At 35.9% G+C, this 144179-nt stretch overlaps 4 protein-coding genes and 1 long non-coding RNA gene across 5 annotated transcripts; 4 read left to right on the top strand and 1 right to left on the bottom strand.

Moving 5' to 3' along the window:
* Positions 1-23778: 23778 nt before the first annotated feature.
* LOC139976034 (uncharacterized) lies at positions 23779-29254 on the top strand. Its single transcript, XR_011795981.1, has 4 exons — positions 23779-24010; positions 25488-25586; positions 28212-28292; positions 28455-29254. It is a non-coding gene; the product is annotated as an uncharacterized lncRNA (long non-coding RNA).
* An 8386-nt stretch (positions 29255-37640) lies between these two features.
* Positions 37641-56623, top strand: LOC139976001 (uncharacterized). Its single transcript, XM_071984360.1, has 33 exons — positions 37641-37737; positions 37907-37987; positions 39350-39469; positions 39720-39884; positions 40214-40363; positions 40579-40695; positions 40946-41110; positions 41439-41588; positions 41889-42005; positions 42255-42419; positions 42749-42898; positions 43114-43230; positions 43481-43645; positions 43974-44123; positions 44424-44540; positions 44790-44954; positions 45284-45433; positions 45733-45849; positions 46099-46263; positions 46529-46645; positions 46895-47059; positions 47388-47537; positions 47840-47956; positions 48207-48371; positions 48637-48753; positions 49004-49168; positions 49497-49646; positions 49949-50065; positions 50316-50480; positions 50802-50876; positions 51786-52070; positions 52885-53018; positions 53574-56623. The coding sequence occupies exons 4-33, from the start codon at positions 39821-39823 to the stop codon at positions 53631-53633; spliced, it is 4206 nt and encodes a 1401-aa protein (XP_071840461.1). The 5' UTR covers positions 37641-37737; positions 37907-37987; positions 39350-39469; positions 39720-39820; the 3' UTR covers positions 53634-56623.
* A 4770-nt stretch (positions 56624-61393) lies between these two features.
* LOC139976008 (uncharacterized) lies at positions 61394-74671 on the top strand. The gene is made up of 3 exons (XM_071984387.1): positions 61394-61821; positions 62718-62919; positions 65636-74671. Exons 2-3 carry the CDS (start codon positions 62757-62759, stop codon positions 65914-65916), a joined length of 444 nt encoding a protein of 147 aa, XP_071840488.1. The 5' UTR covers positions 61394-61821; positions 62718-62756; the 3' UTR covers positions 65917-74671.
* Positions 74506-118515, bottom strand: LOC139976002 (dihydropyrimidine dehydrogenase [NADP(+)]-like). The gene is made up of 16 exons (XM_071984373.1): positions 118210-118515; positions 115386-115496; positions 113947-114117; positions 102809-102970; positions 101666-101944; positions 99371-99566; positions 92740-92909; positions 91305-91515; positions 89769-89953; positions 89192-89407; positions 88435-88668; positions 87418-87622; positions 86150-86412; positions 84639-84818; positions 83460-83606; positions 74506-81323 (listed from the first exon to the last, which is right to left on the bottom strand). Exons 1-16 carry the CDS (start codon positions 118240-118242, stop codon positions 81018-81020), a joined length of 3069 nt encoding a protein of 1022 aa, XP_071840474.1. The 5' UTR covers positions 118243-118515; the 3' UTR covers positions 74506-81017.
* Positions 118516-125741: 7226 nt separating this feature from the next.
* Positions 125742-143926, top strand: LOC139976210 (thioredoxin-like). The gene is made up of 5 exons (XM_071984737.1): positions 125742-126426; positions 129570-129674; positions 130529-130594; positions 138713-138778; positions 140268-143926. Exons 1-5 carry the CDS (start codon positions 126400-126402, stop codon positions 140346-140348), a joined length of 345 nt encoding a protein of 114 aa, XP_071840838.1. The 5' UTR covers positions 125742-126399; the 3' UTR covers positions 140349-143926.
* Positions 143927-144179: the final 253 nt, after the last annotated feature.

Raw genomic sequence — 144179 nt, 5'->3', positions numbered from 1 at the left:
AAAGTTCTGAAGTATCCGAATAAGAAATTGTCATGGACCATAAGATTTGAGAGGATTTTACATATGATAAATTCATATTTTTGTTTAAACCAACAGAAAGGACCACCACTTCTCCTTTATCCAGCTCTGCTGCAACTACATTGTTTGACAGTTCTTCACAATCCCAGACAACATCAGGTATTTAAGTATTTTCTCTAGAACAATATTTTCCAATGTCCACTTAAAGTCATTTGTGGATTGTTTTTATTGAGAAAGTTCTAAAGTATACGAATAGAACATTTAATGAGCTATAAGATTTTAGAGGATTTTACATATGATAATTTTTTTAAACCAACAGAAAGGGCCACCACTTCTCCTTTACCTAGCTCTGCTGCAACTACATTGTTTGAGAGTTCTTCACCATACCAGACAACAACAGGTATTTAAGTATTTTCTCTTGAAAAATAAATATCCACTTATTTAGTAGGTTCTGAAGTATCCGAATTAGAAATTGTAATTGACCATAGGATTTTGGAAGATGTTACATGATAAATTCATATTTTTTTTAAACCAACAGAAAGGACCACCACTTCTCCTTTATCCAGCTCTGCTGTAACTACATTGTTTGACAGTTCTTCACAATCCCAGAAAACAACAGGTATTTAGTATTTTCTATATAACATAGTTTTTCAATGTCCACTTAAAGTCATTTGTGGATTGTTTTTATTTAGGAAGTTCTGAAGTACCCGAATTAGACATTTTAATGGACCATAAAAATTTATAGGATGTTTTATGATAAATCGTATTTTTTTAAACAAACAAAAAGAACCACCATTTCCCCTTTACCTACCTCTGCTGCCACTACATTGTTTGACAGTTCTTCACAATCCCTGACAACAAAAGGTATTAAATTATTTTCTCTAGAAAAATAAATATCCACTTATTTAGAAAGTTCTGAAGTATCCAAATAAGAAATGGTAATGGACCATAAGAATTTAGAAGATGTAACATGATAAATTCAAATTTTGTTTAAAACAACAGAAGGGACCACCACTACTCCTTTACCTAGCTCTGCTGCAACTACAGTGTTTGACAGTTCTTCACAATCCCAGAAAACAACAGATATATAGTATTTTCTCAAAAAAAATCCAATGTCCACTAAAAGACATTTGTGGATTGCTTTTATTTAGTAAGTTCTGAAGTATCCGAATGAGAAATTTTAATGGACCATAAGAATTTAGAAGATGTAACATGATAAATTCATATTTTTGGTTTAAACCAACAGAACGGACCACCAATACTCCCTTACCTAGCTCTGCGGCAACTACAGTGTTTGACAGTTCTTCACAATCCCAGAAAACAACAGGTATATAGTACATTCTCGAGAAAAAAAAATCCATATGTCCACTAAAAGACATTTGTGGATTGTTTTTATTTAGTAGGTTCTGAAGTATCCGAATCAGAAATTTTAATGGACCATAAGGTTTTAGAGGATTTTACATGATAAATTCATATTTTTCTTTAAACCAACAGAAAGGGTCACCACTTCTCCTTTACCTAGCTCTGCTGCAACTACATTGTTTGACAGTTCTTCACAATCCCAGAAAACAACAGGTATTTAGTATTTTCTATATAACATAGTTTTTCAATGTCCACTTAAAGTCATTTGTGGATTGTTTTTATTTAGGAAGTTCTGAAGTACCCGAATTAGACATTTTAATGGACCATAAAAATTTATAGGATGTTTTATGATAAATCGTATTTTTTTAAACCAACAGAAAGAACCACCATTTCCCCTTTACCTACCTCTGCTGCCACTACATTGTTTGACAGTTCTTCACAATCCCTGACAACAAAAGGTATTAAATTATTTTCTCTAGAAAAATAAATATCCACTTATTTAGAAAGTTCTGAAGTATCCAAATAAGAAATGGTAATGGACCATAAGAATTTAGAAGATGTAACATGATAAATTCAAATTTTGTTTAAAACAACAGAAGGGACCACCACTACTCCTTTACCTAGCTCTGCTGCAACTACAGTGTTTGACAGTTCTTCACAATCCCAGAAAACAACAGATATATAGTATTTTCTCAAAAAAATCCAATGTCCACTAAAAGACATTTGTGGATTGCTTTTATTTAGTAAGTTCTGAAGTATCCGAATAAGAAATTTTAATGGACCATAAGAATTTAGAAGATGTAACATGATAAATTCATATTTTTGGTTTAAACCAACAGAACGGACCACCAATACTCCCTTACCTAGCTCTGCGGCAACTACAGTGTTTGACAGTTCTTCACAATCCCAGAAAACAACAGGTATATAGTACATTCTCGAGAAAAAAAATCCATATGTCCACTAAAAGACATTTGTGGATTGTTTTTATTTAGTAGGTTCTGAAGTATCCGAATCAGAAATTTTAATGGACCATAAGATTTTAGAGGATTTTACATGATAAATTCATATTTTTCTTTAAACCAACAGAAAGGGCCACCACTTCTCCTTTACCTAGCTCTGCTGCAACTACATTGTTTGACAGTTCTTCACAATCCCAGAAAACAACAGGTATTTAGTATTTTCTATATAACATAGTTTTTCAATGTCCACTTAAAGTCATTTGTGGATTGTTTTTATTTAGGAAGTTCTGAAGTACCCGAATTAGACATTTTAATGGACCATAAAAATTTATAGGATGTTTTATGATAAATCGTATTTTTTTTAAACTAACAGAAAGAACCACCATTTCCCCTTTACCTACCTCTGCTGCCACTACATTGTTTGACAGTTCTTCACAATCCCTGACAACAAAAGGTATTAAATTATTTTCTCTAGAAAAATAAATATCCACTTATTTAGAAAGTTCTGAAGTATCCAAATAAGAAATGGTAATGGACCATAAGAATTTAGAAGATGTAACATGATAAATTCAAATTTTGTTTAAAACAACAGAAGGGACCACCACTACTCCTTTACCTAGCTCTGCTGCAACTACAGTGTTTGACAGTTCTTCACAATCCCAGAAAACAACAGATATATAGTATTTTCTCAAAAAAAATCCAATGTCCACTAAAAGACATTTGTGGATTGCTTTTATTTAGTAAGTTCTGAAGTATCCGAATAAGAAATTTTAATGGACCATAAGAATTTAGAAGATGTAACATGATAAATTCATATTTTTGGTTTAAACCAACAGAACGGACCACCAATACTCCCTTACCTAGCTCTGCGGCAACTACAGTGTTTGACAGTTCTTCACAATCCCAGAAAACAACAGGTATATAGTACATTCTCGAGAAAAAAAAATCCATATGTCCACTAAAAGACATTTGTGGATTGTTTTTATTTAGTAGGTTCTGAAGTATCCGAATCAGAAATTTTAATGGACCATAAGATTTTAGAGGATTTTACATGATAAATTCATATTTTTCTTTAAACCAACAGAAAGGGCCACCACTTCTCCTTTACCTAGCTCTGCTGCAACTACATTGTTTGACAGTTCTTCACAATCCCAGAAAACAACAGGTATTTAGTATTTTCTATATAACATAGTTTTTCAATGTCCACTTAAAGTCATTTGTGGATTGTTTTTATTTAGGAAGTTCTGAAGTACCCGAATTAGACATTTTAATGGATCATAAAAATTTATAGGATGTTTTATGATAAATCGTATTTTTTTAAACCAACAGAAAGAACCACCATTTCCCCTTTACCTACCTCTGCTGCCACTACATTGTTTGACAGTTCTTCACAATCCCTGACAACAAAAGGTATTAAATTATTTTCTCTAGAAAAATAAATATCCACTTATTTAGAAAGTTCTGAAGTATCCAAATAAGAAATGGTAATGGACCATAAGAATTTAGAAGATGTAACATGATGAATTCAAATTTTGTTTAAAACAACAGAAAGGACCACCACTACTCCCTTACCTAGCTCTGCTGCAACTACAGTGTTTGACAGTTCTTCACAATCCCAGAAAACAAAAGATATATAGTATTTTCTCAAAAAAAATCCAATGTCCACTAAAAGACATTTGTGGATTGCTTTTATTTAGTAAGTTCTGAAGTATCCGAATAAGAAATTTTAATGGACCATAAGAATTTAGAAGATGTAACATGATAAATTCAAAATTTGTTTAAAACAACAGAAAGGACCACCACTACTCCTTTACCTAGCTCTGCGGCAACTACAGTGTTTGACAGTTCTTTACAATCCCAGAAAACAACAGGTATTTAGTATTTTCTCTATAAAATAGTTTTTCAATGTCCACTCAAAGTCATGTGTGTATTGTTTACATTTAGAAAGTTCTGAAGTAACCGAAATAAAACATTTAATGAGCTATAAGATATTAGAGGATTTTAAATATGATAAATTAATATTTATTTTAAAACCAACAGAAAGGGCCACCACTTCTCCTTTATCCAGCTCTGCTGTAACTACATTGTTTGACAGTTCTTCAAAATCCCAGACAACATCAGGTATTTAAGTATTTTCTCTAGAACTATATTTTCCAATGTCCACTTAAAGTCATTTGTGGATTGTTTTTATTTAGAAAGTTCTAAAGTATACGAAATAGAACATTTAATGAGCTATACGATTTTAGAGGATTTTACATATGATAATTTTGTTTTAAACCAACAGAAAGAGCCACCACTTCTCCTTTACCTAGCTCTGCTGCAACTACATTGTTTGAGAGTTCTTCACAATCCCAGAAAACAACAGGTATTTAGTATTTTCTCTATAAAATAGTTTTTCAATGTCCACTCAAAGTCATGTGTTTATTGTTTACATTTAGAAAGTTCTGAAGTAACCGAAATAGAACATTTAATGAGCTATAAGATATTAGAGGATTTTACATATGATAAATTAATATTTATTTTAAAACCAACAGATAGGGCCACCACTTCACCTTTATCTAGCTCTGCTGCAACTACATTGTTTGACAGTTCTTCACCATACCAGACAACAACAGGTATTTAAGTATTTTCTCTTGAAAAATAAATATCCACTTATTTAGAAAGTTCTGAAGTATCCGAATTAGAAATTGTAATTGACCATAAGATTTTGGAAGATGTTACATGATAAATTCATATTTTTTTTAAACCAACAGAAAGGACCACCACTTCTCTTTTATCCAGCTCTGCTGCAACTACATTGTTTGACAGTTCTTCAAAATCCCAGACAACAACAGGTATTTAAGTATTTTCTCTAGAACAATATATTTCCAATGTCCACTTAAAGTCATGTGTGGATTGTTTTTATTTAGAAAGTCCTGAAGAATCCAAAATAGAACATTCAATGAGCTATAAGATTTTAGAGGATTTTACATATGATAATTTTGTTTTAAACCAACAGAAAGGGCCACCACTTCTCCTTTACCTAGCTCTGCTGCAACTACATTGTTTGAGAGTTCTTCACAATCCCAGAAAACAACAGGTATTTAGTATTTTCTCTATAAAATAGTTTTTCAATGTCCACTCAAAGTCATGTGTGTATTGTTTACATTTAGAAAGTTCTGAAGTAACCGAAATAGAACATTTAATGAGCTATAAGATATTAGAGGATTTTACATATGATAAATTAATATTTATTTTAAAACCAACAGAAAGGGCCACCACTTCTCCTTAATCCAGCTCTGCTGTAACTACATTGTTTGACAGTTCTTCAAAATCCCAGACAACATCAGGTATTTAAGTATTTTCTCTAGAACTATATTTTCCAATGTCCACTTAAAGTCATTTGTGGATTGTTTTTATTTAGAAAGTTCTAAAGTATACGAAATAGAACATTTAATGAGCTATACGATTTTAGAGGATTTTACATATGATAATTTTGTTTTAAACCAACAGAAAGAGCCACCACTTCTCCTTTACCTAGCTCTGCTGCAACTACATTGTTTGAGAGTTCTTCACCATACCAGAAAAGAACAGGTATTTAGTATTTTCTCTATAAAATAGTTTTTCAATGTCCACTCAAAGTCATGTGTGTATTGTTTACATTTAGAAAGTTCTGAAGTAACCGAAATAGAACATTTAATGAGCTATAAGATATTAGAGGATTTTACATATGATAAATTAATATTTATTTTAAAACCAACAGATAGGGCCACCACTTCACATTTATCTAGCTCTGCTGCAACTACATTGTTTGACAGTTCTTCACCATACCAGACAACAACAGGTATTTAAGTATTTTCTCTTGAAAAATAAATATCCACTTATTTAGAAAGCTCTGAAGTATCCGAATTAGAAATTGTATTGACCATAGGATTTTGGAAGATGTTACATGATAAATTCATATTTTTTTAAAACAACAGAAAGGACCACAACTACTCCTTTACCTAGCTCTGCGGCAACTACAGTGTTTGACAGTTCTTTACAATCCCAGAAAACAACAGGTATTTAGTATTTTCTCTATAAAATAGTTTTTCAATGTCCACTCAAAGTCATGTGTGTATTGTTTACATTTAGAAAGTTCTGAAGTAACCGAAATAGAACATTTAATGAGCTATAAGATATTAGAGGATTTTAAATATGATAAATTAATATTTATTTTAAAACCAACAGAAAGGGCCACCACTTCTCCTTTATCCAGCTCTGCTGTAACTACATTGTTTGACAGTTCTTCAAAATCCCAGACAACATCAGGTATTTAAGTATTTTCTCTAGAACTATATTTTCCAATGTCCACTTAAAGTCATTTGTGGATTGTTTTTATTTAGAAAGTTCTAAAGTATACGAAATAGAACATTTAATGAGCTATACGATTTTAGAGGATTTTACATATGATAATTTTGTTTTAAACCAACAGAAAGGGCCACCACTTCTCCTTTACCTAGCTCTGCTGCAACTACATTGTTTGAGAGTTCTTCACAATCCCAGAAAAGAACAGGTATTTAGTATTTTCTCTATAAAATAGTTTTTCAATGTCCACTCAAAGTCATGTGTTTATTGTTTACATTTAGAAAGTTCTGAAGTAACCGAAATAGAACATTTAATGAGCTATAAGATATTAGAGGATTTTACATATGATAAATTAATATTTATTTTAAAACCAACAGATAGGGCCACCACTTCACCTTTATCTAGCTCTGCTGCAACTACATTGTTTGACAGTTCTTCACCATACCAGACAACAACAGGTATTTAAGTATTTTCTCTTGAAAAATAAATATCCACTTATTTAGAAAGTTCTGAAGTATCCGAATTAGAAATTGTAATTGACCATAAGATTTTGGAAGATGTTACATGATAAATTCATATTTTTTTTAAACCAACAGAAAGGACCACCACTTCTCTTTTATCCAGCTCTGCTGCAACTACATTGTTTGACAGTTCTTCAAAATCCCAGACAACAACAGGTATTTAAGTATTTTCTCTAGAACAATATATTTCCAATGTCCACTTAAAGTCATGTGTGGATTGTTTTTATTTAGAAAGTCCTGAAGAATCCAAAATAGAACATTCAATGAGCTATAAGATTTTAGAGGATTTTACATATGATAATTTTGTTTTAAACCAACAGAAAGGGCCACCACTTCTCCTTTACCTAGCTCTGCTGCAACTACATTGTTTGAGAGTTCTTCACAATCCCAGAAAACAACAGGTATTTAGTATTTTCTCTATAAAATAGTTTTTCAATGTCCACTCAAAGTCATGTGTGTATTGTTTACATTTAGAAAGTTCTGAAGTAACCGAAATAGAACATTTAATGAGCTATAAGATATTAGAGGATTTTACATATGATAAATTAATATTTATTTTAAAACCAACAGATAGGGCCACCACTTCACCTTTATCTAGCTCTGCTGCAACTACATTGTTTGACAGTTCTTCACCATACCAGACAACAACAGGTATTTAAGTATTTTCTCTTGAAAAATAAATATCCACTTATTTAGAAAGCTCTGAAGTATCCGAATTAGAAATTGTATTGACCATAGGATTTTGGAAGATGTTACATGATAAATTCATATTTTTTTAAAACAACAGAATGGACCACCACTACTCCTTTACCTAGCTCTGCGGCAACTACAGTGTTTGACAGTTCTTTACAATCCCAGACAACAACAGGTATTTAGTATTTTCTCTATAAAATAGTTTTTCAATGTCCACTCAAAGTCATGTGTGTATTGTTTACATTTAGAAAGTTCTGAAGTAACCGAAATAGAACATTTAATGAGCTATAAGATATTAGAGGATTTTAAATATGATAAATTAATATTTATTTTAAAACCAACAGAAAGGGCCACCACTTCTCCTTTATCCAGCTCTGCTGTAACTACATTGTTTGACAGTTCTTCAAAATCCCAGACAACAACAGGTATTTAAGTATTTTCTCTTGAAAAATAAATATCCACTTATTTAGAAAGCTCTGAAGTATCCGAATTAGAAATTGTATTGACCATAGGATTTTGGAAGATGTTACATGATAAATTCATATTTTTTTAAACCAACAGAAAGGACCACCACTTCTCCTTTATCTAGCTCTGCTGCAACTACATTGTTTGACAGTTCTTCAAAATCCCAGACAACATCAGGTATTTAAGTATTTTCTCTAGAACAATATATTTCCAATGTCCACTTAAAGTCATTTGTGGATTGTTTTTATTTAGAAAGTTCTAAAGTATACGAAATAGAACATTTAATGAGCTATAAGATTTTAGAGGATTTTACATATGATAATTTTGTTTTAAACCAACAGAAAGGGCCACCACTTCTCCTTTACCTAGCTCTGCTGCAACTACATTGTTTGAGAGTTCTTCACAATCCCAGAAAACAACAGGTATTTAGTATTTTCTCTATAAAATAGTTTTTCAATGTCCACTCAAAGTCATGTGTTTATTGTTTACATTAAGAAAGTTCTGAAGTAACCGAAATAGAACATTTAATGAGCTATAAGATATTAGAGGATTTTACATATGATAAATTAATATTTATTTTAAAACCAACAGATAGGGCCACCACTTCACCTTTATCTAGCTCTGCTGCAACTACATTGTTTGACAGTTCTTCACCATACCAGACAACAACAGGTATTTAAGTATTTTCTCTTGAAAAATAAATATCCACTTATTTAGAAAGTTCTGAAGTATCCGAATTAGAAATTGTAATTGACCATAAGATTTTGGAAGATGTTACATGATAAATTCATATTTTTTTTAAACCAACAGAAAGGACCACCACTTCTCTTTTATCCAGCTCTGCTGCAACTACATTGTTTGACAGTTCTTCAAAATCCCAGACAACAACAGGTATTTAAGTATTTTCTCTAGAACAATATATTTCCAATGTCCACTTAAAGTCATGTGTGGATTGTTTTTATTTAGAAAGTCCTGAAGAATCCAAAATAGAACATTCAATGAGCTATAAGATTTTAGAGGATTTTACATATGATAATTTTGTTTTAAACCAACAGAAAGGGCCACCACTTCTCCTTTACCTAGCTCTGCTGCAACTACATTGTTCGAGAGTTCTTCACAATCCCAGAAAAGAACAGGTATTTAGTATTTTCTCTATAAAATAGTTTTTCAATGTCCACTCAAAGTCATGTGTGTATTGTTAACATTTAGAAAGTTCTGAAGTAACCGAAATAGAACATTTAATGAGCTATAAGATATTAGAGGATTTTACATATGATAAATTAATATTTATTTTAAAACCAACAGATAGGGCCACCACTTCACCTTTATCTAGCTCTGCTGCAACTACATTGTTTGACAGTTCTTCACCATACCAGACAACAACAGGTATTTAAGTATTTTCTCTTGAAAAATAAATATCCACTTATTTAGAAAGTTCTGAAGTATCCGAATTAGAAATTGTAATTGACCATAAGATTTTGGAAGATGTTACATGATAAATTCATATTTTTTTTAAACCAACAGAAAGGACCACCACTTCTCTTTTATCCAGCTCTGCTGCAACTACATTGTTTGACAGTTCTTCAAAATCCCAGACAACAACAGGTATTTAAGTATTTTCTCTAGAACAATATATTTCCAATGTCCACTTAAAGTCATGTGTGGATTGTTTTTATTTAGAAAGTCCTGAAGAATCCAAAATAGAACATTCAATGAGCTATAAGATTTTAGAGGATTTTACATATGATAATTTTGTTTTAAACCAACAGAAAGGGCCACCACTTCTCCTTTACCTAGCTCTGCTGCAACTACATTGTTTGAGAGTTCTTCACAATCCCAGAAAAGAACAGGTATTTAGTATTTTCTCTATAAAATAGTTTTTCAATGTCCACTCAAAGTCATGTGTGTATTGTTTACATTTAGAAAGTTCTGAAGTAACCGAAATAGAACATTTAATGAGCTATAAGATATTAGAGGATTTTACATATGATAAATTAATATTTATTTTAAAACCAACAGATAGGGCCACCACTTCACCTTTATCTAGCTCTGCTGCAACTACATTGTTTGACAGTTCTTCACCATACCAGACAACAACAGGTATTTAAGTATTTTCTCTTGAAAAATAAATATCCACTTATTTAGAAAGCTCTGAAGTATCCGAATTAGAAATTGTATTGACCATAGGATTTTGGAAGATGTTACATGATAAATTCATATTTTTTTAAACCAACAGAAAGGACCACCACTTCTCCTTTATCTAGCTCTGCTGCAACTACATTGTTTGACAGTTCTTCAAAATCCCAGACAACATCAGGTATTTAAGTATTTTCTCTAGAACAATGTTTTCCAATGTCCACTTAAAGTCATTTGTGGATTGTTTTTATTTAGAAAGTTCTAAAGTATACGAAATAGAACATTTAATGAGCTATAAGATTTTAGAGGATTTTACATATGATAATTTTGTTTTAAACCAACAGAAAGGGCCACCACTTCTCCTTTACCTAGCTCTGCTGCAACTACATTGTTTGAGAGTTCTTCACAATCCCAGAAAACAACAGGTATTTAGTATTTTCTCTAAAACAATAACTTTCCAATTTCCACTTAAAGTCATTTGTGAATTGTCTTGATTTAGAAAGTTCTGAAGTATCCGAATTAGAAATTTTAATGAGCTATAAGATTTTAGAGGATTTTACATATGATAAATTCATATTTTTTTCAACCAACAGAAAGGACCACCCATTCTCCGTTATCTAGAGCTGCTGCAACTACATTGTTTGACAGTTCTTCACAATCCCAGTCAACGCCAGGTATGCGATTATGTTCAAACACAGAAACGTTTCGGAATTATTGATCCTAGTCTGCACGGGTATTCCGTTAACACATGTACAATGTGTCACACGTAAGAATTGCGAGCATTGGCATTCGTATCTGATAATAATTAAAGGCCCTGAAAGTAAGGTCGTTGGATACGATATCTTTGTTCTAATAATTCGTTATTTGTGACACTTGAAATGATTGTAATATATCTCATTACTTAAACGTCTATGCTAAAATGTTCTCAAATATCCAAATAAGAATCTTCAATTATTTGCGAATACAAACTATGATTCAAGAAAGCTGTTTAATAAATAAACCGAAATATTGAGGTATTAACTCTCTTTACACAGCAGTATTGCAACAACATTGTTTGGTAATCCTTCACAATTCCAACTCTACCACAGATAATCTCAAACAGAGAAATAATGTGACTGCGTGTACTATGTCCATAAAGCAGGCATTGCGTATGTTTGCATTAATTTCATATCCGATATAATTAATGAAATGCATTTTTTAATAACCCATCATCGTGACAAGAATGATCGTTCTGAAACGTACCTATAATACTGTATTACCGACTAGCATAAATATCATTTATTTAAAATACTTACTTTTGCGTTTTCCACCTTCTGAAGTCATTAATGTTTGAATTTTACTTTTCAGTGCTAGTTGTATTATTCACATGATATAGTTATTCCACCAACGCCTTTGCAGCATTGCATTAAATCAAATAACTATGTTGCTATCACAAAACGTCAGTGTCCATTAACTTAAAGGCATTGAAGACTCGCCCCAAACCGCGTGCCGTGCTCTAAAAAAGTTAACTTTCCGTTGCTTGCAAGTGAAGTTTTCTCCTTGTCGCTAAAAAATGCAGACAGTAATGAAACGTGATACCTTGTTATCTTTTATCTAGACCTGAGATTTCCATCGCTGCTATGTACAGTGTGCTGTGGGTATTGACGGTAGCTGTATGTATTGACTACTAGTGTCTAATTACCGACGGAAGCAAGCTGTGTGTGTATTTTCTGGGATCGATGGTTGTGTCTAACACTTCTGCTACACTTCATTCGAAACTAAGTCAGATTACCGGCATGAGACTTTTCTTTGTGCGCGAGTCTTCACACCCTTTAAACAATTCATATCAATTTTACGTGAACCATTTGTTTTCAAGTTCCTCAACCTACTTCATGAATATTTTTAGAAACCATAGTTTAACCGATTTTTCTTCTAAATTCATATTAATCCATAACCTCGTATCATATCAATTACCAGTTCATGCAAATAGCCAAACGTTCTATATCCATTTAAAATATCGAGCACAACGAACTTAACATGTCGTCATTGTTTATATTTGTATTTGCAGAAACTCTAACCTGTTTCGCTTGTAGTGGTAGAGATTGTGAAACTGGACGGATTGGAACAGAGACTTGTAGTAACGGAGATATTTGCAGTTATGTCAACATTCAAATATTCATTGAAGGTACATTTTTTTGTAATATGTTCATTGTATTCATTACATTCTCCTTGCCGTTTGAAACCCAATGTAGAAATGAATTATCCACATTTTAACATATCCAATATAAACGGTAAAGGTTGTGGTTGCTTTTGATTATCTTTCACATCTTTTTGTCTTATGTATCCGTACTGAAACGAGCAGAACATGTAATGATGTCACTTTTCTATTTGCCTTTTACCTTCCTTTATATTAACGTTTTCTTAATTTGGCAGTAGGTAACCCCGTATTCCTTTTGGAAAGAGGTTGCAAAAGTGCTAATCAATTTAATGCAGACCCATGTGTTACGTCAGCTGACTATGTGGGTCTTGATTTTATGCTTACTACGACCGGTGAAGCATGTTTTTGTGATTACAGCTTTTGCAACAACCCGCTAGAAGGTAAGAGTATTGCGTAACTACACTCATCCCGAGCTTAGGCAGTTGAATTTCCACCTATAGAATCTTTCTGTTATGAGCTTTTACTTACATTATCTGATATTATTATAGAGAAAACGAAGGGTTTTATTTAATGTTAAATTTCCTCAATTTTCATGTCCTCCGTTTTCTATTGAACTTGTTTTCTAAATTATTGGCACGGGCTACCTATCTTTGCATAAAACGTCTAAATTGAATATAATGATATTTTACAGCTGTGAATAAGCTTAACATTAATCCATGCGGATAGGAATTCGATTAGTCATCCGCAACCTTCTTCTCTTATTCCATCAGAAACTACTATTATAACTGATTCATCACCAAACCTGCCTTCTACGAGTTCCAAACCAGCAGTTGTCTCTACAACAACTATGAACTCGTTACAAACAACCACATTTACTGATTCTAAAATCACCCTCCCATCTACGAGCTTCGAGGCACCAGGTATTCCTACCACGAATCTTTGCTTTTCAGCAACTACCAACATAACTGCTTCTTAATAAATTTCTGATGAAAGCGTTCAGCAATTAGTGATTTTTTTTCACCGTAATTATGTCATTCTCTGAATTATAGGCCATTTGTTACCTCGAATGAGACACTTTAGAAATGTATGTTATAGGATTATGTAACAACGTATTTTATCAAATGCCAGTTCAAGCAAATAGCTAAACGTTCTGTATCCATTTAAAATATCGAGCACAACGAACTTAACATGTCGTCATTGTTTATATTTGTATTTGCAGAAACTCTAACCTGTTTCGCTTGTAGTGGTAGAGATTGTGAAACTGGACGGATTGGAACAGAGACTTGTAGTAACGGAGATATTTGCAGTTATGTCAACATTCAAATATTCATTGAAGGTACATTTTTGTGTAATATGTTTATTGTATTCCTTACATTCTCCTTGCCGTTTGAAACCCAATGTAGACATGAACTATCTACAATTAAACATATCCATTATAAACGGTAAAGGTTATGGTTGCTTTTGATTATCTTTCACATCTTTTTGTCTTATGTATCCGTACTGAAACGAGCAGAACATGTAATGATGTCACTTTACTATTTGCCTTTTACCTTCCTTTATATTAACGTTTTCTTATTTGGCAGTAGGTAACCCCGTATTCCTTTTGGAAAGAGGTTGCAAAAGTGCTGATCAATTAAATGCAGACCCATGTGTAACGTCAGCTGACTATGTGGGTCTTGATTTTATGCTTACTACGACCGGTAAAGCATGTTTTTGTGATTACAGCTTTTGCAACAACCCGCTAGAAGGTAAGAGTATTGCGTAACTACACTCGTCCCAGGCTTAGGCAGTTGAATTTCCACCTATAGAATCTTTCTTTTATGAGCTTTCACTTACATAACCTGATATTAGCATAGAAGTTAACAAGTGTCTTTTAATGTAATCTATCCCCAATTTTCATGTCTTTAGTTTCTATTTAACTTCTTCTAAATTATTCACACGTGCTACCTATATTTCTCATTAAGAGTCTTAATTGAAGATAATAACATTGCACAGCTGTGAATGAGCGAATCATTAATCTATGCGAAAAAGAATTCGATCAGTCAACCGCATCCTGTTACTCTTATTCCACCAGAAACGACCATCATCACTGATTCATCACCAAACCTCCCTGTAACAGCCCAAAGAAGTACCTCTACCCAAACGAATGGCAAGACTATATTTCTTATCATTTCTTTGTCAGCTTCAATAATATATCATGTTATTGCTTGAAGTTTCACTTCCGCTCACAGTTGAAGTATAAATTATAGTTCTTTGCGATTTAAAGTTTGGAAGTATGAACAGAAACAAGCTTAAAATTGTCTCGTATATATATACTACTTTTAGTATATCGCCAGCACCTGCAAGGAAGTATTTCCCATCCTTTGATGGTTTTCCTTGTATTAAACGTGCTTGAGTAACGAAACGTGCAGAATAGTAATGATAATTATTACTCAATAACAAGGTCTCGTTGTGAAGAAATACACTTGGGTTTGCTAGACAATGTTGTTAACGGTGTCGCCTTAATTTGAGATTTATATAACAGTAGTTAGATATGGGTAAATTATCGCACAAGCACAAAACAATGACATCATTTAACAAATCCGTTATGTAATTATTCGAAACATAAACCCTTGTGATTTTAAGAATTCTATCTGGTGGATAGGAACACAGACAACAAACTTCGAATATTTGCTTTCACAAGCAATTACGTTTCGAAAGAATGCAATGACTGAAACAGTTTCTTTCTTTCATTTTTGTTGGTGTTTTGTGTTTTTGTTGTTGTCAACTTTAGATTTGCTGGTTAAACGATATACTGTATCATGAAAAAAGTGCGCGCGACAAGGTTGTAATAAAATCTGATATAATTAACAATGATTTGTTGAAACAATCCAGGAGTAATTCATAAATATAGTTTGATAAAATGTAATGCCGTTTTCAGAAATCTACATCTGACTCCATCGGCCCTCAATGTGGGCTATGATCATGTTACAGTGTTGAATGAGGGATGTCTCACTGGTGCCATCATGGCTACTCCCTGGTTGTATACTGCTATATCTTTATTAATTTGTTCAATTTTCAGTAACTACAATCTTGGTTTTCCAGTCTTCATCTTTCCCTGAAAATTTCACCCTCTCCTGGTATGTGGATGACAGAAATCCGATAGAGGGGTTATTTGTGCAGGTTCAATACCACGGAATGGATGATTGGTTTGATATATCACCAAAGCTCGAACCAAGCACAAGAAAGTTTTCTCTTTCCGCATTCGAGGTCATTAATGTGACAGCTGTGCGGGTTATTGCAATCGACAGAAGTGGCAACGAAATAGCTGAGAGTGTTCCTCACCCAATCAGACATTTGGAGTCAGGTAAGATATAGGGCGTATCTCTTGGAAGTTGAAGATGTCGAAGAGCGCCACGATGAGAAGCCCTTTACAAGCCATCTGATTTTAATGTTTCTCGTTCAGGGAATGCTGTTCGGTTTAACAAGCATTTTCGTACTGCTGCTAATTTCTTGTAAATACTTACATATTTGTAATACACACTTTCGAGACTGTAACTTTATTTTCAATTTATTTAATGATGCATTTCAAATTTGGATAAACAAGACGTTCATAGCGAGCCACGTTTAGGTGAATACTTAGCCACATATCGATGCCCCAATGACCTGAAACTCTCCATTCCCACCAACGACTATGACAAGTAGAAGCTCTCATTAGGTTAAAGTTACCTCTCAATTGATAGCTGCCACTTATTCGTCAAGTTACGACTATGCAATATTGGCAGCAACGGGAACCGAAGCCTCGATACTCACTAGAAGGAACCTGCTGCCATGCCCATTCTAAGCCCACAGTCGTGTAAATTGCCTACCCTCCACATCTTTCTGCAGATTTAGACCCTTTCGTGCATTTCGATATTCAAGACACAAATGAAGGTTAATTCTGTTTGATAAACATATCGAAAACCAACGTCCGTCTGTTGCCTTTCTTGTTGTAGACGCACTATGGATCACGCATCACCCCCATTCAGATTTATTTAAACTTTTGCCCACCTACTGCTTTAAAGGTGATTAGCAGATCATTGTCTTGTTATGTCATATTCAAGTTTGATAGTGAATGTTAACGTGGTTACTTTCATGCATTATAAATTCAACTTTCAGTGGTATCATCCATATATTTTTTATCTCAGGTACACGACAGAATTCTCAAGCAGGCGGTGGTTCCGTCATATTCTTCGTAATTGTCATCATCGCCACAATAGCCCTCAGTTTGGTCCTTATAATAATTGCTGTTAAACAACACAAAAACAAGAAGTTACGCCTGGTAAGATCATAGTGTATAACATTAGTAAAGGAACAGTGATGTGCAAAAAAGGGGTGGGCAGGGGTATGCGCGCCCCTCTTCCTCTACATCGTCAATTGGACAAAAGATTCAGTCGCGAAAACACTTTTATATTTCTTAACATTCAAATTATTAGCACAACCTTACTTTGAGACCTAAGATAGACCTAATTTATAGTCTAAATATATGTGGAAAACTCATTATTTGACGTCTAAACTTTAACATGTATCCTAAGGGGTGGTGGGGGGGGGTGCTCTCCAAGACTCTATGATACTCGAGAGAATTCAAATCGCATCTGCCTACAGCCCGTCCATAAAGGTTCTTGCATGTTTTAATCGTCGCCAAGTGTTATAACTTTCAATACGCACTACGGATTTGCTGTATCACTTAACTGGATATTTTGAATTAACAACATGATGCTGCCAGTAATGACTTTTTAGTACCTCATACCTGCTAACATATCTTGGAAAATTCAATAAAACTATTGGATAATACACAACAAGTAATCAAAAACGTTACTAGCCGACAAGAAAATACCCGCTTCTTTTGCCTGTTTGGCACAAATAAAACGACAATATATATATATATATATATATATATATTTTTTCATATATATATATATATTTTTTCATATATATATATATATATATATATATATATATATATATATATATATATATATATATATATATATATATATATATATATATATATATATATATATATATATATATATATATATATATATATATATATATAGAACGGACACTGTTTCGCATTGATTGAAACAATTTCAAATCGCTTTGTGATATATTTAACCTTGAAAATAATAAGCTACATGCAATTTTTGTTTATGTTATTTTTAAAAATGACCTGTCAAATAAACTCGATTTATATAAGGAAATGATGACGTATTTGTGCAGTACTTATCCCTGATGGATATCACTACACGCAAGGTAAAATTATTCAAAGATACTAGACTGAAAGGGAAGTCAGATATGTGAGGATTAAAATGGCCCATGCGTAGATAACTCGTGTTCCGTTCAGTTATTGCCGACTGCGGGGTTCTACGTACCTCCTTGCAAGTTCTTTGGAGCATTTGTATAAAATGTTGGTTTCGTGTACAAAGCAGAACATTCCTGAACGTGGCCATTATCAATCATTATCGAAAATTTCTTTCAAATTAAGTCTGAAAAGCAGCAATGTTTGTAGTTATAACATATTCTGACACCTCAGAATGCTCAGCTTTTCGGCGTCTGACATGGTAAGAGTCATAAGTGGTATTACGTGGGACGGGCAAGAAGGCACTTGCCCGCCCCCTCCTAATTTTATCCTAGACCTTTCACCTTGAGGTTTCAATACACAGCTAGTACTGGGAAATAACCTAATTAATATCACAAAAAATGCCCTTTCTTATTAATGGATTTTCTGATACATATTTCTAGAGTAGCTTTCACAACAAGAGGTTGGGACCAGGAATGGTCAAAAGTAAGGAGTAACTTACAAGTCTTGGTTACACCAAAAACAGAACAATAAATGTGTCTATGAAGAAACTAAATTTGAATTTCTCCTTTCCTTCTAGGAAACTGTGCATAGTGACATTGAGACTAACGGGAAACCAGAACCTTAGCTTCTTGGTGTAAAGTAATGATGTGGAGAATGCAGCGATGACGGCATAATGAAAATAGAGGACGCCGATACGAAGACGTATTAGTCAACTTAATTTAACATTGATAGCCCTTAGAAATGAACTTTTAATATATTATTACTATTTAAGGGTTTATTAAAATAATACATACTTTTATATAATACATTTTTTTAAGTATATGAAAGACTTTGTATATTCCAAGTTTAGCGTTTAATGTAATGATGTTCACCACATGTTACGAGCAGCTGAATGGTTTAGCCAATTGCATCCCTCAGAGTGAGGGCCTTACATTTTCTGTATTAATATCAGACAGCTTGGTTAAGGTACGACAAAGTTACAACCTAACGTAAAATGCAGCTTTGATTATTGATTATCTCCCAATCAGCTTGTTACAAGTAACTTTTAATTGAAAGTGATATAGTCTTAGCTTTTATATGTAATCATGCTATGGTATTGCATGCGATGAAGATGTTTCAACTATATTAGTTGGTTTACGTCTACAACCGCGATAAAATGGTCGTACATTAGATCATGGACCGGGTCTTTAGGTTGATTGGTGGAAGGGTGCTAATTATAAAATTTGTGTAAAGTGAATATAAGCATGGCTTGGAGTCCAATGTTTTGCGGTTCGTAATTATTGTTGTAATAAAGTTATGGTTTACGATATTTTATGACATTGGCATTTTCTATTCAATGTCTTTGTCTTCCCCGATCTTCCCTTTCAACATTTGTAATCCTCTATGCTATAAAGACCTACCTATTCAATTTAAAAGGATTATTATGTCTACTTTTGATATTACATAATTGTCCTTATTACAGATATCTCAATTTCACACGGCATTCTTTTCTCGATGTGATCTTGAGTTATAGATTAAAATACATTTTAAGTTCTTATTAAACTATCTAATATCTAATATATATATATATATATATATATATATATATATATATATATATATATATATATATATATATATATATATATATATATATATATATATATATATATATACATACATATATATACATATACATATATATATATATATATTTATATATATATATATATATATATGTGTGTGTATATATATATATATATATATATATATATATATATATATATATATATATATATATTGCATGGAAGAAAAACCTGTCCCTGACCTCATTCAAAACCTCCCATCCCTACCCTCATCCAACACCTAAAAACGTTGGTATTATTATCGGTATCTTCAAACAATTTGATTGCATTTATTAAATTTTAAAGTCAAAATAAAACAAAATTGTTAGCAAACTGCTTATCCATTAAAGAGCCTGTGTAAGAGAATGTGTAAAAGTAAGTTGGCCTGACGTTCCGATCCTAGCAGGATCTTCATCATAGGCTGACTGACAAGTAACAGTAAAAGAAGAGACAAATACATGCACAGAATACAGACAGGTTAATGAGCAGGGTGAACACAAAAGAGATAGATGTAAGAGGATTAGTAGACAAGGGATGGAGAGAATAAAGAAACCAACAAGGGGAAGAGGAGCGGTAAGAGATAAATTGTAGAGGGACAAAGAGAGGGTTATGGGAAGAGGGTAGGGAATAAACCAGAGAAGGACAAAGACAGAAAGGTGTGGAGAAAACTGGTGGAAGAGAGCTACGAGAAGAGGGGTGACAGGAGGGGACAATGGGGAGGGCGGTATAGAGGGGAGGGGGGGGGGAAGCCGAATAGAGGTTAGTCATGTCCTTCCTGAATGTTAAGTCCATGAGGTTGAATGGTGCGAAGGCGTTGCATCCACAGTCTCGCTCTGCTGATTCGTGCTAGGTCAGGACGGCTAACTCAGGATTCAATCCCATGTCCCATGGACATGTCATTAATGTTATGGATGGAAGGTTAAAGTGTTCTCCAACCGGGGTCTTATTCTTCATGGTGTTGATTGTGGATTTGTGAGCATAGAACCGCTTCTCGAAGGTGGGTTTGGTTTTACCAACATACTGGATGCCGCAAACTCTACAAGAGATCAGATAGATGACATTAGAGGTTGTGCAACTGACGTGACCCTTGTATCTCAAAGTACGATCACATTTGAAAGTACCATGCTGAATGGGTGTAGGGTTAGAAGTTAGAGGTGCAACAGCAGCATGCACAAGAAAGTCTCAGTACTTGTTTGTCAAATTTAAACTATGACCTTTCCAGCTTACTGCACTAAAAGCTCAGTGAAAATGACACAGTTCTATGCAATTTTCATATCTATATTCATTATTTTTATTGAGTTATCTGTCGTTTAAAAATATTGGCTGAATAAAATTCGTCAGATCTTTCAACGAGTCCATAGATTCTACAAACTTCAATCAAAATTTGCAAGCCCCGCCAGACAGATTGTGCGCCAATTGTTTTCCGAAATTCATCAGCAAACAGGTATCAAGACTGAAATATTTTGTAATTTGATATGAAACCTGCACCCCAGCATCCCCAGAAGCTTCTCATAGAGAGGATCTTCCAGTACCGGAGGACCTCCACATGCAATAACAATATATCAGTTTAACTTCTAACAGTACTTTGATTTTATGAAGTATTATTATTACTATGGCGCTTGTCAGAAAATGCTGCCCCTGTCATGGAGGAATCACCCATATTGTTGAGGAGAAAACATCAATAGTTATATCATATAGTGCTTATGGCCTTTTAATTTAGAGGCTCCCTCTTGCAAACCCATAAATTACATTCCTCAACAAAATGATTGGACAAATAGGCATTAGCTAGCAAACCGACAAATAGACAACCCTTGTCCCCCCCCCCCCTGCCTGCCGTCCATTAAATGTTGTACTGCAACATTGATATGGGGAGCAAGGTATGTCCCGTGTACTTTAACGTGTTTTGTAGGCTTTGGCCTTAGCTGTAGCTGCAAAAACAAAACAAAAACACATACAGACAATTTGAACACAAAATGATTGCTGTGGAATTCACAAACCTTACCTTCACCTTCTCGTCTTTAGTGGACCCCTTCCCCCAGTGCAAAAGAGCAGTGCCTTGTGAGTTGAGACAAACTCCACCAAAGTCAGTGTTTCGTCCTCTGAGAAATCAGGGCACCGTTTTCGCTTTTCCTGAAGAGGGATATTGGTTTGTCAAAATTAGGGCAACAAGATACAATGAGTGCTCTTCTGATTTGACCACTAACTGTAACACTGACATACGACATCTTAATCCTAGTACTAGCACAGTGAGTAACGGTGTAATGTCAGTATGATTGTAAATGTCAGGTTGGGTCTATGTAACTAGGTTAGGCCTAACATCTCATAGGACTGGCGTTCAACAACCTTCACCGTACTACATCATTACTATCAATACGCTAGGCATATGATAACATTCATGGCTGCCAAAGGAAAGTAGGTCTAGGCTACTAGGCCTACATCGCAGACGCAGTATTCCCCCGGCGCTGACGCCATAGCCTACCTAGGCGTAGGTCACTTGGTCTAAAGACTAGTTTTTGGCTTTGTAAAGTAGTATATTAAATTAATTTTGACATATATCTTTACATCGCAGCAACTTCCAATAGATTCACTTGTCAAGTTCCCATTAATCTAAAAAGGTGTACAACATCAAATAATTCTAGTAAATCGACCTACTGTAACATACTCCTTCTTTTCTGTCCGTCTTTTCCATTGGACATGTTTAAGGAAACAAATTAAATGCATGTGTAGTAACAAAAAAAAGGCTCATACCAAATATCCCATTCATTTCAAAATTATCCATAGAGCGCATTGCATTCTTTCAAGTCGTACATTGGCAGTTGTACCATGTTTTAAGAAATATCATTTAATGGAGGATTAATTGGAAGTAAATCCCCTCATCATGCAGTCTTAGTTAGCTAAGATTCAAAAATTCACAACAAAGGAACGGCTGACAAGATCGAGTAGGCCTACAATTGTTCTTTCCATTTACAAGCTACAGTGTAATGAAAACCCACGTCTCCTTCAGCTTCATCGTCTCTATCGGACTCAGATTCATCTGTTTCTGGCTCAAACTTGAAAGGGCTGAATAACTTTGACATGGAGAACTCGTGTTCATTGATGTCTTTTCTGTCACTTCTGCTTCAGAGCTCTCTGCTTCAACTTTGAGCGGGTATAGGGGACAGATATGATTTTCTTAACAGTTGGCAAGAGATCGATGGTTAAACTACACTGCGCAGAAGTGACAACTTCCATGTACTTATGCGCTGAAACATTGCAAGTCATCAAAAATGAATACGACATGAGCCCGCAATGAGGAGTGGAAATGACATTATATTCTTTCAAGTTTCAACTTGATTGATGTTAACAATCTTCAAGGCAATCTTCAAGGTTTGTATAGGATTGTTATCGGTGGTCTAGCGATGTGTACTTGTTGTGTTTGCGTGTCACCAGTACTTTAATAGTCAATAGCTTATTAATCTATCTCGGCCGTCGGCCCCACCAACAGCAGTAATAAAGCGGCCAGTTCAAAAAAGTTCTTCAAATGGCCCATGCAATGTTGAAGGCCTATTTAAATCATCAGATATGGGCCCTATAATCGGAAGTCGGGGCAATAAAACCAATTTGTAGTAAATACCTCCGAGCAAGAAATGTCATTATGCGTTACTCAAACTGGTTACATAGAAAAGTCACCCTAAATCGTAAAAGCTAATAATTTTATGAAAAGATTCATTTAGTTCACTTATTCGCTGCATATTTCTCTTGAGTTCTACGTATTCTACGTTAACGACGAAATCTTTACAAATAGTGATTCTTGCACAATTATTTCCGGGATTCCCCCTCAAATTTTTACAAACAATACTTAAGTTACGTGAGTCCAAACAAACAACAACCATTATATACGTAGGAACCCTGTGTGGGTACAGTAGATAGGGTAATATAGTATACACTCACTGTATGTTTTTAATTTTCTATACTTATTGTTATTGTATACAAATTTTCAGTATGGGTAAAAAAGTAACAGTACAGTTTTTAAAGTTCTGCCTCGATAACACACCAAAATAAGGAATTCAAACGTAACTTTGTTTTTAACATAGAAAGCCCGACAGTGCCATACACCTATATACATATACATATATATATATATATATATATATATATATATGTATTGTCGTAACCATGCATATAATTTTGTTCAGTAAACCATGAAGATCTTTTATTTTGTCAAATGAAGGTCAAAATTGGATAGTACTATGGATAGTATTGATAGTTATAATGAAAACTCCGATGTATGCGAAGGTTGTCTGTTGTAAATGCCATAACATGTTTACACCATTATAACGACCTAAAAGCAGGTTCACATCCACAAGGATTCAATAGTCTTCTCTCTTAAACTCAGTAAGTTCGATTCAGAAGAATGAAATTGCGGAAAGCTTGTTACCTCCCGTTCTTATGTCTTCTTCTTTACCAATGTGTATCCGGCCAAGTAGGTAAGTATACTATTTTGAGAGTTTTGTTGTGGCAATGGCGGAGTATACTACAGTCTCTTTTAGCTCGATCACAGCCTGTTGTAATACGTCGTGAATCATGTCATTTACACATTTCAGTTGTTACATTGACATATAGATTCAGATATTTCAGCCGATTCACACATAGATTACAGTAACTACTGTATATCTTAAAGTATTGTACCACAGTAAATACTGGATCGTGCTGACAAATCTGATAAATCGGTAGCATGTGCTATTAGGTTTACAGTAAGAACTGAGGATATGTGTCATCCCAATAAATCCCAACAACTGGATTTGTTGGAATTACACATATCCTCAGTTCTTAATGTAATCCTAATAGCACATGCTATCGATTTATAGCACGATCCATTTCTTACTGCGGTACAAAACTTTAAGAGTAACAGTAGTTATTGTGTTCTTTGTGTGTATCGGGTGGATGTTTTCAATTATAGTAACGTGAGGAGGCCCTGGGTAGATATGGAGAGGTCAACCTATAGATGGGAAAAAAACACAAATATCGTCAATTCGGTTATAGCTAGAGACCACTGCGAATATCAAAGTACGCCAAAGCTGTTGCCAAAGCGGATGATATATCAAAGTAGTAAGATCTGTTATGGGAACAAAATGTGTGCCATAGTGCTATCAATAGGCAAAACCAGCGGCGGGGCGTCCATACAGTCAGGGGGCGGATGCCCCCCTGACGGACTCAAATGGACTGCTGGCGCCCTTTTCAGCTTTTTACCACTTTTTACTTATTCTCGATTATTGACTTTTTTATTGCGCTCTCATCTACCTATTGACATTTGTCACATTTTGTTGGCGATGACACCTATTCATTCTTCGTTCATCTGCAAATTAGCAAGGCCCCGGAAAGGGTCATTTCCGTCGATCTAGGGAGTATCTTTACTCCAAATTTTTTTGTACGCTCCGCGCCAACCTGTGTTGGCGCTCCGCTTAGATAGTGTCGAAAGCGCCCCTACAGACCATTCTCGCCCCTGACCAATACCCCTAGCTCCGCCACTGGGCAAAACCATTAACGTATTACCATTTGTCTATAGTTATATTTTACTAGTGAAATTAAACATTAAACAACTTTGTATCTTAAGACATGAACAGGTCGTGTTATCTAGAAATGTCTGGAAATGTACTGTCGCTGAAGACTTTTAGGGTTTCGTTATTCCATAATTTGGACTGTGACAAACTAGAGAGTCAACTTTGAACATGCATGACTTCAGGGCTACAGGGAAAGTTCCAAGAGGCCCTAAAAGACTTAACTTTAAAAGGAGCTGAAACTAGTATAGAAATATCGTGTGGTGTGACTCCATCTTCATCGGACACTGGAACCATCACGAGACTACTTTTGGTATAAATGAAAGACAGTGTAATTGCCCATAAGACAATATTTAGGTTACTGTGCTAAACGGTTAACTCTCTATTCTTTGTTCTTTTCATGCAGATTTTTGTGGAGTTGTTACCTTTTGCCGAAATGGAGGGACATGTGTGAACAACCCGCTGCATTGCATCTGTCCTGAGGGCTTCACAGGAAGACAATGTAGTGTGTATAGTTACTATAATGTCAGCATAATCGTGTAGTATATAATCGTGTAGTATATCGCCCTTAAGTAGGATTAAGTGAGAATCTCAACTAAAAAACACTTTAGAGCAGTACTGCTTAATATATAGTTTGTTCTTTTAACATTGTATTAAATCAATGATCCTTAAAATGGAAACTTTGCAGATATAGTGTGATTGGGAAGGTTGAAGAATCCCAAAATTGGTCATAGAGGCGTGTCTAGAGTGATATGTCTAGAGTGATATTACTTCTCTCTACTTGTTGCATACTGCAGGCTATGTAAGAAGGGTTAAAGAAATAATTAGTAGCATGTGAGTATCATAACATGCCGATAACAAATTGCAATGAACTACCACTTAATGAAGGATGATGCAAAATTCATATTCATAATTTAATAATAATAATAATAATAATAACATCAATAATAATAGTAATAATATTAGTTATAATAATGTAAGTTATAATAATATTAGTTTTAATAATAAAAATAATAATAAAAATAATAATAATAATATTAGTTTTAATAATAATAATATTAGTTTTAATAATAATAATAATGATAATAATGATAATAATGATAATAATAATAATAATAATAATAATAATAATAATAATAATAATAATAATAATAATAATAATAATAATAATAATAATAATAATAATAATAATAATAATAATAATAATAATAATAATAATAATAATAATAATAATAATAATAATGATAATGATAATGATAATAATAATAATAATAATAATAATAAATAATAATAATCCGAATTATAAATTTAATGTACAATATTACCTTATTATATGAAAACATTAACTTATGTGTGTCTAATCGGACACTGTGATGTGTGTGAACAGACATGTTATATGGAGATTTGTAAATTGATATAAAGTCACACTATGAAAAGGCTATGTTCAACGCACGTACCTTACATAACGTGTACACCATTGTCAGATCATGTTAGAGTTCTAAAATACTTCTATACGCTTGAATTGCCACTGCTACAATATTTTCCATGAGAACATTTAGAAACTCAAACCGCAAGGAAAATACAAATCATCGGTAGAACGTTGAGTTCATGGCCCTTGTGTGGTTTTCAGAAGCGTACAACACAGATACAACATCAAGATAAGCAATATGTGTAGTATTCCCTGACTTCTTTGACAACACATCTTTCTCCTTCGTAAGATCAGATTCAGAAATAAAAGCCTAAATGTGTCAGCAAAGAAGCCAGTGTAGACCCCACAAAATTGAAAGAAACTGTTCACTGCCTAGAATATAAATACAAAACGTCTTAATAACTGGTGCCATCATATTCTTGGCTCGGGACCAACCAAATCTATCGGTATCATTCGAGGTGCAAATATCCCTTTATCAACGATTTTTGCATTTTTACATTGTTGCAATCCTTCACACAGCGCTTCTAAAGCATCTAATCAAGGTAAGTGTTATAATAATAATAGGAAAATTTAAACGTTTCGTATCGGTAGAAAATATCCTTCGTAAGATGATAAGTTGTCACTGTCGAAGACCATTAAAGAATGGTTGACAATGACGTTTTTTGACATGTTGTGGGTTTAGTCAGTCATTACTGACTTTGGTCCAGCCGCTACTATTGGGCAAATCAAAGGTATAATAGGAATACAAGACTTCTTAATCACTGGTGCATTCATATAGTCTTAGCTCGGGACCAAGCAATTCTATCGGTATCGTTCGAGGTACAGATATCCCTTTATAAACGATTTGTGCATTGTTTCATTGTTTAAATCCTTATACAGCGATCTAAAGCATCTGGTCAAGGTAAGTGCTGGAAAATTTCCTGGACGCAATTGTCAAAGACTTATTAATTCACGCTGTGTGTTATTACCACTTGATAGCAATAAGCGTTCATTTGCCACAAATATATAAACTAATATTTTCAGGTCTTATTGCAAGATTTTTTTTCAATTCGCTGCATGTCTGACATTTTGCCAAACCAGCATCTATGTTGTGATATTCATGTTGGGCAGGCAATGAAATGCGTACATTTTAGTAGTTCAGGCAACGTGGACTTCAAAACATATCATACAGTTTTCATGTGTAATTGGCTGAAAACAATCTAACGAAACTAGAGAGGCTGCTATGCTGTCAGGAAACAGAATGAATTCTCAATGGATACAGTTGATAGTAATTATATTTACATACTGTGCACACTTCACCTAATCTGGTGAGGTTGAAGGAGATAACATATATACAGCGATGTGCTTACGCTGGACGGCGGTGGGGGATGTGCAGGGGGAGTATTTAAGTATTTTCTCTAGAAAAACAAATATCCACTTATTTAGAAAGTTCTGAAGTATCCGAATTAGAAAATTTAATGGACTACAAGATTTTAGAGTATGTTACATGATAAATTCATATTTTTTTCCTTTAACCAACAGCACAGACCATCACTTCTCTTTTACCTAGAAATTGTTTTTTTTTTTCAATGTCCACTTAAAGACATTTGTGGATTGTTTTTATTGAGAAAGTTCTGAAGTATCCGAGTTAAACAATACCATGGATTATAAGATTTTAGAGGATGTTACATGATAAATTCATATTTTTCTTTAAACCAACAGAAAGGACCACCACTTCTCCTTTACCTAGCTCTGCTGCAACTACATTGTTTGACAGTTCTTCACAATCCCAGAAAACAACAGGTATATAGTATTTTCTCTAAAAAAAATCCAATGTCCACGTAAAAATATTTGTGGATCGTTGTTATATAGAAAGTTCTGAAATATCCGAATAAGAAATTTTAATGGACCATAAGAATTTAGAGGATGTTACATGATAAATTCATATTTTGTTTAAACCAACAGAAAGGACCACAACTTTTCATTTATCTAGCTCTGCTGCAACTACAGTGTTTGACAGTTCTTCACAATCCCAGACAACAACAGGTATTAAAGTATTTTCTCCATAAAATATTTTTTCAATGTCCACTTAAAGTCATTTGTGGATTGTTTACATTTAGAAAGTTCTGAAGTATCCGAAAAAGAACATTCAATGAGCTATAAGATTTAAGAGGATTTAACATATGATAATTTTTTTTTTAAACCAACAGAAAGGGCCACCACTTCTCCTTTACCTAGCTCTGCTGCAACTACATTGTTTGACAGTTCTTCACAATCCCAGAAAACAACAGGTATTTAGTATTTTCTATATAAAATAGTTTTTCAATGTCCACTCAAAGTCATTTGTGGATTGCTTTTATTTAGGAAGTTCTGAAGTATCCGAATTAGACATTTTAATGGACCATAAAAATTTAGAGGATGTTTTATGATAAAATCGTATTTTTTTTAAACCAACAGAAAGAACCACCATTTCCCATTTACCTACCTCTGCTGCCACTACATTGTTTGACAGTTCTTCACAATCCCTGACAACAAAAGGTATTTAGTATTTTCTCTATAAAATAGTTTTTCAATGTCCACTCAAAGTCATGTGTGTATTGTTTACATTTAGAAAGTTCTGAAGTAACCGAATAGAACATTTAATCAGCTATAAGATATTAGAGGATTTTACATATGATAAATTAATATTTATTTTGAAACCAACAGAAAGGGCCACCACTTCACCTTTATCTAGCTCTGCTGCAACTACATTGCTTGACAGTTCTTCACCATACCAGACAACAACAGGTATTTAAGTATTTTCTCTAGAAAAATAAATATCCACTTATTTAGAAAGTTCTGAAGTATCCGAATTAGAAATTGTAATTGACCATAAGATTTTGGAAGATGTTACATGATAAATTCATATTTTTTTAAAACCAACAGAAAGGACCACCACTTCTCCTTTATCTAGCTCTGCTGCAACTACATTGTTTGACAGTTCTTCACCATACCAGACAACAACAGGTATTTAGTATTTTCTCTATAAAATAGTTTTTCAATGTCCACTCAAAGTCATGTGTGTATTGTTTACATTTAGAAAGTTCTGAAGTAACCGAAATAGAACATTTAATGAGCTATAAGATTTTAGAGGATTTTACATATGATAAATTAATATTTATTTTAAAACCAACAGAAAGGGCCACCACTTCACCTTTATCTAGCTCTGCTGCAACTACATTGTTTGACAGTTCTTCACCATACCAGACAACAACAGGTATTTAAGTATTTTCTCTAGAACAATATATTTCCAATGTCCACTTAAAGTCATGTGTGGATTATTTACATTTAGAAAGTTCTGAAGAATCCGAAATAGAACATTCAATGAGCTATAAGATTTTAGAGGATTTTACATATGATAATTTTTTTTTTAAACCAACAGAAAGGGCCACCACTTCTCCTTTACCTAGCTCTGCTGCAACTACATTGTTTGACAGTTCTTCACAATCCCAGAAAACAACAGGTATTTAGTATTTTCTCTATTAAATAGTTTTTCAATGTCCACTCAAAGTCATGTGTGTATTGTTTACATTTAGAAAGTTCTGAAGTATCCGAAATAGAACATTTAAAGAGCTATAAGATATTAGAGGATTTTACATATTTTTGTTTAAACCAACAGAAAGGACCACCACTGCTCCTTTATCTAGCTCTGCTGCAACTACAGTGTTTGACAGTTCTTCACAATCCCACACAACAACAGGTATTTAAGTATTTTCTCTATAAAATAGTTTTTCAATGTCCACTCAAAGTCATGTGTGTATTGTTTACATTTAGAAAGTTCTGAAGTAACCGAAATAAAACATTTAATCGGCTATAAGATATTAGAGGATTTTGCATATGATAAATTAATATTTATTTTAAAACCAACAGAAAGGGCCACCACTTCACCTTTATCTAGCTCTGCTGCAACTACATTGTTTGACAGTTCTTCACCATACCAGACAACAACAGGTATTTAAGTATTTTCTCTAGAAAAATAAATATCCACTTATTTAGAAAGTTCTGAAGTATCCGAATTAGAAATTGTAATTGACCATAAGATTTTGGAAGATGTTACATGATAAATTCATATTTTTTTTAAACCAACAGAAAGGACCACCACTTCTCTTTTATCTAGCTCTGCTGCAACTACATTGTTTGACAGTTCTTCAAAATCCCAGACAACAACAGGTATTTAAGTATTTTCTCTAGAACAATATATTTCCAATGTCCACTTAAAGTCATGTGTGGATTGTTTTTATTTAGAAAGTTCTGAAGAATCCAAAATAGAACATTCAATGAGCTATAAGATTTTAGAGGATTTTACATATGATAAATTAATATTTATTTTAAAACCAACAGAAAGGGCCACCACTTCTCCTTTACCTAGCTCTGCTGCAACTACATTGCTTGACAGTTCTTCACCATACCAGACAACAACAGGTATTTAAGTATTTTCTCTAGAAAAATAAATATCCACTTATTTAGAAAGTTCTGAAGTATCCGAATTAGAAATTGTAATTGACCATAAGATTTTGGAAGATGTTACATGATAAATTAATATTTTTTTAAAACCAACAGAAAGGACCACCACTTCTCCTTTATCTAGCTCTGCTGCAACTACATTGTTTGACAGTTCTTCACCATACCAGACAACAACAGGTATTTAGTATTTTCTCTATAAAATAGTTTTTCAATGTCCACTCAAAGTCATGTGTGTATTGTTTACATTTAGAAAGTTCTGAAGTAACCGAAATAGAACATTTAATGAGCTATAAGATTTTAGAGGATTTTACATATGATAAATTAATATTTATTTTAAAACCAACAGAAAGGGCCACCACTTCACCTTTATCTAGCTCTGCTGCAACTACAGTGTTTGACAGTTCTTCACCATACCAGACAACAACAGGTATCTCAGTATTTTCTCTAGAACAATATTTTATCAATGTCCACTTAAAGTCATTTGTGGATTGTTTACATTTAGAAAGTTCTGAAGTATCCGAAATAGAACATTTAAAGAGCTATAAGATATTAGAGGATTTTACATATTTTTGTTTAAACCAACAGAAAGGACCACCACTGCTCCTTTATCTAGCTCTGCTGCAACTACAGTGTCTGACAGTTCTTCACAATCCCACACAACAACAGGTATTTAAGTATTTTCTCTATAAAATAGTTTTTCAATGTCAACTCAAAGTCATGTGTGTATTGTTTACATTTAGAAAGTTCTGAAGTAACCGAAATAAAACATTTAATCAGCTATAAGATATTAGAGGATTTTGCATATGATAAATTAATATTTATTTTAAAACCAACAGAAAGGGCCACCACTTCACCTTTATCTAGCTCTGCTGCAACTACATTGTTTGACAGTTCTTCACCATACCAGACAACAACAGGTATTTAGTATTTTCTCTATAAAATAGTTTTTCAATGTCCACTCAAAGTCATGTGTGTATTGTTTACATTTAGAAAGTTCTGAAGTAACCGAAATAGAACATTTAATGAGCTATAAGATTTTAGAGGATTTTACATATGATAAATTAATATTTATTTTAAAACCAACAGAAAGGGCCACCACTTCACCTTTATCTAGCTCTGCTGCAACTACATTGTTTGACAGTTCTTCACCATACCAGACAACAACAGGTATTTAAGTATTTTCTCTAGAACAATATATTTCCAATGTCCACTTAAAGTCATGTGTGGATTATTTACATTTAGAAAGTTCTGAAGAATCCGAAATAGAACATTCAATGAGCTATAAGATTTTAGAGGATTTTACATATGATAATTTTTTTTTTAAACCAACAGAAAGGGCCACCACTTCTCCTTTATCTAGCTCTGCTGCAACTACATTGTTTGACAGTTCTTCACAATCCCAGAAAACAACAGGTATTTAGTATTTTCTCTATTAAATAGTTTTTCAATGTCCACTCAAAGTCATGTGTGTATTGTTTACATTTAGAAAGTTCTGAAGTAACCGAAATAGAACATTCAATGAGCTATAAGATTTTAGAGGATTTTACATATGATCATTTTTTTTTTAAACCAACAGAAAGGGCCACCACTTCACCTTTATCTAGCTCTGCTGCAACTACATTGTTTGACAGTTCTTCACAATCCCAGAAAACAACAGGTATTTAGTATTTTCTCTATTAAATAGTTTTTCAATGTCCACTCAAAGTCATGTGTGTATTGTTTACATTTAGAAAGTTCTGAAGTAACCGAAATAGAACATTCAATGAGCTATAAGATTTTAGAGGATTTTACATATGATAATTTTTTTTTTAAACCAACAGAAAGGGCCACCACTGCTCCTTTACCTAGCTCTGCTGCAACTACATTGTTTGACAGTTCTTCACAATCCCACACAACAACAGGTGTTTAAGTATTTTCTCTATAAAATAGTTTTTCAATGTCCACTCAAAGTCATGTGTGTATTATTTACATTTAGAAAGTTCTGAAGTAACCGAAATAGAACATTTAATGAGCTATAAGATATAAGAGGATTTTGCATATGATAAATTAATATTTATTTTAAAACCAACAGAAAGGGCCACCACTTCACCTTTATCTAGCTCTGCTGCAACTACATTGTTTGACAGTTCTTCACCATACCAGACAACAACAGGTATCTCAGTATTTTCTCTAGAACAATATTTTATCAATGTCCACTTAAAGTCATTTGTGGATTGTTTACATTTAGAAAGTTCTGAAGTATCCGAAATAGAACATTTAAAGAGCTATAAGATATTAGAGGATTTTACATATTTTTGTTTAAACCAACAGAAAGGACCACCACTGCTCCTTTATCTAGCTCTGCTGCAACTACAGTGTTTGACAGTTCTTCACAATCCCACACAACAACAGGTATTTAAGTATTTTCTCTATAAAATAGTTTTTCAATGTCCACTCAAAGTCATGTGTGTATTGTTTACATTTAGAAAGTTCTGAAGTAACCGAAATAAAACATTTAATCAGCTATAAGATATTAGAGGATTTTGCATATGATAAATTAATATTTATTTTAAAACCAACAGAAAGGGCCACCACTTCACCTTTATCTAGCTCTGCTGCAACTACATTGTTTGACAGTTCTTCACCATACCAGACAACAACAGGTATTTAAGTATTTTCTCTAGAAAAATAAATATCCACTTATTTAGAAAGTTCTGAAGTATCCGAATTAGAAATTGTAATTGACCATAAGATTTTGGAAGATGTTACATGATAAATTCATATTTTTTTTAAACCAACAGAAAGGACCACCACTTCTCTTTTATCTAGCTCTGCTGCAACTACATTGTTTGACAGTTCTTCAAAATCCCAGACAACAACAGGTATTTAAGTATTTTCTCTAGAACAATATATTTCCAATGTCCACTTAAAGTCATGTGTGGATTATTTACATTTAGAAAGTTCTGAAGAATCCGAAATAGAACATTCAATGAGCTATAAGATTTTAGAGGATTTTACATATGATAATTTTTTTTTTAAACCAACAGAAAGGGCCACCACTTCTCCTTTACCTAGCTCTGCTGCAACTACATTGTTTGACAGTTCTTCACAATCCCAGAAAACAACAGGTATTTAGTATTTTCTCTATTAAATAGTTTTTCAATGTCCACTCAAAGTCATGTGTGTATTGTTTACATTTAGAAAGTTCTGAAGTAACCGAAATAGAACATTCAATGAGCTATAAGATTTTAGAGGATTTTACATATGATAATTTTTTTTTTAAACCAACAGAAAGGGCCACCACTTCTCCTTTACCTAGCTCTGCTGCAACTACATTGTTTGACAGTTCTTCACAATCCCAGAAAACAACAGGTATTTAGTATTTTCTCTATTAAATAGTTTTTCAATGTCCACTCAAAGTCATGTGTGTATTGTTTACATTTAGAAAGTTCTGAAGTAACCGAAATAGAACATTCAATGAGCTATAAGATTTTAGAGGATTTTACATATGATAATTTTTTTTTTAAACCAACAGAAAGGGCCACCACTGCTCCTTTACCTAGCTCTGCTGCAACTACATTGTTTGACAGTTCTTCACAATCCCACACAACAACAGGTGTTTAAGTATTTTCTCTATAAAATAGTTTTTCAATGTCCACTCAAAGTCATGTGTGTATTATTTACATTTAGAAAGTTCTGAAGTAACCGAAATAGAACATTTAATGAGCTATAAGATATAAGAGGATTTTGCATATGATAAATTAATATTTATTTTAAAACCAACAGAAAGGGCCACCACTTCACCTTTATCTAGCTCTGCTGCAACTACATTGTTTGACAGTTCTTCACCATACCAGACAACAACAGGTATCTCAGTATTTTCTCTAGAACAATATTTTATCAATGTCCACTTAAAGTCATTTGTGGATTGTTTACATTTAGAAAGTTCTGAAGTATCCGAAATAGAACATTTAAAGAGCTATAAGATATTAGAGGATTTTACATATTTTTGTTTAAACCAACAGAAAGGACCACCACTGCTCCTTTATCTAGCTCTGCTGCAACTACAGTGTTTGACAGTTCTTCACAATCCCAGACAACAACAGGTATTTAAGTATTTTCTCTATAAAATAGTTTGTCAATGTCCACTCAAAGTCATGTGTGTATTGTTTACATTTAGAAAGTTCTGAAGTAACCGAAATAAAACATTTAATCAGCTATAAGATATTAGAGGATTTTGCATATGATAAATTAATATTTATTTTAAAACCAACAGAAAGGGCCACCACTTCACCTTTATCTAGCTCTGCTGCAACTACATTGTTTGACAGTTCTTCACCATACCAGACAACAACAGGTATTTAAGTATTTTCTCTAGAAAAATAAATATCCACTTATTTAGAAAGTTCTGAAGTATCCGAATTAGAAATTGTAATTGACCATAAGATTTTGGAAGATGTTACATGATAAATTCATATTTTTTTTAAACCAACAGAAAGGACCACCACTTCTCTTTTATCTAGCTCTGCTGCAACTACATTGTTTGACAGTTCTTCAAAATCCCAGACAACAACAGGTATTTAAGTATTTTCTCTAGAACAATATATTTCCAATGTCCACTTAAAGTCATGTGTGGATTGTTTTTATTTAGAAAGTTCTGAAGAATCCAAAATAGAACATTCAATGAGCTATAAGATTTTAGAGGATTTTACATATGATAATTTTTTTTAAAACCAACAGAAAGGGCCACCACTTCTCCTTTACCTAGCTCTGCTGCAACTACATTGTTTGACAGTTCTTCACAATCCCAGAAAACAACAGGTATTTAGTATTTTCTCTATAAAATAGTTTTTCAATGTCCACTCAAAGTCATGTGTGTATTGTTTACATTTAGAAAGTTCTGAAGTATCCGAAATAAAACATTTAATGAGCTATAAGATATAAGAGGATTTTGCATATGATAAATTAATATTTATTTTAAAACCAACAGAAAGGGCCACCACTTCACCTTTATCTAGCTCTGCTGCAACTACATTGTTTGACAGTTCTTCACCATACCAGACAACAACAGGTATTTAAGTATTTTCTCTAGAACAATATATTTCCAATGTCCACTTAAAGTCATGTGTGGATTATTTACATTTAGAAAGTTCTGAAGAATCCGAAATAGAACATTCAATGAGCTATAAGATTTTAGAGGATTTTACATATGATAATTTTTTTTTTAAACCAACAGAAAGGGCCACCACTTCTCCTTTACCTAGCTCTGCTGCAACTACATTGTTTGACAGTTCTTCACAATCCCAGAAAACAACAGGTATTTAAGTATTTTCTCTATAAAATAGTTTTTCAATGTCCACTCAAAGTCATGTGTGTATTGTTTACATTTAGAAAGTTCTGAAGTAACCGAAATAGAACATTTAATCAGCTATAAGATATTAGAGGATTTTACATATTTTTGTTTAAACCAACAGAAAGGACCACCACTGCTCCTTTATCTAGCTCTGCTGCAACTACAGTGTTTGACAGTTCTTCACAATCCCAGAAAACAACAGGTATTTAAGTATTTTCTCTATAAAATAGTTTTTCAATGTCCACTCAAAGTCATGTGTGTATTGTTTACATTTAGAAAGTTCTGAAGTAACCGAAATAGAACATTTAATCAGCTATAAGATATTAGAGGATTTTGCATATGATAAATTAATATTTATTTTAAAACCAACAGAAAGGGCCACCACTTCACCTTTATCTAGCTCTGCTGCAACTACATTGTTTGACAGTTCTTCACCATACCAGACAACAACAGGTATTTAAGTATTTTCTCTAGAAAAATAAATATCCACTTATTTAGAAAGTTCTGAAGTATCCGAATTAGAAATTGTAATTGACCATAAGATTTTGGAAGATGTTACATGATAAATTCATATTTTTTTTAAACCAACAGAAAGGACCACCACTTCTCTTTTATCTAGCTCTGCTGCAACTACATTGTTTGACAGTTCTTCAAAATCCCAGACAACAACAGGTATTTAAGTATTTTCTCTAGAACAATATATTTCCAATGTCCACTTAAAGTCATGTGTGGATTGTTTTTATTTAGAAAGTTCTGAAGAATCCAAAATAGAACATTCAATGAGCTATAAGATTTTAGAGGATTTTACATATGATAATTTTTTTTAAAAACCAACAGAAAGGGCCACCACTTCTCCTTTACCTAGCTCTGCTGCAACTACATTGTTTGACAGTTCTTCACAATCCCAGAAAACAACAGGTATTTAGTATTTTCTCTATAAAATAGTTTTTCAATGTCCACTCAAAGTCATGTGTGTATTGTTTACATTTAGAAAGTTCTGAAGTAACCGAAATAGAACATTTAATGAGCTATAAGATGTTAGAGGATTTTACATATGATAAATTAATATTTATTTTAAAACCAACAGAAAGGGCCACCACTTCACCTTTATCTAGCTCTGCTGCAACTACATTGTTTGACAGTTCTTCAAAATCCCAGACAACAACAGGTATTTAAGTATTTTCTCTAGAACAATATATTTCCAATGTCCACTTAAAGACATTTGTAGATTGTTGTTATTTAGAAAGTTCTTAGGTATCCGAAATAGAACATTTAATGAGCTATAAGATTTTAGAGGATTTTACATATGATAATTTTTTTTTAAACCAACAGAAAGGACCACCACTTCTCCTTTATCTAGCTCTGCTGTAACAACATTGTTTGACAGTTCTTCAAAATCCCAGACAACAACAGGTATTTAAGTATTTTCTCTAGAACAATATTTTCCAATGTCCACTTAAAGTCATTTGTGGATTGTTTTTATTTAGAAAGTTCTGAAGTATCCGAATTAGAAATTTTAATGAGCTATAAGATTTTAGAGGATTTTACATATGATAAATTCATATTTGTTTTCAACCAACAGAAAGGACCACCAATTCTCCGTTATCTAGAGCTGCTGCAACTACATTGTTTGACAGTTCTTCACAATCCCAGTCAACGCCAGGTATGCGATTATGTTCAAACACAGAAACGTTTCGGAATTATTAATCCTAGTCTGCACGGGTATTCCGTTAACACATGTACAATGTGTCACACGTAAGAATTGCGAGCATTGGCATTCGTATCTGATCAAAATTAAAGGTCCTCAACATAAGGTCGTTGGATATGTTATCTTTGTTCTAATAATTCGGTATTGTGACACTGGAAATGATTGTAATATATCTCATTACTTAAACGTCTATGCTAAAATGTTCTCAAATATCCAAATAAGAATCTTCAATTATTTGCGAATACAAACTATGATTCAAGAAAGCTGTTTAATAAATAAACCGAAATATTGAGGTATTAACCCTCTTTACACAGCAGTATTGCAACAACATTGTTTGGTAATCCTTCACAATTCCAACTCTACCAAAGATAATCTCAAACAAAGAAATAATGTAACTGCGTGTACTATGTCCATAAAGCAGGCATTGCGTATGTTTGCATTAATTTCATATCCGATATAATTAATAAAATGCATTTTTTAATAACCCATCATCGTGACAAGAATGATCGTTCTGAAACGTACCTATAATACTGTATTACTGACTAACATAAATATCATTTATTTAAAATACTTACTTTTGCGTTTTCCACCTTCTGAAGTCATTAATGTTTGAATTTTACTTTTCAGTGCTAGTTGTATTATTCACATGATATAGTTATTCCACCAACGCCTTTGCAGCATTGCATTAAATCAAATAACTATGTTGCTATCACAAAACGTCAGTGTCCATTAACTTAAAGGCATTGAAGACTCGCCCCCAAACCGCGTGCCGTGCTCTAAAAAAGTTAACTTTCCGTTGCTTGCAAGTGAAGTTTTCTCCTTGTCGCTAAAAAATGTAGACAGTAATGAAACGTGATACGTGTCATTTTTATCTTTTATCTAGACCTGAGATTTCCATTACTGCTATGTACAGTGTGCTGTGGGTATTGACCGTAGCTGTATGTATTGACTACAAGTGTCTAATTACCGATGGAAACAAGCTGTGTGTGTATTTTCTGGGATCGATGGTTGTGTCTAACACTTCTGTTACACTTTATTCGAAACTAGGTCAGATTACCGGCATGAGACTTTTCTTTGTGCGCGAGTCTTCACACCCTTTAAACAATTAATATCAATTTTACGTGAACCATTTTTTTTCAAGTTCCTCAACCTACTTCATGAATATTTTTAGAAACCATAGTTCAACCGATGTTTCTTCTAAATTCATATTAATCCATAACCACGTATCATATCAATTGCCAGTTCATACAAATAGCCAAACGTTCTGTATCGAGCACAACGAACTTAACATGTCGTCATTTTTTAAATTTGTATTAGCAGAAACTCTAACCTGTTTCGCTTGTAGTGGTAAAGATTGTGAAACTGGACGGATTGGAACAGAGACTTGTAGTAACGGAGATATTTGCAGTTATGTCAACATTCAAATAATCATTGAAGGTACATTTTTTTGTGTAATATGTTCATTGTATTCATTACATTCTCCTTGCCATTTGAAACCCAATGTAGACATGAGCTATCTACAATTTAACATATCCAATATAAACGGTAAAGGTTATGGTTGCTTTTGATTATCTTTCACATCATTTTGTCTTATGCATTCGTACTGAAACGAGCAGAACATGTAATGATGTCACTTTTCTATTTGCCTTTTACCTTCCTTTATATGAACGTTTTCTTAATTTGGCAGAAGGTAACCCCGTATTCCTTTTGGAGAGAGGTTGCAAAAGTGCTAATCAATTTAATGCAGACCCATGTGTTACGTCAGCGGACTATGTGGGTCTTGATTTTATGCTTACTACGACCGGTGAAGCATGTTTTTGTGATTACAGCTTTTGCAACAACCCGCTAGAAGGTAAGAGTATTGCGTAACTACACTCATCCCGAGCTTAGGCAGTTGAATTTCCACCTATAGAATCTTTCTGTTATGAGCTTTTACTTACATTATCTGATATTATTATAGAGAAAACGAAGGGTTTTATTTAATGTTATTTTTCCTCAATTTTCATGTCCTCCCTTTTCTATTGAACTTGTTTTCTAAATTATTGGCACGGGCTACCTATCTTTGCATAAAACGTCTAAATTAAATATAATGATATTTTGCAGCTGTGAATGAGTAAACATTAATCCATGTGGATAGGAATTCGATTAGTCATCCGCAACCTTCTTCTCTTATTCCATCAGAAACGACTATCATAACTGATTCATCACCATACCTCCCTTCTACGAGTTCCGAACCAGCAGTTGTATCTACAACAACTATGAACTCGTTACAAACTACCACATTTACTGATTCTAAAATCACCCTCCCATCTACGAGCTTCGAGGCACCAGGTATTCCTACATTTTTTTTCAAGTTCCTCAACCTACTTCATGAATATTTTTAGAAACCATAGTTCAACCGATGTTTCTTCTAAATTCATATTAATCCATAACCACGTATCATATCAATTGCCAGTTCATACAAATAGCTAAACGTTCTGTATCCATTTTAAATATCGAGCACAACGAACTTAACATGTCGTCATTTTTTAAATTTGTATTTGCAGAAACTCTAACCTGTTTCGCTTGTAGTGGTAAAGATTGTGAAACTGGACGGATTGGAACAGAGACTTGTAGTAACGGAGATATTTGCAGTTATGTCAACATTCAAATAATCATTGAAGGTACATTTTTTTGTGTAATATGTTCATTGTATTCATTACATTCTCCTTGCCATTTGAAACCCAATGTAGACATGAGCTATCTACAATTTAACATATCCAATATAAACGGTAAAGGTTATGGTTGCTTTTGATTATCTTTCACATCTTTTTGTCTTATGCATTCGTACTGAAACGAGCAGAACATGTAATGATGTCACTTTTCTATTTGCCTTTTACCTTCCTTTATATGAACGTTTTCTTAATTTGGCAGTAGGTAACCCCGTATTCCTTTTGGAGAGAGGTTGCAAAAGTGCTAATCAATTTAATGCAGACCCATGTGTTACGTCAGCGGACTATGTGGGTCTTGATTTTATGCTTACTACGACCGGTGAAGCATGTTTTTGTGATTACAGCTTTTGCAACAGCCCGCTAGAAGGTAAGAGTATTGCGTAACTACACTCATCCCGAGCTTAAGCAGTTGAATTTCCACCCATAGAATCTTTCTGTTATGAGCTTTTACTTACATTATCTGATATTATTAAAGAGAAAACGAAGGGTTTTATTTAATGTTATTTTCCTCAATTTTCATGTCCTCCCTTTTCTATTGAACTTGTTTTCTAAATTATTGGCACGGGCTACCTATCTTTGCATAAAACGTCTAAATTAAATATAATGATATTTTGCAGCTGTGAATAAGTAAACATTAATCCATGTGGATAGGAATTCGATTAGTCATCCGCAACCTTCTTCTCTTATTCCATCAGAAACGACTATCATAACTGATTCATCACCATACCTCCCTTCTACGAGTTCCGAACCAGCAGTTGTCTCTACAACAACTATGAACTCGTTACAAACTACCACATTTACTGATTCTAAAATCACCCTCCCATCTACGAGCTTCGAGGCACCAGGTATTCCTACCATGAATTAATCTTTCCTTTTCAGCAACTACCAACATAACTGCTTCTTAATAAATTTATGATGAAAACGTACAGCAATTAGTGATTTTTTTCACTGTAATTATGTCATTCTCTGATTTATAGACCATTTGTTACTTCGAATGAGACACTTGAGAAATGTATGTTATAAGATTATGTTACAACGTATTTTATCAAATGCCATGCAGTTCAAGCAAATAGCTAAACGTTCTGTATCCATTTAAAATATCGAGCACAACGAACTTAACATGTCGTCATTGTTTATATTTGCAGAAACTCTAACCTGTTTCGCTTGTAGTGGTAAAGATTGTGAAACTGGACGGATTGGAACAGAGACTTGTAGTAACGGAGATATTTGCAGTTATGTCAACATTCAAATATTCATTGAAGGTACATTTTTTTGGTAGTATGTTCATTGTATTCATTACATTCTCCTTGCCATTTGAAACCCAATGTAGACATGAGCTATCTACAATTTAACATATCCAATATAAACGGTAAAGGTTATGGTTGCTTTTGATTATCTTACACATCATTTTGTCTTATGTATCCGTACTGAAACGAGCAGAACATGTAATGATGTCACTTTTCTATTTGCCTTTTACCTTCCTTTATATGAACGTTTTCTTAATTTGGCAGAAGGTAACCCCGTATTCCTTTTGGAGAGAGGTTGCAAAAGTGCTAATCAATTTAATGCAGACCCATGTGTTACGTCAGCGGACTATGTGGGTCTTGATTTTATGCTTACTACGACCGGTGAAGCATGTTTTTGTGATTACAGCTTTTGCAACAGCCCGCTAGAAGGTAAGAGTATTGCGTAACTACACTCATCCCGAGCTTAAGCAGTTGAATTTCCACCCATAGAATCTTTCTGTTATGAGCTTTTACTTACATTATCTGATATTATTATAGAGAAAACGAAGGGTTTTATTTAATGTTATTTTTCCTCAATTTTCATGTCCTCCCTTTTCTATTGAACTTGTTTTCTAAATTATTGGCACGGGCTACCTATCTTTGCATAAAACGTCTAAATTAAATATAATGATATTTTGCAGCTGTGAATAAGTAAACATTAATCCATGTGGATAGGAATTCGATTAGTCATCCGCAACCTTCTTCTCTTATTCCATCAGAAACGACTATCATAACTGATTCATCACCATACCTCCCTTCTACGAGTTCCGAACCAGCAGTTGTATCTACAACAACTATGAACTCGTTACAAACTACCACATTTACTGATTCTAAAATCACCCTCCCATCTACGAGCTTCGAGGCACCAGGTATTCCTACATTTTTTTTCAAGTTCCTCAACCTACTTCATGAATATTTTTAGAAACCATAGTTCAACCGATGTTTCTTCTAAATTCATATTAATCCATAACCACGTATCATATCAATTGCCAGTTCATACAAATAGCTAAACGTTCTGTATCCATTTTAAATATCGAGCACAACGAACTTAACATGTCGTCATTTTTTAAATTTGTATTTGCAGAAACTCTAACCTGTTTCGCTTGTAGTGGTAAAGATTGTGAAACTGGACGGATTGGAACAGAGACTTGTAGTAACGGAGATATTTGCAGTTATGTCAACATTCAAATAATCATTGAAGGTACATTTTTTTGTGTAATATGTTCATTGTATTCATTACATTCTCCTTGCCATTTGAAACCCAATGTAGACATGAGCTATCTACAATTTAACATATCCAATATAAACGGTAAAGGTTATGGTTGCTTTTGATTATCTTTCACATCTTTTTGTCTTATGCATTCGTACTGAAACGAGCAGAACATGTAATGATGTCACTTTTCTATTTGCCTTTTACCTTCCTTTATATGAACGTTTTCTTAATTTGGCAGTAGGTAACCCCGTATTCCTTTTGGAGAGAGGTTGCAAAAGTGCTAATCAATTTAATGCAGACCCATGTGTTACGTCAGCGGACTATGTGGGTCTTGATTTTATGCTTACTACGACCGGTGAAGCATGTTTTTGTGATTACAGCTTTTGCAACAGCCCGCTAGAAGGTAAGAGTATTGCGTAACTACACTCATCCCGAGCTTAAGCAGTTGAATTTCCACCCATAGAATCTTTCTGTTATGAGCTTTTACTTACATTATCTGATATTATTAAAGAGAAAACGAAGGGTTTTATTTAATGTTATTTTCCTCAATTTTCATGTCCTCCCTTTTCTATTGAACTTGTTTTCTAAATTATTGGCACGGGCTACCTATCTTTGCATAAAACGTCTAAATTAAATATAATGATATTTTGCAGCTGTGAATAAGTAAACATTAATCCATGTGGATAGGAATTCGATTAGTCATCCGCAACCTTCTTCTCTTATTCCATCAGAAACGACTATCATAACTGATTCATCACCATACCTCCCTTCTACGAGTTCCGAACCAGCAGTTGTCTCTACAACAACTATGAACTCGTTACAAACTACCACATTTACTGATTCTAAAATCACCCTCCCATCTACGAGCTTCGAGGCACCAGGTATTCCTACCATGAATTAATCTTTCCTTTTCAGCAACTACCAACATAACTGCTTCTTAATAAATTTATGATGAAAACGTACAGCAATTAGTGATTTTTTTCACTGTAATTATGTCATTCTCTGATTTATAGACCATTTGTTACTTCGAATGAGACACTTGAGAAATGTATGTTATAAGATTATGTTACAACGTATTTTATCAAATGCCATGCAGTTCAAGCAAATAGCTAAACGTTCTGTATCCATTTAAAATATCGAGCACAACGAACTTAACATGTCGTCATTGTTTATATTTGCAGAAACTCTAACCTGTTTCGCTTGTAGTGGTAAAGATTGTGAAACTGGACGGATTGGAACAGAGACTTGTAGTAACGGAGATATTTGCAGTTATGTCAACATTCAAATATTCATTGAAGGTACATTTTTTTGGTAGTATGTTCATTGTATTCATTACATTCTCCTTGCCATTTGAAACCCAATGTAGACATGAGCTATCTACAATTTAACATATCCAATATAAACGGTAAAGGTTATGGTTGCTTTTGATTATCTTACACATCATTTTGTCTTATGTATCCGTACTGAAACGAGCAGAACATGTAATGATGTCACTTTTCTATTTGCCTTTTACCTTCCTTTATATGAACGTTTTCTTAATTTGGCAGAAGGTAACCCCGTATTCCTTTTGGAGAGAGGTTGCAAAAGTGCTAATCAATTTAATGCAGACCCATGTGTTACGTCAGCGGACTATGTGGGTCTTGATTTTATGCTTACTACGACCGGTGAAGCATGTTTTTGTGATTACAGCTTTTGCAACAGCCCGCTAGAAGGTAAGAGTATTGCGTAACTACACTCATCCCGAGCTTAAGCAGTTGAATTTCCACCCATAGAATCTTTCTGTTATGAGCTTTTACTTACATTATCTGATATTATTATAGAGAAAACGAAGGGTTTTATTTAATGTTATTTTTCCTCAATTTTCATGTCCTCCCTTTTCTATTGAACTTGTTTTCTAAATTATTGGCACGGGCTACCTATCTTTGCATAAAACGTCTAAATTAAATATAATGATATTTTGCAGCTGTGAATAAGTAAACATTAATCCATGTGGATAGGAATTCGATTAGTCATCCGCAACCTTCTTCTCTTATTCCATCAGAAACGACTATCATAACTGATTCATCACCATACCTCCCTTCTACGAGTTCCGAACCAGCAGTTGTCTCTACAACAACTATGAACTCGTTACAAACTACCACATTTACTGATTCTAAAATCACCCTCCCATCTACGAGCTTCGAGGCACCAGGTATTCCTACCATGAATTAATCTTTCCTTTTCAGCAACTACCAACATAACTGCTTCTTAATAAATATCTGATGAAAACGTACAGCAATTAGTGATTTTTTCACTGTAATTATGTCATTCTCTGATTTATAGACCATTTGTTACTTCGAATGAGACACTTGAGAAATGTATGTTATAAGATTATGTTACAACGTATTTTATCAAATGCCATGCAGTTCAAGCAAATAGCTAAACGTTCTGTATCCATTTAAAATATCGAGCACAACGAACTTAACATGTCGTCATTGTTTATATTTGCAGAAACTCTAACCTGTTTCGCTTGTAGTGGTAAAGATTGTGAAACTGGACGGATTGGAACAGAGACTTGTAGTAACGGAGATATTTGCAGTTATGTCAACATTCAAATATTCATTGAAGGTACATTTTTTTGGTAGTATGTTTATTGTATTCATTACATTCTCCTTGCCATTTGAAACCCAATGTAGACATGAGCTATCTACAATTTAACATATCCAATATAAACGGTAAAGGTTATGGTTGCTTTTGATTATCTTTCACATCTTTTTGTCTTATGTATCCGTACTGAAACGAGCAGAACATGTAATGATGTCACTTTTCTATTTGCCTTTTACCTTCCTTTATATGAACGTTTTCTTAATTTGGCAGAAGGTAACCCCGTATTCCTTTTGGAAAGAGGTTGCAAAAGTGCTGATCAATTAAATACAGACCCATGTGTAACATCAGCGGACTATGTGGGTCTTGATTTTATGCTTACTACGACCGGTGAAGCATGTTTTTGTGATTACAGCTTTTGCAACAACCCGCTAGAAGGTAAGAGTATTGCGTAACTACACTCGTCCCAGGCTTAGGCAGATGAATTTCCACCTATAGAATGTTTCTTTTCTGAGCTTTCACTTACATAACCCGATATTAGCATAGAAGTTAACAAGAGTTGAGAAATGTATGTTATAAAATTATGTTACAACGTATTTTATCAAATGCCAGTTCAAGCAAATAGCTAAACGTTCTGTATCCATTTAAAATATCGAGCACAACGAACTTAACATGTCGTCATTGTTCATATTTGTATTTGCAGAAACTCTAACCTGTTTCGCTTGTAGTGGTAAAGATTGTGAAACTGGACGGATTGGAACAGAGACTTGTAGTAACGGAGATATTTGCAGTTATGTCAACATTCAAATATTCATTGAAGGTACATTTTTTTGGTAGTATGTTCATTGTATTCATTACATTCTCCTTGCCGTTTGAAACCCAATGTAGACATGAAATATCTTTAATTTAACATATCCGATATAAACGGTAAAGGTTATGGTTGCTTTTGATTATCTTACACATCATTTTGTCTTATGTATCCGTACTGAAACGAGCAGAACATGTAATGATGTCACTTTTCTATTTGCCTTTTACCTTCCTTTATATGAACGTTTTCTTAATTTGGCAGAAGGTAACCCCGTATTCCTTTTGGAGAGAGGTTGCAAAAGTGCTAATCAATTTAATGCAGACCCATGTGTTACGTCAGCGGACTATGTGGGTCTTGATTTTATGCTTACTACGACCGGTGAAGCATGTTTTTGTGATTACAGCTTTTGCAACAACCCGCTAGAAGGTAAGAGTATTGCGTAACTACAGTCATCCCGAGCTTAGGCAGTTGAATTTCCACCTATAGAATCTTTCTGTTATGAGCTTTTACTTACATTATCTGATATTATTATAGAAAAACGAAGGGTTTTATTTAATGTTATTTTTCCTCAATTTTCATGTCCTCCCTTTTCTATTGAACTTGTTTTCTAAATTATTGGCACGGGCTACCTATCTTTGCATAAAACGTCTAAATTAAATATAATGATATTTTGCAGCTGTGAATAAGTAAACATTAATCCATGTGGATAGGAATTCGATTAGTCATCCGCAACCTTCTTCTCTTATTCCATCAGAAACGACTATCATAACTGATTCATTACCAAACCTCCCTTCTACGAGTTCCGAACCAGCAGTTGTCTCTACAACAACTATGAACTCGTTACAAACTACCACATTTACTGATTCTAAAATTACCCTCCCATCTACGAGCTTCGAGGCACCAGGTACTCCTACCACGATTCTTTCTTTTTCAGCAACTACCAACCTAACTGCTTCTTAATAAATTTCTCATGAAAACATACAGCAATCAGTGATTTTTTTCACTGTATATATGTCATTCTCTGATTTATAGACCATTTGTTACCTCGAATGAGACACTTGAGAAATGTATGTTATAAGATTATGTTACAACGTATTTTATCAAATGCCATGCAGTTCAAGCAAATAGCTAAACGTTCTGTATCCATTTAAAATATCGAGCACAACGAACTTAACATGTCGTCATTGTTTATATTTGTATTTGCAGAAACTCTAACCTGTTTCGCTTGTAGTGGTAAAGATTGTGAAACTGGACGGATTGGAACAGAGACTTGTAGTAACGGAGATATTTGCAGTTATGTCAACATTCAAATATTCATTGAAGGTACATTTTTTTTGGTAGTATGTTCATTGTATTCATTACATTCTCCTTGCCGTTTGAAACCCAATGTAGACATGAAATATCTTCAATTTAACATATCCGATATAAACGGTAAAGGTTATGGTTGCTTTTGATTATCTTTCACATCTTTTTGTCTTATGTATCCGTACTGAAACGAGCAGAACATGTAATGATGTCACTTTTCTATTTGCCTTTTACCTTCCTTTATATGAACGTTTTCTTAATTTGGCAGAAGGTAACCCCGTATTCCTTTTGGAAAGAGGTTGCAAAAGTGCTGATCAATTAAATACAGACCCATGTGTAACATCAGCGGACTATGTGGGTCTTGATTTTATGCTTACTACGACCGGTGAAGCATGTTTTTGTGATTACAGCTTTTGCAACAACCCGCTAGAAGGTAAGAGTATTGCGTAACTACATTCGTCCCAGGCTTAGGCAGATGAATTTCCACCTATAGAATGTTTCTTTTCTGAGCTTTCACTTACATAACCCGATATTAGCATAGAAGTTAACAAGAGTTGAGAAATGTATGTTATAAAATTATGTTACAACGTATTTTATCAAATGCCAGTTCAAGCAAATAGCTAAACGTTCTGTATCCATTTAAAATATCGAGCACAACGAACTTAACATGTCGTCATTGTTTATATTTGTATTTGCAGAAACTCTAACCTGTTTCGCTTGTAGTGGTAAAGATTGTGAAACTGGACGGATTGGAACAGAGACTTGTAGTAACGGAGATATTTGCAGTTATGTCAACATTCAAATATTCATTGAAGGTACATTTTTTTTGGTAATATGTTCATTGTATTCATTACATTCTCCTTGCCGTTTGAAACCCAATGTAGACATGAAATATCTTTAATTTAACATATCCGATATAAACGGTAAAGGTTATGGTTGCTTTTGATTATCTTACACATCTTTTTGTCTTATGTATCCGTACTGAAACGAGCAGAACATGTAATGATGTCATTTTTCTATTTGCCTTTTACCTTCCTTTATATGAACGTTTTCTTAATTTGGCAGAAGGTAACCCCGTATTCCTTTTGGAGAGAGGTTGCAAAAGTGCTAATCAATTTAATGCAGACCCATGTGTTACGTCAGCGGACTATGTGGGTCTTGATTTTATGCTTACTACGACCGGTGAAGCATGTTTTTGTGATTACAGCTTTTGCAACAACCCGCTAGAAGGTAAGAGTATTGCGTAACTACAGTCATCCCGAGCTTAGGCAGTTGAATTTCCACCTATAGAATCTTTCTGTTATGAGCTTTTACTTACATTATCTGATATTATTATAGAAAAACGAAGGGTTTTATTTAATGTTATTTTTCCTCAATTTTCATGTCCTCCCTTTTCTATTGAACTTGTTTTCTAAATTATTGGCACGGGCTACCTATCTTTGCATAAAACGTCTAAATTAAATATAATGATATTTTGCAGCTGTGAATAAGTAAACATTAATCCATGTGGATAGGAATTCGATTAGTCATCCGCAACCTTCTTCTCTTATTCCATCAGAAACGACTATCATAACTGATTCATTACCAAACCTCCCTTCTACGAGTTCCGAACCAGCAGTTGTCTCTACAACAACTATGAACTCGTTACAAACTACCACATTTACTGATTCTAAAGTTACCCTCCCATCTACGAGCTTCGAGGCACCAGGTACTCCTACCACGATTCTTTCTTTTTCAGCAACTACCAACATAACTGCTTCTTAATAAATTTCTCATGAAAACATACAGCAATCAGTGATTATTTTCACTGTATATATGTCATTCTCTGATTTATAGACCATTTGTTACCTCGAATGAGACACTTGAGAAATGTATGTTATAAGATTATGTTACAACGTATTTTATCAAATGCCATGCAGTTCAAGCAAATAGCTAAACGTTCTGTATCCATTTAAAATATCGAGCACAACGAACTTAACATGTCGTCATTGTTTATATTTGTATTTGCAGAAACTCTAACCTGTTTCGCTTGTAGTGGTAAAGATTGTGAAACTGGACGGATTGGAACAGAGACTTGTAGTAACGGAGATATTTGCAGTTATGTCAACATTCAAATATTCATTGAAGGTACATTTTTTTTGGTAGTATGTTCATTGTATTCATTACATTCTCCTTGCCGTTTGAAACCCAATGTAGACATGAAATATCTTCAATTTAACATATCCGATATAAACGGTAAAGGTTATGGTTGCTTTTGATTATCTTTCACATCTTTTTGTCTTATGTATCCGTACTGAAACGAGCAGAACATGTAATGATGTCACTTTTCTATTTGCCTTTTACCTTCCTTTATATGAACGTTTTCTTAATTTGGCAGAAGGTAACCCCGTATTCCTTTTGGAAAGAGGTTGCAAAAGTGCTGATCAATTAAATACAGACCCATGTGTAACATCAGCGGACTATGTGGGTCTTGATTTTATGCTTACTACGACCGGTGAAGCATGTTTTTGTGATTACAGCTTTTGCAACAACCCGCTAGAAGGTAAGAGTATTGCGTAACTACACTCGTCCCAGGCTTAGGCAGTTGAATTTCCACCTATAGAATGTTTCTTTTCTGAGCTTTCACTTACATAACCCGATATTAGCATAGAAGTTAACAAGAGTTTTTTTTTAATGTAATCTATCCCCAATTTTCATGTCTTTCGTTTCTATTTAACTTCTTCTAAATTATTCACACGTGCTACCTATATTTCTCATTAAGAGTCTTAATTGAAGATTGCACAGCTGTGAATGAGCGAATCATTAATCTATGCGAAAACGAATTCGATCAATCAACCGCATCCTGTTACTCTTATTCCACCAGAAACGACCATCATCACTGATTCATCACCAAACCTCCCTGTAACAGCCCAAAGAAGTACCTCTACCCAAACGAATGGCAAGACTATATTTCTTATCATTTCTTTGTCAGCTTCAATAATATATCATGTTATTGCTTGAAGTTTCACTTCCGCTCACAGTTGAAGTATAAATTATAGTTCTTTGCGATTTAAAGTTTGGAAGTATGAACAGAAACAAGCTTAAAATTGTCTTGTATATATACTACTTTTAGTATATTGCCAGCACCTGCAAGGAAGTATTTCCCATCCTTTGATGGTTTTCCTTGTATTAAACGTGCTTGATTAACGAAACGTGCAGAATAGTAATGATAATTATTACTCAATAACAAGGTCTCGTTGTGAAGAAATACACGTGGGTTTGCTAGACAATGTTGTTAACGGTGTCGCCTTAATTTGAGATTGATATAACAGTAGTTAGATATGGGTAAATTATCGCACAAGCACAAAACAATGACATCATTTAACAAATCCGTTATGTAATTATTCGAAACATAAACCCTTGTGATTTTAAGAATTCTATCTGGTGGATAGGAACACAGACAACAAACTTCGAATATTTGCTTTCACAAGCAATTACGTTTCGAAAGAATGCAATGACTGAAACAGTTTCTTTCTTTCATTTTTGTTGGTGTTTTGTGTTTTTGTTGTTGTCAACTTTAGATTTGCTGGTTAAACGATATACTGTATCATGAAAAAGTGCGCGCGACAAGGTTGTAATAAAATCTGATATAATTAACAATGATTTGTTGAAACAATCCAGGAGTAATTCATAAATATAGTTTGATAAAATGTAATGCCGTTTTCAGAAATCTACATCTGACTCCATCGGCCCTCAATGTGGGCTATGATCATGTTACAGTGTTGAATGAGGGATGTCTCACTGGTGCCATCATGGCTACTCCCTGGTTGTATACTGCAGTATCTTTATTAATTTGTTCAATTTTCAGTAACTACAATCTTGGTTTTCCAGTCTTCATCTTTCCCTGAAAATTTCACCCTTTCCTGGTATGTGGATGACAGAAATCAGATAGAGGGGTTATTTGTGCAGGTTCAATACCACGGAATGGATGATTGGTTTGATATATCACCCAAGCTCGAAGCAAGCACAAGAAAGTTTTCTCTTTCCGCATTCGAGGTCATTAATGTGACAGCTGTGCGGGTTATTGCAATCGACAGAAGTGGCAACGAAATAGCCGAGAGTGTTCCTCACCCAATCAGACATTTGGAGTCAGGTAAGATATAGGGCGTATCTCTTGGAAGTTGAAGATGTCGAAGAGCGCCACAATGAGAAGCCCTTTACAAGCCATCTGATTTTAATGTTTCTCGTTCAGGGAATGCTGTTCGTTTAAAAATGCTAATTTCTTGTAAATACTTACATATTTGTAATACACACTTTCGAAACTGTAACTTTATTTTCAATTTATTTAATGATGCATTTCAAATTTGGATAAACAAGACGTTTATAGCGAGCCACGTTTGGGTGCATACTAGCCACACATCGTTGCCCCAATGACCTCAAATCTCCATTCCCATCAACGACTATGACACGTAGAAGCTCTCATTAGGTTATAGTTACCTCTCAATTGATATCTGCCACATATTCGTCAAGTTACGACTATGCAATATTGGCAGCAGCGAGAACCAAAGTTATGGTAACTTGCAAACAAGCCTCGACACTCCATAGTAGGAACCTGCTACCATGCCTTTTCAAAGCCCACAGTCGTGTAAATTGCCCACCCTCCACATCTTTCTGCAGATTTAGAACCATTCGTGCATTTCGATATTCAAGACACAAATAAAGGGTAATTCTGTTTGATAAACATATCGAGAACCAACGTTTTCTTGTTGTAGATGCACTATGGATCACGCATTACCCTCCCATTCAGATTTATTTTAACCTTTGCCGACGTACCGCTTTAAATGTGATCAGCAGGGCAGATCATTGTCTCATTATGTCATATTAAAGTTTGGTACTGAATGTTAACGGGGTTACTTTCATGCATTATACATTCAACTTTCAGTGGTATCCATATATTTTTATCTCAGGTACACGACAGAATTCTCAACCAGGCGGTAGTTCCGTCATATTCTTCGTAATTGTCATCATCGCCACAATAGCCCTCAGTTTGGTCCTTATAATAATTGCTGTTAAACAACACAACAACAAGAAGTTACGCCAGGTAAGATAATAGTGTTAAACATTAGCATAGGAACAGTGATGTGCGAAAATGGGGTGGGCAGGGGTATGCGCGCCCCTCTTCTTCTACATCGTCAATTGGACAAAAGATTCAGCCGCGAAAACCCTTTCAATTTTTCTAAACATTCAAATTATTATTATAATATATATATATATATATATATATATATATATATATTTATATATATATATATATATATATATATATATATATAAATATATATATATATATATATATATATATATATATATATATATATATATATATTTATAATACACAGCTAGTACTGTGCAATTACCTGTAAATATCACACCAACAGTTCCTTTCTTATTAATGGATTTTCTGATACATATTTCTAGAGTAAATTTCACAACAAGAAGTTGTGACCATGCACGGTCAAAAGTAAGGAGTAACTTACACGTCTTCGTTACACCACAAACAGAACAGCCATAAGACGTAGTTTTAAGTTCTGTTTAGACGTTCGAACAATAAATGTTTCTATGAATAAACTAATTTGAAGTTCTCCTTTCTTACTAGGAAACTGTGTATAGTGACATTGAGCCTAACGGAAACCAGAACCTTAGCTTCTTGGTGTAAAGTAATGCTGTGGAGAGTGCAGCGATAACGGAATAATGAAAATAGGGCGCCGATACGAAAGACGTATTAGTAAACTTAATTCAACATTGATATCCTTTTGACATTAGCTTTGAATATATTATTACATTTTAATGGTCTATGAAATAAAATATAAATTAACATAATACATTTTTTAAGACTTTGTATATTCCAAGTTTAACGTTTAATGTAATGATGTTTACCACATGTTACGAGCAGCTAAATGGTTTAGCCAATTGCAGCCCTCATAGTGAGGGCCTTACATTTCTGTATAAATATCAGACAGCTTGGTTAAGGTACGACAAAGTAACAACCTAACGTAAAATGCAGCTTTGATTATTGATTATCTTCCAATCAGCTTGTCACAAGTAACTTTAAATTTAAAGTGATATAGTCTTTGCTTTTATATGTTATCATGCTATGATATTGCATGCGATGAAGATGTTTCAACTATATTAGTTGGTTTACGTCTACAATCCGCGATAAAATGGTCGTAGATTAGATCATGAACCGGGTCTTTAGGTTGATTGGTGGAAAGGTGATAATTCTATAATTTGTGTAAAGTGAATATAAGCATAGCTTGGTCAAAATGACGCAGGGTTAAAACCCAACGTAAAATGCGTCTAGAATGATTGGTAATCCCCAAGCAAATGGTCAAAGTTTTTCGGTTCGTAATTATTGTTGTAATTAAGTCATGGTTTACGCTATTTACTACATTGTTATTTTCTATTCAATATCTTCTTCTTCCCCAATCTTCCCTTTCAACATCAATTTTCCTATATGCTATAAAGACCCACCTATTCAATTAATGTTTAAAGGATTATTATGTCTACTTTTGATATTACATAATTGTCCTTATTACAGATATCTCAATTTCACACTGCTTTCTTTACCCAATGTGATCTTTAGTTAAAGATTACACTACATATTAAGTTCTTATTGATCTTTGTTAATGTCATCGTTGAGGTTTACGTTTGCTTAATTAACAAAGTTTCGGATTGTATGCTGATATATATATATATATATATATATATATATATATATATATATACATTCTCATTTTGTAGCTGCCCAAGCGTGGCACAAAACAGTGCCGACTGAAAGATAGTTGAGACTAGTTCGGACGAATCGCTTTTTAATTATAGTTGATGTTGTAATCAACTAGACGTCACATCTGTTAGGTTGAAAAGATCCCACAGAGGCTAATACAAAATGTAGCAAATGGGAAGACCACACGTTTAACCCACTATAGTAATGACAAACATGTAGCTTGCTAATTAGCACCCGCCCTACTCCCACCTTCCCTCCACTTCCTTCCCCTACTCCACCCAACAGATTACAACAACTAATCGAGACAAACTCCTTTGTACCAATAGTTCACGAATAGTAAATAAATGTGCACAAACATAGTATATTACTGCACTAATAAAGTGTGATTTAGGGGCAGAACTTAGGCATGATATGCCCTTGAACTTTAGTCATGATAAGTCACACTACAAGAAAAAGGAGAGTGCTAGATATGTTTGTATAGCTATTATACTGTTCAAGATACCTTTAAAATATGCTAAATATTTGGAATACCCTTCTCACTGTTAATTGAAGATGACGTCACTCCTCAATGCATGCTTAATGTTATTGCTAAACCATTGTTATATCAGTTTCAATTACTCAACCCAAATATGATGTTGCAACTTCATATATAACAATGGTACACCCTTGGATGATATTCAACACCATTATTTGTCATTTTCATATTGAGGACACACCTTCTTTTGTTTGTTTATTGAGCTTCGTGTTTTATCTGAGAAACTTACATTATGGTCTGTGTATTAGACTAAAACAGTTCAGTCACTTTCACTGGTGAACTTCAGCTGTTTAAAGGGTCATTTCTCACAAATTAAAATATGTATGCATTGTATATCAGATCCTCCTGCAGGCAGGAACTTGCAAATAAGCCTCATTGGCTTATCAAAGCCGCAAGCTGACCAAGTCAGTCTCTTACATTCATATTTAACGTCCATGATTATGAACTCTGTAACTTGACGACATACATTAATCTTGGAGTGACTCAAACCGGGGATCTTATGATTGGTAGGCACCGGCGTAATGTTAAATATTGATCTATAAAAAAAAACCTATACTAAAAGCACTATTTAAGGTCTCTCAACAGTGCATCGAAATAAATTCTGTGCTTAAAGTCATAATTCATAATCCGTTTAGTTTTTTAACTAACCTGATCTCCAGGCAATCTCGGCAATGCGAACGTTTGTTCGGATTCGTTGCGGTTGCTATATACCCTGGGTTGAAATGTTACTGCGGTGAACAAATGCATGTTATTTCATTCATATATTAGGAAGCTGCAGGTTTCATCTCTATGGTATATTAATGTAACATCTACCACCGGAACTTTGAAGAATTGATCTCATTCATGAAAAAAAGTAGAACATCTTAGTTGTAAATGTATCTATCGTTTGCGTCATTAATTTTCATTTTAACGCCCATTGTTTGTTTCATTTACAGCACATAGAAAGATGCAGTAGCTAGCCTCTGGAATCACTTAGCATTAAATTCCCTGCAATTGTATTTGCTTATTTTTTAGTTTGTAACGTTGAACATACTGTTGATCAACATGCATTTGTTTATGTCAATAATGGTTATATATTAATGATGGCTATAAGAAAACTTGAAGAAAGATTAATTACGAGATTGGTAATTGGTTTGCATTGGGAGGACAATTGGTTTGCATTGGGAGGACACGGACTGTGTCAGCAAGACAACTATTTTTACACTGCATGTATACAATCGACCCCACACGGTACTACAATGCATAAGGTAAAGAAAGTGTGTGTGACTGTATTACCTATCCTAAGTCACAGCAGTTACTGCCCAGCTTTGAATTCCTTCTGTCACTACAAGTCTCTAAGAAACCATTGGTGTGTTTACAAGAATATATTGCAGCTGCATACACATTATCCAGTATATTTGTATTGTTTCCAATGTATATTTGTCTTTCCTCAAACTTATTTTATTTCAAATATGTTCTGTGTTTGAGTATTTATTCTCCTAAATTACCAATTTATAGTGTAGTACAAGTAAACTTGCAGTAAATTGAGAAAAAAACTTTTTTTTGCAAAATGTTAAATTGATCACTTTGTTTGCAAGTGGGTTACGTAACTATATGAATAGAAGAAAGTTATTTATTTATTTGCGTAATCGTCGTTTTGACGTTATTTTACTACAAGAGACTCACTCTGTTCCTTGTGATGTGAACTCTTGGTCAAAAGAATGGGGTGGTAATCTTTTTCTTTCCCATGGGATAATAACAGTAAAGGTGTTGGTTTATTTTTCAACCCGAAACTCAATATCACTATTATACGATCTAGGGTCGATGAAAATGGAAGGTATATTATTATTGATTTATATATTTACGATCAGATTTATACTGTAATTAATGTTTATGGTCCAAACAAGGATGACCCATTTTTCTTTAGTAATATTGCACAACATTTGACAGCATTTGATTGTACATCGATTATTTGGGGTGGTGATTTTAATTTTGTAGGTAATTTAACTCATGATAAATTTGGAGGGCTGCAAAGAACTAATTTTAATGCCCGCCAAATTATGCTTCAGATAGCAGAAAATCTTGATCTCGTTGATGTTTGGCGTGATCGTAATCCTAACGCCCGGCTTTTCAGCTGGCATTCTTCTGATAATTCTATTCACTGCCGACTTGATTTCTTTTGGTGTTCTAGACACATTGTTCACACTGTGAGTGCAGCTGACATCGTTTCTATATTTAGGTCCGACCATTCTAGCGTTACTCTTACTATTAATTGTAAGATTGAGCCAAGGGGCCGTGGCTACTGGAAGTTTAATGTTTCACTCTTAGAAGAATTGTGCTATTCTGATTCTATTATTGATATTATTAACAGAACTGCTTCGTGTGATTCCTCTTTGAATGATTCCCTTCTCTGGGAAGCTGTTAAGGTGAACATCCGTTCTTTTAGTATGCGTTATTCTTCCATTCGTGCGAAAGAGCGTAACAGATATGAATACTATCTAGTAAATGAGATTGCCAGGTTGGAAAGTTTAATCACTATCTGCCCATCTGAACGTTTAAATAGCACATTAGCAGATCTGCGAAACAATTTAGATATGTTATATGATTATAAATTTCAGGGCATGGTTATTCGCTCTAGGGCTAGATGGTGTGAATATGGTGAGAAAAATTCACAGTATTTTCTTAATCTTGAACGTTCCAACAAGGTAAATAATAACATATCACAGCTTCGCAATGAAGATGGTCATATTGTTTCAAATTGTCAGGATATTTTAAGTGAAGCTGTTAGTTTTTATCGTAAACTTTATACTAAGTGTCCTAATATTTCTCCTGTCTCATTCTTTGATGATGTTTGTACTAATCACAAGAGTCTTACCGATGATCAGAGTTATTTGTGCGAGGGTCTTTTTACCATCAATGAATGTAAAGAGGCTATTGGGTCCATGCATAAGAATAAAACCCCCGGTTCTGATGGATTATCAGTTGAATTTTATGTACATTTTTGGGACATTTTAGGTAACTTTGTAGTTAATTCTCTTAATTTTGCTTTCAGTTGTACACACTTAGCCGATGAACAGGGCAGGGCAATAATCTCTTTGATTCCAAAGCCTTCAAAAGATTTACAGTATTTGAAAAATTGGAGGCCTATAGCAATTTTAAATACTGACTACAAGATTGGAGCCAAATGCTTGGCAACCCGTATTAAGCGTGTTTTAAATTACATTATTAGTGATGAGCAAACTGGATTCTTAAAAGGACGTTTCATCGGTGAGAACATTAGACTAGTTTTAGACCTCATTGATCATTGTAATTCCAACAATATTTCAGGTACTCTTCTGTTTTCTAGATTTTGAAAAGGCTTTTGATTGTTTGGATTGGGAGTTTCTTTACCAAAGTTTAAAATTCTTCAATTTTGGTCCAAATTTTATTAGGTGGGTTAGAACTTATTATGGGAACGTCACATCTTGTGTTATTAACAATGGTCATCTCTCCCAGTATTTCAGTATTTCTCGAGGTGTAAGACAGGGTTGTCCCCTCAGTCCTTACCTCTTTATCTTATGTTCAGAATTTCTCACATTCATGGTTAAAACAAGCTGTCGTATCAAGGGTATATCTATTAATAACTCTGAAATAAGAATTTCACAATATGCCGATGATACTGTTCTATTTTTAGATGGTTCACGCGCTTCTCTTGTAGAGGTTGTAAACATTCTTAATAATTTCTCTGCCGCTTCGGGTTTAAAAGTTAATTTCAGCAAATCATTCTTTTTTCCATTGGGTGCTATGGTTTCAAGGGTTCCTTGGTATTTTCATGAGTATGGTTTTAATGTTAATCTTGGTCCCGTGAAATATCTTGGTGTCACATTTACTACAAAGAATGAAGATTTCTTTTCGTTGAATTATCTTCCCAAATTATCCAGGCTCAAACAGTTACTTGGGATGTGGTCAAAACGTGACTTAACACCAACTGGTAAAATAACTATAATTAAGAGTTTGGCCATTTCGCAACTTGTTTTTCTTTTTAGTGTTCTAGCAAATCCTCCTCTTAGTTTCATTAAAGAGGTTAATAAAATTTTGTATAATTTTATTTGGAACAATAAACCTTATAAGATTAAACGGAGCACCCTTATTAATAAGAAAGTTAATGGTGGCTTTGATATGATAGATATTGAATCTTTTATTAAAAGTCTAAACTGTAGCTGGGTAAAGCGGTATTTAGCCCCTCAGAGAGGAAACTGGAAAATATTTTTTGATTTATACCTAAAACAGTTCGGTGGTGCTTTTCTTTTTAAATGTAATTTCAATAAGGAGGCAGTTTCTTGTATTTCTAATATTTTTTGCAGAGAAGTGTGTGAGGCTTGGGCTGAGTTTAATTTTTATCATCCAGACAGTAATTATGGTAATGAAATCATTTTAAACAACAGTCATATATTGGTTAACAATAAAGTAATTTTTCAGTATAATCTTTTAAATCACAGAACAATTTATGTGAAAGATTTCATTAAAAATGATGGCTCGGTAATTCCATATAACACGTTTCAAGCGAAAAAATATATTAGAAATTTTCCTTTTACTTCGTACTTTGGGATTATTCACGCCATTCCTAGTTATTGGAGGGGGTACCATGATTCTGTTTTGCTCCCAATGAGTGAAAATAACTTTAATATGTGCATGCGCACACATAAAATAACCAAAAATGTTTATAATAAGCTAATTACCGGTCTCTGCACGCCCCCGTCGTCTATTATGAAGTGGCAAGCTATGAATTTTCCAGTGAAAATAGTTTGGAATAAGATTTTTAGGCTGCCTTATACGGCTGTGAATGACCCCAAAGTATCATATTTACAATTGCGTTTTCTACATCGTATTTTAGGCATAAATAGCTTGCTTTATAAAATGAAAATGGTTAATTCTCCACTTTGTTCATTTTGCAAGAATGCCGATGAAACGCTTATACATTTGTTTTATAATTGTAGTCACGTTGAGCGATTCTGGGAGGCAGTGAATTCAAATTGCATTAAAACTAATTATTCTTTTAATTTGACCAACATTTGTTTTGGTGATTTTGGAGATATAGATAATCCTGTGAACTTTTTAATTTTGCATGCTAAAAAGTACATTTATACTTGTAGGTTGGATAACAAAATCCCACATGTGCACGAATTTTATTTTAAGTTTCGCTTTCAACTTGACCTGCACTATTTCATTTCTAAGCAAAACAACAATTTGTGTAACCTTAACGACTTCTATGATTTCTTTATGTAAGCTTCTTATGTAAGTCTTTTTGCTGATTTCTTTTGTATTATGTGTTACGATATTGTAAATAAATACAGTGGTAAAAAAAAAAAAAAAAAAAAACTTTGTTTGCAAGTGAGCAAGTGGACAATTTTCTGCAAAATGTTTAATTGACAACTCATCACTGGCCAATTCAACATTTTCTGCAAAATGTTTAAGAGTCGTGTATGCTCGGTAGATGATCCATACATATAATTAAGTACGGTAGATATATATGGAAATCAAAAAGGGAAGAAGGCCAGAACGATAGTATACCGTACAAATTATTCTGATCTGCAGAGTTCATTCACGTTTAGCCACCGCCAAAATGGGGCAACGAGGATAAGTAATAAAGACATTAAGCCTTCAGATATGTTATTTTACTGGTAATATAAAAGATATAAATATAAAAGAAAATTTTTCAATTGCTCAGTTGGAATGAAGTGGTCAATAGAACATTTTGCAGAAAATTGTTAAATTGACGAGTATGAAGTGATCAATTGAACATTTTGCAGAAAATTGTTTAATTGCTCTGTTAAAGCAACTGAGCAATCCAACATTTTTTTTATTTTTGATAAGATATTATCTTGTTATCTAAACATTTTACTGAAAAATTTCAACTTATCGGGCAAAGTTTTTCTTATGCTGATGGCACTTTTAAGCTTCCGTAATTTACTTACAAACTGGCTAATTGTTGTATTTCTAGCTGTTTGAAAGATAACGTTGTGGGTTTTTTTTTAAAAGGTCTTCGTGGACCAACTCAAACAGCAGAAGTTGTCAAATACTCCAAAACTTTATTGTAGACCGGAGATAAAGTGTACCCGTATCCTCACAATAATATTGTCAAAAGAAACCCCCATGTGTCCTTGTTTACACACGGGAGTGAAAGACAGATTTCTGCTTCAGCGGTTTTCGCTGTAATGGAAATTATAAGCTGCGCGATATTTAAGTCAGTGAGTGTGAAAGAACTGTTTGCCCACTCTAGATTTACTGAATAGGTTTACCCAGTTAAGAGGTGGAAGATCTTCCTTCGAGTTTTAGTGCCAACTTAAGTGTGATACCCGCTAAGTGCCGGCCACTTGCAGTAGTGATGTAAGATGCCATCTATATGTACAATACTACCATAGCCGGGTTTGAGGGACACGTTCCGAAGTCAACAGAAGAAAGTCCTCAATTTCGTACAGATTTCAATGCAGTATATTTTCTCGCAAGTTTCGTAACATCTTGAAAGCAATCTCTACTTTTGACAGAGGTGACGTTAAAACGATATTCGATACGTTAGAACTGAAAGTCTGTTAAAAAGGGTGCTGAATAAGCGTTGTACATTTTACGGTAAGTATATAGTAGTACAGTATAGGAGGTCATAGACTAAGTTCTAAATGGAACGTAGAATTCACGACCATGTGGCTGAACGACGGAGGTTTTAGTTTACTTTTCTTTGCCTCTGACATCGATATTTGAAAGCAGAATGAAATTTATTCTTCCTAGTGAGATGTCTATATAGGGTAATATTGCTTAAACGGCTCAATAGGCCAATATCTTGGAATTCCTTTGCATTTTTTTCCTACTTAAATGTCACACTGAGAAAAAACTATAACCACCGGTTGTGGGAAAGTGAAACTACTTCGCAACGCCGTAACTGGGCCGGTGTGGCCTCTCTGGTCCCGGGCGGGCCGTGACAAGTACCACCCATCTGAGGAGGCCGGCCGCCACAGTACAGTTGTGAAAACAAATTCTCGATCCCCAGCAAAATAAGGATTCAAACGAACTCCTGAAAGTGCCATAAAAGTAGCCTATATATGTCTAGCGGTGTCAAGTATAAAAACAATGCCCCCCCCCCCTGACCCAAACCACGGTTGTTCTTGAGTGAAGTTGGACTCTTCTTTGGGGCTCACTTCCATTGCTGCACCGGGCTCTGTTGCTTTGAGTCCTCTGCGACACCGTATTTTATAGGCAATACATGTATTTTCACTAAAAATATGTCTTTGTAACGCATTGTAAAACATTCATTACAATACCTTTATTTTTCATTGTAAATAAAGAAATGTAAAATTCTGCAGTTGAACACTTTAAAACATAAACTTCAAAAGTGTGTACTCTCATATGAACCGGATGAGTGCAAGATAAAATCTTTGTAGCTTGGGGGTGCCATATTATGCCATTGGTTTAGGGAGTGTTACACTTTCAAGTTATTCCTTAAGGTGTATTTGTCTTCCTTCTCATTTCAGTTCTACATCGGCTAAGAACCATCTACTAGGATTTCTACAATGACCGTTGTTACGCAATATAAACTTCATAAATTCCTAACCAATCTAGCAGAAAAGGAAGACTTGGATGTTTTTGTTGCCTCAAAGTGGAAACAGCGACTGACCATTATTTTAGGCATTGTTATTGGTACCGTCTCGTTTGGCTTGTATGGACTGTTTATTGGTAAGTAAGCTGAATGTCGATTATACGCAATGGCTTTGTGTGCAGTTAAAAATGGACGAGGAATTTGGATGTTTGCGCGATGAATGGTTTGGTCACAGAGTCTGTTTGTAGGAATTGGGTACTATGTCTGGAGAGGTTCTTTGATAGAAACTTATTGAAATAAAAAGCCGTACAAAGTCAGAAGCAGTATTGTTATCCGTGGCTTAATTCAAAGCGAGAGACGTTTGTGATTTAGGTTTACACCCGCTCCAATAACCGAGTAAGGCCCAGTCCATTATTTATAACAGAAAATAAAGTTGTGAATTGTAACGCATTTCTTTTACTCTACTTAGAGTAAAGTAGTGACAGAGGTTTTCAGTCGTGATGGAACGGTGCGGTACGCATCGTTACGTTGACACAACTTGGTGAACACTGAAACTCAATCCGAGTTGTTATCATTACAATCAGCGACAAAGATAAAACAACAACTGTCTTAACAACTCTTCCCTGTTCTATTCGCAAACTACATATTTATAGTCTGATACTGTTGCGATGAGCACATATAATTCAAACTAAGAATGAATTTCATTATTTTGTGTCCAAAAGTCTCAAAGAGTGATTCACATGATAAAATATGATCGCAAATGTTTGGTCGTAATATATATCCAGTCAAAAATATTTCTCTCTACTGAAGCTATAAAACTGATTTCTTTTTTGGGGGTGGTGGATGAGGGTTTGTTGTAAAATATGTTGGAATATATTTTTCGCTTAAAGTGGAACAGAGAGTTTAAACAGAAAACATATTTCACATCGTGTAGAATCATATTTGATGTTTCGTTGTGCGGTGCGGCTATGTTTGAACAAAGATAAGGGTTATTTGTACTTTTTATTCGTATTAGTTAGATATATGTGTTAGCAGTCCTTCAAGTTAAAATCACAACTTTTTTGTGAACCTTATCTTACGTTACTGAACATATCAAACTCTAAGATATAATTAGAGAATAGAAATAAACGTAATCTTCTTTAACTAGCTAAAAAATAAGACGAACTTTTCACATTTATCCTTTAGATCGTCAAAGACCAATATCTATTAAAACTATAAATAATGTTGGTGATTACAGAAATGACATTAATAGTTTTTTTTTTTAAAAGGAACTAGTTAGTTTTGCCCATATAACAATATCACCTACAGTGTTGGGTTACTGGATATATAGAAAAATCGGATGATAACACATAGGACATTCAACGTCACTCAGAAGGAACTCGTCAATGTGCTCTCAATTAGTGTTGGGATGTCACCTCTATTGTTAGTTTACTTGTTAATATTAGACATTAGGTTTGGTTAAAATACCAGACATCAGGTTAGGTTACAATACCAGACATTGGAATAAATAGGTTGCAATATCAGACATTGGGTTAGGCAATGCGGATTGAAAATAATTGATTACGAGTGTTATACTGTTTATGTCACCTATATTGTTAGTTTACGTGTTAATGTTAGACATTATTGTAGGTTAAAATACCAGACATTGGGTCAGGTTAAAAAAACCAGAGAGTAGCTTAGGTTATAGTACCAGGTATTAGGTTAAGTTAAAATACCAGACATTGGGTTATGCTAAGCGGATTTAACATAATTGATAACGACTGTTATAATGTTGATGCCACCAATATTGTTAGTTTTCTTGTTAATATTAATCATTAGGGTAGGTTAAAATATCAGACACTAGGTTAAGTTAAAATACCAGACACTACGTTAAGTTAAAATACCAGACATTGGGTTAGTTTAAAATACCAGACATTTGGTTAGGTTAATGTGTCAGACCTTAGGTTAAGTAAAAATACCAGACATTGGGTTAGGTTAAAATACCAGACATTGGGTTAGGTTGATATATCAGACCTATAGGTTAAATTAAAATACCAGACATTACGTTATGTTAAAATACCAGACATTGCGTTAAGTTAAAATACCAGACATTGCGTTAGGTTAAAATACCAGACATTGGGTTAGGTTGATATATCAGACCTAAGGTTAAGTTAAATTACCAGACATTGAGTTAGGTTAATATATCAGACCATAGGTTAAGTTAAAGTACCAGACATTGGGTTACGTTAATATATCAGATCTAAGGTTAATTTAAAGTAGTCTAGACATTGGGTTAGGTTAATATATCAGACCTTAGGTTAGGCAAAGCGGCTTGAAAATAAATGATAACGAATTCGAGGTAGTTGGATAACTGATTTATTTGTAGTGTGACATGGCGCTGATAATCCGCCTATGACAGATGCAAAAAAAAAACTAATGAAAGGTGCCCTTTTTCATAGAAATGCTTTTTTTTTTGTAACGAAAAGTGTTTACACTTTTGTAAATGAAAACGAATCCTTGTTTATTTAAAAAAGAAACAAGTCTTGTCTTGAGAAACTGCAAAATCTATCATCAGAAAGTGCTCTTTTGATGAAACTTTAAAACAGTAATGAAAAAATAGCCTTTAAAAAGAACCATCCAAATAATGAGATTATAGTTGAACAGAATGTACAGAGGGGCTTTCCCATTGAATTTCGTGTTGTGTGTAAAGAGTTGACAGAATGGTGTGTGTGTTACACTATGTGACTCAGACAATTCATTGATGAGCCTCAGTAAGTATTCAAGGGTCATTACTCAAGGGTCAAAAATAAAAATTGTGCCTAACGACGTCTTTAATTATTTGTTGGCCATATTATTTTTGTTCTCATTAATCAGGATGTTTCGTTGGGTATACGACCGGTGCTAGGTTTCTGCAGCGCAAATACAAAGCCTTTCAACTGCTCCAGAAGATGGATGAATCAAGCAAAGAAGAACTTTATAACAAAGCAAAGTTGGTCTTGGGTAACACGGATCTGAAAACATTAGAGAATCTAGCATCCCAGGACGAGGAAGCCAAAGAGAAGATGCTAAATTACCTCCAGAGATACCTCAGTGATTCTATCGTAAACGAAACTAAAATCAAACGAAAAGAAATCAAAGATACAAGTACCGTTTGAAGCAGATTACAGCGCCCTCATATAGCAGGAGTCTTGAGATCTCAGAGATAATTCATAATAATGTCCAAATGCAGATATGGCTACGAACTCGTAGACATGCACTGTATGGGAGAATGATATGGCCCATCTTATTGTTTGTGGGTTTTGTTTATTTGTTTGTTTCTTGCATTGGTTATTGCAAATCTCGCATTATGGGTATATGTCAGGGTGTGGAATATTTTATTCACGGCAGAGGCATCAAAAGTAAATTCTGGTGAAAGCTGTTCGGTCAGTAAATAATTTTTCTCAAAGAAACTTAATTATTTCATTTACTGCTTGGCAATACCAACTTAAATCATACAATCTTATAATCAATGGCTCCCGTTCCGGCATTGACTTAGTATCAACCAGGGACGTAGACGGGAGAGAAAGGTGTTTGGAAGAAAGATAGCATAGCTCATAACCCTCTTCGAGTCCTTCTTATATATATTTGCGACTTGTCTTGGACACAGCCTTTAGCTAGGAAGTCGCATCGGATGACATCGAATATCAATGTGCTGTACTCAACCACAGTCGTCGTGAGAATTCCTTTACTTTTAGAACTGACGCACGTAACAATTGCAGTAATGGAGGATTACAGAACTGAACAATAACAAATCAAAACGAGATATGTTTCAGGTGCGTATCCAGGGGGGGGGGCGTTGGGGGCGCGCGCCCCCCGGGTAAGGAAAAGAGGAGAGAAAAAAGAGAAGAAAAAAGGGAAAAGGAGGGGGAAAAAAGAAAAGGAGGAGAGGAAGGAAGGGAAAAGAAAAAGAAAAAAGAGAGAAAAAGGAAAAAAGGAGGGAGTAGAAGATAGCCAAGACCTCGGGAAGAGAAAGAGGAACAGTCATAGTTAAAGCGCTGATCCCGATAATAAACACAGGGAAGCCAATGACAGATCAAGGATTACGGAGGGGGTGTGCGCCTCACCCTACCCCTTACACCGACAACTCCAATTTTGACGTTTCCATTTTTCCTCTCTCACTAATGTATCTATATAAATACTATATATGGTCTATCATAACGCGTGTGTGTGTATGGACGCCTTAAACAATTGTACAATTGTGCTATATGGAACCAACTGTGGCTGGTCTTGAACTCGACCGAGTCGTCGGGGTACATGACGCATTTCGGGAAGCGGGCGACCGCCCCCCCCCCCCCCCCGAGCAAATTTTCTTTACGACATCGCTAGTAATTTCAAATTAGACAATGCTTAGATGCAACTTACAAGGCCTGGGAACTGTCATTTCCAGCGATCTGGGAGGCATTTTCGGCCAAAATTTTTCTTGTACGCTTCGCGCCAACTCATGGTGGCGCTTCGCTTAGATAGTTTGCCTACAGGCTTCGCCCCTCCCTTGGCAATTACTCGCTACACGCCTGTTCGAATTTGTAAAAGCAAAGAGCAGATATAACATCATATCAGTGAGCATTGAAATGCATGTTCCACGATGAACTTCCTCAAAAACTGTCTATGTGTGTAGACTACAAGGAGCCCAATTGGATTTGGGGGCTGTAATGACTTGCCCGAAAAAAAGCCAAAATTTTTCGCGCGTTCAACATATCAATGCCAATATCATATAAGCAAGCATCGGTCATTACAGTGCATAGCATCGTGTACCTTACGGTCCGTGAAAGTTGCACAGTATACCGATGCTACGTAAACAACAAAATGTCTTATGTAGATGGAGAAAAATCATACAGATCCATTTATGTCAAAACTCTCTTTTACAGTAGTAATGTCGGCCAAGCTTAGAACTTTATTTTAATTACCAAGGAGATCATTTTTAAGCTATTCATTGCTATTTATTTTTCTTTCAGTAGGTGCCCGAAAAAGATGGGGAAAAATTTGGTTGCGGGGGAGGGGGAGGGGGGCTGCAGCCACCGCCTCCTACGGGACCTACGCCTATGTGTGTAGTGTTCGGTTTCGATATACCTGATATCGGAAACGTCTGCTATTTTTCATTTCCTTCAACCAAGTTTTATAATAGCCATTATAAGAGGTTTTAATATTTCTACACCAATAAATTAACTGTGTCTGAAATTTCGAAAATTTCCTCACCAACATTCTTCATCATACTTTCCTCTACTCGTGCAACTTTGACCTGTCTGTTAGGGGTTCAAGGAGGTTTTTCTATATTGCTTGTCCATAGATTGAATTTTGTGCAACATTATGGGTATGTTTTCAAGTGATTTTATTCACGAGAAATGTGAATTTTCAAATTCTCACCAAATAATGGGCTTAAAACCTTGAAAAGTGGGGCTTTCGGATATTGTGGGCCGTGACGTAGAATCACCTACAAAAGCAATGATCCATAGGACATGCAATGAGGTCGAACATGATGTGTGACTGGTGACAATCTGCAAAAAGGTTATGGATGGAAAAAACTTTTGGGAAACACTTGGTTCTCAGGCAAAAGTGTACATCTGGTTGGTCATTTTCAAGCCCGAGAAGTGCTATTTCCGGTGATCTGGGGGGTATCAAAACCAGAAATTTTCTTGTACGCTGCGCGCCAACCGATGGTGGCGCTCCGCTTAGATAGTAATTCGCGCCCCCCGGGTTAGAAAATCCTGGATACGCGCCTGTGTTTATGGAAAGGAGCCCTGTACAACTTGATAACGATCTCATACGGTCTTACAATCAAGTGTATACTACCACACTGTAATAAGTCATGTTGTGAACAATATCCGTGGGCTGGTGCGCGCATGCACTGACTTAACCTGTTTGTGTGTCAGATGTACAACAAGTATGTTAAGGTTAATCGTCGTAAATGCAAATAAATATAATAATATTCCGGTTTGATTCTCCATCCAGTCTTCCCTGCAAGTCTGTATATTGTTAGAAACACTCGGTCCCTGCCATCAAATCCACATTAACGTCTAAATCGTCCCTAAGTTCTTGTTCATCCTATACTGTTACGGTTCCATACCTGTTCTACGAAAACAAATTTAGTTTCGGCCGCCATCTTAGAAATACGTCCAAGCAGTTTCAAGAAACGAATAGCCATGTCAAGTTAATACTAAACGAATAATATAGTCATGCTGTAAGAATTATAAGAACAAATGAATCTCTATTTATACAATATCGTTGGATTATACCCGTGAAGGGTATAGCAAGCCAATCCCATGTTCCCCTTTGACTTCAGTTAAATTTTGATGGAAATTGACCGGCTCACTTTAACCGCGAAGCTTCTAAGTAAATTGACAGCTTTTGCGTAATTTAATCTCTAATCTTCGTCTTTCGTAGACATTCAACCACCGTTAACATGGTAACCAATTTTGTTGAATGTATTTGACATTTTCATTCAACTAGTTGACGCTTGCACATCGAATCGATTTTTCCCCTTCGAGTTATATCACAAAGTCTCTTCTAATTTAATTTTGCAGTGCTTCTGCACTGAGCAGGACTACCCTCATTAAAGATGAAAATAATAAAAAATAATAAAAATAATTGACCTTTGACTTCTGACCTATGGCCTTTCATTCTGACTCGGAGGTTTTGCCATGTGGTATACCTTCCTAACAATGAAAGACGCATAAAGTAGACAATACAGGGAAACGCAGATCGAATCCCCATGTTTTTTTCTATTTCGCACAAATTTGGCAAAGTTTGAAGATTGACTCTTACGTCTTTCATTAATTTATGCACATTGACATGTAGAGTCTGATATTCTACTTTCGTTGAGGGTTTCGGACATATTGTCAGTTTGGTATGCCCGTCATGGCCAAAATGCTGTTTTGGTCATTTCACCTAACGTCTCTGTCCTTTGAGCCTATGACATCCTAAGTTACGGAGGCACTGCATCCTATGCCAATGCACACACCCATTAACACAATTGATCTTACGGTTTGGTGTAGGAGTTCGTGACACCCGCTTTTGTTCAGACACACATACATTCACGCACACACACACATTAGATTTTGATCCCTCACCTGAAAAATGGTAAGACAACCCCATGTAATTGTGTCTCCCTATGGTACCCTTCCCACCCACTCCACTACGTCAGACCAACCCTCCAAGTTTCAATACAGTGCCTCGATCAAATGGGTGTAAGGTGGGAGGCACCTTTAGTACCAATTTTGCAAAAATGGAATATCTCATCTCTACTAAATTACAGTTATGAGTGAAATATATATCACGGGCAAAAGATCATGTTTTGGCATTTCGTTGTACGACCTAACTAATCTGATTAAGCCAACGGTACATACGTAAACCTGGTTACCTAAAAGTACAGCATTTTTCAACACAATCAAAACAGTCACACGAAGCAAAGACAATTGACCACGGAGGTGGAGCCTCATTGAAGGTAACAGCCACTAAGAGCATACACTAACAGCAGCCACTAAGTGAAAAAAGACGGTAAGACATTGACCCACAATACTGCCACTGCGGTCGTGTGTGTTTTACAGTTGACACTGCGGTCGTTTGTGTGTTTTTAATTAGTACATAAATGGGAAAGGTATTTATTTTCTTCAAATCGATTAAATTGAGTTATATCGACCTAGATGAGAGGTCCTGTTAGCACCAGATTAAAGTAGAAAGGTTCCTTGTTTACATGGTATATCTTTACTATCCGGTAACAAAGCCTATTTCTTGACCAAAAGTGGCCTTCAAGTTTTAACCCGATACGGACCCCTCTCTAAACGCGCTGTATATACATAAAGTGTAATGATCCAAGAAAGGATTTAATTTTATTTCAAAATCGATTTATATGAGTACTAGTTGAGAGGTCCAGTTAGCACCACATTAAAATAGATGTGTGGATGAGTGGGTGTGTCGGTGGATGGGGGTATGTGTCAAGTTTTATGCCGAAATAGCCTATATTGCAGTAGATTTGTATTAACTTGCTATTAGCGACTTAGCTACCTCGCCCCGTATACACGTTTTACCTCAGTTGTAATTTAGCCCCATAATAGATAGGCGCACAAATACCTACACTCTTTCAAGTTAGTGTGGTTTCTTGTGGTGTTTTTCATAACGGGAATACTACATAAATTGGCGATGAGGATTTAAAAAGTTTTTTCGGTTTGTCAAAATATCTCGGCGTTTTGCAAAATTGGACGAGTTTAACGGGAAGGAGTGGACACAGTATGTGGAAAGACTGTTCGTCCAGAATTTCATCTACTTTCCATTACTCGAAGCCCAGGGATGTAAGTGCAGCCAAAAAAAAAACCGGAAAACTATTCGGAGACCCCGGGTGAATGCCGTCCTAACACATCCTACTCCTAGCTTTGACTACTTACACACTATCGTTATGTTAGGCTAGCTCAGAAGTATTAGCGCTAACACATCTTACCCCTAGTTCTTACTACTTACACACTATCGTTATGTTAGGCTAGCTCAAAGTTACGAATACGTCGCAGCGAACTACGGAATAAACAAGAGCCCAAGGGCACTGTGGTTCCTTGCTTGGGGTATATGACAATACACATAATATTATCAAGCAAGATTGGGCTCAAATAGTCCAAGTAATTGTGGTCCTACATGTACGCATAAAGTAACCAACACTATAGCCAACACTTTTGTGATCACAAAATGTGATCGGATTTTGGATCAAAAGGCACTTTTGAGATCTAAATATGGCGTCGAAAATGTAAGAAATATAAGAGACCTACAAGCATGTCAACAGATATGATAACATTGGTGACCTCAGATGACATGACCTTTAAGTTTCAAAATGTTCCACCACCCCATTCACAACTTGCCCCAAAATATCAACCATGTCACACCTTGGCATTGAGATTTAATTGCATTAAATTTCAAGAAATTAACTTTGAACTTGTATACATAACTTCACACACAAAGGTCACCCGGAGGTCAACCAATTGACATTTTTGATCGGTGAGACCTAATTCCTAAATAGAGCATGACTGTAAAAATTCAAACATTTTTTCTTTGCCCATTTTCTCCCCCCCAAAATACTACTTTTTTAACATTAGCTGACCTTTGGTGACGTTGGACCACATGACCGTTAAGTTTGAAAATATTTCCCTATACCATTTGCAACTACTCGAAAAATATCAACCTTGTCACAACTTGGAACTGGGAGTTATTGCATTAAATGTCTGAAAATTAACTTTGACCTTGTATAACTTCGCACACGAAGGTCACATGGGGGTCAACCCATTGACATTTATGATCAGAAGGTACCTTTGACATCTGAAAATAGCATCGAAACTGTAAAAATCCACAAAACACGAAAAGGTCACCAGAGGTCAAAATGAGGTCAAGGGTCACCCAGATGCGGGTCGACAATTGGATTACATTGAAGCAACTCCCAACTCTAACGGACAATTTGTTCTCAAGTTATCGCAAAAATACTAGTTTTTTATCATTAATTGACCTTTGGTGACCTCGGATCACATGACCCTTAAGTTTGAAAATATTCCCCTACACCATTTGCTACTTGTCTCAAAATATCAACTGTGTAACACCTTGGCACTGGGAGTTATTATACTAAATGTCTGAAAATTAACTTTGACCTCATATAACTTAACACACAAAGGTCACCTTGGGTCACCTTATCGACATTTTTGATTGATGAGACCTAAATTAGAGCATCAAACTATACAAATTCAAACATTTTTTCTTTGCCCATTTTCTGCCCCCAAAATACTAGTTTATTATCATTAATTGACCTTTGGTGACCTCGGATCACATGACCGTTAAGTTTGAAAATATTTCCTTATACCATTTGCAACTTGTCCAAAAATATCAACCATGTCACACCTTTGCACTGGGAGTTGTTGCATTAAATGTCTGAAAATTAACTTTGACCTCGTATAACTTCGCACACGAAGGTCACACAGGTGTCAACCAATTGACATTTTTGATCGGAAGGTACCTTTGATATCCAAATCTAGCATCAAAACCAAACATTTCCTTTTTTGCTCGTTTCCTCCCAAAATAAGCACATTTTTTCTAATGTGACCTTTGACCTTTTGACCTTGGTTTCAGATGTAGTTTAATCTCCTGATTCCAAAAAACAAAACGAAAAGTCTGTACAACCATCCTAACTCCGACCGAAAAACTTTGACCCCATATAACTTCGCACACGAAGGTCACACGGGGTCAACCTATTGACATTTATGATCAGAAGGTACCTTTGACATCTGAAAATAGCATCAAAACTGTAAAAATCCCCAAAAACACGTAAAGGTCACCGGAGGTCAAATTGAGGTCAAGGGTCACCCAGATGCGGGTCGACAATTGGATGACATTGAAGCAACTCCCAACCCTAACGGACAATTCGTTCTCAAGTTATCGCAAAAATACTAGTTTTTTATCATTAATTGACCTTTGGTGACCTCGGATCACATGAGCGTTAAGTTTGAAAATGTTCCCCTAACCAGTTCACAACTTGTCCCAAAATATCAACCTTGTCGCACATTGGCACTGGGAGTTATTGCAGTTTTAATATTTTCGGTTTTTGTACCGTAACTGACCTTTGGTGACCTTTGTGAGCACCAAAAACAATAGGGCACACCTTCTCCATATGGCGGATCTATGGTCCAAGTTTGGCCTCAATCCAACATTCCCTTATTGAGATAGAGCGTACCCAAGCAAGTGTCACAGACACACACACACACACACACACATACACACACGCCAACCTGACTGCATAGGTTCCTTTTGCTAAAGCAAGGAACCAAAAACAGTCTCACATTCGAATGCGATCACAAATATCGACTTTCATATGTGTATCCCGTAGATTTCCGCCGCTCACAAATATCACAAGCGTTAATTCCGAAAGTTATGTCGAGCACCAGCAGTTACGAAGATATCAATTAGCAGTCCAATCAACGTGAATTAGGCAAGGTTTTTCAACGACAGAAATGAGCTATGGCGATTTGAAGTTCGCACGTACGCAACGATATTCACATGGCACAATGTTGTACAGTGCAATGCGATGATGCGAAACAGGAATGGTATTTTGATTGATCGATGAGTGAAAGTTGAAGTTAGCTTGCTGCAACGGGCCAGGCATTTTTGCCGCGTTGTGTCTTTGATATTCGAACAATTTTTTGGAACTTAATTGGAATTAAAAAAAAACGGATTTCCGTAAAAATACGGAAGACTTTACATCCCTGAAAAAAAAACCGGATTTCCGTAAAAATACGGAAGACTTACATCCCTGGAAGCCGGAAAAGGATATCAGATCCACGAAACTTTACATATGTACTTTATAATCTCAAATATGGTTCACGGACCACGTTGTAATCAGTAAGCTTATAGTTTATGGTAAAAGTTTTACACTGAGTAAATACACTTGTTCGAAATTGGTGCCAGAATATTCACGCTACGCTCCTTTTTATCCAATCCCATTAATGTTCTAATTTACACCGGGGCACTTATTCCTTCCCGTGCGGTGGTCTTCCGGTACAGCTTACCTCCATACACTGACTGAGTAATATTTCCCTCAGAATTCACACAAGTCAAGAGGTATCTCATCAAAGTGTCATCTACTGTTGGGGTACTCGTATCAGATGTCTGCTATACACAACACCACGCATGTTCAAGGCTTGGTTCAAAATTTGAACTTGCAATGGACAAAAGATCAGAAGAGTCTAAAGTGATTTAAGGGGGAATTCCTTGGCTGTTACTTTATTAATGGATGGCATATAGTGGGTCAATTTGGTGAATGTAATAACATATGATGGTTCTTTAATAAAGCACATTATAGGTAACATAACATTCCACTTGATCTACAGATGGATAAAAGAAAAGAAGAGTCCAAAATGATTTAAGGGGGAATTCCTTGGCTGTTACCCTATTGATGGATGGCACATATAATGTCACTGTGTTAAGTTTATAATAACATAGTGGCATGCTTCTTTAATAAGGCACATTACAAATAACATTACATGATTAATGCAGCTATAAGCAGTAGAAATGTTTACGTAATGAAGTCTACCACAAAGTACTGTAAACATAGTGAGTTTGTAAATTTAGTTAATTTTACAGCAACAACAAAATACTGATTTGTTATTAAGTCACGGCAAAGATGCAATTCTATTGCTAAATCGAAATTAAAAAACAGCAGGATTAGGACATGATTAGTAACTTGTCGTAATACACTTACCATATGGGAAAACTAATCTATATATCAGCTACCATACAAAAGAACTTTTCTTTACAACTTTGAGAGTTTTATCATTTAATATTTCTTTTATACGCTCAAAAAATGGAATGATCACCACATAGTTCCTTCAAGACAAAAAAAGGTAAAGCAAAAAGAGGTAAAATTTATTCAAGACTGGCACATTGTTGAAAGTGGTTTTCTCTCATTAAAAAAATAACTATATGTAAGCATTAGATTTATGTCAATTAAATATAGAGAATATCACCCAAAAAAAAAGAAATAGAATTTTCCCCTTGAATTTATAAATATATTGTGACTTAAAACAGCCACAAAAACTGTTCAAGGTAAGGTATGGAATAATATTAGTATTTACTGAGTGTGACCCTTTATTTGTCCTCTTTTAGAATGACTCAATGATTAGGCAATTCAGTAGTTTCATCCAATCTCCAGCATTATACTGTAAAGGGGACACAAATCCATCCATCATCTTTAGCTTATATGGCAGAGATCTTACTTGATGACTTAGTGAAGAACAACTCCCTCTACGCAGTTCAGAAAGAAAAACTTGCTCCGTTTTGATAGGATATCCTAGCTTCAAAGTCATGTCTGAGAACTGTCACTTTGAAAACCTATGAGGTCATCGTGCCACTAGTAATAAGCGGTTTAACTGTCTCTTTGTATTACTTTATATATTACCAGAATGTCCAGGCAGTATGTTAACAGTGTTGACCCTGAAAAGTGATGCTATCATCTTGTTATAATATAAAACAGTTTCAATAATTGACATGGTGAATTTGAAACACCCATCCCCATTGAGAAAATAGAGATTGCAATAAGGAAAGAAAGCCGTAAGAAATGGAGCCATATGTGGCTTGATGATGTCATATTAGACTTGATCAAGTCTTGGGTCTTGTGTGTGATGTAACAATAAATCTGTGACATCTTCCCAAATGGAATAAGATTATTAGTAGCTGGTTGGGTTAGTTCTTCATGACAGTTAATTCTACAATAATTATGAACTAGGGTTTTTATTTTCCTTAAATTACTATGCAAGGTCAATGAATGCTGCATAAAGAAGTCAATGTAAGAGGTTTGTCCAAATATCCTCATTAAGACGGCTGCAACTGAGCATATTTGTCCAATCTCTGGTAACTTACTTGATACTCTTATCGAGTGCTGCACAATGAGGTCATGAGAGATGTTTTTACAGGTTTTGGTATAATACTTTGATGAATATGAATAAAAATCCCTTAACTTACTCACATCATTGGAGTAACACTTGATGATTCTGACGAGAGCGATCTAACAATTCTATGGTATTATACTGAGATGAATATGCATTAACCTACCATCATCATTGGAGTATCACTTGATTCTGACGAGAGCAATCTAACAATACTATGGTATTATACTTGGATGAATATGCATTAACCTACTATCATCATTGGAGTATCACTTGATTCTGACGAGAGCAATCTAACAATACTATGGTATTATACTTGGATGAATATGCATTAACCTACTATCATCATTGGAGTATCACTTGATTCTGACGAGAGCAATCTAACAATACTATGGTATTATACTTGGATGAATATGCATTAACCTACTATCATCATTGGAGTATCACTTGATTCTGACGAGAGCAATCTAACAATTCTATGGTATTATACTGAGATGAATATGCATTAACCTACTATCATCATTGGAGTATCACTTGATTCTGACGAGAGCAATCTAACAATACTATGGTATTATACTTGGATGAATATGCATTAACCTACTATCATCATTGGAGTATTACTTGATTCTGACGAGAGCAATCTAACAATACTATGGTATTATACTTGGATGAATATGCATTAACCTACTATCATCATTGGAGTATTACTTGATTCTGACGAGAGCAATCTAACAATTCTATGGTATTATACTGAGATGAATATGCATTAACCTACTATCATCATTGGAGTATTACTTGATTCTGACGAGAGCAATCTAACAATACTATGGTATTATACTTGGATGAATATGCATTAACCTACTATCATCATTGGAGTATCACTTGATTCTGACGAGAGCAATCTAACAATTCTATGGTATTATACTGAGATGAATATGCATTAACCTACTATCATCATTGGAGTAACACTTGATTCTGACAAGAGCAATCTAACAATTCTATGGTATTATACTGAGATGAATATGCACTAACCTACTATCATCATTGGAGTATCACTTGATTCTGACGAGAGCCATCTAACAATTCTATGGTATTATACTGAGATGAATATGCATTAACCTACTATCATCATTGGAGTAACACTTGACTCTGACGAGAGCGATCTAACAATTCTGTGGTATTATACTTAGATGAATATGCATTAACCTACTATCATCATTGGAGTATCACTTGACTCTAACGAGAGCGATCTAACAATTCTATGGTATTATACTGAGATGTATATGCATTAACCTACTATCATCATTGGAGTAAAAATTGACTCTGACGAGAGCGATCTAACAATTCTGTGGTATTATACTTAGATGAATATGCATTAACCTACTATCATCATTGGAGTAATACTTGACTCTGACCAGAGCGATCTAACAATTCTGTGGTATTATACTTAGATGAATATGCATTAACCTACTGTCATCATTGGAGTATCACTTGATTCTGACGAGAGCCATCTAACAATTCTATGGTATTATACTGAGATGAATATGCATTAACCTACTATCATCATTGGAGTATCACTTGATTCTGACGAGAGCGATCTAACAATTCTGTGGTATTATACTGAGATGAATATGCACTAACCTACTATCATCATTGGAGTATCACTTGATTCTGACGAGAGCCATCTAACAATTCTATGGTATTATACTGAGATGAATATGCATTAACCTACTATCATCATTGGAGTATTACTTGATTCTGACGAGAGCAATCTAACAATACTATGGTATTATACTTGGATGAATATGCATTAACCTACTATCATCATTGGAGTATTACTTGATTCTGACGAGAGCAATCTAACAATTCTATGGTATTATACTGAGATGAATATGCATTAACCTACTATCATCATTGGAGTAACACTTGATTCTGACAAGAGCAATCTAACAATTCTATGGTATTATACTGAGATGAATATGCACTAACCTACTATCATCATTGGAGTATCACTTGATTCTGACGAGAGCCATCTAACAATTCTATGGTATTATACTGAGATGAATATGCATTAACCTACTATCATCATTGGAGTAACACTTGACTCTGACGAGAGCGATCTAACAATTCTGTGGTATTATACTTAGATGAATATGCATTAACCTACTATCATCATTGGAGTATCACTTGACTCTAACGAGAGCGATCTAACAATTCTATGGTATTATACTGAGATGTATATGCATTAACCTACTATCATCATTGGAGTAAAAATTGACTCTGACGAGAGCGATCTAACAATTCTGTGGTATTATACTTAGATGAATATGCATTAACCTACTATCATCATTGGAGTAATACTTGACTCTGACGAGAGCGATCTAATAATTCTGTGGTATTATACTTAGATGAATATGCATTAACCTACTGTCATCATTGGAGTATCACTTGATTCTGACGAGAGCCATCTAACAATTCTATGGTATTATACTGAGATGAATATGCATTAACCTACTATCATCATTGGAGTATCACTTGATTCTGACGAGAGCGATCTAACAATTCTGTGGTATTATACTGAGATGAATATGCACTAACCTACTATCATCATTGGAGTATCACTTGATTCTGACGAGAGCCATCTAACAATTCTATGGTATTATACTGAGATGAATATGCATTAACCTACTATCATCATTGGAGTATTACTTGATTCTGACGAGAGCAATCTAACAATACTATGGTATTATACTTGGATGAATATGCATTAACCTACTATCATCATTGGAGTATTACTTGATTCTGACGAGAGCAATCTAACAATTCTATGGTATTATACTGAGATGAATATGCATTAACCTACTATCATCATTGGAGTAACACTTGATTCTGACAAGAGCAATCTAACAATTCTATGGTATTATACTGAGATGAATATGCACTAACCTACTATCATCATTGGAGTATCACTTGATTCTGACGAGAGCCATCTAACAATTCTATGGTATTATACTGAGATGAATATGCATTAACCTACTATCATCATTGGAGTAACACTTGACTCTGACGAGAGCGATCTAACAATTCTGTGGTATTATACTTAGATGAATATGCATTAACCTACTATCATCATTGGAGTATCACTTGACTCTAACGAGAGCGATCTAACAATTCTATGGTATTATACTGAGATGTATATGCATTAACCTACTATCATCATTGGAGTAAAAATTGACTCTGACGAGAGCGATCTAACAATTCTGTGGTATTATACTTAGATGAATATGCATTAACCTACTATCATCATTGGAGTAATACTTGACTCTGACGAGAGCGATCTAACAATTCTGTGGTATTATACTTAGATGAATATGCATTAACCTACTGTCATCATTGGAGTATCACTTGATTCTGACGAGAGCCATCTAACAATTCTATGGTATTATACTGAGATGAATATGCATTAACCTACTATCATCATTGGAGTATCACTTGATTCTGACAAGAGCGATCTAACAATTCTGTGGTATTATACTGAGATGAATATGCACTAACCTACTATCATCATTGGAGTATCACTTGATTCTGACGAGAGCCATCTAACAATTCTATGGTATTATACTGAGATGAATATGCATTAACCTACTATCATCATTGGAGTAACACTTGACTCTGACGAGAGCGATCTAACAATTCCATGGTATTATACTTTTATGAATATGCATTTACTAACTAACTATCAACATCAGAGCATCATTTGGTGATTCTCACAAACCATCTGACAATTATATGGTATCATTGTTATTATTTTAATGAATATGCATTAACTTAATATCATATTATCTTCATTTGATTTAGTATACAAGGTCTACTTGACTTCTCACTTGACAAGACAGATGAGAGGATAACTGTCCATTCTATGGTATAATAATGAAATCATTTATGATCATTGATCAACTCATCCTTAAAGGACACTGTAAATAATTTGATAAACGAAAGTAGTATCAGGGGTGAAGAGGGGTTACGTTAACAGATTTAACCAACACAAGGTGCAAACAATGTTGCGATAGGGGTTGTACCTCAAACCTTTCCACCTGTTGTTGTTTGACAATACCAAACACTGCTAATTAACATAAAGGTCATGTGCTCATGACATCATTAGATGAAGCCATGCCCATGGCTATAAACATTTTACTACTATGTGAAGGAAGTATTTCAAACTACTGCAAACATTTTCCCCAATTTTAAAAGCAGAAACCCTAAAATCTTCAAGAATTTATAATAAAATGGAATGCAATATATTTCTTGATTTTAGTGTAGGAGTTAATGCTTCTGGAGAATCAAAATATTGTTATGTAAAGAACAACAGCATAAATTCACCTTTGTCATTAAACAGATACATTCAGTTCCATCAACAGTATCAATCGCTCTGCCTCTCCCTTCTCCCTCCCTTCCCCCCTCCTCCTCTGACTACACTCACAGAATTTCTTGATGATTTGATTACTGCGGTTCTCTGAAGTTCCCCACACTATTAGAGAGAAATGCTCTACACTGAATCCTACAAATATGAACTTCTGCACTTTTATTAGCTTCTTATTCTAACGAAAAAGAAAGAAAAAAAAAAAAAGGAAAAAAAAAAAGAAAGTGATGCCTATTGTACCATAGAGATACTTTCTGTTACTACTCTCTAAATTACATCTCTAAGTCATTGTTTGGCAATATTAAGACAAAAATCTCATGTAGTAAAATGTATACTTATTATTATTCTCTAATTTTTTGGTGTATGTAATTTCCATAATCTTTGGTCACCGCAGGGAGTATTATATTGCTACCGCAGGCTGGATACCTCTGTAAGGTTTGTAGGGGGTAGTCCGGGGTAGCATCTTGATACAATCGATGATCGGGCAAACACTCACGCATAGCGTACACCCCGTGCAGTCCTTTGTCACGAACGGAAGGTGAGTCTTCGGGTCAAACTTGATGGCTTGATAGCCGCTGTCATTACAAGTCATGTAGCACTTCCCGCAGTTGATGCACATCTCTGGGTCGATCATGGCCACCACTTGTTCCTTGTTGTTGAGGTCACCGTAAGAACCGATCTTGTCCAAAGCCTGACCAATCATATCCTGTTGGAAAGAAAATTTAGACGTAAGCAGGTATTCCTGTGGCAGTTTGAAATTGCAGCAGATGTCATTTTATTACTTAAAGGAATTGAAGACTCGCCCCAAACTGCGTGCGGCCATCTGAAAAAGTTAACTTTCTGTTGCTTGCAAGAGACGTTTTGTTCGTGTCGCTACAAAATGCAGACAGTAATGAAACGTGATACCGTGTTATCTTTAGCTGGACCTGAGATGTCCATCGCTGTATCGTTTCTACACTGTGCTGTGGGTATTGACCGCAGCTGTATGTACTGACTGTACACTAGTGTCTAATTACCGACGGTAGCAAGCTGTGTGTGTATTTGCTGGTATCGATGGTGGTGTCTAACACTTCTGTTACACCTCATTCGAAACTAGGTCAGATTACCGGCATTAGACGTTTCTTTTTGCGCGAGTCTTCACACCTTTTAAATCTTGTCAAGTATTCTACTAACCACTTGCTCCATTCATATAACTTGTGTCAACTGCCATTAATTCGCGACAGAATCTTCTACCATGGACTTATGCCAATTTAGTTGGTAAGGAATTTAGTTTCATAAGAACAGAAACAACATCTACCAGAATTTTACAGGTTTGGAACGTAAAAGACGTTCTTGATATATGTTACAGAAGAAATGCTGTCGTTAAATATAAATGTATAAAGGTAAGTTTACTTAGCAAGAACAGACCTACAATGGACTAAACAATTCATACCTCAAATTCCTCAATGTGTTCAACTCAGTCAAGATAAATGTCAGAGTAATTTTCACTTTTCTGCAAATACACTCCTAAATACACAACACTGAACCAGACAATTTCCTCATCTGATTCACAGGTTGACAGAAGATATCTTTGAATGAATGTCCAGAACTTTTAAATGAATCATTGTCATAGCTTCACTTTGTCCAGACTGTCCAATCAATAAATCCATCAATGACATTTTAAAGTGCTAAAAATCATACAACTACTCTAACATGCTGACACACAGGTGGGCTTCCATAAGACTTTACTTAATGTTTCACACTGACGATTCTTTTCATATTCCGGCAGTCTATTTCAAATTTTTGAAGCATAACAGAAAAAGCTCTGTCACCAAAAGAGCATAATATCATTTATAAGAATCTCAAATAAATGTTAATCCATAATTGGGGATTGATGTGATAAATAGAAGTGTTTGAGAAGTTGTTACAACATAATGAACTTAATGATTGTTCAAAAAACTAGAAAATGCAAATGAAGCAAATGGAATCTGCTTAACTCTCTCTCTCTCTCAAAAAAACTATTACTTCAACAACCCAGGGAATAACTTTGTATAACAGTTTTGAAGACACTGAAGTCTTGTACGATACTATGGATACTGCATGAAAAGACTGCTATGCGACATTAGACTTGTTTGGCAGTGTGCCAATTTTGCGATGCAATACCGGATAAATGATTTCTTGCAACCTACTACATTACAGATGAAGTCTACAGAGGCAACAGTCTAGAGAACCACATAGTCTAGAGAACCTGATTCTATGTCAACCTTGTTGTTAGCTTTTGCACTAAACAGAAGACTACAATATACACGATGGGGTAGGAGGACAAACATGATAATAATAAGAATAATAATAAAAATAATAATAATAATAATAATAATTTATTCTTATATAGGGCTCTACATCAAAGAATGATCTCAAAGCACTTCACAAAATCGCATAAAATTATTACAGCTCAAAAAATATTACAGTCTAAATATATTGCATCATAAAAATTACAAAAATAAACAAAAATCCTAACAATAATTTTTAAAGCAATAAAATTCAGAAATTAAAGACGAAAGCAATAAAATATGACAGCATGCAATAAAACTAAAATACCAAACTATTACAGCCAAAAATTAGTAACAATAAGACTATCAAAATATAAATAGAAAATAAAATTTAATGTACAACAATAGAAAAAGGTGGTAAGATGGCAACACAAACAGTAAGACTGGAGGTTAAAATGAATAATACTTTCCAAAAAGGTAAAATAATGACTTACTTGAGATATTGTATTCTCATATTTAAATTCATGTAGATATTACAGCTGCAGTAAAATGAAAACCAGACATTCTGAGAGTAACAGAGCAGCGATGCCTACCTTGATGGTTGGCGCGTCCATCTTTGGTTGTTTGACGGGTCTCGACTGGTCTGGATTTAGCGACTCGTCCAGTAGGTCGTGGCTCTTCTTGTACTCAGAGATAACCTGCAACCTCTCCTCAAGGTATGGTCCAAAGCTTGGAAGACTCTGTGTTAAAAAGCGAGCAAAGGGCCTTTTGTCATTTCATGTAACTACAATCAGTTCAAAACGATTCATAAAATAAAAATTGATTTATAGTTCACCTTGTTGTATTATATGGAACTTGTAAGTGAAAGAAAAATGACAAATTATTGAATTATTGAAACTGCCAATTTTCGCTTCATCTGATCGCAAAACTGACGTTTTAATGTGAGAAATCCAAGTATCATGGGCAACATTGGCACACCCACTAACCGAAAATCAGAACATGAAATGAAATATTTGTGTCGTCGGTGTTACCTTCCCTGACCTGAAACTCTAACACGGACATGTTGTGTTTGGAGTCAAGAGAAATCATTCTTGTGACGGAGAACAACATTCTTATTTCCAACCCTGTACTAATAATATGGATAATAATAATATGTGCCATTTATAAAGCGCTTTCCTATAAAATCTCAAAGCGCTGTACAGAAATAAATTCCTAAAAGATATCAAACAATACAAAAAAATTGCACCAGGTAACTAAACATAGCAATACAAAGAATAAAAAGGAATAATTAAAACATAAAAGCAAATATTTACATTACAAAACAAGTATAAAGTATTCATTTTAAACATTTTAAAATATGTGTTTTCAAATCCCTTTTAAAATGATTAAGATTAGTTCAAAAACGGATATTTCCTGGAAGACTGTTCCAAACCATGGGGGCAGCTGCTGTGAAAGATCTCTCTCCTAAGAAGTTGGTCTTTGATTTAGAAGGATGGCAAACAAAGAGTTGTGATGAGGAGCATAAAACTAAGACTTGGTTCATATTTGGTGATGAGTTCCGAAATGTAGAACAGAGCCATATTATTTAGAGATTTGAAAGTGAGCAGTGCTATCTTGTAATTGATACGTTGTTGTACTGGTAGTCAGTGCAGTTCACAGAGGATTGGGGTACTGTGCCATCAAGCCTACTTTAATCTTTGCACCAAAGAGAAAAAGAAACACAGAAAGGAAAAAGTTCAGTGAGTGAAACTGACCAACTTAGACGGACTTACTTTGCCAATGATATCGATTACTTTAGGGATTGACTTTCCCTTTTGATGTCGCACGGTGGGAGGGCTTTGACCGTCCCAGTCCTCAAGGTCCTGTAGAGTCTGGAGGTACAGCAGTGTCTTAAGTCCGGTAATGTAGTCATCGACTAATGTGTAGTCCTGATTATGGATGGCACTGCAAACCTACGGGAAAGCAAGATATATTTAAAATAAATCATTTTGGTTCATCGCTACGTTATGGACCTTCATACTATCGCAAAAACCGAAGAAGACACAAATAGGATAGGAGGAAACTGGACGGAACCAGTTTGTATACTTTCTTCAGTAGTTCCTAGTTATTTGTAGTAAATTCCGAGGTTACCTTGTTGATCAGAGATGCCATTGGAGGAGCAACCTTGACCTCCAGAATGATGAGATCGAAATCTATCATTTTCATCCATATAAAATTTTGCCAGTTCTTGACCTATTTGACACAAGAAATCTTAACATGGGTTTGGGTTAAAGGCTGTAACTGCAGTAGCACCCCTATCATAACTCTAGAGTATCGCAGATAATCTCAGAGAAATCATAACATGAGTTTGGGCAAAAGCTGTAACTGCAGTAGTACCCCTATCTTAACTCTAGGCTATTGCAGAGAAAACCTCATAATGATCAAAAGTGTAGAAAACAGCAGCAACGCTAGAAGCTTATGTTTGTAAATATTATGTGTAGAACATTTTATGTCTTCTCTTTATTGCAACTTTTCTCTTAGTACATTGTCTGTTCCATTAAATTGCCTTCCAGTGGTACAGATCAGAGCCTATTGTGATAAGTACTATTGCATGAATAGGCACATAACAATATGCATTGTCATAAAACACAAAAACTGTCCTGTTCTTAAGCATAAATTAGCATAAAGTGAATATGCAACATTCAATATGCCCCTTTTTGCAGTTATTCTCAAACCATGATAACAAACTGTTAGTTGTACTGAGACAACTGTTGGTCTATTCCTGTGTGTTCCTTGAAATTTACGACTCGACCATGGAATTAGTAACGAAATGAATTACTGCGTCCTTCACATATCTGGATGAGGAATACCAATTTCTGCAAATCTGATATTTCAAGAAAAAGGTATTTGGGTTATTGTCATTTTTTTGTCTTTTTTGTTTAACTAGGTTTCTTGGGTATTGCAATACACTTTACGTGTGACAGCTGCCTATGATCATTCTGAATTGTACGTTTTGAACTTTGCACTACACCTCAGCCCCAAATATGATTCACATGATTATGAAAGAAGAAAGCTCATGACAATAGTTAATATTTTATGTTCCACAACCATATATTCAAAATGGCTTCCACGGAAGAAAGCAAAGAGAGACCCCACATAAGCAAACTTTGAGTTTTCACCGGATCATGACTAAATTCATGAAACGATTTTGGTGCACTTGAATATGTAAGTGGATTCATGTCACCCATGCTACATCCCCAGGGAATGAAGATGGGGAGGGGGCAAATATTAATAACACAATTACCTGCAGGACACTAGCACCACAGTGCAGGAACTGTAAGCCAACATCTGCAGAGTCAATACCTCCGGCAGCCATGATGGGGAATCCAGGGAGGGCTTTGGCTATGGCAGAGACTGCCCTCAGTGCAATGGGACGTATGGCATTGCCAGACACACCACCGTAGGTGGTACGCTTGGCATTACCCACAGCCGGCCAGGCTTGGGAGTTGCCCTTTAACCCCATGAGACCAGATACGGTATTAGTAGCGGTTACACCATCAGCACCACCTACGTAACCATGGAGACAATGAAAGAGTGCTCAAGTGCATGCTGATAACTTATGAAATTTCACAGATAGAGAAGTGTCAAAAGCAGTAACAATTTTATTGGTGACAAATAGATTATGAAAGATGAGAAGTGCAAAAAATAATTGTGAACAATGACCTCCCTGTTGTCTAAATTTCAAATACATGTAGGACATTTGTTGAGTTCTGCAACCGTACACAAAATACAAAAGACAAGAAATTAATTTGAAAACTGATTGTTGAAATGGACATGATTGGAGAGAATTCCAGAAGACAGCCCCATTATGAGAATATCAACAGAAAGTATCTAGCCCCCAAGGAACAGCTTTTACCTAAATGTTACATGGCTGGATGGTCCTGTCACAATTCATCAACTTATATGATTTTTTTTAGAACGAAAAAACAAGGTTGTGCTATGTTTTCACTGCAAGGAAATACTGTGGCATATATACTAACTAGAAACATGTGTTTTCTGATACTTATTCAGGGAAAACTTTAGTGCTCATGTTCTTCACAGCACCATCTGAGTGGCTTCATTTGCCTATACTATAAAATACTGAAAATAGTAGAGTTCTGCAAATATAGTTGCATTTGTGATGTAATTTTGACCATATAATTGCACCTGACTTTTCTTTCTGACATCAGATCAATTATTCCCTGATATTTCAAACAGCAAAAGAACAATAAAAAAAATATAAAATAAATAATTGATAGTTGACAGCAAACCGCCAAAGATGACAACTCTTTCTTGAAACCTAACTGCAGCAAATCTTACATCATAAAAACAGTTAAAGTCATGTTACTGTAATACACACAGCACCATCAATGAGATGAGGAACCCTCCTTCCAAGGGCTAAGGGCACAGTTAGGATGAATGCGTAGGGAGGGAGAGACTACGGGGGGGATCAGATTGTAGATAATCTCATTTACCTCATTGATTATTTATCATGACGAAGTCGATAGAATCACCACCCGAATGAAGGCTTACCTTCCTTGGCCGCTGTTGCTATGGCAACGATACTGGTGATGTTTGGCGTCATCTTAGCAAAGACAGGGATCTTGACCGCTGCCTTGACCCAGCGACAGATGTTAAGGACCAACTCTGGATCTTGGCCGCAGGCTAGACCCATCCCACGCTCCCCCATTCCGTGTGGACAGGAAAGGTTCAACTCAAGTGCATCTGCACCACATTTCTTAGAAGAATAATATCGAGAGCAACAGAAAAATATTAAACATGATCAGTTTGAGGAGAAGACTGACAGGAATTTTCCAAAGCAAAAAAAGGTGCTGTGAAAAGTAACGCCTGTTACACTCCCTTGCATGTAACACATATATAAATTATTGAAAATAATATAAAAGGATGAAAAGTTGATTCCGCTAAAGACTTAAACATGAAAAATCCATTGTATTTTTGAGGTGAATTTGAAACAATCTGGTAATGCACTACCCAACTAATTATAGGAAATACCTGAAAACATCATTTGTGGGACACATTTTCTGTTTGGGATTTAATGTTCCATTAGTTGCTAATGACTAGCAACCAATTCTTAGCAATCACATATTAAATCAAATAACTAGACTAAAAGGGTTTGGCTTATATGTGACTATGACATGGCCCTTTGAGAATGACACACATTTACAATCTTAAAAAAGAACCTATCATAACCTATGATACCTTCAATAAAACTGAAACCTCCCAACCATTCACAATTTACCTCTGACATAATGGCGAGTTCCGTCCAATCGTCCTTGTTGTAACCACACATGATACTGGCAATCACAATACGGTCTGACCCCTGACATGAAACCTATGATACCTTCAATAAAACTGAAACATTCTCCCAACCACTCCCAATTTACCTCTGACATAATGGCGAGTTCCGTCCAATCGTCCTTGTTGTAACCACACATGATACTGGCAATCACAATAAGGTCTGACCCCTTATATGAAACCTATGATACCTTCAATATAACTGAAACGTTCTCCCAACCACTCACAATTTACCTCTGACATAATGGCGAGTTCCGTCCAATCGTCCTTGTTGTAACCACACATGATACTGGCGATCACGATACGGTCTGGGAAATCTTTCTTCAGTTCCGTGACAGCGGTGCACCAGTAAGCTGCAGTCTTCTCACTGATGAGCTCAATGTTCAGATATGCCCCTTGGCCTGGTCCGAATATGTGCCCAGACGTGGTGCCTCTAACGATACGAGGAGACACGTTGGTGACAAGGTCCTAAGGATAAATACGACACAACACACAGAACTTTGTAAACATTAGTGTATACAGCTGTGTCATGAGACATGCATTAGTTCTATACCTCCTACAGGAGAATCTAATCGTAAGAAGTCTCATTGCAAAACAAATAATGTCCTGAGAAACTAATAGGAATCTTTGACTAACGACCAACAAGCTTTTCTGAGACACTATGTACTACTGCGAGCCCTGCCAGGTCCTGCCATATTGAATATTCAGTGGTTAACTACAGAATTCTACATCACACAGGGATTCCATTTAAAGTTTATAAGGTTCCTTGGAATAATCAAGAATGCCTTGATTGTTCATTGATTCTCAAGTTTATCTCAAGTATCTCAAGTATCATCAGTGAGTTTTCTTTCCAGTTGTCATTTAGCCAACAATAACAATTTACCAAATTCTGGTTGCAAAATTTGGACGCCGCGTAAGAACTTGTGGGGTCTGTGAGAAGGGTCCAAGACTAATCAGCAATGATTTCACCATATAAACCACACATCTCTACCTTGTCCAAGCTGTACGTCTTGGTCACTGCAAATGACCATCCCTGTTCAAAGGCACGCCTGATCATTGGAGCAGAGGTAGTCGGTGTAGCACTGGCCAGTCCGTAGGGGTTCAAGAATTTCATTCCACACATCTCGACACTGACATCCACCAGGTCGATAGGGGTGTAGAATTTGGGCAGGGCTGGTGTTGAGGGAACAGTCTCTCCGTGGGTGCTCTGTTGGAAGATAGTAATGGAATACCACATGATGAATCAAGCAATAGATTTATAACTATGTGGCCAAAGAGACCTCTGGATTTAAGGAAGTAACAGATGCTGTATGTTTAGACAATGTAAGAATTTCATGGGAAGTTAACATCTCTGCATACTAAAACAGATTTCTGATCTCACAATATGTCGAACTTGGCTCTCTCCGCATCAAGGGTTGCTATCAGATAAAATGTGCATTCATGCCATATTAATGTCTTCCTGATAATATATTAGAATCTTACAGATATTCCACTGTTTCACTATTCTACAGATATTCCACTGTTTCACTAACAGATACTCCACTCACTGCCCAACAAGCTATACACACCTGGAGATACTTGTGCAGGAACCAGGCTGCTGTTTTACCGTCATTCACTGATTCTACGGTAGTGTTGGCAAGCCCAGCCAGGTCGCCTCCGCAGAAGACCCAATCTTCGCTGGTCTGCATTGTGTCTTCATTAACCTCTGGCAGACCCCATCTGTTAAATTTTATTGGTGACATGGCATCCTTCACTGTCATCAAAACAGACAGATTGAAATACTATCAGAAATGCTGAAAAAAATGCTGTGTCTCTCTGGACGAGCCAAAGTAAATTTTATGAGATGAAGGTCTAATTAAATTAATTGCAACTTGTGTCATCTGTCATTGAGTCCTTTAATAGTGAACCTCTTGATTTCCATGATAGGTTGAAGCACACATGAGGAAACAAATGCAATTTACTGCACTGTGCGATTTGCACCTGTTATCTAGGTGCGGGCCTCCCACATGCCTCATTCATGTGAATTACTGTAAATATACAGGTCTTTAAGCAAGTTTTGCAACCAAAACAGCTTACAGAAGCACAAGCAAGTATTAAAACGTTTATTTGGGATGATAGGGTGTAGAGGTTAGAATGTCTGCCCCACAACCCCTTCGGTCCTTGACTCAAATACCGCCTTGAATCAGATTCTCCTCACCTATTCAAAATTCATGCTTTGCAGCCTTGTGGACTGGGGAAGTCCGTGGATTTGGTATTTCTGGTTTGCAAATTTGGATATGGGGTTGACTTGCTTTGATGTTTTTGCTACAATGTTGTTTTTTCTTGGTGGCTGCACAGCAGTGATGGTGAGAGAGGTGCCTTTCCTTCTCACAACAAAAAAAGCTTACAGAACCACAAGCAAGTAAAAAGCCTTAATTTGGGGTGATGGGGTGTAGAGGTTACAATGTCTGCCCCACAACCCCTTCGGTCCTTGACTCAAATACCGCCTTGAACCAGATTCTCCTCTCCTATTCAAAATTCATGCTTTGCAGCCTTGTGGACTGGGGAAGTCTGTGGATTTGGTATTTCTGGTTTGCAAATTTGGAAATGGGGTTGACTTGCTTTGATGTTTTTGCTACAAATTTTTTCTTTTTCTTGGTGGCTGCACTGCAGTGATGCTGAGAGAGGTGCCTTTCCTCTCACACTAGTGGTTGGATGATTAGGGACACTCTTGTCTGTCGGATGGGGACATCAAGTGGGGTTCCCAGGGGCAGGAATTCATGTAACAATTACACAAACATCGAATACAACAAGCCTGAGTTCATCCAAATCATCACATAAATAGAGTTTCAAATAAGCCTCTGTTGTCTTCCTATAACCCTTGAGAAATACAAAACTAATTTAATCACCAGTGGCTATGTATATATATTTCTTTGGAAGGTGGGGGAGTGGGGGAATAACTTGTTTTCACAAGGCTCTCTGTAACACAGATTTATGATGATGGATACATTTTACTTTCCTTTAAAATTAAGGGAGCAAATTTCAAAAGCTCCAACCACAGTTCTGCAGAGAGCAGGACAATCTTTTGACAAGTAAGTAGATGATAACTTTGCTTTCAATTGTACCTTCGGTGTCAGTCAGTGTGGAACCAAACGCCGATATGATGTAATCCGCCTTGAGGGTAACTATCTGTTCTTCGTCCTCAATCCACTGTCCTTCATCGTTCTGCTCTGTCCTGCAGAGTTTCAGCCCTGTTATCTTATTTCCCTTCATGATCACTTCCCTTGGAGATAAGAATGGCATGAATTCACAAAGTTCCTCTCGGGCTACTTCCATCTAAGAACAATGTCAAATATAAGAATAACTCTACATTAGTTAATTCAATCATAAATCAAACAGGGATGAGCCTGGGGTAAGAAAAATATCACGGAACTTTGCAAAAATTGCGGTATAGGCTCCAGTTTGCGTATGCTACAGTATGTTAGGATTATAGTTTATGTCCCCGAGGTAGAAAAGAAATCACGGATATTCCGCGAATTCGCAGAAAAAGCTCATGCCTGATCAAAGGTCGTCAAACCTTGTACAATTCAGTTCAGCTTGGTGCATTTGACACATTGGATGCTAATTTCGACCGAGTTCATAGGAACGGAATTTTGAGGCCCTAAATCCTACTGGACATGAAAGTAAATAAGAAGTGAAAATACAGCATCTTTAGGTAGAACCATTGACAGAAGCTGTTAATATTTTAGATATTGAAAAAGACTGTAAAAATGGCATTAACCAGAGTCCCAGATACTTGTTCAATCAGAAATGATGTCCTTCGAAGCAACTCAATATGTTCATTCACTTGAGTGTTAGCTCAGTGTTAAGAGTGTTAGTGTTAGGAGTGTTAGCTCAGTGGTTAACGCCGGTGCCTTCCAATCATAAGGTCCCGAGTTTGAGTCACTCCAAGATTAATGCATGTTGTCCAGTGACAGAGTTGTTGACAATTGACAATTCATAATCATGGACGTTAAATATGAATCTAAGAGACTGACTTCGGTCAGCTTGCGGCTTTGATAAGCCAATGATGGCTTCTTCGCGAGTTCCTGCTTGCAGGAGGATCTAAAATACATGCATACATACATACTTGAGACTATTCTGCAAATTTGTTCATCCTGGTAGCTCCTATAATTTTACCAGGATAATGATGTGACTTGATTAATAGCAAACCAATTCAGGTTGTGAAGGAAAAAGCCCAACATTTTGAGGAAAAGATAATTATATTTTCTCTTGGAAGCAGAGGCTTTTCCACGCCTTGAAACTTACACACAGTCACCGGACTGATAGAGTGATTGAGTAAAATGTGACCTTGGTCAGATTCAGAACATCAGAATGTTAAGAGGTTAGCTCATCACTCAAAAATGAGATAAACAGGAAAACCCTTTCTATTTCTAGACTCATAAATCATCATAAATTGTGTATGTTTTGTATTTTTCATATGAAAATTTTCACGTTTATGAAAATATCAGTACAGAAATTTAAAAAAGAAACAAAACCATGAAAACAAAAATTCTCTACCTCTTCAGGAACAGCTCTGATTGTGGTGAAGCCTTTCCTGAACACAACATAGACCCTCTTAGCGCCGCACCTGAGGGCAGATGTCGCACAGTCAAAGGCAGTATCACCTGCTCCTAGGACAATCACGTTACCATGCAGCTGGGGAAGGGTGGACTTGCAAGAACACATTCCTGCAGCACAGAATGAATGAATGAATGAATAAAAGAAAAGATTTATCAGCTAAATAGGAAAAAGTTCATCTAGTTAATATTCAGTCTGGAGAACTCTTCGTTTTTCCATGCCATGCTGATACATATCGGGTAAAAAGTCTGGTCGGGATATCTCGGGCACGATGAACAAAAGGTGAAAATGAAATTTATGCAAACTGCAGATAAATTCTTAAACTAGAAGTATTGAAATGTGTAAAAGTTAGAAAACAACACTTCATCAAAGCTGCACATGCCACAAACATAAAGCTATGAAAGACACACTGTACTACAAGAGTAACCATATATGGCCAGGGAATGTACAGTAGTTAAGTTTACAATGCTAAGTAGCCACATAAACTTATAGTTATTTTAGGTGTCAATCCACTTATGTAAGATGTTGGTTTCATTGTACTATTGGTGATTTACATTCTTGATTTAATTCTTCAAAATGTGTGTCATTTAGCTGAAAACACTGTGTAAACATTCCATTACTATTAGACCGGCAGGTGGAGACAATGACTTTTAGCAGAAATTACATCCATTTAAGGGAGTAGTAATCATGACAGCATATACAGTATGCTGTATGTCTGAGAGAGTCTGAAAATCTAACCTGTAACCTAAGATCACAACATATATACTTCAATTGTTTATATGTCTCAATTTCAGGATTATTTAATGTAGGTTGTACTAGTCCAAGAAGTAAACTGCCTTATATATAAGTTGCGGTTAAACATGTAAGCGACAAAAGCAACTGACCTACTGTATGCATTGACCTGTAATGATTTCCAAACTACAATTACTGTTAATATCATTGGGCAAAGACTGTGGATTACTAATCCTAACTTGAATGGACTACCAAGAGGTTCATATCTCTTTCGAGTGACATCATGTTCCATTGCATGACAATATCTCAAACTCTTTCATTTCCCTGCCATTTCCATTAGTCCCTCTTAATTTCTGTTCCCTCCTTCGCCCCACCTGAGGACTGTAAGCCATACCCAGAATTGTTTTTATGGGATCCCCTTCCCAATACTTGCTTTTTTACCCAATCCTTGCCATTACAGCTATTTGGGACTAGGCCATGACTGAGTCTATCATATAAAGTAAATATTTTACAATGTACAAAACAAGGACAAACACATACACACAAAGTAACGCTGCATTTGTCCCACTTGTGCAGAACAAATGTTGACTTTTCACGAGGTTCCTTCGATGGACAACACAATTCATAGAATATATGAAAAGAGAAGCAAGCACTGGTTCAAAGGTCATCTAGACATAACAGAGATGGCATAATTATACCACAAACAACTCACAAGTCATTGTTTACACAGAAAGAATTAATAAAAGTGGAATTTAATTGCAGTTTCGTAGGGAATCTGACTCTACTTCTCTGGTTCAGTCAACAAAGCTTAAAGTTTGGAAAAGAATTTGTAACAATAGAAGTATTTTATGATTTTGACACAGTTTGCAATACACACTGCAATACAAACAGCTGCAATGCAAACAACTGAACTGAATTAAAAGTACCTTTCGCCACCCTTGTGGCAAATCAACATTCGTTGTTGAACGAATTCAGTAGTGGCGGTGCTTTTGCAAAACAGCAAATGTTTAACCTACAGTGCATGACAAAGTTACACGAATAAAGAAGGTCAAATGAGGTCCAATCGTCTTTTAGATCTTGTGATGCTTTTTGTTCATTTATGGAAGGGTCAATACCATTTGCAATCACATACTTCCTATACTTATAATTTCCCAATATCTCATAAGAACTTCATAGGGAAATGGTAGTACAATAATTCTATATAAGGGACACATCAGTCATAGATGGTTACTGGTTGTCCGGTTCGGGAAATTTTTTCTTGATGGTAGCACTACAGTCATCCGAGACTGCCAAATTTCTGGTTGGACAACCAAATCAGCTGTGGAGGTTGTCTGGCCTGATGACCACTGTAGTTATTTACATCAAGTTCAGATTGCAATGTAAGTACAGTATATACCCCAAACAGGTAACATGAAAAATTGTTATCACCCCCCCCCTCTTCCACAAACATTGATGTTCTGTTCACCAAACCTACACATCGATCCTTTATTTTCAGAGTTATTTTGCTACCTTTTATGTTTGGGGCAACCAAATTTGCTGTTTGAACAGACAAAATGTAAGACATGGTTGTCTGAAAAACCAGAAGGAAAAAAAAACTAAAAGATTTGCCCTGCAGTTTATAGTCTGGTGGTCTGTCAATATCAGACAAACATGTCACACAGACAAACATATCAGACAAACATATCAGACAAACATGAATAATGTATTATTCAACACGTCTGAATGACGAGGAATAATTTCGAGAGTGCACAAATATTATAAAAAAGTGCATTTGGAAACTCTTATCACCCTAAAAGTGGTTAACAATACTGATGACCCTAAATCCTTTCTAAATTATGTCATGTTAATAGGATAATACTGTACTGTATAATAGCCATACTACATGTTACATAAATATGAACTTTTCACTCAGTACGATTGAATATTCTATCTAATTAACCATACTACTGTAGGCCAATATTCCTTTCCATAGGGCAAAATGGTTAGTTTTCATTAAACAGCAAATACAATATATTGCCATATTGCACTTATAGGCTGGGCGAATATATTACATCTTCACACTGCGCATTCAACTGAAAAGTTTAATTTGCGCTAGATTTTTTATTGTGCATAATAGGCCTTTTGTATGTTTGTCTTAGTTCAGCGAAGCCCATACTACTACTTTAGATGTTATAATGTAATACTATAATTAACAGCGAAAAGTGATGGCAGTTTGTTGGTTTCAAATCATCAGTTTTCAGACTCTGTGTGACATCAAATTACAAATAACAGTCACGCATTTGGTGCTTGTTATCAGCCTAAATAACGATTTGGTCTGTGTACTTTTATCCATATGTGTGTACTGTTGAGAGATTGTGGGCAACTTGAGAAGTTATTGCATTATGTAAGCATAGTAGACTATGGCCGTTGATCAAGCTTTACAGAACTAGTTATGATATAATGGTCAGATGCACATTTCACACGGAGGGTTAACTATGGGCTTCTGGAACGTTGTGTACAGTATATATGTTGTAAACAGACTTATCAACCAGAACAATGAAAGAACTGCATTTTTCCGAACAAAATGAAAGACAAACATGAAATGTTAGCACTGGCAGTCGAAGCAACCCAGATACCTATCCTTAATAACTACTCAGTCTACCTTGATCAGCAATATTTACATGAAATACCACTTTTGTGTAGATTCCACTATGACCTACCAAAATCAATTAACTCCTACTACGACAACTTTACCTTTCACTTCAACTTATGGACAAAAAATGTTCCAAAGATTCATCTATGGAAAGGTTTATCAACAAGAGTCCAACGGTCACTATGGTTCGTTGCTTAGTGGAATATGAGAGTGTTGTATGTCATCACCCGATATATTATTTATGCCACCATGTACAGTTAGCTATTAACCAACAGCTATTTCCCAAGTTTGGATATAATCTGATTTACATTTGTGGGGTAATTGCAACTTAATTTTGGTCCCTCCCAAACAAAGCGGGCCCAATACCATTTTGTGTGTAAATGGTCTCAACATGTTTGGCCCAGACAATGTGGCTTAAAAAATATATTTGCTCCCAAACATTGAACCCCCAAAAATGTGGGCCCAAATGGTCTTAAACATATTGCACCACACAAGTTTGGGCCCAAAGAATGTGCCCAAAAATGCATTTGAGGTGGAAATAAATATGGGTCCACCCAGCCCCAAAAAATGGGTCCCAGAATTTTTTGCTGTCCAGATGATCTCTAAAAAATTAGGCCTAAATGTGCAGTACCAGTTATTAACCAACAACTGTTTACCACGTTTTGGCTACAGTCCTGACTTAAGGCTGCAGAGTTATTGCAATGTAAAGATATTTACATTTGACCCCATAACCTTATTAATATTCATTAGGTCCATGACAAAAGAATAGTGCACACCTTTTCACTATAATACATCTACATAGTAAGTATCACGAGTATCCATCACTCCGTTGTTGAGTAATGCCGGACCCAAGCAAATGTCATAGATGCATACACACGCACACACACAAATCCACGAACCTTAACCTTAACAATACCCCATAACAATAGAATTCTTTCGAGGACATGGTTATTCTTTAGAAATCGCATTGAGGACCTGGAATTCTTTTGTTCAAGTCCTCGGTCAGAAAACAAAACAAGTGCAGACCCACACACATACCCAAACACGCGCACACGCCAACCTGACTGCATTGTGTCCTTTGCTTCCAGCAAGGAACCAGAAAGCTCTAGCTACTCCACACTTCCGTAAGGTCAATCCAATATCTCAAACTATGCTAACATTTATCTAGAAGTATACCACGACAGACAGCTTCCCATCCAGGGGCCAACTTCCTTCCTACAGAATGCCGATATGGTTACAAGTCACCACGTATGAGAGGATAGATAACACAACTACTGTAGCTATAGGAGTTAACAATTTATACAATACCTGCAACTACAACTTGAAATTATTTGTAGCTGATATTTCACTGCACTACGTACTGAGTGTCTCACAGTAAATAGATTCCTGACTGTTAGAGGGCTGCTACATAACATATAAACTAGGTAATTCGATACAGATTTAACACTGAACTCTCTATGAATGTCTTAACATCTCATCTAGACATTTTCATGAACTGTGGAAGGCAGAAACAGATTCGGTTCTAGAACTACTGTAATTGTAACAAAGACTTGCACTACAACCAATAAAGCTGGATCAAAGTGTATAAGAGATGCTACAATTGGGCATTGGGCTGTGTGTTCCATAGGCTTATCTGTTCATTGGTAAAGTTTAACATGATCCATATAACTGAATAACTTAAAATGTCAACTTTGACTGTAGCAAAATTTCACAGATTGGCTTTATTAAGTTTGATTGGTTGCTATATATTGCAAGTCACTCGGCAGGTTTGGTAAAACCGAGGAGTTGACCCCAAACTAAAAAACACTACTTGATACAATACAAATAAAATATTGTAAGTGTTATATTAAGTTTACGCCTGAGTAAGTCCAGTGTGCTGGAAACCAGCAATGGGGAGGAGAGTGTTTATGATATGAAAGACTGTCGATTAAGACTAATAAAGCAAGTGTCAAATGCGATCAAACGCTTCAACGATTTTTACATTTTAACTTGAAATAGATCACAAAAGAGTGGCAAATTGTGATTCTGGAATAATTTACATCAAGAATAAGAGTAAGTTCAAATAGGGAATCAATACCAGCCCAATGTGAAGGTGGAACTAGGGCACACAGTATGGTCACAATATTTTTTTTGGGGTGGTAATAGCAGAGCTGTATTGTGTGACAAAATTAGTCTCAGAACTAAATACACATAATATCACAATGCCCTTACATCATGAAGAGTATACTTCAAGGCCTGGACTTCTATCCTGTAAGTCAGTAATCTGCAAACTTTAAGGCCAACAAACCAGCAACATCCAAGTGAGCCCAACCCAAGCCACGACGTGCCACCCCCGCCCACCCCATCACCCCCGCCCACCCACCCCCTCACCCCTGGGAATTGATGCTCAGAAATGCATGAAAGCTAGATTGGACTATGGAATTAAAAAAGAAGTAACATATTCCATAGCGTTGGCAAGCTCTGTAAACTCTTGACAATTTGTCATCGTCTGGAAAATATTTTGTTACCCCACCGAAAATATAGCGTGACCCACTTTTGGATCGCGCATCGTAATTCGTGGAACATCAAGAAAAATTGTCAGAACGTGTTTCTAAATTAATAGTCTGTACGTAGTGATTCAATGCATCCTTTCCAACGAAAGACAAGAGAGACAAAAATACAAGGACACGCCCCCACACAGCAAGAACACGCCCCCACAAATACACGCCCCCACAAGTCACGGTCAACGTAGTCACGTCATACTAAGTCACTCTATCAGTGTAATCATTACTAAATGTAAGTAAACAATTAAAATCCCTGCCCACAGCATATTCCAACATTGATTTCTAAAGGTTGCTTGCAAAGATCAAATTTCTTTTTGGAATCGAAACATTTCTTCAAGTTATATTTCAAAAACACACTTTTGTTTACCTCCCATTATTCACGCTTCGTGTTGGGCTATAAAGATAGCCTATCAATGACGTAGAGGGATACCCCATAAGTGACAACATATTCCTTAATGATATCGACATGACCTTTGACCTGTGACTTCCTGCAAATTTATTAGAGCCTCTCCTTACTGTAACTATCTTTAGTAGCAGCTTGGCCAGTCAGACAGCCAAGAAAAAAACAACTAGAAAAACTCCCATAATTTCAACGATGATTTCTTTCTGATAATTTCTGTTTTCGTTTAACTGACAAGTCTTTTATTAACAATTCTCATTTTACCTGCTTTGCTCGCTTTGGCTACGACCGGCAAAAAGTCCTTCGAGGTAAAAAAACCTTGGTCTTCGGTCAGACTCTCAAATATCTTGATCCGTTTTGCCTGCGGAAGCCCGATGCCGACGAAGACGGCCTTAAAGCCGTCATTCTTCAGTGACTGCAGACTAACCCCGGGACCGCCTAGGCCCTTGCCAAGCTCAACCTATACAGCAATAAATAACAAGAAAATACATAGCTAAAGCACCAGCTCTTTAAATTTGTAGGCATTTAACAAATATTATATATTTATATAGATATATCGGTTTAAAGTGACAGCATGCTTATTTTGCCAGGTGGTGAAACCAGTGTAGCACATATACAGTACTGATTTCGCTTAACTCCCGTTGAAAAAAAAATCAACGATCGATTTTAACAAAAGTTGAAAATCGTTGAAAATCGATTAAAAACGAATAATTTCGTTGACAAGATTTAGACTACTGCGGGCACGGTTGTCAACAAAGTTTCAACGAAATTTCCACGAAAGTTATCGCGATCAAAAACCGCCAAGGCAATTCTAGACATATCAAGGTTGTGACTTGCGTTGAATCCTTAGTGTAACTACAGCCGTTTTCAGATTATACCAGAAGTTGCCGAGGAATATTACAAACGTTGCAAAAGTTTGATTGTATATAAGACAGAGTTAGTTCTGTACTAGGTGTTTGAAAATGATTTGGCTAGGATAATAAAAACTAGTCTTGGTCGATCGTAACAAGCACATTCTACGACTCTTAAGTTATAGGCTAGTATTTAACTAGGATAAGTTTAAGTTAACTCACCAAGGAACGCAGTGTCAGAAAAACAAGAAGAAAAAAAAATATCAACAATGAAACAGTCGTAGCTGGATATCAGAGATCTTTATTCCCAATAAATTCCTGTGTTACTTGACGTACTACAGTACCGTTTACTACAGAACCGCACTCTCAAACTTTTCTGAGAGCGCATTCCGTCCAAAAATGTTCAAAGTTCCAAAGTTTCATACTTCAACTCTCATAAAAACCAAATTTACATCTCTTAAAAATAACTATTTTTAGTAATCTGCAAGTAAACCAAGTTTATATGTCCATTCATTGTTATTTAAATGGTTAAACAGAACTTAAACTTATCTGGAAGGGTGCCTCGTGGTACATAGCTTGTACTGCAGCCTTCTATTGGACCTGGCCAAGTTAAGACTTATGTCACTGTGTTTGGGGTTCACAGTAAGAAAACGTCCCCCGCCAGTTTAGCTACATGAATTTATGTGCGTTACTACTCATACAAGCCAGAGAATGCTCTTGTAAATATTCCCTCTTTCAAACGACTGTACCAAAGTCTAATTGATACTGATAAACGAAGTGACGCGTTTTCCGACGATTCGCGTAACCACATATTGACCTTCTATTTCGTTTAAAAAAGAATTTCAACGCATCGTTGAAAATTCCACGAAGGAAATGACTGAGATAACCAATCGTTAAAATTCGGGGAATTTCGATAAAAATCGGGGAATTTCGATTAAAAAAACGTAGAAATTCGGTTATTTTTCTTTCAACGAATTTTAACGGGAGTTAAGCGAAATCAGTACTGTAATTGTAGAAGTGTTGCCAACAGCATGCCCTACACAGATCATATATGCAAGTTAGAAACTAAAGCTGTCTAAATTTTGCTGCCTAAATCACTGTCACCATACTTCCAATAAAATGTAGACTTTACCTCTCATCTGTCAAGATTAATTGACAATAATTAAGTTGTCGTTTATGAATAAATGTTCTAGTTGTTGCTTCCATCATCCTATTATTTAATACATAACAAAATTGTCTAGGCAAGAAGTATGTAACAATAGAATGAAGTTATAAATAAGTCACGACAGTTAGTAATCTACACAGCTAGAAGAGTGTCTAGCATGATCAGATCTAATTATTCCCCCCTCCCCCCCCCCTCCGACCAATGCTTGGTATAGTGTGGTAAAAAAAATGTGTTCAAAAATAGTGTTCAACCAAACACAGGGAATACTTAGTAGCTTTCAAACCATTACATTGGATCCCTTCAATTTAGTTTTTTCTAAACACACGGCATCCAAAATTGACAAGGCCAAGAAGTTTAGACATTCCAAAGTCTGTAACTAAAATATATATGTTCTTCCTAACTAGAAACGAGGAATGTCATAGTTTCAGATACAGAACATTTCTCAATTATCCCGCCCCCCCCCCCCAGACAACCAAATTTTACACAACATTTCTTGCAACCTCAGTACCTGTGTAAGTACAGTATTTTCTAAATAAACATTACCTTCACACCGAGATCTTTCATAAGGTCGACTTCAAATGACACGACATCGAACGGAAGACGAAACTGGGGAATTTCGGAGGAGCTGAGTCCACCGATGTAGGTCTCCTTCTCAAAAATGGTCAGGTCCGAATATCCCATACGAGCCAGAAACGTGGCACAACTGATGCTGGCAGCACCACACCCAATCAGTGCCACTTTGGTCTTATAGCTTGGTGGCAGCTGGTCCAGAGGTGGCAGGCTAGGGTCATGGATCTGAGGAATTCCCATGGCCTTGAAAATCTGCAGATAGAGAAGTAACAACTTGTGTACTTACAACTAACTTCGTTAGAAGGTGACGCTGATACAAACCAGAAATAACTACTTTAAACGGATGAAGAAATTAAGGATACAAATTGTCCAACAATCGGACTTGGAGGGACCCGAGTCCATACTTGATTACATACTGGTACTCATGGTTTTGTACAGGTCTATATACTTCTGCTCCTACTCAGAGAACATGAAATTGCTGCTACTAATACACCAGGCATTGTAGTCCTACCTGTTCTCAAAGATTTGTGCTTACACTGCAACTCAGCCAATCCAACCATACATATGTCAGAGAGAATAGCTTGATGATGACATAGACCAAGGGGATGATTGTACTGTACAATACTTATACGACTAGTACAGCATAACTTCAACACGGACGAAGCAAAGCTAAACAAGTCATTGTGACATGATATCAGAATAAATACGAAAAACTGATTTAACAGAAAATTGATGAGTCAACAGGACTCAACAACTGGACATCATCCCAGATGATGGTGACTTAAGCTGACCGATTCACTAAATGGAGAAAATAAGACCAAATCATGTCATTTTGTGTTCAAGTCACATTCCAGTGACACTATGACACAACACTAACACTACACAAAACACCAGACTAAAACTAAATGGATTTTTATCATTAATGCCACCCATGGTGAAATGTTTTAAAAACTTGAAATACAGGAATTATTATCAGTTTCAATGTACTGTATGTAACATCTTTCCCTACCAGCAAACCACAACAGGACACATTCTTATTACCTCTGGGATCCCTTGCAATGCATGTATCACTGTTCCTTACGAACAGACTGCATCATGACTATACTGTATGCTTACCTCTGTGGCAAACTGTTGCAGCCCTCCAATGTTAATAGGCCCCTCCTCTGATGCGTACAGGTTGCAGCCTCCCACACAGAGATCACTGGTTGGACAAACCATTCCACAAGTCAACCCCAACGGGTTGTCTGAAAAGATTGCTTTAGAGGCACCATAGTAGTTCTAAAATGGGGGGTAAAAAGGGGGAAAAAAATCACATGTTAGTGAGAAAACCAAATCACAGTAACAGTATATTCTTCAAAGACATAAGTCAAGTAGATCAATGATGCAGAGGCAAACAGTACACCCTCTCAATGACACCACATACTGTAGATACTGTAGCTCTGTTAATGCCAGCCAGAATAACTGTTTAAACAAGAAAGAGAGATTTGATTGGCCCCCCTATGATCTGTTGGGCGGGGCTTGCAAATTTTGATTGAAGTTTGTAGAATCTACAGACTTGTTAATTAATCTGGCAAATTTGATTCAGCTCAACATGTGTAACGACAGATAACTCAATAAAAATAATGAATATTGATATGAAAATTGCATAGAACGGTGCCACTTTCACTGAACTATTTAGTGCAGTAAGCGGGCAAGGTCGAAGTTTAAATTTGGCAAACACGTACCGAGACTTTAAAGTCGATTGGTTTTTGTACCCAGGCTCTATCTTGGGTTACTTTTCTTAAAAAAAAATCACCTCTGATTGAATACATTCATAAAGTGGACTAATTTTCATAGGATCATTATTGAATATTTCACTAAGTACTGTACTCAAGGAGTTTTAAGTACAAATACTGCACTTCATCCCACTGCATTTCTGATGGAAGGTACGAAATGAGCAAAAGTGACCTCCAGATATTATTATTATTATTTACCAAATTTATATAGCGCTCTTTTCATGCTTATAAGCATGTTCAAGAGCCCTTTACAATGACAACAAAATGACAAAACCCTTAAAATATGAATATGAAGAATAAAATTGACACAGCTTAAATATTAATATAAAATATATATAAACGAAGGAATAATTTTTTGTTTTTTTTTGTTTTGGAACATCCTATCTTTGAAGAAACGCCACTCAACAAACACAGTTAGGATCAAGTTATGGGAACATTGATCTGTCAATTCTAAGGATGTGTACTTTGACAATTTACTGTCATTGATTCCATTAAAACCTTATATAACAGAAAAATCAACATGAACCGTGTTCTGAGTAAATATTTTGTTAGTAATCCTTGTGAAAACAGTTCATATACTCATGCTTAGAGCCTTGTAGTACTCCTACTCAATAACATAGGAAAATCTATCTACAGTACTTGTACCCGTACTCTTGCCCAATGTACTGTACTGTACTCGTAAAGTAATGCCGTACTGTACAAAAGGTGTAGTAAACACACTACTGTACATGACAAAATGAAATTTGACCTTAAAGGGTGTTCAGCCTGCGCAAAAAAAAACAGTCTAATGCCATTACCTGACCTAGTTTCGAATGAGGTGTAACAGAAGTGTTAGACAGTAGACACCAACCATCGACCCCAGAAAATACACACACACACAGCTTGCTACCGTCTTGGTAATTACACACTAGTGTACAGTCAATACATACAGCTACGGTCAATACCATCAACACAGTGTACATAGCAGTGATGGACATCTCAGGTCCAGCTAAAGATAACAAGGTACCAGGCTTGGGGTAATCGTAATCAGTAATCATAATCGATTACAATCGATTACATTTTTTGAAGTAATCGTAAATCGTAATCGATTACTTTTGTGAAAATTACAAAGTAATCGTAATCGTAATCGATTACAAGGGCAAAGTAATCGTCATCGTATTACATTTATGATTACAGTGAAATTTGAATGAGAAGGGCAAAATTAGTAGAAATGATTAAAACTAATTCTTACTATTGGCTTTTAGTGTGACCAAAGAAGTGTTCCTGCTTCTAGAATTCTATAGCACAATAAACTTATTCAGAAATTTGCCTACATTCCATTGTCCAATAACCCATCCAACTTTGCACCATTTACACCTCTTTAATTAATGTAATTAACCTTGTTGCTGAAAAAATCACTGCAAATTAAGTATTTTGGTGGATCAGAATTTGCTTTACCAGAGTTGACCACTTTTTGATGAAAATAATTTACTTTTACTTTGGCCTTCCATGTCCCATGTACTGTGGAATGCCCCATTTCAAAGCTGTTTAGTTTTATTTTGGTGTTATAATGTAAAAGAGTTTTTAGTTTTGCTGCTGTGCAGAAATTATTAGTTTAAAAAATATAGTGTTGCATGAAAATCTTCATTTGTTTTACTTTAGTATTTGTCTGTTTACTCTTTGTCTGTTTAAATTGTATTTTTTACTGGACTTACTGTATGGGTTACACATCTTAAACGTGTTAAGGCATATTTTATGTGTAATGCCTGGTAGGAATTGTAGATATACTTCCACAATTTTGTCCGTATATACTGTAAATGCCCTTCCTTTGCCCTATTTCATTGCCCTATTTCCCGGCAGAGAGTTATATTAAACTGATATGCAGAGGATTGTGCAAGTAACCACAATGTAATCATGATTGTAATCACGATTACATTACAATGTAATCGTAATCGATTACTTCAACTTTAGGCTGTAATCGTAATCGTACATTCTCAAGTAATCGTAATCGTAATCGATTACATTCAGATGTAATCGCCCCAGGCCTGCAAGGTACTGTATCACATTTCATTACTGTACTGTCAGCATTTTGTAGCGACACGAACAAAACGTCACTTGCAAGCAATGGAAAGTTAACTTTTTTCAGATGGCCGCACGTGGTTTGCGGCGAGTCTTCAATGCCTTTGAGTATCTCCCAATATTCTGGCTGACCCATCGAATCATATCAAGTTTCCATTTTTCCTGCCTGTACTGTATACTGTACAGTAGGGCTCACTAAACTACCGTACAGTATGTATGCTACACTTACTTCCATCAGCAACATGTTTCCTGTTCTCTCTCACTCAGTACTGTACCATCCTCAGTACAGTACAGGTATATATACTGTATACTTACAATGTGACAATGTCAGTTAATAGTGTTCAGAAGGCACTGTGTGTGCACCATCAATTTGTCCCATCTGCTTTTATTTACTGTGTAATTGAATACAAATTTAAATCATCCTCTTCCCAAAATGTCATAAATAATTTGTTCGTCTAAACAACTGGACATGTTTAATTTGCACTTTGCCCTTCTACTGTAAATAATAACCAGGATAGTTTTATACCAGTATTTTGAAAGATAAAGTACTGTAAGTATAGGTTGCTGCGTTAACTGTGTGGAATCCATCGCCCCTGCGAAGTACAGATTTAATCTTTGTAGGGTTTTGAAAATTACATATAACTCCAAACACAATCTGGAAAAAAATATACCAATCTGCCATAAATTATTTGTGGGTGTGTTCTGATGTGATGAAGAAGTTCCAGGGAAAAATTTATCCAAGTATACCAGTAATTTCACAAACATTGCAATGCTATGCAAAATGCTATACAAGTTCAAATTAGATGTACAGCAATTTTTCCACACAGGAACCTTATGGTAGTTTACAAGATCCAAAATTTAAAGCCTTCGAAAGTGATTCACAAAACTGAACACTAAATTATACCTCACATTCTCATGTATGCGTCAAGTTCTCATGTACTACTGTACTGTACATCTGGATTATGAATGGATAATTTTAGTAAGTTTCTTAAATATCATTGTCCAAAAGAAACATATTGAGTGTACAGACCTTATTATTTTTACAGCTATTCTAACTTTTAGGATATACTGTACAGTACACTAGTAAGTTGAAATATGCCAAGATGTGCTAGTGTGGACTCTGGAGTTCACCTGTATAATCATCTCCTCATGGTGTCACTTGATATGTGATACTTGATTATATGTGAAGCCTTTGTTTATAACTTACCCAAAACATGTTCAGAGTTAAACACATAAAAAAGAGCGTGCCCATGAATTGACATGATCCAATAACATTTGTCAAAGCTTGACAACTTGATAAATCTGTTGATGTTGTTTGACGCCATCATGCCTAAAATTTCATAATTGCAGCTCCTTGCTAAATAATGCAAAAGTCTGTGTTTTTATTGTTTAAAACATCTACTGCCTTAAATCAAATTCCCAATGACATTTACCTGAATTAAACTCACACATGTATCAGTTACAGTACTACAGGCTTATAAGAGCGTCCTAATATTTACTATATTTCCTTCTCATTTTTCCTTCTTTCTTCTCTCCATCCCTTGTCTACTAATCCCCTAACATCTATCTCTTTGTGTTCACCATGCTCATTAACCAGTCTGTATTCTATTCTGTGCGTGTTTTGTCCCTTCTGTTACTGTTACTTGTCATTCAGCCTTTGAAGAATAATGCTAGGATCGAAATGTCAGGCCAACTTACTTTTACACCTTCTCCTACACAGGCTCTCTAGTGGATAAGCAGTTTGCTAACAGTTTTATTTTATTTTTATTCTAATATTTACTACTGATAATGAGAGCTCAATGCTCAGTAATTACAGAAATCATCATGCTGATTCTCTGACTAGCGATTCTTAACCATTTTATCATATGTTCCATTTTTCAACTTAAACTGAATGTAAACATTCTTTTACTGTTGGTAAACGGTGAGATCCACAACATTTAGAGAGTAAATTGCGCAAATTTAAAGGCCTAGCCGTAAGAAAAAAAAAACATGTTTTTCTGTTAACTCCAATACTGCTTTAAAATGTATACAAAGTTGACACAACCTACTGTACTGTACAGTAATGTTGTGTTTTGCACTGTGCTAGACTAAAAAGTCCAGCCACTTTCACTGATGATACCCTAAGTATAATAGGCCCATTCCTCAAAAAGTAATCAGTGTAAACAGAAAAACACTCTAGACTGATAGTGCTCAATGATTCTCAATGGTTTCAAAAGCATTAAAACTTATATTTGTGCCTATACTGTAGTTAACCTTTAAGTAATGTGTATAAACCACCGTAGTATGCACATGTGCAAAACATGAACCTCTTGGACTAGAATCCAGGACTAATACCAGGCTGCAGTGGCCGGGTTCTTCACAGAACTGAGACTGCATCATTTATTATAAAGATTCTTGTCAAACATACCTAACCTTAGGCCAACTGATGTCACATCAAGTTGGTCAATACTTATCATACTGGTCATGCCCAACCTTATTTTTTCCAGCATTGCCACCCAAAAGTATACATACTGTATGTTGATAGTACTGCTCATTGCCTTTAGAAATATACATGTACATATACATGTGTATATAGTAGCCTATACTGTACACTAGTGCTGATAGTCGACTCTTTCTTTTGTAGTCGATTAATCGCTTAGCTCTTCTCGCAATTACTGCGATTACTCGATTACAGTTATGACCCTCATCACTGTCATTTTAACAGTGTTGTTAGTGTTTGATAGCTTAGGCTATTTTTCAAAAACAGATTATGTGTAGTGCTAGCTTGTAGTCGAGTACAGTAATTGCAACTTAGGTTTTGAGGGCGATTAATCGAACTTCCAAATTGTAATCGCAACTACTGGTGATTAATTGATTACGACTATCAGCACTACTGTACACAACCTGATCAATGTCAAAATTACTTTTCAAAAGATTCTGTTCCATTCCAAACGTTTGGTTTAACGATTGTATTTGTTGTCAGGTTCGAACCTCGACATCTGGAGGACAGGAAACAACACAGGTCTTAGTGGTGATGCCATTAGGGCAAGTTTAACTATCTAGCAAAATTTTACAAATCAAAGCAATAACTGGTTTTGATGAACAGACTATTTATATGAGTGGGTCAAAGTTCAACAAGATTGAATTTGTACTGCAGTAGCAATCCATTCATCTCAGGATCTGAGGGCTGGAATCAATATAAAGTTGGAACAATTTACTACAATATTGCATTGAACAGTCCCACAGTGCTCAAACGTACCGAAACTGTTATAAACTGTAGGTAGATAACCCTGCATATCTAACCTAAAGATATATTTGGAGACAATGGTTTCATTCTGCTTGATAATTAGCAACTTATTGACCCATTCTACCATAAAAGTACCTTATCTCCATTTTAACTATCAGCAAGGCCAACCTGATTATAACAATGCAATATCTTCCTCCCACATACTAACTTACAATACACCTACAGTTATAACCACACAAACAAACTCAGAATTAAGTACAAAACTAAACATGTGAAGTCAGCAACTGATAAGAACAGAATACAATACTGTACATCTACATAATGGTCAGCACAGCACTCTTGAACAAAACCTACAGGCTACAGTAGTAGCACGATACAGAGGTGTGACAGGCCAGTAGCTCCATACAGAGGTGTGACAGGCCAGTAGCTCAATACAGAGGTGTGACAGGGTAGTAGCTCCATACAGAGGTGTGACAGGGTATAGTAGTAGCTCCTTACAGAGGTGTGACAGGCCAGTAGCCCCTTACAGAGGTGTGACAGGCCAGTAGCTCCTTACAGAGGTGTGACAGGCCAGTAGCTCCATACAGAGTTGTGACAGGGTAGTAGCTCCATGCGGAGGTGTGACAGGGCAGTACAGTAGCTCCATACAGAGGTGTGACAGGCCACCAACCATCTAAATATATGTGGAGTAGACCTACAGTACACTGTACCGTAACTATTGTTGCAAAATTGTGAACCAATCAATACTCCACAAATGTCAGCAGTGAGCTAGCTAATTTTCACACACAACTATGCTACAATTTATGTGAAATTGTACTACTGTACTGTAAGAGTTTCACACATGTGCCTAACCCTGCCCATCATTACATTCTGAAACCTTCCTTAAAGAAAAATGTAAAAAAACGAAAAAAAAATTAGAACTGTATAATGTTAAATTTCCTTTTCATGATGTAAAGGTCCTTCAATACGCTTTCTAGTCACTTCGCCCAACAACCATTTCGCCCAACCAGCCGGGTCATTTCGCCCAACCAGCCTGGTCATTTCGCCCAACCAGCCTGGTCATTTTGCCCAACCAGCATGGTCATTTCGCTCAACCGTGTTGGTCATTTCGCCCAACCAGCATGGTCAATTCGCCCAACCGTGTTGGTCATTTCGCCCAACCTTATTTTTACTAATATTCAGTCAGAATAATATTACTTTTTCTATTCCACTAGTTCAATTTGATTTATTTTGGGTTAGGTTACTTCGTAATAGGTAAATATGGTGAGGTCCGCTCGATAACGATAGGAGTCTGAGCAGTTATTCCGGGTATAATGGGAGGATTACACTACTTTAGGCGTTTACGCATACAATGGAAGTTATATTATTATACAAACAAAGGGGAATCGGTGTGAAATAATATAACCGTTTCTATTTCACTAGTTCAATTTGATTTATTTGGGTTATATTATTGGAAGTTATATTATTATTATATGGAAGTTATGTTATTATACAAACAAAGGAGAATCGGCATGTTTGAGGAACTGAATAGTTCAGTGTCTTTTTTCTGGAGCATTAAGTGGCCCTTAGAAGAGCCGTTTGCATATTTGAGGAACTGTATAGTTTTCATCTTTCTGGAGGATAGTTCAGGAGCTGTGTAACCTCACATCGTTGGTCCGTTCAGGAAAGAACACGCTCTCAGAAGACTGGATGTGGACCGCCTCCCTTCAGAGTACTCCTCCCAGAGATCGAAGTACCGCCCTTGTCTATTCCGGTATGTCTTTCGTTGGTACCTGGCCAGCTTTCCATTCTTCACTAGACGTGCCTGGAGTGGTAGGAGGGTAGTTTCTTGGTGCAGTATGGGTACCAGGAGATAGAACTGAAGGAGACCACGCCCGGATTTCCTGTTGATCCGCCGATTCCATCCCTCGACATCATTGTTGGTTCGAACCGGCTGCCGGAAGATGGACCATGTCTCAGGGGGCCAGACTGAAGAGTCGATCCACGTAGTTATGTGTTTATCTAGTTCTACATATTGTTAATCTAATGTTATACAAACACAGGGGAATCGGTCTTCATAAAAACCTATCAAACCTAACCCCTAAAACACTGATCCATATCTTACTGACTAACAATTCCGGAACGTTTCCTTATTAAATTGGAAAAAAATATATATAAAACCCGTCCGTAATATATAGTACTATATTGAATCAATGTAACCACTTTATCAATGTAACCACATATGTAATCACATATGCAGGCCTAATCAATTTAACCACGACTTCAAGTTTCCTTAATACTCGGTTCGTATCCCGTAACGTTAACAATTACCGACCGTTTACTATCAAACCTATCAAACCTAACCCTTAAAACACTGATCCATCCTCAAGATTCCTTAATATTCGGTTCGTATCCTGTAACGTTAAAAAATCCCGAACGTTTCCTTACTAAAGTTATACAAAGTAAAGGACTTCAAGTTTCCTTAATATTCGAACGTTTACTATCAAACCTATCAAACCTAACCCCTAACACACTGATCGATCATCAAGTTTCTTTAATATTCGGTTCGTATCCTGTAACGTTAACAATTCCCGAACGTTTACTTTTGAAGTATCATATTTAATCAAGGTTGGGCGAAATGACCAGGCTGGTTGGGCGAAATGACCAGGCTGGTTGGGCGAAATGACCAGGCTTGTTGGGCGAAATGACCAGGCTGGTTGGACGAAATGGTAAGGTTGGACGAAATGGCAGTTGGGCGAAATGGTTGTTGGGCGAAGTGTCCTGCTTCCTTCAATACACCAACCAGTACTGTACCTATGGCTACATTCTTTGTTTAATAGAAGTTAACCTTTAACTTTTGTGCACCTGTCACCCTGATAAGAGTTGCTGTCAGTCTACTTGTTAGGTATGGGGGGTATTGTACAGTATAATCTACTATGGTACTATTCTACTGTAGGTACCACTGTGCATTAATGATTACCACTGATCTTCATGTGCAATAGATCATGTACAGTACTATATAAACAGAATGAAGATCCCTGATAACATCTCATAAGTACACATATCATATACCTTAACTGTTACTGTAATGTTACCAAACTAGTGCTGAGAGGAGGCTACTGCAAGATGAGGCTTCTGCAAGGCTACTTGCAAGGCTACTGCATCCTGATGTACTTTACCTGTTACCAAAGTATTGTGCGGTACTATAAGTATTGTATGTACAGTATTATAAAACACCTAATTGTATTCTGGTCATTTGATTGGTCAATTGCTCGTTGATTGCATGCAAAATCCGCTCATTGAAAGATGTAATTTGTTCCATTCAACTCGGCTGCGCCTCGTTGAATGGAACATTCCATCTTTCAACTCATGAAATATTTGCACTATTGCACTCATAATTATTCATTATTTGTATACTATTGTACAGTATATATTACAAGTATTTTACAGTACTATTGTACAGTACCTAGCAAATGATGATATGAATGGTACGGATTTGATGATATGTACTGCATCACATGGTCTAATGATGTGCACCCTGTACTGGACACAACAAGGATTAACACTAATTAATGTTGTAGGGTAATTACCTCTTGAATTAGTGCTGAGTGGATTTTTAAGCCCTGTACCACTTTGTTGCCTCCTTCCACATTTGCAGAGTCATATTTCTCAATGACCAAAGGGCTACCCTCCTCAAAATTAGTCCACTCCTTCCCCTATTACAATTCTTCCCCCCCCCCCTCACCCTACCTGAAAATAACTGAACCAGTTACTACTGTATTGGAAGGTTATATTTAACCACCAAAGTGAAATGTCATCAGTTTTACTCCGGAACAGGCTTGAAACTTGAAAGTCAAGCAGCTCATACTGCTCAAACTTCAACTTTAAGCAAATTGTAATGCTTGACCTCCAGAGACATTTCTCTGTGTATGAACAGTCCATGATGTCTAAAAACAGCTTTATTGGAGGGTTAGAACTGCTAGTAAAAAATACTATCTGAAATCTTTGATGGTAAATTTAACAAGCTACTGTAGACTGTGGGACCTAAAGAGATGACCTTTAACTAATTATGCAAATTTAGATCCAGCCTCCAGCCTAGATGGGTGTTTACAGTGCTTGGAATACTTCTAATCATAAACAAAGTTTTATGATTTGTCAATTTCACTCAGAACAATTGCTTTTCTTTTGTGACTCGACGAATAGCAATTAACTAGGCTTACAGCTATACTGTATTGCTTGCATGGAACAAATAATGGTTTTCTCACTTCTGCAGAGATGAATACATACTTAAATGCCATTATTGCATGGAATGCACTGTTTATCGCAATGATCACGATAATTGCAATCTTAGACAAAAGGAAATGGGTATGGTAACTCAAGAATTTGGCATTCCATGCAGTTCAAATGTAATTAAGGTTACTTCAGAACAGTACTTACTGCACAATAATGTCCACAAAATTTTGGATGTATTCTACATAGCAATGCACAGCTCAGACCTTGTATACAGTACGGTAGGCTATCAATCATATCATTATTATTCTTCGATGGTGTCCTATCAATTTGACACTTATATATATTCATCATGATACCTTGAATTTCAATTGTGTCATATCAAAGTGACACCACTATTCCAGGAGGGTACTTTATCAAAATCTCTTTAAAATAAAAAGACATGATCTTAGCCAAAAGCACATGCAGGGAAAAAAAACTGCACATAAAATATGATGAGCTATACAAAGCACTGTTTCTTCAACAGGTCAGGGTTTATAGGTCTAACAGTATTCCTAGTAGCATGGTGGCACCATCTTGTCATTGAGATTAATGTGCTCAACAGGTGGGAGGGAGCCTTGGAGCTGTAACACTAAGGGCTATTACAAATAAGTCTACAGGTGGCACTAGGTTGGATTACTGTACAAGCAGGAAACTGCTGACCTGATAAATTGTGATATGTATGTCATTTACAAAAACTGTGCATCAGGATGTGTTCAGTTCCAGGGAACACCATACAGTAAACACACATTAAAACAGTATACCGTACAGTTTAGTGCTGCCATATACAGTATAGTATAGTATGTATAGTATAGTATATGTGTCTTAATGACCATTGCAATGTCAATTAAGCATCCAAGAATTCAAATGAAAATGTACGGCAGTAACATGTACAGCACACTAGCTAATTAAGCAACACACATTAATTAATCATTCAAATTAATTACCTTATTAGCAATACTTGTTATGAAGTACTTGACGTCCAACTGGGTCGGGCAACTTTTCTGACACGGTGCATCTGCGCACTTGAGGCATCTGGAAGCTTCACGCAGCGCGGCACGTTCACTCAGTGTGGTGTGCTTGATATCATCAAAGTTTTTGTCCAAACTACCACAAGTCTGGAATTAATGAAAAAGTGGGTTGAGCATCACATGGACATGTTATATATACACAATAACACAGTGTTAGTTTACATCATTCAAACTACATTAATGTAGCAAGTTTTTGTCCAAACTACCACACAAGCTGGAATTAATGAAAAAGTGGGTTTAGCATCACATGGACATGTTACATAATTACACAATAACGCAGTGTTAGTTACATCATTCAAACTACTGTACGTTACTGTAGCAAGTTTATGTCCAAACTACCACATACATGTGTGAAATCAATGAAAAGTTGGGTTTAGCATGGACATTGTACAGTATTCATACAATGTAATTCAGTATTGTACACATCAAAATACATGTATGTATACATACTCTACAGTACATAGCAACTTTTTTAAACTATAGAATAATTTTGATCATGTAGGGTTTCTTTCGGTAAAGTACTGTAACGGACGAGTAGTCGGTGTGGTACCATAGTAACATGTAAGGACAAAATGTGAGTTCACATTTTAAATTTACATACTGGTGTGTAGTACAGTAAAAGCTAGTACAGTAGCTGTACAAACCAGTCAAGTTTGAAAGCAATTAGCATAAAGTACTTTGCCACCTTTGAACAACACCTACTGTACCGTAAAATCTCAAACAAACACCTTGAAACTAAACTACAATCACTTTTGGAGATATGGTCTGTGATTTTCAGTTTCACAGCACTTGTGCAAGGTTTTTGAATCCAGAAAAGTAAAATCTTGCATGCCTAGTGTAGTACACAATGCATACATGTGTATTGTGTATAGTGTTCAAGATATCTATATCTGAGGCCGGGGACCTTTGAACATGAAGGTAAGAACTGTTCTACAGGTCAATAGTCAACATGTCCAGCTGACATTAATTGATCAACCCTTAGATTGGATTGGAAAACAACTCACCTACAGGTGACAAACGTGAAAACTATTACCGTATTCATGTATTCACGTATACAGGCATTCACATTATCACTTACACAATCAATACAAAGTACTATCAAAACTTATCAATTATTATTTAAATCGCTTTACTTCACGCTTCGTAGCTCAACAATTGCTTGATAAACTTTGTCATTCAGACACAATCATGAAGACACTCAGGCAAATAGACAATTGTTCGTTTCTGACAGTTCCAGGTGACAGTTTAATAAAATATAATAAGTTACGCTAATTAATTTGAAGGGGCTATCGTCACAACTGAATAGAGACAACGCTAAAGCGCAGCAAAGTTTATAGACCTTAAAAAGCACTCACGTGACAGGATTTTTGACCGTTTCTCTTCCAATGTTTTCGGTTGGCTTTGGTAGCCTTCGTTGTGACCAAACTGGCATGTTTCTGAACTTTAGGATTCAGAGCAAGCAGATTCTGTGAAAGAAAAAAAAAAAAAAAAAAAATTCCTATACAGTACTTATACAAATTCAGTACTGTCTTTAGTAAGGGAGTGGATACACCAGAGACAAGTATAATTATGTTTCATTTGTATACAGTAGTACTGTACTGTAGGTACAGTACAGTAGCTACCATACCGTACATGTGACAAACCAAATTCTGCCTTATAAAGAGAATTTGCAAAGTTTAAAACTTATGCTGCTCAGCCATGCACTACATACATATTGTAGCCTTCTGTTGAGAAATATTAATGTTATTGGCTACAGGAATGAGTGGAGGTGGATCTATCTGCAAAACAAGGGCACTTAGCCTAGACAGAAACTATACAGTACTTTACTGTACTTAAGAAAAAGATGCAGTCTACATGATCTCTAAGGAAGCCCAATGCCAAACAGGGATAAAATGTTCAGATCCCACCCACACACCCCCCCCCCCCTCCCCCACCCCTCTCCCTTTCACCTCATTTCAGTTCTTGAATATGAACAAGACTTGGTTTTGTGGTTCATGATCCCAAAAGTGAATCAGTAGCTGTAATCACAATTCCTGTTAAATGTTTAAGAAACCTTCTGACCGGTCTGGGATCTTCAATTTATTTGAGAGGTTAAATTATCATTTAAGTACTGTACTGTACTGTACAGTATTTATGCATGTATATGTACAGTACTTTTGGCAGTTCATGTGTACATAATGAATCTAATTTAAACCTTCTGTTTACAATATACTAACTTCAGTTTCATTTGTAATTGCTGTTCACTTTTCAAGACTGTACTTGACATTTAACCATACAGTACAGTATTTACTGTTGCCTTTACACACTGTTCTACATTGAGCAAACTTTGTTTTATTCCTTACTATACAAGTATAGTACATGTATACATGTAACTGTGCACATCTGAAAGGGAAAACAAAATTTCCTCTAGTTGTGCAAATATTTACAGCAAGAGCAGAAATTTATAGCAACTGGGAATGATTATAGAGAATAATTGTAGATATAAACTGTATGTGCAGGTGGTCTCTTGTTAGGACTTAAACCAGCTGTGCTAGTCCATATGCTCAATACAATAAAACAATATAACATCAGCACTGTGATTGATGGCAATTTGACTGAGCTGCTCATAACTAGTTTTGTTCCATATTCACCAAAGAGAATACTGATGTAATGCCATCTCTATAATTACCTAATCCAGGTCCTGCTGTAAATCATTTCATACCAGACTTGGTCATATCAGAAACTGGTGTGAAGAAACTTTTAGATGAACTTAATGTAAACAAATCATGTGGCCCTGATTGTATTTCTCCATATATTCTTAAAATGTGCTCAGCTACCATTTGCACCAATCCTCACAACTATGTACCAGAAATCAGTCAGCACTGGTCATCTACCCATAGCTTGGAATACTGCTGTTGTTATCCAAATTTCCAGTTTGTGTCCATTCAAGATAACATGTTGACCAGGCCTTGAAGTTTAGAGGGAGAAACCCTTTTTAGGAGGTTTAAGTGCACGTTTCATGCAAAAGTATGAACTCTGAAGCAGATTTCATTACTTGGATGTCAGACCTGTTTCGTTGAAGATCGATAGAGTCCCTTCAGTGAACAAATCTAGACTTAATTTGACCAAACTATGTTCACCCAAAGAAACTCGTACCATTGGAGAATTCACAGATAAATTGTAGCTTTAACTTGGGTGTTATCATGTTTAAAAGGTTTTCAGATTTCTGACCTTCAAATGGCCTCTACCAATTTCAATAGGATTCTTGCACTCACCAAGCTGGATCTTCATGTACTATTAGTATTAAGTTCAACAAAGATGTACAAGTTTTTGAGTTATCATGCATGTTCACAAAGTTTTTAGACTCTGACCTCTGTTGACCCCAAATGACCATTGAACTTCATAGTAAACAGTAGGTTTCTTCCAATAAGAGAGATTGATCCACATCCCATACATGTATGAAATTAATCCACCATTAACTTTTTGAGTGTGTTTGCAGGTTTTGAATGCCATTCCTACAATATGTGCCTAGAATCTTGAGCTTGTACACTATCTACTAATTAATGAAATAAGAAAAGACATGAACATTTCGCTCAAATAACTGAAAAAGCACATACTATCCAGGCATTCACATTATCATATTCCTACTTTCATTCAGGAAGTGGAAATCTGCCCCCATCCCCCACCCCCCCCCCACCCACCAGGTAGACACAGTATCAGTAACAGAAGTAAACATACTGTGTGTAAACAATACAGGACTTCAAAGATTTGCAAATTTATAAACTTTGAAGCAGCTCAAGTTTCGCGATGTACAGTAACATTGTCCAGAAGCCTAAAGCCTAAACGCTTAATTGTTCTACGCTATTGCTAATTGGGAGCATTCAAATTGCTCATAACACCACCGCACAACACACTTGATCTAGTTCCAAACAAAAACAGTACGTGTTATGTGGGCTATGAATGGCACGGTCAATGAGCAAACTTATAACCCAAATTCCAAACTTTCATTTAAATGCCACGTAGGAGAAAGGAACGGGGAAAGGAATGCTACAGCAATACGTAAAAAAAGGCTAGGGCAAGTTCCAGCATATACTTAATGACAGGTAAAATGTCGTATCTATGGTAGTCATGCAGGTTGCATATAGGTTGTCGCATGTCACATGACTTTCAAAGAAAAGCCTCAAACTTTCGAAGACTTACCTCAATATCCGTTACGTCCTTGCTATAGGCCATGTTTGATGTCGGACTCAATATTTGTTACAGTTGATCGAAAAGTTTCCAAAATATATTTTCTCAAATGCAGGGAATACTCTTAGCGAAAGATGTGGGCTTCTTACCCAGCTTCTTTCCTAAGAATCTATAATAAAATGGTTGGTTTTTGTTTACGTTTTTCCGCGCACTTTGTGCCTGCTAGGTTTTGTTACACACGGTTTCGTTAATTGTACAGTCGTTGTTGGTTCTTTTCATCTTCACAATGCATGCGTACGTTCCCTACGTGATCAGCAGTACAGTACGCATTATATAGGACATATTGTCCGCGGCGGTTACGAAAGAATAGTAGAGGTGTGTAGGTAGGAGGTGCTGTATTATGATTGGCTGGAAACATCTGACGATTCAGTGTAATATAAAGATATCAACTAGTAGAGTGTGTTTTGCATTCGTATATAATAAACATAAGCACGATGCTGTCATAAGGGTTGATCAAAAAAGGTCACGATTGTGAACTTGAAAGTTTTGTTATAGTTTATTACTCACTTCTATTGTTATAGAGAACTGCTCTTTTCGTGAGCAGTACGTACTCTACACGCAGCTATAGTGTTTGAGTTTCCAACCCCAAAACGAATTTCTAGTGTCGCCATTTCCAGGCGCGAATCCGGGTTGCATCTCCTCGCCCCGCCCCATTTCAACCCCACAAAAATGTAGATATTAGTACAAATTTGCGTATATTCCTGATAATAGACCAAATTCCTAGCCTAAGTAGGCCCCAGAATGAACCATTTCATCTATATATTTTCTGGGTTACCGATAGGCCGCTTACCCCCTCATGGCGTCCGCTTCAACGACCACAGGGCCACGCCCCTCCATTTTACATCCGCCCCTGATATCCAGTGGAATAATCAATGATACCCTGCCCACTGTTTACGATCTATTAGGCCCTCGGTAATAGCTCCATGGTCCTACACAATCGCAGAGGCATCATTATTTCGATGTAGGTGTGGCCTACATGTTAACACAGATTATTAGTTTACAGTTTTAGGAAAGTGCTCCAATGATATCACTACGCAATATATATATATATATATATATATATATATATATATATATATATATGCATTTCCAGGTGGCCTCAGATGCAATTTGGTGCAATATAGCACACTTCAACTCCCACTCCATTTTGTAAAGAATTTTGCATTTTCACCTGGCCTTAAATGCAATTTGGTGCTCCAAATGAGATTTTTTTCTCATTTGGAAATGAAAAAGGGGTTTTCTGACTTGCGGAGCGGGGGGGGGGGGCGGAATGATACTTCCGCCCCCCCCATATTTTTCACTGGGGGGCTGGCGCCCCCCAGCCCCCGGTTCCTACGACCTTGGGCATACTTCAGTAGTACTATTGACGGGAGGTGTAAACATGCAGAGGGAGCACGCTGCCATACATTAAGGAATGAGTAGGAATTGTATTGAGTGTCTGCAAGTTGAAATCAATTCCAGACGCTTGTTGAGCGTTGCCTGACCAGGTGTACACACTTAATACGTTTTCCTTCACCTCCCATCAAAAGTACCGAAGTATTCCTCTTTTCTAGGCCTACATTCTGTGTAGTCTTTACAGAAACCGATCCTCGTGGTTTACTCCAATATACTTGTCGAGTCCTCGGGCTAAACCATACAAGGCATGCAGGCAACATATAGGCTAAAGTATATACCCAATCCAACAAGCCCAATACAAAAACCACGTTCCAGTATAGCTATGATGAGCGTTGAAGGAGGCGGCAACCAGGATTGGAAAACTTTTCCCCACAGCACTCCACGCTTAATTAGAAGTTATTGACAAATCGACCTTAAGGTTAAAGAGACGCAAACGTAGGCGCTTTAATGCGCTGGAAGCCCTGTTTTGAAAATGAAAGTAAGGCCTAACCAACCAGCCTACATAATTTGCACGAAGTTTTCAATTAATTTTTTTTTTTGCAGCCATAGAACAGGATATAAGAACTCGGAGGGCGGACTCATAATACCGCTAACACAAAGGCGATGTGAGGCCACGGGGGCTGTCCGCCATTACCAAACCGGGCAAGGCGTAACACTGCAGTATGCGCGTATGTTTGTTCAAGCCGCTGTATGACCTAAGCTAGCTTAAACAAGACTTTGTAATTACTTATCACGTATTTTTCCCTAAAAAAAGCCAAAATAAGTAGGAGTTTCACTGCCCACCCTAAGAGTCACCGCCGAGCGCGAAAAATATGCCATATAAACATTAATTAACACCAATTTCGACCGAAAAACAGTATTTTCCCTTGATTAGGGGAAGAAAACGTTTATTATTTTCTTCGATCAGTCGTCCCATTCAGTCCCGAAAATGTTTTATGAGGGTGGGGGTGGTTTGCCATCTAGATTGGATGTCAGGAAAAATATCCTAAGATCCTTACTTATGAAAGGAAAAACCACTTCCTTTCTGTCTCCGGTTAGTGTAACCGAATGCGAGGCAGGATTTTGCCATTTTGCTGCGAACGACCGAATTCACGACAATTTGGTAAGTTGGTAGTAACATTACTGTGTTGAAGGTAAACAGTGAGCAGACGACATTCACATCTTGCGCAATTTGCCCGGTGTTTTTAATTGCGCCGAAATCTCCATGCCAATTTGCGCAGTCCGCCATCCAGTTATATATGATCTACGGTTTCAGCACAATCTGCAAACGAGGGCGCTTTTCATTAGCGAGGGCGTTTCAGTTCAGTTCTCGGCCCTTTGGCTAAGATCATGTGTAGTATCTATTCCCTTTCGAGGAGAATGGTGATGCACACCTGACGATGATCACACAGTCACAGTCCCGATGCAAGGGGACTGGGATTGAGAGCGGACCAGTCGTTCGGTAGTTTGGTTTTCGTGCCCAGGTTCTTTCCTGGGCGACTTTTCCTTAAAAAAAAGTTATGACGTTAAAGAAACACTTCGCTCGTTAGGATCAAGTATATTGGAATTTATGTATTGTATAACCCTTGACTTGGCACTTTTAGATAATTAGCCACCTCTCAATTCCTGCATATGGCACTATCGGGCTTTCTCTCATCATGAGAGGAATTCGTTGGAATTCAAAATTTCGGTGGTTATTCTGAGAGATCTTTTAAGAACTGTAATGAACAGTGTTTATGACAATGGAACCTGATAATGATCATCTGAGTTTTAAAACTATAGTCCTCTAATAGTTTAAGTAAGATATAAAGTATCTTTTGTCACCGTACACTATACAGTATATACGCATAATACAATGTGAGAACGAGCTCACATCACTATAGCTGCTGTATATATTTCATAGAATGTTACATATCCATTGAAATCATGCAGCAAATAAGTAAAGCATTTTTTTTTATTACATAACATTGGTTGCATATACGTCAGATTACAGGTATTCGTGGTTGGAGTCGCGATCATTTCTTCAATTAAGCTTCCTTAATGATATAAACACAAATATCAAAGAAGGTGGGCAAGACTCCTCCCCGTAGACAAGGGCGGCGGAAGCACTTTTAATCTGGGGGCACCAACGTCGAAGGGCACTTTGCAGAAATTCGATTGGACTGATGCAGCCTGATATTTAGTACCATTTATAGGCCTAACTCTTATTCTATTATCTTATTTGCGTATACACATCACTCCATCAACGCCACCCCCCCCCCACTCCAGTGGCGGAGCTAGAGGTATTGGTCAGGGGGCGAGAATGGTCTGTAGGGGCGCTTTCGACACTATCTAAGCGGAGCGCCACCACAGGTTGGCGCGGAGCGTTCAGACATTTTTTGAGTAAAGGTACTCCCTAGATCGCCGGAAATGACCCTTTCCGGGCCTTGCTAAGTTGCAGATAATGTGACAAATGTCAATAGGTAGATGAGAGCGAAATAAAAAAGTCAATAATCGCGAATAAGTAAAAAGTGGTAAAAAGCTGAAAAGGGCGCCAGCAGTCCATTTGAGTCCGTCGGGGGGGGGGGGGTGGGGCATCCCCCCTGACTGTATGGACGCTCCGCCACTGCCCCCCTCAAGGAAACAATGCATACTAGCACTGCAATATCTAATGTGCAAATTGGGAAACAAGGAACAAGTTTTCTTTCGAGACAAAATGAGGTGAAATCATTATAAAGTCCAAGTCCCTGCACACGCGATCGATACATGCATGAAAGCAAATGAAATATGTCAAAATACGAAAGGATGGGGTAGGTTATGGGAAATTAAAACCATAATCATTATTCATAGTAGGCTATCAATGGCTTCTCCTTATTACAAAGTCACAATGTTATATAGCAATACATTTTTGGAAATGCATTAGGATTTTTGTGGCGAATTGAATATGCATAATGGCACTCACCAGCATGTCAGAAGCCTTGTGGTAGTAAACATAGGCGTAGGAGCCGGGGGGGGGGGGCTGCAGCCCCCCAACCAATAATTTTTTGAAAATTCGGGCAATATGCTGAGAATTTTTCGGGCACCTACTGAAAGAAAAATAATTTGCTATGGGTTTTTCAATGGTTAAACTGATATTATTATCATCATTATTATTGTAACGACTTTCCCAATAATTATACCCAATATGGAAGTGTAATAACACGGCAAATGATTGTATGTTATTGGCATGCGATGTAATAACCGATGCATGCCTATATGATATGCACATTAACATGTTGAGCGCGCGCTTAGCGCGCGACAAATTTTGGGAATATTTTCGGGCAAGTCGTTACAGCCCCCCAAATCAAATTGGGCTCCTACGCCTATGCTAGTAAACATTTAAAACTTACCGAAATATTTCATTCGACGTGGGTTTCGCTTTGTAAACTCTTTTATATGTAGAACATTTTTAGCTCATACCAGCATGCTGGTGTGAGCTATGTGCGGCGTCTATCACTCTATCCGTCAACAATTGGTAAAACCGCTTCCACTCGCACAGTGTTTGATGGAATTTCATGAAACTTGGACACAAGGACCATTGGGTATAGGGCCATCAGAGATGGTCCAAAATTTGGGGTCAAAGGTCACCTGTGGGCCGTAATGGGCCATTTTGTGGAAATACGCAAAATGCTTCTTCTCCTACAGATTCCATGGTACAATGTTGAGGGGTTTGTCACGATAGTACTATGGTAGTTTTACCTTCAGGGTGTTCATGAATTTGAGATCAAAGATCAACTAGGGGTCTTTTGTGGCCCGGGCCGCGGCCCTATATTTTCAAATTGCTCCTGTTCGTACAGTGTATGGCCAATTATAATGAAACTTGGTCACAATGTTCCTCGGGATGAGACTTACGAGGGGTGTTCGGAAAATTGAGGTCAAAGGTCATTTAGGGGGTCATCGGGGGTCATTCTTTGTAATATTTTCAAATATCTCAATCTCCTCAAGATTTTGATGGATCATATTCAAAGTTGACCTGATGATTGTTGGATTGTGTATGAATAAGGTGATGCCTAAAAATTTTTGGTCAAAAGTTAATTAATTACAATTAATCCCCATTGTTTAAAAAAATCTGAGCCTTCACTTTTGCCAGAGCTCCTTTAATTTGTCTCCCAGTGTCTGCAGTGTTTGTTTACATTTGTGGTTAAGCTCTGCAGAGGCTGTTAGTGGAATTAAAGCAGGACTGGGAGTTGTTATTAACTGTTGAACTGTAAGCATGAGAGCCCTATAGCCAATCAGCACTTGCCGATTCTCAGAAGTCTTTGAGCCTGAGGTATGTAGGCAGCTTGTGAAATTATGTCTTGTAGGGAGTGCTTCTTATGGTAGAGGGGAGAAAGTTTAATAGGGTAGGTCAGTGGTATTGTTTGAGAGAGTGGGTAAAATAGGATTTAAAGGGGAAAATAGGAATTATAGCCAGTGGTGCGGCCAGGATTCTGCTAACGGAGGGGGGGGGGGGTATCCCTCACAGGCCCAAAATTGGTTTTGTGGGCCCTACATTTTTCAGCTCGAAAAGGTATGAGCTTCTGCACCATTGGTGCTCTAGTTATGTAGAAAAAGGGCACATTTTTATCCCGAGGAAAAGTGGGGGGGGGGCACGTGCCCCCTGTGCCCCCCGGTTCCGCCGCCCCTGCCCGTAGACCCCTTTCCCCGGGTCACAGCATTATTTATTGTAATCGGGTCGTCAGGATGATAACATTGACAATTGGGGTCACTGAGCAAGAAAGTTTAAATACCGGACAAGTAGACTTTTTTTATGTAATGAACGCCATACGTTTTCATGGTAACACATACAAGGGCGGCGGAAGCACTTTTAATTCGGGGGGGGGGGGCACCGACATCAAAGGGCACTTTGCAGAAATTCGATTGGACTGATGCAGCCTTATATTTAGTACCCTGTATAACTCTTATTGTATTATCTTATTTGCGTATACACATCACTCCATCAACGCCCCCCCCCCCCCCCCTCAAGGAAAATATGCATACTAGCACTGCAATATCCAATGTGCAAATTGGGAAACAAGGAACAAGTTTTCTTTTGAGACAAAATGAGGTGAAATCATGCTAGTTGCTCATGTAGGAATCTTCCGAATTAGAGTTTATTTCTTGTTAATATCTTAACAAATTTTTTCCATTCGAAATAGCTTTGAGTTTGACCCACAGAAATTCATTAAAAGTCAGGGGCGTAGCCAGAATTTGCAAAGTTGTATGCACGACTATGTGATCGGAGCGCCACCATCGGTTGGCGCCGAGCGTACAAGAAAATTTTTGGTTTTACAAACCCCTCAGATGACCGGAAACGACCCTTCCCGAGTGTTCATTCTGGTTCCCTGGCCTCTTGCTAACTTGAGACACCTCAATTTTTATGTAGAAAGGGCACATTTTTAACCTGAGGAGTGCGGGGGGCACGTGCCCCCTGTGCCCCCCCCCCGGTTCCGCCGCCCTTGAACACATATAGCCTACTAACATTCCTGCTGGGAGTTTAATATCAATTCAATCTTTCTATATTTTGAAGGGTCCATTTGATGATTCCGAGAGGTCTTAAACAGCACATGGGTAAATTTGAGATACGTTACTTGATTGGCCTCCACAAAAGTTTTGGTGGTCCCGACATCGGATTAAAAGAGGGCCCAAGTGTATATCTAGATGAATGTTCAATTGACCCTATACAGCTAAATATTCACGGGCACTATAGGTGTACTGATGGTAAGTTTAATATCGAACTACGGCTGGCGGCCGCCTTCGGTGGATGAGTGGTTCCTGTTTCGTTGCATTGCTTGTTAAACTTCTCCCCTGGGCCCGGGCGGCCGCACCAGATTAGTTACTTCACTGTTAACTATTGATGGTAAACAGACTTTTTGTACGAACGAAGCGTGGAACTTTATAAAGTTGAGGGCGGCATTTGATTTCTTCGACAATCTATTACAATCTGCCATAATCGTTATTTCCGGGATTTGGTACTGAATTCTGTACTTGTTGGTAATGCTCGCATCCTTCGATTGTAGTGTTCAGGCTACTCAAGCCTAGTGTGTACGCCTCGGTTGCAGTACAGCAACGATGATGGGCATTTATTTATCGGTACCCCTTAAAAATAAACTTTATACCTGTTAATGGTGCCGAGGAGTATTTATTGAAGCTATTATTAGGCCAATGAATAAACAACGTACACCTATTATTTCTTTGTGTGGTGTTGTAAAGGGGTGAACACACCGCAGATCACCTAGTTCCCTTAATCCGCGCCAGGGAGGTGTACTTTTCCCCTCCCATCATTTTCACCTCTCCCATCATTTTCTCCTTCACACAAACATGAAAAAAAAAATTGCACATTATTTCAGGGGAAGAAGCTTCCATACTGCCCTTAACAGAGAACGGATTCAACCATCCCTCGGCCAACCCTAGCTATTCCTTTATATAATCTTCGATGCGACCTGGTTAGTTTTCTTTTCTCCTTGTGAGCTCACAAAACTGGAACACGATTATCACCTCCTCTCGTTTACGGCGTTCTTCGGTTTAATTTGACAATCGTCGTCGCATCATTTGTCTGTCGTCTGCTCACTCACTTACACAGTTTGCGTATGAAACTTACAAATTGAGTGCCTGTGCGTGTACGTGATAGCATTGCAGTTGTCCATTAATTTTAACTTCGGCTATCTTGCACGACGCATCTGTTCCATTCATAACGGGAGTTTGAGCCATCTTTCCTCGTCGATAAATTAATTTGAGGATACCAGCAGGGACTTATATTGAGATTCCACCATGCCTGTTCAAGAAATTGCAGATCACGTAAGTAATAATAACGTTCTTGTGATTATCAGTTTGTAAATTGTGTTGGCCTATACTTGGACAGACTTACATATGTGCACTGTGAGTGCGAGTGTAACTTAGTGTAGGCCACACCGTGTTCAAACAGATCTGAACGCCAAATTAGAATAAGAAAGTACTGTCTTTGACTGTTGTTCAGTTGTAATTTTGTACAAGTGAATTTACGTTGATAACTGGCAGATTACGATCACGACAGACTGTCAGTCCAATTTCAATTCTTTTGTCGTGTTTTTAGGTTTTCCAGTTGATAATCCTGTATTTGAAGTAGCTATCAAAATTACCAGTCAAACTCAGTTCTTTCTTATAATTGAATACTGTACTCAGAAAACTGAATGTTAGCTTGAAGTTGGACCTCAGAAATACTGTATGATGATTTCAGCCTTACATGAAAAGGAAACTTCCTCATCTTTGTATGTACCTTCTTTGAATAGCTTCTTAACATTATAGGTAACATCAAAAGTGAATAGAGATGGATCTCTCCTGTACCTTACAATTTAAAATTTATAGTTAACACTGATTAATATAGTTATAGTATATAATATAGTCATAATATTCTTAGGCCAAAGGAAAAATGAATCTATGTCAAGTAGGGGGTATGGTGACATATTTTTCCATGGGGCCAAACCTGGCTCTCAATGCCACTGTCACCTCTAAATTTAAGAGCACTAAATGTAAGTACTGTAGTTTCATCAGTGGCTATAATTTGAAAGGGGTTGTGATCTTCCCATTAATATTGTAAACATATCACAACTTGAAATTTGTGAATCGAACATAAGAACAGTGATCCAACTGGTAGCTTCATTTACTGTACTTGTCCTGTTGAGATCGACATTCATTTCAGTTGAATCAATGCATTACACAATACACAGTGACATCATGCATGATCTCCAAGTGATTTTTTTTCCTTTTTGAAATTGACATTGGTATGTATAACCTTGAAATAAAGTCATTTGTATGATAGCAATGTAACTTTATGTTGGCAAGTTACTGTATCATCATGGGTAATCAAAATAAAACAGTGAGTTCAGTAGTTGATTGGACCCAATTGAATCAGTAGAAATGAATGGGAAACAGAGGCTGCTTGATGGGTTGTTCATGTATGATTTCCCTTCCCTGCCCTGCCCTTCCCTTCCCTTCCCTTCACTTCCCTTCCCTTCCCTTCTCTCTCTGTCTCTTTTGATGATCTAGTCAGGAATAAAAAAAAATACAGAAGAGAAGATACAAGGATGCATGGGATAATTTATTTGCCATTGACAATCTCTACCTCTTTTACCACAGAACATTTTCTACTTTTGTTCAGTGTGCAGTAGGCCTGTGCGAAAATCTTGTGAAAGAACTAGTTTATAGATCAGTGTAGTTTTCATACAGGTGTAGTACTTACTATTGTAAGCTGTAGTTGCTGTGTGGTGTATCCTTGTAGCAACAGTATCACTAAAAACAGTAGGAAATACTGAGCTTCCTGAAAGGAATTCCATGTTTGCACATTTATACATGCTTAAATTGCCATGCATGGTGATTGTAAATTTGGGGTCAAGTTGGTCATCACTTTCAAAGCAATGACAACCATGACATCTAGAGGTCAATTCACTAGTTCAAGGGATAATTGTTTGCACTAGTTGAATATTGGGTGTTAAAGGTTACTGCTGTAGTTTATTTTCTGATATGCCATGTACAGTACTCCCCCATATTCTTCATTCCTTAATAAATTTGTTTCACACTGTCCACTAGTTGGTAAGTGCTGACATATAGGAGAGCTACAGTATGGTGTCTAGAGCCATTTGTTCCAGAGGAGACCACTTGTTTATGTAGGGTTTAATCTAAGGTGACCATATTTTTTCCAATAAATGGGAAGAGGAGTGGGGGGGGGACAAGATGTTGACCTTGACCATTAAATTTGACATTAGAAGTTATGACCTGAAAGTTTGTATGTTTAAAGGGAGGTTGAAATTTTGAGGGTCTTTGAGTGTTTGGTGGTTTTCCCTGTACAATATGTTCCAAGGATAATGTTCAAATACTCATCTTTAGAACACCTCATCTCGAAACAGGTGCTTTTGCCAAAGGTATAGAAATACACAACCAAAAACAACTTGGAAAGCAGCTTGGAATCTCTTTAATTATTGCATAGTCCATGTGAAATGCAACCGGTGAAATTATTCAATGATCTGAAATGCCTTTATCTGTGAGTTATGAATGTATTTTTGAAAACGATAAAGGTTTACACGGAAGAAGTTTCTACGTTCTGAAGGCCAAACATGTGTTAAGTTGTAATCATTTGGACCAATTGATATATTTGGGGATACGCCCAGGCAGCTCATAGAAACCTGAGACATGTTAAATCTATGTACAGTACAAGAGATGTGGGGACTTTCCCCAGATATCCCGGATGTCTGGTCACCTTAGTTTTAATCAATCACCAAAAATGTCAGTCCATGAGGAATGAAGCTGGATACCTTTCATATTCCACAACTTTTGGCCTTAGAGATTACATAGGGAATTCAAAGGAAAGTTCCGTATAAATGTGGCCTATTCTTCCACTGCCCTCATAAGTTTAACCTGCCCTCTTAAGTCTGATCAAATAATTTCATATTATCTAGCAACTAGTACAGTTTTCTTTTTTAAGTGAAGTAAGCTGGACAAAATGAATCATTGTCATATCAAATTCGGATTGCATATTAATAAATACCCCCAAATAGGTAAGATGATCAATTGGTATCATACCCATCACAGTGGAGCTAGTGAAATAAAACCAATATAGTGGTACTGTAGGCCGATATACTGTAATCCACCCGAAGGAGAGGTCTAAGTACTATCCCAAATCCTGATGTTCTTATCACCAAACCTACACATCTATGTATTATAATTATATTATAATTAAAAGACGTTGGCCTAATAGGATCACCATAAGTTTTCTTACTACTTTTCTAAGCAGTGCTTTGGGATAATCCTTAGCCACATTGTTTGAAATGCACTTTTTCTATGCGGACTGTCCTGGACTTTTTCATGCTTATGGTACTGTACCACAAGTTCTACGATCCCATATGTAGTAGATAAAATTAAAAATTAAATTCAAACTGACTGATATAATTTAATTCTCCTCCATGCAGTCAACTTTCATGAAAATACTAGAAGATGCTGGTGACAAGCTTGTCATTGTGGACTTTTATGCAACTTGGTGTGGACCATGCAAACAAATTGCAGCACCTTTCAAGGTGAGATACGTATGCATAAATGAGTACTGTACATGCTGTAGTTTATATACTGGCGATATATTACAGTATATGAGAGTACTAACGCCCTTTTTTTCCCCAAAAGTAACTTTTTTCTTCTGCAATTTTGTGAAGTGTTGATCTGATTAGCACGTTAACAACTGAAGCTGTGAAGGACACTGTCTGATTTTGACACAGACTATACAGCAATTGTAGCTTCAGAAACTGCTTTATTAGCTTAAGTTCACCGCAGAAGAAGCTTTGGAGACCAATCTATCATCCACAGAGCTAATTAGTTGATGCATTTCCATAAAGGTTTGGAGAATGAGAGCAACAGAAGCGATCAGTTAGACCTGAATTATAATTTATGAGTTACCTTGTTAGCCTCAATTGACAGCTATACAGTACAGTACAATACTGCATTGATATATGTAGAACCATGGAATGTAACTTCATCAAAAATATAGAATGGTGGGTCTCATTAAATGTTCATCACTGAAGCTGTTATCCCTGCACTTCATCTTCATTGTTGTTTATCATGGTATTGTGCAGGTTTAGGACAGTTTGTATGCATCATTATGTTCTCATGGTCCATTCATATCCTGAAAACATTCTTACACAAAAACTTCAATAATACATGATTAATTCACAGTGCATGCCAACAAAATTTAAACTATTCTAGCTGATTTTGCGTAAATACTGTAACTGTCTAGTTTGCATTTTTAGCCTGATTTTTATTTTTTTTATATATCTCCAAACCATAATTGATATTTATTAGTCCTGTCATTGTTTTTTAATCCATTTTATGGGTAAGCTACTAAAAGCTGTCTTAATTCTATTTAAATTTTTCATGATAGAAACTTGCAGAGGACCCAAACTATGCTCATATAGTATTTGCCAAACTAGATGTGGATGCCAATGGGGTGAGATACAGACTTTATACTTTACAGAGCTATATTTTGTGTTTCATATCAGATTTAATATTATTTTTTTCGTCTTGACCTTTATATTATTGTAAAGCCGCAAGCGTATTCTAGTTTGTGTTAACATATTGTTTACTTATTGTTATTATGACGTCACACATGGCTCGCGTTTTGGTGGTTTGCTCTGTGGTGTGGCCGGCTATGAATCGCGCGCTATTAGAAGCGTATACAGATGTTTTGTTTTAAATGATTCGGTTTGTGGGGTTGGAAGACAGCGAAACTGGTTAAAATTGGTTGAGTGCCCATTTGCATGTGCTCATCTGCATATCAGGTTGGCACTCAACCAATGAAGAGTTGGTTGAGGGGTTAGCTATAAGTTTGGACCAATCAGGTTCAAGGGCAGAGCGTGTGCCCTGTGCATCGCGTCGTAATTTGTTATTTTAGAATCAGGGGTTTAAGTGTCTCTTAAAGACATATAGGGGAGTTTAAGTTTATCTCCCGAAGCCTACAGACGTATAACAGTGGGCTCCTTAGTTTATATTTATGATCAGCATTTATGCCTACAGTTGCATTTTAATTATTCCAAGTTATAGTTATATTCAGAGTTTATAAAAAGGAACTTATCATCAAATATCCGCTTTTGGAGATTATTTATTAAGACTTTCCTGTTCACGCTCGGTTCAACGTTATTAGTGTAAGGCCCGGCTTACCGTTACCTGGAACTATCAAAATAAGCCTTACATGATCTCTCCTTCAGGGAAAGCAGCTTATTAAATGTGAACATTTGTCTATATATATGCACAGTTAAGCTGTACACATGTACTTGTAAATAAACTGAGAATAAATCCTTGAGTCCTAACATAGATGTAAATTTCACAAAGTTGCTGTCAAACTTTGTTGTTTGGGGACTTTGGTGTTGACCTATAGTCAAGTGGGGTAAAAAAAAACAATTTACCTAAAGTTTGCTCTAAAAATTGATGAGTAAGAGGTATTGTTTCGGTTCCAATGTTCAAGTGTGTGGAGTGGGATTCTCTTAAAGAGAATCTAACAAAAATAACTTTTTGTAAATGGAAAGTGTCGTTTTTTGCGAAAAATGTTGTTTTTTTTACCCCCAAAATTTGCTTAATTCGGGGTAAAAAAAAGCAATGCCGGGTAAAAAAAAACAATGCTAGAAAACAGCTATTTTCTTCATGAATGTATCTTAAAATCATGTTTGCATATAATTACATCTAAGTATGAGCTACTACCTTTACATGAAAAAGGAAAAAAAATTGTGAAATTGTCTTAATTCGTAATTATGGATGGCTCGTGTCATATGTCATGCTCAGCCATATTCATACTGTACAGTGTGTATATGATGCTACACAAATGTGGTGTAATATAGTAGAAACATTAGAGTTGAGCCAATTTCAGTTACTTTTGCCCAATTATTTAACATGTTTGACACATGAAAGACATGAGAACTATTTGCCTAACCTCTAAAATCAACATTATGGAAAAATTTATCCATTCAGGCAAAATAGGGAGTACATTGGAGCCGGAAAGTACTTGTTTTTTTTTACCCCATTCGCATCATTTTTTGGGGGTAAAAAAAAACAAGGCCCCCCCATGAAGCGTGAATGAAGTTGGAGTAATTCTACCATGGGGGAGTGTAATATCACTAACTGCTATGCTGTAACTGCTGGAATAATCTCCACATCATATAAGCTGGGTATGCAGGAGAAAGTTTCGGATATGTGGTACAAACTTCAAATTTTGCTCGTTTAGCATTCGCTTGATTCGATGAAGCAGTGATTGGCAGCGAAGTGACATAGAGTTCCAGAAATTATATAATAATAAACTACACATATAGGACTATCACCCAAAATAAATTGGAACTTTGGCTAAATATTCCCCTTCTATAAAAAGGGGTTGTTTTTTTTTACCCCAACTACCCCCTTGTTTTTTTTTACCCCAACTGACTATATATCTTGAAAGCCGATGAATGTATAGTTAATGGCAGATTTAGCATTTACATACATGTCTGTAATTACTGTACTCGTAGAAAAACCCAGTTATGTATGTATGTATATGTATATGTGATCTTCCCGCAAGCAGGAACTCGCGAAAGAAGCCATGAAGGCTTATAGACTCGCAAGCTGACCGAAGCCAATCTCTCGGCACACATCCATTTAACGTCCATGTCAGGAAGTTGTTATTGAACAACACCCTTGCCTGCTTAAGTTTACAACTTGGTAACTTTGTTATTTGGCCTTGATATGTTTAATATTGAGAGCAGCTGCTTATCATTATTAGATAAACAGTTTAATTATTAAGATTTAAATAAAATGTGCATAATATAGTAATCTCTGGGCTTGTTCTAGGCTGCCTTTGCTCAGTATTGGTGTTTTGCATATACTGTAAGGTAATAACCGACTGGTTTTATCCTTTGTTGTTTGTCTGGGTAATCTTTCGCCCTGATATATCATTTCACATACTGTCCATTTAATGAATTTTCCAAATCAATTGATTGAGTTATTGCCTCTGATGTGATCACAATTATTTGGTATCTTGTTTCTTGGTTTGTTATTCAACCTATTTACCGATCGATATCTAACGTTAGTGTCTGTGGCATGCGCTCCTGACCTTCAACAGACTTTTGCCTAACATTTGGCCAAGGATTGCTGTCAATGTCACATGTTATGGATGTTAGGTCCGGGTCAAGCGTGTCATTAACGTTAGGCTAAATCATGGGTCTTATCGTTGTTGCTTCCTACAAACTTACTTTGTGAATCACTGAAAATCCTTGTAAAAACAGACTTCATTGTGCTAAACTTGATGTCTGTGCAGGCCGTCAACACCATCTGACGATACCCAGATTTGTTTTATTTAATAGCTTGAATGCCAGCACTGCATCGGAAGCATCATGTCACGCTTTTTCATCTATTGGTTTATAGCAGCTCAAACTGCACAATGTGGGTCGCTATGGTGTTGTACTTGCCTTGTCTGTAAAATTTGAATTCTTTATATATGCTTAATTCACACTGTCTAATGCATCCTTTTTGAATATCAAATCCAATTCTTGTAGGAGTGTCTCTATGCCTGTTTTATAGTATAGTTTCCCTGCTTTTAGCTTCAAGGCAGTTTCTCTAGCATTCCCTGTGATTGACAGTGCGATTGCTATGGCTAGCTTTTGTGGTTCTTAATCTGTTATGAGCTGCCACATTTTTACTTTGTTTTTCCATGTTTCATACATGACCTGTTTGCCTAGCTTCGGCAAGACTTTGTAGAATTATTGTGCCATATTATTTCGGCTGTACCTCGCTCTGGTACAGTACCATGTAAGGACTCACTTTTGTCATCTCTTTGATCTACTAACCCTGTGTTGTATTCGCTCGACAATATCAGACTATGATCCTTCTTATACACAGCTGTAGGAAAGCACTATGTTTCCTGAACAGGAAATCCCTTAGGCTTAACGCATGGATTGCTAGTGATCCCATGAGATGCCAAACATAACAAAATAATGTTCAATGGAAAGCCAAGCCCAAGTCTTTCTCTTTCAATTTCCTTCATGATAGTCTGCAGTTTATCGTTTGTTGGTAATTATTGTACTTACATTGGCCAATTAAATATTTAAGTATTCGTTCAGTTGCTCAATTGGTACGTAGAGAACAATTTGCCTTAAAGTGACTACTATCTAACAGGACTAGTGTGTAGTTTATGTACAGTATATACCATACCATACCTTACCAATGCATTACCAATGTTATCAGTACTGAATACTAAGGACGGACCATGGAGCTACATAAATAAATACATTTTAACAAGTTGGAATCTAAACTAAACCTTGAGTAGTATGTATGTGTTACACCGGTGGCACCGTTTTTGGCAAGCCATATGTGCAGTAATTTGATAAACCAAGTTTATCGCAGTTAAAGTCTGTTTTTCACGATAAACTCTGTTTATCGAGCGAAAAGCAGGGTTGCCTCGATAAACTATAGGATAATAGGGGATAAACCAAGTTTATCAAATGGGAACTATATATCTGTTTTGATCGATAAACTAAGTTTAACGATAATCTCTGTTTATCGATAAACTGATTTTATCGATAAACTCAGTTTATTGCTCGATAAACCAAGTTTATCGAATTGGATATGGCACGCCACATGTGCAATAATTGGATTAACCAAGTTTATTGCCGTTAACTCTGTTTTTCGATCAATAAACTCAGTTTATCGATAGCTCAGTTTATCGCTCGATAAACCAAGTTTATTGCCGTTAAATGTGCTTTTCGCTCGATAAACTGAGTTTATCGCGAAAAACATGATTATCCAGTCGATAAACTCAGTTTATCGAACGAAAAACAGAGTTATGGGCAATAAACTCGGTTTATCAAATTATTGCACATGTGGCTTGCCATAACCGTTGCTTTTTAGTGTTGAATATTCGTTACTTAACTCACATCTAGGCATGCTCTAGCTTTTATAATGAGAACTGTTTTTTTTCAAAAATAGTTTCAAAATTTTACTGTGTTTATGACATTGGCATCTATAGTTTAACAGCTATCACTGTCATTTTCAGTCATTAAATGACATTTTTCATCCATGAACAACACGGGTGGTACATTGAACATAATGAAAAACATAGGATCAAACATTATCTTCTGTTTTTTTTGTCTTTTCAGTTTGCACGTAATCACTTTTTAGTATTGCTTGAGATCAATACACTTGTGTCAACTACTGATGGTACACTAAATAGCCAATTGGACATCTTTACTTATCATCAAATCATTAGTGAAACATAAACCTAGCCATTGTGAAGCACCTAAAGAATGAATTAAATGGAAAACAAAATTGTTATGTAGTTCAGTAACGTGTATGGCTACAGTAATAATGTATGTAGTCTGTAGGTAACTTACTCTCAAGTCTGTCTGTGACTTCTGCATATCAAATTAAAGAAAGCTATAAGATGTAATCAATCAAAAATGACACTCGATGATGCTGAATCATTCACACTAGACCATTAACAGTATACAGTACACATAACATAATTATACATCTTTTTATAATGTGTATAGCACGGTTAACCTTCTGAATTGTGTATGTCTATATAGTAGATGATCTGGATAAATGTCTTTTGGCATAATGTTCAGTAAATTTAAGTTTGTCTGGTTCATCTTTATATTTTTGGAGACATACATGTATAAATTCTTATACCCATGGTGAGGCAGCTTCCATATGAAATTCTAAATCTGTTACTGCATGTTAAATTATCCATCATTAAGATCTCAGTAAATTCTTCAAAGAGTCTCCTTAAATAATGAGCAACCATACACTAAAGATGAGATATCACAGAGCTCTGTGAATTCAACTGACATCCAAGTCCTCTTTATTTTATCTCCATACGGTAGCTAGTAAGCAGAGCCTTGAGTAATAAACTCTCTTACACATCACTTCATCTTTATTTCAGTTTAATTTATTCCCAGTTTTCTGATATGTTCTATAACCACATTGATCAACACAACGTTCATGCTCGTCAAATTGCATCCAGACCTCACCCCGCTGTCTGATCATTGCTTACTGTAGATGTAGGTTTTCCTGAGCACTGCTAAGTGAGCAAGTATAGACTCCTTCACACATATATACAATTTTCTTAAGAGGTTGCTTCACAGCAGGTTGATTATCGATCTACTGTAAGTTGAGATATATTTCAAGTAAACTATCTATATTTCAGGGTTTTAAGGTAGGAAAGTGTTTACATATGTGATATGTTTAAAGCAAGGTCACCTTCGATGAGTAGTTTATTTGCTTTGCACAGTTGTTTTCATTTTGCAATTAAATTTTTTTTTTTTTTTTTTAAATTTATCCATGTGGTAATTGTAGCCAGCAGTAACCCAGCATATACAGGTACTGGTTTATGTGATCTTGTATAGAGGGATTTGATAACGATATACTGTAGTAGCAAACCATGTTTAATTAAATCAGCGTACATCTGATAAATGTATATAATCCAAAATATCAACTTGCAACTTTAAAAATGTTTTGGCTTATATAATCTTCAGAACTGGGTGATTTAGTGCATAAATCATATTAGAGGTCAATCATGGGATGCAATTGACTTTCTGTTTCAAATAGCAAAATTAGAGTATATTGTATGTTAAATTATAACTCCCATGACTACAACTTAAAAGTTAGGATCGTTCGGGCAGATCTAATACACAGTCTTTCTGCATGAAAGACCTATCATTCATCCAGCCAAATATATAAAGTAACTACTGTACCTGTATTTTAGTCCTTAACTACATACATGTACAGTTTACAGTCTGTGCTGTGTAACATCAGTAGCATGAATTCAGGTACCTGTACAGTACTGTAATACTGTAGTTTCTAAATATATACTTAGCAAGTCTCTACAGTATGTTGATATTGTCTGAAGTTTATTTATTGTACAGTATATGATGTGCCAAATAATCCCAAACTTTGCATCCATAAATGATCTCATGTACTTCAGGAATCATTTTGAAATTAATTTAACTGTGCATAGTTCTTTGCCAGTCTCCATTTAAGTGAAATGATGTCACACAAGAAGCTAAAGATATACAGTACATTACACATGTCAGGTTTTTTCGTATGGTAATTTCTTTATGTTAGACTGGATTTGGTGATATTTCCATATAACAAATGCATATGCATGATAGAATAGTTCCATTTCATACATAATGAAGGAAAATCAATTTTTTTAGAGAAAAAAACCAAAGTGTTATATGTTTTCAAATCATGTGGTTATATAAATGTTAAAAAGTGTCCAAAGAAATGCTGAGAAATGAAAAGGAATCATTAACAACACTTCTTCTTTAGGTGAAAAATATCTAGGAGGCTGTTTAAGGTTGATCAATTTGACTGTTGTATTGTGATTAATACCTACAGGGTTTGCAGGATTACAAAGGGGTTGAATGATTAGTGTTCTGTGTCAAATCTCCCAGATAATTAGTGGACAGTATTATTGGTATCATTTAACGATGCCAGTAGGGAATTGGTAGAAATGGTTAAGAACCAGTTTATACAGTACTGTTTTTGTAGTATATACTGTACAGTTGTATATTGTTGTTGTATTCTAAACTAGCAATTTGTGTTAACAATGGTACATGCCCTGTGATCATCAATTTTCATCTGTGCATGATTACGATATGCCACATTGCACAGAGGCAAAGATAATAACTTCTTGGTGTAAGATGATTGTGAAGTTTTGAGTGAAAATAATCTCTGAACTGTCTATTATCAACAGACAGTGATTGATAGCAGTTTAAAACCATTCTGCATGAAACTCACAATACCATTTTATATGCAAAAGCCATCTGTCATGCTAGTGATAGGCCTAGTGTTTATTAATTATTTCACAATGCTATAGTACTCTATATTATAGGTTAGTTTGACTGGAGAGCTAGTACAGTGTGTTTGTATCTAACACAAGCCCAATCTATATGCTTCTGTTGTAAATGGAACAAAATTCTAGCAATTAACCTTTTAAATTAATGTACAGCGTGATCTATGAAACGACATCAATTTTCTTGAGTAAATTGAAATATGAATATTTACTACAGTACATCACACAATGTAAGCAGTAATGTGTTGAGCAGGCCTTATCATGATATATTATGGTAGAATCAGAAATGAAAGGAATAAAAAATGGAAAAAAGTAAAGAACAGACACTTCAACTGCACAGCCTGTCATGATTCAAGACATTTCACAATTTGAAATGAGAGATCCCCTCAGAAGTCGTGTGCTATGCACTATTACAGACTTACTTGTATTTTTTACTGCGGTATATTCTTCTAATATCAATGGTGGGATGAACAGTTATTATTGCTAGCAACTTTCAAAGTATTATAAAAAAATCAGTGTATCATCCTGTCAGGATACTGATCAAATTCTCTGAACATATTAAAAAGTGTTATAAGTACTTATGGCTTGGACATGGTGTCAGTAGCAGTAAGAAGTATATAACCATTTACATTGCCAGAGCTGTGTGTGATGATTCTTCTGTAACCATTTGCTTTTTCTCACTGTCAAACATTGCATCCCTTTAAAGATGTACTCAGATCTCATGCTTGTAAATTTTCTGTCTGTTATCTCCAGGAGACAGCTGAAGCTTGTGGGATCAACTGTATGCCAACATTTCAATTCTTTCATAAGACAAAAAAGGTAGGTTTTTGCATTTAAAAAAAAAATTCATGGTTATATTTTTAAAAATGATTATTGAAAGTACTGTTAATGGTTGTATGAATGTAATCATATGCTGTAATTTATTGATAGACAGCAAAATTTAGGATGGTTTGTTTACTCACAGTGTCTATGTTACGGAAACGACATGTAAATAATTTGTATTCCGGTAGAAAGAGTTTCCAAGGGAGTTAACGCATAAAAGAAAAGATGGACGAGGTTTCGTGTGGTATATTGAATAATAATATTTCTATATTCTACAAATATTATGGATAATAAAGGTGAATGGTACAAGGAAGTGAATAACAAAAGGTACAGTTAATTTAAGGCAGGTTATTTAAATAAATAACTTATCTATAAAGACTGGGTCTGAAGTCGATGAACTCGATGGTGTCGTAGAGCTTAGCCTTTGCGATGATCTGAGATAAAGAGTGCTTCATCAAAAGGCGCGGCACGGAATTAATAAATGATTAAAAGTTCATCCAAGGACAGTTGTACTAGTTATAACAGGATCCACTTCAATTCACTGGATGGAAGTCAGATCATATGGTATGGAAAAAGGAAAGTCCATTCTGGAGTAGAAGTGATTTGGTAATTAGATGAAATGAAAGTCACTAAACACTTGAATATCCTTCAGTCAAAACTTGAAGAGATGCACAGAACGTAGTAAGAATATGAAAATAAGAGGTAATCCAATGTTACGGCAAAATCATAAAGAACTGTATTATTGGAATGGGGTGAGAGGCGATGGTTCCCATACAACCGTGTATAAATTGGTATTAGGACGCGGTACTAGCGTGGACTGTTACGAGGGCGATGACGTAGAGATGACGTCATCATTAAATGTAGCATTGTGATATATGCAAGAGGTAAAGCATGCCCATGATAACAGTCTACTTCAGCATTGAGGCGTATCATTGGCAGTTTAATGAATGTGTCACTGGTTTGAATCCTGCTGTTCTAGTCAAACATCTCCTTGTTCTTTCAAAATCCCATGCATGCTGTTAGTTTAACAGCAGTAAATGTACAAATAGCCAAATTTCGCTTTCAAATTCCTTCCTTGACACCTTGAAATCAGGTGCAATGAGAAGTAAGTCTGTGCCTTTCTGAATGGTAAAGACATGGCTAGCTTGAGATCACCACCAACCTTACATTAACAGAGCAGAGCTGCAGGACCTGTAATCCTGATGTTACTGGATTGAATCGAGCAAACAATTTCTTTGCTCTTGCAAAGTTTACTTGGGATGCATGACAGTGGTGCATTGAAAAGGTGTTTATAGGTAGCACATACATGCTTTTTTCCTTTATGTTTTTTATTTTTACAGTTAATTACTCTGATCAATCTATCAATCTGGAGAGGTCAGTCTGTCACATGTTGAGCAAGAATAAGAGCCTGTAAAATTTCTTTGTTTCTATATGAATTATTTATATGTTTTCTACATTTTTTTACAAATTTCTGTTTTTACAACAGGTTGGAGAGTTTTCTGGTGCCAGCAAGACTAAGTTGGTGGAACTACTCGACAACATATCAGAAAAGATTAAGAACAAGTAAAAGCCTTGTGAGTGTATCTGGTTCTCTCTAGTGATAGTTACAGTACAGTTGTAGATCCTAATTCCATATAAGGTGACTGTGTCAAATTGGAAATTTGTGCAGTATAAAAGCACAGCCAAAAAAACTTGGCTGCAGATTTACAACCACACTTCTGCCCAGATTGTCAGTTAAACACTTCTGAATGGACAACCTTCGTTCTGGGCTTTCATTCGTATACATGTTGAACTGAACCAGGAGTGTGAGCTTACATTCTTTATCATCGTATCAAACATTTAAATGTATCTTACTACTTCCTGTAAATCTAGTATGTAAATGGACATATTTTTTTTGTGTGAAATCTCAAAAGTGAGAATCCAGGTGCTATTTCTGCACACTCCAAGAATGACCTGTAGTCCTTAACATTTCTAACCGCTACATTGACTAGTACTGTAATTGCAATGTTCTTTACTTTTGAATCATAAAACTGATTGACTTATTAATCTGCTGTTACGACAAGATCCTGTGACTGCCAACTTAAAATAGTGCTGCTTAATTTACCATGGTATGGACGACTGTATCTCTTGATATAATCTGTATGGTTGGGAAACTGAACTTAAACCATTCATTTTGTAACACAACCTGGTAAATCATTGGTGCATAAAATTGATAATTAATACGTCACATGATTTATACCTGTTCTGTGATCTGGTGTGAATATAAGTCACTGTTTAATGTCTGTACATTTTATTCAGAGTGCACAATGTCTAGAACATTGGTAAAATAAAAGGAAGATTTACTATGAGGCAGTATTATAGTTACAGTAGCTAAAATTTATATAAGTCCATAATATTTGTAAAAGTTTTCTAATATCATTCATGCAATAATCGTAATACCACTATATTAAGTGGGAAACCCTGCACCTTTTTATTTACTTTCCCTTGAATGTGTTATTCCTTCAGTAATTGTTAATACTAACTTACTCAGCCAGAACTCTTGTCTTGAAATTCATTGCAATACAATAAACACATGTATGGTATAGGCGATAGTTTGAATACCATATAACATCATATTTTGAAATTGCAATTGGCTATAAAATTCCTGAAGGGCATCAAGTCCTTAACATAGGGCACATTTGTTTCCAATTAATGTACTCTTTATTCCTCCTTTACCCTCTCATACATTATTGTTTTACATGTTAAAACATGTTTCTTGCCTATCACAGTGCAGTAAGTAGAATTTAATACTTTAGTTCATATAACCATAAAAATGTAGATGTAACTCTTCTGAATTTCGTCTTTATGTATCATCTTTGTTTGAATTTTATCTTTATTATCTTCATCAGCATTGCACCACAATATGCCAAAAAAAAATAGAAAATTTTTGGTCACTCATGATATTCAAATTTAAAGGGGATTTTATAATGCTTTAATTTTCCAGGACCTGATATTTGATAGGCTTACAGCAGACATGTGATTATTCATATTCATACTTGTATTCTAGCATGGTTGCCTGTACATGTGCTTACCTTTACAGATTTGTACTAGAGCTTGCTGTGTGCATTTTCTGTTTACAGGTACTAGCGCTAGTAATCACGCTAGAGCCTTGCACTGGTAGCAAGGGGAACTCTCCTTGTACTCTAATTCATGCTGTTACAAGTTCTACAACAAATATATATATATATATATATATATATATACAGGGTTGTCACCAGACCATTTTTAGAGCCGTGTAATTTGTGACAGTGATCCGCGTCCTGGGGGAGGGGTATAAAGGGAGGGGGTGTCCCCCTCCCCTTTTGAAAAATTTTCAAATCCTGATGGTGCCTACATGCAAAATGGTGGCATTTAGAAAGGGTTTTGATCCTCAAAATTCTCCTGAGATACCTTTGTTTTTTCATTACAGATAAGCTGCGTTTTGCACTGAATCCCTCTAATCTTTACCAAGTTACTTATTAGCGGTACTGTAGGCTAATTTGTGCCGGGTGGTAAGGCTGAAATTGACCTTGAGTACCGGGCGGAAATTTTGAGAGCTGGGTAGCACCGCCCGGCGCCGCCCGGAGTGGTGACAACCCTGTATATATATATATATATATATATATATATATATATTATAAATCATTGCCTAATGGGGTTGATTTACAGAGTAAACTAATATCCCGGATGTGACTTGAAAGTTTGGATGCTTCATCACACTTACCTATAATACCCAACAAATATCTAACAACCAGACCTTTCACAAAATTCAATAACATTGCTACTACATTATCATTGCATTTTAATAAAATAGTGACTTTTCGTTGTCATGGCTCAAAATATATAAAACAGAGAAGCCAAAAACATACACATAAAATACTTGTACACACAATTTCATTACTAAAAATGAAAATTTGTGTAGTCTTGCTTGCCATAGATTTAGTGCTTATTTCATCATACTTCTGATTTATATAACATTGCCATCAAAATTATGATTACCAATGGACTTTGCTTTTGTGAATAAAACAGCAATGTCCGTGGAGCAGGCAAATTACTATACTTGACTTGAAATTTAGCAATTCATCAGTCTGTGTGTGGGAGGAACAAAATTAGATCAAATATCTGCTGTCTGTGTGGCATTCCCATTACTTGACTCAAGTGGCACCTCAGCATTTAAATACAACCACAGTTTTATTAGACTTGGTGTTTTACACTGATATTTTCTGCATAGTCATTGCTGAGCAGAGTGAACGATATATCTGTTATGTGTTGAAGGAGCTTCTTGAGGTTGTTCAGTATTTTTCCTAAAGTTACTGAATATTACTCAAAATAAGATTGCATTTTATCACACTAAGCTATAGGCACTCTCCTACATCTTTCTCACAAAAAAATGGATCAAATAAAGATTTTGACAGCTTGTCGTAAACACAGTTAAAATCATTATGGAAATGTCAATAAAAAATAACCCCAAAAATCAAATGGACTTCAATTAACTCCTGCACCGCTTGATCAAACTTGTTTACTAATTGTTTTTAAGTGTCGAAAGGTTGAGTTTGACTGTTGAGGTTGGTATCACATTGGTTATTCCTATCAATGAAATAATAATGCATTAGTAGTGGGACTGTTGATCTTAATGATGCAATGAGTACCATCAATGCTTTCATTCTTGATTGAATGTTAAAATTACTTTTATTCACACAACTATTCAACTTAATAACCTAGCTTGCACAGTAACTTTCATTACTGTGTTCAATGACACTTTAATCCTGTGTGAAAATCCCTCAATGAGTCAAGTTCCGATGGGGCTCATTGTCAAGTTTGTTTGCAATTTTGAAAGTGATTTGGTATAACAGTCCATATTTTCTTCATTCAGTACAACTCACTCGTGACTAATGCATATATCACCCATTACTTTGAGAAAAATTGAAGCAAATGTTCTACATACTGTACATTTCACTATAAAGTTTTAAATATCAAAGTTGTTACGTTTGAGTGTGTATTTAATGTAATTTTGTTCTTTCTTCTTTATAGTCAATTAATTGATTGTTTTTATGCCTTGATGCTGACTCCTTCTTTCATGATGTATGTACTGTTGAGAGCTCAAAATATAGATGGATATTTCATATACTCAGCTTTGTACATGAGTCTTTTCATTTTAACTAGCTGTTTATGCAATCCAGACTATGAACAGGAACCCATTGATTATCTCTGATGTGTTTAATTGTGGGAATTACTAGTTTCAATTTATTTTTTTTTTTTCAATTAATATACTATCTGATGTTTGACACTTCACTTTTGAACTACTTTGCTTTCACCTAATCAGTGCCATTGCATATGTTGCATACAGTATATACTTCACGTTAGCATAAAATGAATAAAG

Source organism: Apostichopus japonicus, chromosome 2 (genome assembly GCF_037975245.1).
Source record: "Apostichopus japonicus isolate 1M-3 chromosome 2, ASM3797524v1, whole genome shotgun sequence".
Lineage (NCBI taxonomy): Eukaryota > Metazoa > Echinodermata > Holothuroidea > Aspidochirotida > Stichopodidae > Apostichopus > Apostichopus japonicus.
Note: the sequence above shows the minus strand (reverse complement) of the source record. Positions and strands in the feature narration are given on the sequence as shown.

Coding starts and splice junctions, on each gene's coding strand:
- LOC139976002 (XM_071984373.1), bottom strand. CDS start 118,242: ATGGCCTATAGCAAGGACGTAACGGATATTGAG. Junction 102,971..113,946: donor TAACAAGTATTGCTAATAAG/GTAATTAATTTG, acceptor CCCCCATTTTAG/AACTACTATGGTGCCTCTAA. Junction 89,408..89,768: donor TCCTGCACAAGTATCTCCAG/GTGTGTATAGCT, acceptor ATCTTCCAACAG/AGCACCCACGGAGAGACTGT.
- LOC139976008 (XM_071984387.1), top strand. CDS start 62,757: ATGACCGTTGTTACGCAATATAAACTTCATAAATTCCTAACCAATCTA. Junction 62,920..65,635: donor CTTGTATGGACTGTTTATTG/GTAAGTAAGCTG, acceptor CTCATTAATCAG/GATGTTTCGTTGGGTATACG.
- LOC139976001 (XM_071984360.1), top strand. CDS start 39,821: ATGCTTACTACGACCGGTGAAGCATGTTTTTGTGATTACAGCTTTTGC. Junction 42,006..42,254: donor CATTCAAATATTCATTGAAG/GTACATTTTTTT, acceptor TTAATTTGGCAG/AAGGTAACCCCGTATTCCTT. Junction 50,877..51,785: donor TACCTCTACCCAAACGAATG/GCAAGACTATAT, acceptor TTCAATTTTCAG/TAACTACAATCTTGGTTTTC.
- LOC139976210 (XM_071984737.1), top strand. CDS start 126,400: ATGCCTGTTCAAGAAATTGCAGATCAC. Junction 129,675..130,528: donor AAATTGCAGCACCTTTCAAG/GTGAGATACGTA, acceptor TTTTCATGATAG/AAACTTGCAGAGGACCCAAA. Junction 130,595..138,712: donor TAGATGTGGATGCCAATGGG/GTGAGATACAGA, acceptor TGTTATCTCCAG/GAGACAGCTGAAGCTTGTGG.